We start from the raw sequence: 144,179 nt of genomic DNA on the forward strand, positions 1-144,179 counted from the left end.
GGGAGGCAACATAATGACAGATGATGTGGAAAAAGCTGAAGTACTCAAAGCTTTTTTTGCCTCGGTCTTCACAGACAAGGTCAGCTCCCAGACTGCTGCACTGGGCAACACAGTATGGAGAGGAGGTAAGCAGCCCTCAGTGGTGAAAGAACAGGTTAAGGACTATCTAGAAAAGCTGGACATGCAGAAGTCCATGGGTCCAGATCTAATGCATCCAAGGGTGCTGAGGGAGTTGGCTGCTGTGATTGCAGCGCCACTAGCCATTATTCTTGAAAATTCGTGGCGATCGGGGGAGGTCCCAGACTATTGGAAAAAGGCAAATATAGTGCCCATATTTAAAAAACGGAAGAAAGAGAACGTGAGGAACTACAGATGGGTCAGCCTCACTTCAGCCCCTGGCAAAATCATGGAGCAGGTCCTGAAGGAATCCATTTTGAAACACTTGGAGGCGAGGAAGGTGATCAGGCACAGTCAACATGGATTCACCAAGGGCAAGTCATGCCTGATCAACCCGATTGCCCTCTATGATGAGATAACTGGCTCTGTGGATATGGGGAAAGCGGTGGACGTGATATATCTTGACTTTAGCAAAGCTTTTGGTACCATCTCCCACAGTATTCTTGCCAGCAAATTAAAAAAAGTATGGATTGGATGAATGGACTATAAGGTGGACAGAAAGCTGGCTAGATTGTTGGGCTCAACGGGTAGAGATCAATGGCTCGATGTCTAGTTGGCAGCTGATATCAAGCAGAGTGCCCCAGGGGTCGGTCCTGGGGCTGATTTTGTTCAACATCTTTATCAATGATCTGGATGATGGGATTAATTGCGCCCTCAGCAAGTCTGCAGATGACACTAAGCTGTGGGGTGAGGTAGATACGCTGGAGGGCAAGGATAGAGTCCAGGGTGACCTAGACAAATTGGAGGATTGGGCCAAAAGAAATCTGATGAGGTTCAACAAGGACAAGTGCAGAGTCCTGCACTTAGGAAGGAAGAATCCCATGCACTGCTACAGGCTGGGGATCAACTGGCTAAGCAGCAGTTCTGCAGAAAAGGACTTGGGGATTACAGTGGATGAGAAGCTGGATATGAGTCAGCAGTGTGCCCTCGTTGCCAAGCAGGCCAACAGCATATTGGGCTGTATTAGTAGGAGCATTGCCAGCAGATCGAGGGAAGTAATTATTCCCCTCTATTTGGCACTGGCGAGGCCACATCTGGAGTATTGCATCCAGTTTTGGTCCCCCCACTTCAGAAGGGATGTGGACAAATTGGAGTGAGTCCAGTGGAGAGCAACAAAAATGATTAGGGGGCTGGGGCATGACTTATGAGGAGAGGCTGAGGGAACTGGGCTTATTTAGTCTGCAGAAGAGAAGAGTGAGGGGGGGATTTGATAGCAGCCTTCAACTACCTGAAGGGGGGTTTCAAAGAGGATGGAGCTTGGCTGTTCTCAGTGGTGGCAGATGACAGAACAAGAAGCAATGGTCTCAAGTGCAGTGGGGGAGGTTTAGGTTGTATATTAGGAAACTCTATTTCACTAGGAGGGTGGTGAAGCACTAGAATGGCTTACCTAGGGAGGTGGTAGAATCTCCTTCCTTAGAGGTTTTTAAGGCCCAACTTGACAAAGCCCTGGCTGGGATGATTTAGTTGGTGTTGGTCCTGCTTTGACCAGGGGATTGGACTAGATGACCTCCTGAGGTCTCTTCCAACCCTACTTTCCTATGATTCTATGATTCATGCACTAAAAATCAAGAAATAGAATTCTGCCCACAGATTTAAGTTTGCTGCGAAACCCATGATCCTATTTCCCACGGTCATGGGAACAGTTTAGATGTCACTCCGTTAGCTAAAGATACTACATAAAATTAGGAGTGAAACAGTTATCTTCACTTTAAAAATTTCTCTTTGATAAGACATGAATCTCTATTTAAAAAAAAAAAAAAGTAGAAAAAGACTTCTTGATCCTAAGGTTAATGTTTAAAGCAGGAAAATGAACTTAGGTACATTTTACACAATGTGAAATAGAGGTTTAGTTGCCTTTACTTACGCTTCTACATATCATAGAGGTCTCAAAGTGTTTGGCACATAATCTGTAGTGCTTGTTCAGCTGATCTGGAGTTTTATCTTCTAAATCTGCCCTTCGACAGTTCTCCACCCACCTCTGACATCTGCATGTGAAACACCAAACTTGAGTTACTTTAATAGTTTAAGTTTAAACAAAAAAGCCCCCTATAATTTCTAAGACAATCACCATAAACAACATTTTTTTACATTAATGTTTGAAATTAGCCTTTTTATTCATTTTCAGGTGGGGTTTTGGGATTATAGTCAAATTACAAGGAAGGGGGGGGAACCCCAAACATGTTCCTGTTTGAACCATTGTAAAAATTTGCTTTTCTTTTTTTACTCACTTTTAACGCCCCCTCAGATGCTTAAATATTTCAATCTTTTCCTCTAAGCAATATTTTTCTAACTACACCTCAGAAGCACAATGGTTTGTTGTGCAGTTGTTCATGAGTGAAGACATGCAAAAATTTTATTCCTGAAGAAAAACCATTTCCCTCCTCTCTTAATAAATCTGACAAGTTTTTAAAAAGTAGATTTTTTGACACAAAATACAATTGAGAGTATTTTTCTTGTTGGTGATCTCCAAGGGCAAAGCTATACATTTACAATGGATCTTTGAACACTAAAGTAGAAGACAGGCAATCCAGAGAATCATCTCAGTTTGAAATAAATATTCAATAGATAGATTCAATAGATAGATATTTATATTTATATTATTTTTATATTTATATTTATATTTTTATTTATTTATTTATTATAAAATGTTTGGTTTTGTGCCATCTCAAGAACCTTGCTTACTTTTGTGCCACATATGATAGGGCTTGGAAGAAGTCTTGCTCTTAATAAGACCCCTTTTAAATCTGGAAGACAGTATTTTCTCTTGTGCATAAGACGTGTCAAGGAGCAAATGATATAAACGTATTAGTTGGCTTTCCATTTATCCCAACGGATATATTTAATCAAGTCTTTGCCAAGGACTTTTTGAACCAGCACATGCACAAGACTGAGTGCAAAATTACTACCAGCAGGAGAGTGAGTTTCTGTGTGTATGGGGGTGGGGGGGATGTGAGAACCTGGATTTATGCAGGAAATAGCCCAGCTTGATTGTCATGCACATTGTGTAAAGAGTTGTCACTTTGGATGGGCTATCACCAGCAGGAGAGTGAATTTGTGTGGGGGGGTGGAGGGTGAGAAAACCTGGATTTGTGCTGGAAATCACTTTAGATAAGCTATTACCAGCAGGACAGTGGGGTGGGAATAGGTATTGTTTCATATTCTCTGTGTATATATAAAGCCTGCTGCAGTTTCCACGATATGCATCTGAGGAAGTGAGCTGTAGCTCACGAAAGCTTATGCGCTAATAAATTGGTTAGTCTCTAAGGTGCCACAAGTCCTCCTTTTCTTTTTGCGAATACAGACTAACACGGCTGCTACTCTGAAACCTGTTATAATGAAGCTCATCTGCTATTTCATTTGTGCATGTGCCTCAGAAAAATGTCATTAAATCAACAATTTCTGGCAGCTATTATATCTTATTATTTTCTAAAAAATTGACTACCAACAAATAGAATTCTATGGAAGGAGTATAATCTATAGATATATGCTTATTGGTATTATGAAGTCTTCACTGCATGACACCACAGAAGCCAATTATCAGTATCAGGCAAATTGGTTGAAACTATAGTAAAGAACAGAATTGTCAGGCACATAAATGAACATAATTTGTTGGGGAAGAGTCAACATGCTTTTTGTAAAGGGAAATCATGCCTTGCCGATCTACTAGAATTCTTTGAGGGGGTCAACAAGCATATGGACAAGGGTGATCCAGTGGGTATAGTGTACTTAGATTTTCAGAAGGCCTTTGACAAGGTGCCTCACCAAAGGCTCTTCAGCAAGATAAGCTGTCATGGGATAAGCGGGAAGGTCTGCTCATGGATCAGTAACTGCTTAAAAGATAGGAAACAAAGGGTAGGAATAAATGGTCAGTTTTCAGAATGGAGAGAGGTAAATAGTGGTATCCCCCAGGGGTCTGTACTGGGATCAGTGCTGTTCAACATACTCATAAGTGATCTGGAAAAAGGGATAAACAGTGAGGTGGCAAAATTTGCAAATGATACAAAACTACTCTAGATAGTTAAGTCCAAAGCAGATGGCGAAGATACAAAGGGATCTCACAAAACTGGGTGAGCGGGCAACAAAATGGCAGACGGAATTCAATGTTGATAAATGCAAAGTAATGCACATTTGAAAACATAATCCCAACTAAACATATAAAATAATGGGGATCTAATTAGCTGTTACCACTCAAGAAAGAGCTTGGAGTCACTGTGGATAGTCCTCTGAAAACATTCACTCAACGTGCAGCAGCCGTCAAAAATCTAACAGAACGTTGGGAATCATGAGGAAAGGGACGGATAAGACGACAGCAACTATCATATTGCCTCGATATCAGGGGTTCTCAACCTTTTTCTTTCTGAGGCTACCCCAACATGCCATAAAAACTCCACAGCCCACCTGTGCCGCAATACGTGGTTTTCTGCATATAAAAGCCAGGGTGGCATTACGGGATAGCAAGCCAGGCAATTGCCTGGGGCCCCATGCCACAGGGGCCCCCATGAAGCTACATTATTCAGGCTTCATCTTCAACGCGAAGTGGCGGGGCTCCGGGACCTGGGCTTCAGCCCCATGCAGTGGGACTTCAGCTTTCTGCCCTGGGCCCCAGCAAGTCTAATGCTGGCCCTGCTTGGAGGCCCCCTTGAAATCTGCTTGAGGCCCCCTAGTGGGCTCCAGACCCCTGGTTGAGAACTACTGCTCTATATAAATCCATGGTACGCCCACATTTTGAATACTGTGTGCAGATTTGGTCGCTCCATCTCAAAAAAGATGTACTGGAAAAAGTACAGAGAAGGGCAACAAAAATTAGGGCTATGGAACAGTTTCCATATCAGAAGACTGGAACTTTTCAGCTTGGAAAAGAGATGACTAAGGGGGGGATATGATAGAGGTCTATAAAATCATGATTGGTGTGGAGAAAGTAAATAAGGAAGTGTTATTTACTCCTTCTCCTAACACAAGAACTAGGGGTCACCAAATAAAATTAATAGGCAGCAGGTTTAAAACAAACAAAAAGGAAGTATTTTTTCATCCAACACACAGTCAACTTGTGGAACTCTTTGCCAGGGGATGCTGTGAAGGTTAAGACTATAATAGGATTCAAAATAGAACTAAGTAAGTTCCTGGAGGATAGGTCCACCAATGGCTATTAGCCAGTTTAGTCAGGCATGCAAACCATGCTTTTCTGAAGCAGGGGTGGCCCACATGCGGCTCTTCAGAAGTTAATATGCGGCTCCTTGCATAGGTGCCAACTCTGGGGCTGGAGCTACAGGCGCCAACTTTCCAGTGTGCTGGGAAGTACTCACTGCTCAACCCCCGGCTCTGCCCCCGTTCCACCCCTTCCCCAAAGGCTCCTGCCACCTCCCGCAAGCCTGACAGGTCCTTGTCCCCTCCCCCCTCTCCTCTCGCCACCCCCAGCCTCCTGGATGCCATGAAACAGTTGATCACAGTGGGCAGGAGGTGCAGGGAGGTGCTGATCAGCAGGGCTGCTGGCGGGTGGGAGAGGTGATGGCAGGCTGCTGATGTATTACTGTGGCTCTCTGGCCATGTACACTGGTAAATTCTGGCTCCTTCTCAGGCTCAGGTTGGCCACCCCTGCTCTGAAGTGTCCCTGGCCTCTGTTTGCCAGAACCTGGGAATGGATCACTTGATTATTACCTGTTCTGTTCATTCCCTCTGAAGCACCTGGCATTGGCCACTATCGGAAGACAGGATACTGGGCTAAATGGACCACCGGTCTGACCCAGTATGGCCATTCTTATGTTCAGCCTTTGAGATACAATATGATGCCTGAAAACCTACACAACTCCCATACAAGAGTAATGACTGGGTCACTATCATAATCCTATAATTAGCTGTTCTATATCCACCAGCTCCTCCCTGATGTATGCTCCAACCTAAACAAAATCAAAGAGGACCACAGATGACTATATAGAATTACAGCATTATGGCTGACACTACAGCAGTAACTCAGAAGGAATTTTCATTACAACTCTCATTTTCAGTGACAATTTTACTTCAACTGATCCAACTTCTAGCCACTCCCCACAAGTTTTAAGCGGAGCTCAAATTTCACACTTAGTCTAGAGCTCTTTTTAAAAGTTATTGCTTGTATTCTGGTCCCCAGTGGTCATGGGACTGTCCTTCCCACAAACACAGAAGACACATTCCCTTCTCCAAAAAGTTATAGGAAGAGTGTGTAGAGATTTACAAACAAAATATATACAATTTTACTAAAATTCACTGCATCCTACCTCAGTCTATTCACTACTGAAATCCATTCAGCTATTAAAAATAAAATCTTCAGTCCACTGTAAAAAAAAAAACAAAACAAAAACCCCTCAGATCCCCGCTTTGCACTTACAATTGACAATTTCAAAAAGTAAATACAGAGTCCTTGTTAAGAAAAGTGTACTTTTTGCAAAACTGGGGGAAAGGAGGGGAAAATATTAACAAACATGTTGCAAGATAACTAATAAAAAAATGACATACAAGCTAAGGATCTTTAGTTCAAAGTGTAATGAGAAATATCCTTATCTCTGCTGACTTTTCTTATCCTCAGGACCCTCCCAGATTCAATTAATTCATCCTTCCACCCTCACCCTACTTTATAAACTACAGAATGAGAGGTCCAAAAGTTTGGCTGTTTGGTGCATGTGAAATTTGAAGTTTCTGTCACGGAGCCCAAGAGACTTAGATTTATTAGGCTGAATGAGAAAGACAATTAGGCTTGCACTCTTTTTGGACCACAATGTCTGTAGCAGTTTCAAGTTTCATACATGCTGTAGGTGCAACAGATCGGTGACATACCAGTGGAAGGTGTAAAGAATGTGAAAGGAATGTTATGTGCAATCTGTGGTGTTATACACAGACTACTTTTAATAAACTGACTTGCAGGAGGTATGGGGGTGAAGAGAAGCAGAAGTGGCAGATCCTACAGTCACTGCCTACTTCCACTTCAGCACTAATGTATCCTGTTCCCATCCTGTATTCAGTCAGAAGAATGATGTCAGTCTTCTGCAGTAACTTTTGGTTCAGATATAAGAGGTTTAAAGGATGCATTCTCTATTCCGTGGAGAGAAAACCTTAGTCTCAAATAGAACAGGCTAACTCTGAGGAACCAAAACAGGAAAAATACACAGCAGAAGCCTAGAACTCAAACACCCAGTAACTACACAGCATACCTGTGACAGTGTATCTCCCAAACAGCAATTAATTTTAAAAAGTGCTTATTTTAACAGAATGGAGAAATTTCGTACTGATACTTTCAGTAAGTAGCTCATTTATATACCACTGTGGAAACATGGCAAAACCCACACATTTTAGGTGACGCCAGAAAATGCAAATCTTTCTTTCAAGTTCAAAAGAACGCAATCAGTAACTTAGTACAGAAATCTGTTAAACCAAGTGGTACTAGACAATTCATGTAGCAAATAAACGTAGATGGTCACTGGTACACCTGTAATCATGCAGCATTTGTTTTGTAAGTGCTTCATTGGCACAGAACAAGACCAGTCCTACCACAAGAGTTTGCACTGCTGTTTTGATTACCAGTCTTTTTAGCTCTAAGATTTGAGAACCTTTTCTTCAGTCATGGATCTTTAAAAGGATTGTTTTTAAGTATCTGATGACATCTCATAAGAGTGAAAGACCATTTTATTTAGGAAACGTTCTATTGACGGATGAAGTATAAATTATTTCTCTACAGGGTGGATAAAAATCAATGATAAAAAAATCAGATTAAAACAATTTTCTTTTTAAAATGATTTAAAATTAAATTTTAATAACCTGTTTATGTCTTAATTTACCATAATCCATTAAAATCATTTAAATTAAATAAAAATGGTGTTAAGTTATACATATTTGCCTAAAGCACTTGGTATCAAAATTTTGTGGAAGCGCTCAATCAGGTTTTGACAGCAGCCTCTTCTGCGGGTGCAGAGAGAATATTTTCTTCATTTCAGTTTACACAACTAATTCAATTCAATGACCAAGTAATTGAAAGTTAAGAAGCTGATTGGAAGTTGAAAGATCAGGAAAGCTTGGTTTTCCCCAATTCCAATCTTCAAATAAGAACTAGTTGTGAGAGGATACAAGCTAAGAACAAGCGGTAAGAGGATACGATCAGTTAAAGTCACTGCCTACTTTCTTTGTTTAATAAACAGATACATTTTAAATGTAAAACATGTTTTGATCAATAAGAAAAAAGTATCCAGCACATCCCAGGTAGTTTTAATTTAAACAAAAACAATTTTCAAATTTTTGTTGTGTGCGTTTGCAACCGAATTCCAAATTTCCATCCAAATAGAGCTTGACACAAATTATAAGAATAATTATCTAGTAAATAAGTGTATTATTCGCCATTTTCAGAGGAATTAATTTGACTAAATTTATGTGAAGATATACAATTGCTTAAATGTACAGCTATAGTTTATTCTCCTGGTTAACTGGTGGTAGTACCAAATTTAGTATAAAGGCTATGTTTAGAAGCAAGACAATGTGTTTTAACAGTTACCAACCACCGAGAATCAACCTTGCTTTAGAAAAATAACTAAAAAGAATACAAAATTCAAAAACAAGATTAAAGCCAATTATTCAAATAACTGATTTACTTACATCAATCCGTTCTGCTTCTCTTGCCTTATTAGCATGAAAACAGGATCCTTTATTTAGGAGTTCTTCTTTTCCTATTGCTTACACCTCATCTAAAGCCATAGCGTGTCTGCTATGAAGAACAGTAAGGAGTCACAATCAGAAAGATTGTCCCCATGGATCATCTACCATCTCATTTGGAATCACATAAATATCCTTACTGAAGCAACTACAGCCATTGCTTACATATATGTTAAGCAAGTACATATGTATTTTAAATGTCTTAAAGTAGCAAGTGTCTTAGGTTTTTAAATTAAGGACGCTGTCCACTTTCACTTTTCATTCCTTCTCCCTTTTCCACCTGTTCTGTTTCTCGCAGGTGGAAAGATGGAGTAGAGCTAGTCGTAACTGCCAAGTCAGCTCTCCACAGACAAGGTGCATCATTGATTGAAATCACCAAGTGGAAGCCTCAATTTAAATCATCTTTTCCATTTGTACTTCAGTTATTTTCTAAAAAAAGTTGCATTCGCACTGGTTGATATAACCATTAATACAAGTTCATTTACAACCTTTACATTAGATTTAGTACATCTTTTTGCAACATAAGAGGATACACTATAACTATATACACATTTAAAAAATGATATCACTTAATATTTTCAGATTCTTATTAACTGTAGATTTTTAGTACCTTAGAAAATGGTGAATAATAAATTGCTTACTTATACTTTTACTCATAATTAAGGCTACGTTTTAGTCATGGGTATTTTTAGTAAAAGTCATGGACAGGTCACGGGCAGTAAACAAATTCACGGCCTGTTACTGTGACCTGACCATGACTTGTACCATACCCCTGACTAAATCTTGGGAGTGCCATGGGTGCTGGGGTGGCCCAAGGGGAAGCACAGGTGCTGGGAGGGGGCAGTCTCGGGGGTGGGGGTTGGCAGGCTCACTATCCAGCTTCTCGGAAGCGGCAACATGTCCCTCCCTAAGCTCCTAGCTCTGCCAGCTCCCATTGGCCGGGAACAACAGCCAACAGGAGCTGGGCCTGCAGGTGGAGGCAGCACACAGAGCTAGGAGCTGAAGGAGGGACACATTGCTGCTTCAGGGGAGCCCCCCCAGAGGTAAGCACCACCCAGAGCCTTTACCCCTGCCCACACCTCAACCCCCACACCCAAATTCAACCTCCTCCCACACCCAAACTCATCCTGCTGCTGTTGGGGTGGGGTAGGCAGTGGCCAGTGCGACTGGCCCAGGGGCTGTCTGAGCTGCTTGGGCAGCCCCGAAGCCAATCACAGTGGCCACTGCAGAAGTCACAGAGTCCGTGACAAACTTGCAGCATTACTCACAATTTGCATCAAACTGCTTTAGGATGGTAACTGAAATTTAAATAATCTGATATGCTATTTTGTGTTTTTTATTAAAACAAAACAAGCCCTTAATAGAATGCATGACCTACTGTTAAATGTTTTTCCCCAATTCTTTCTTTATATAGAAAAGCACCTGTTAACTCAAAGTTTTTGATAGAGGTTCATGGATTCAGCCTATTTATTTTTTATTTAAATGTTTTGAGAGAATACAAGTCTAGGCCTTAACCTATTTTGTATTAAATTCAGATTTCATTTTGAACAGTTTTAAAGGAATAAATTATAAATTTAAACTAAAAAAAAATTTTTGTATTTTAAAGAAAAATCATTGATTTTTAACCATCCTGGCAGAGGCCAACAAGTGCTCTAAAGCACTGTTTTTCAAAGTTCGGGTGGCGATTCAGTACTGGGTCGTTGCATGTAAGGCACTGGGTCGCCTTGCTCAGCACCCAGGGACCCTAGCAGCTCTGGTCAGCAGCGCCAACTGGGACGTTAAAAGTCCCATCAGTGGTGCTGCTCAGCTAAGGCAGGCTAGTGCCTACCTGTTCCGACACCGCGCTGAGCCCCGGAAGCAGCCAGCAGCGGGTCTGGCTTCTAGGCAGGGGGGCCACAGGGTTCCATGTGCTGCCCCCGCTCTGAGCACCAGATCCGCACTCCCACTGGCCGGGAATCGGCCAATGGGAGCTGGGGGTGGTGGTGCCTGCAGGCGAGAGCCGCACGGAGCCGCTCGTGAGCCTCTGCCTAGGAGTAGGACCTGTTGCTGGCTGCTTCTGGGGTGCAGTGCGGTTTGCGGTGCCAAGACAGACGGGAAGCCTGCTTCTGCACCTCAGCTGCACCACTGACTGGAAGCCACCAGAGGTAAGTCTGTGCCCCAATCCTCTGTCCCAGCCCTGAGCTCCCCCCAAACCCAGAACCCCTTCCTGCATCCTAAACCCCTCATCCCCAGCCTCCCCCCAGAGCCTGTACCCCAAGCCCAGACCCCCTACCCCAGCCCAAAGCTCCCTCCCACACCCCGAACCCCTCATTCCCAGCTCCACCCCGCAGCCCTCATCCCCACACCCCAACCCTCTGCTCCAGCCCTGAGCCCCTCCCACACTCCAAACCTCTCATCCCCAGCTCAGTTGGGTCACGGGCATCAACAATTTTCTTCAACTGGGTCCCCCCTAAAAAAGTTTTAAAACCACTACTCTAAAGACCAATCTGGGAACCTCTGAACAAAGTTGCTTTAGCAATAAAAAGAGAGAGTGATAAAACAAAATGAATTTATTCTAATTACTTGATAATTATAAAAAGGACTTCCAAGGGAGGAATGGTCTGGATATACCTAGTCCTGCCTCAGGAAGAGGGCTATAGATGACCTCTTAAGGTCCCTTCCAGCCCTACATTTCTATGATTCTATGACTTGGAAGCACTATATAAATATTAAATATAATTAAAATGAAAAATGTGACCAAAGCAGAACTGCATAGGTTTCAGAAAAAACAGAAACTGTTGAGAGCTACCTCTATGTAATACTTGCATGACACACTACCTACCTCCCAGTTTTCTGAGTGGGTCACGTAATTGTTGTAAGCCTTTCTTAAGTGCTAAAGTATTGAGTGGAAGATAAGAGGAAAATGTGAAGCACGAAACAAATATTCTTATGAAGGGGATAATTATAGACACTCCACTAAAAATATGGTAAAACTCAGTGTCATTTTAACGTATTAGACTAAAATCTTTTTCCAGACTCTTCCTATCACTTTTCAATTAGACTATCAAGACTCAGCTCAAATACTTATTATCCTGATGATGCAAAAAACTTATATATTTGCTTAATTTTACAAGAAGACGACTTGCTTTGTGACCTCAGTGGGATTACACACAGTATGTCAAGTTAAGCACATGCCTGAGTTTTTGCATATTTGGGGCCTATAATACTACATGTTTCCAAAGAGCACAGTTCTCAAAGGAAATCCCCCCCATCACGATAATATTTAGCCCCTTTTCTTATAATTGTGCATAATGGGAGGACAGCTGTCCTCATTATTCTTTCTTCTAGGCACAGTACAACAACCCAAGATGAACAGGCACAAATCATGAAGATCAGCTATTTTAGAACAAACAGATTTGCAATAAAATGTAGTTAGTACTGAGTTTATGGCACTGAAGACAGAATGTGCCAAAACACCTACAGCTACGTTCATATCTATAATGACTACACTACACCTGAGTACAAAAAGGATGTAAGTGCAGCAACCAAGATACACATAACGCTTTCAACTTAAAAGCGAACTAATGCATTTATATACATGTGTCTGCTTTAAACAGGAACAGATATGTGACACATTACAGTTGAGATACAATATAGTTTATTTTTCTAAGGGACTTCAAACAACTGATAACTTTCACGTGAAAAAAAAACTGCAAAGGGTAGTGTTGTTAATTTGAAATATATTCAAACACATTAACATATACTACTTTCTAACAGGCATACTATCCAGGGTAAACTGTATGTTTTTCAAAAACGTCTATACTGCCACACAGAGCGTATCCATATCGAACTGCCACTCAATAGCCAGCAATCAAAAAATGTGTAAGATATACACACACACACTATATATGTATGTATATATAAAAACTTTTTCACTAAGAGGGTGGTGAAACACTGGAATACGTTACCTAGGGAGGTGGTAGAATCTCCTTTCTTAGAGGTTTTTAAGGTCAGGCTTGACAAAGCCCTGGCTGGGATGATTTAACTGGGAATTGGTCCTGCTTCGAGCAGGGGGTTGGACTAGATGACCTTCAGGGGTCCCTTCCAACCCTGATATTCTATGATTCTATGAAAAGCTGTATGGCACATGTGCTTTTTCAACCTGTCATCATCCAGACCTTGCAACAATGGCTCCTGGCAAATTAACAGTGCAACTCAACAGACAGCACCAAATCTCCTCCATTTTGCAGAAATTGCAGCCAGCTTTGTAATTTAGTAGGAAAGTGTAGTCCGCAGAGATGATGGGTCTCAGCAAGCACTATTCCATCTTGAGTCAAGGGGCAGACTGTAGAGATGATGCACGCTCAGCAGGCAGAGGACTGTTGATTCAAGGAGACAACTCTTCCAGTATATTAAAGGGTAGATTTGCCAAATTGCATTACAGAATTCTGCAGTCTGTATATGACAAGTGGAATGCACTTTGACCACCCTAGTTTAAATAGACAGCATCATATTCAACTGGGCAAGTTTGACAACTTCCCTTAGAACCACATTTTCAAAAGTGACCATTGCCTTCGAGTGCTTGAGTTATGGAGTGCGCAACTTGGGACAGTCTGGGACCGATTTTCAGAAGTGCTGAGCATCCATAATTCCCACTGAAATCATCTAGAATTGCAACTCCTCTGAAAATGAGGCTCAAGCAAGCAACCAAGAAGAGAGAGAGAACCCCAATCAGTGAAAATTTAGACTAGAGAAAACAGAACATCGGCCTTTGACACGCACAGCCCACGGGTACCAAGATCCACGACTATGGAGTTAAATGAAGTTAAATGCTTCCGGGGAGCCTGTATCTGTGTTTCACAAAGGAGCCTGTGTCTACCTCTGTCACACGGGAGCTCTTGCGTGGGAGCTCATGACTATCACCTTCCCCCTCCGATCTGACGCCAAGCAGCTAAAGAAGTGGGGTTTTCACCCACGAAAGCTTGTGCCCAAGTAAGTCTGTTAGTCTTTAAGGCGTCCCCGGACTCCTCCTTGTTTTTATCTCACTTCTCGTGCCCCCGCCTCACACTCCCACGCCGGGCCTCTGCCCGCCTCACCCCTCCATCCACCCCCAGCGCTCGCCGGCTCTGCCCCCCCCCCCCCCGCCGCCCAGGCTCCTTCAGACACGCGCTCTCCCCGAGACACCCCCCCCTCCGCCCCCAGGACGGGTCTGCGCAGCAGCCCGTCCGCCTCCCAGCCGCGGGCCGGCGGAGGGTGGCCTGGGGCCCCGCCCCCCGGGAGCAGTGCGCGAGGCCTCCCGAGTCCTCAGGCGAGCGGGGCAGGCGCCAGCCCGTCCCTGCCCACACGGCGGCCTGGCGGGGAGGGCCCGGCCCGGCGCCCAGGTGAGGAGCGGCCCCAGAACGGGAGGGCGGCAGCCCCGGCTGGGCGCTCCCGGGGTCTCCTCCCGGCCGGGCCGGGCCGGGCCGGGCCCGCACGCGGGGGCCGCGGCCTGGCCGGAGCGGGGCCGCCCGTGGGTCTCACCTGACCGGGTCCCGGGGGAAGCGGAAGAAGGCCAGGTCGGACTGGGTGCTCTTGCGGGTGCAGTTGGGAGCCGCGCAGAAGTTCGGCATGGTCCCCGTGCCGGGGTCTCTGCCCCTTTAAATCCGCGCTCCCTCCGGCCGCGGGGGTGGGTGGGGGAAGCGGCTCTACACTGCTGTGAGCGGCCGGGAGGATTCACCGCCACCCTCCGCCGGGACAGAGCCGCCTCCTTCCCACAGTGCCCCGCGCCAGACAGCGCGGTAGCGCGCATGCGCCGCAAGCCGCACGGGCCACCCCGGAGGAGATGCGGGGTGCGCATGCGTTTTCTCACAGAGCCGGTGTTGGAAAAGCGCTCCTGTGTTCCCGCCACCCGGCTGGCGGTGCGCATGCGCCTGGTGCAGCGAGCAGAAAGGGGAGCGCATGCGCAGAATAGGGTCGGGGAAGGTGGTAAGGTAGTAGTAGCCCCTGGCTGGGGTAGGAGGGAGGCCGCTAGAGTAGCGCAGCCTCTCAGCAGCTGCCTGGCCCAGAGGTCCAGGTTCATATGGGCAGGAGATGGGCTGAGCTTGGAGAATGCAGCTAGCCCTGTAGAAGGGCTGAGGCCCATGCTGGAGGCAGAGAAGCTATAATTACTGTATCGTCTGCCGCAGCTGACGCCCTCGCTGTCACTGGGGGGGGGGGGTCTAAGCTCAGCTCTCCCTTGGCCCTACCACCCACTGTTACAAGCACCACCTGTGTGTTTTAGGAACTTGATTGGGACCAGTAACCTGCCCAGTTTAAATGTGGAGTACTCCCTTGAAAGTAACTCCTGCTGTTATGAATTTGGCACCATAAAATGTAAAGGTCTTTGCCTTTTTTTCCTATTAAAGTTTAAAAAAAAAAAGCCAAAACAAAAAGTATTGCTATGCCATGCCTTAAGTTTCATGTCTCATTTTGTTGGCCCATTAAAGGTAGTGAATTCCAAAGTAGTGAAAAAAACTGCTATTCCTGGAGACTTCTACTGTACGGCCATTTGCAAGAGTGACCAAGGTGATGAACTGAGAGGGACAGTCCTCGGCTAATAGGATTCCAGACTGTTCAGGCTATTAAAGATCATTACTGTCCCCTTGAACTGCAAAATACTGAGAGTTGAACCTTGGTGGGTAGTTGCATGTACCTACTGACTTCTCCCAAGAGATCAAGTAGCCTTAACAGTGCTTTATGTCTGAGTAGGCAATGCAATAGAGTGTGCAAAAACAGCTTTGTAATTTTGGACTTCATAAATAGAGGCATCACATCACACAGCAAAGAGGTAAATCCTCCTATGCTATTCTTGAGACTTCATGTGTAATACAGATTTCAGATCTGGGCTTCTTGTCAGAAACAAAATGGAGAGAGTTTAGAGAAAGGTAACCAAAAAGACAAAGGGGAAAATTTGATTATGGGGAAGGATGAGATGATATGTATAGCTCAGCTAAATAATGATCTGAAGTTGATAGACGTGGTAACAGGTGGCTTTAGCTCTATTAGGGTGCAAACAGATGCAATGGTGCCCACAGAAATCCTGCAGTAGCGACTCCTGCCCCATGAGTCTGGGCCCAGCTCTGCGGGCACCGATCACCCACAGCAGTACCAACTACACCACAACCCTAAATCCAGTGTGGAGGGGAGCCCTGGGCCGAAGGGGATGCTGGAGAGCAAACCCTGCAGCAGTGGCTCTTGTCCAGTCGGGCTGGGCCTGGCTCCCTGCTCTGGGCATTGCAGCCTGGTTCCTGAAGTTGCAGCACCACTCAGGTTGGCCCAACCAATCCTCCATCAGAGTCCCCATGCCTCGAGTGGGGAGCCAGGCCCAGCCCAGCAGCACAGGTGCCAACGCTGTGGGGTGAGCGCAGGGAGGGCTCACTCTGCAGCCCATCCTCCCCCAGGCCTCCTTTCAGCACGGTGCTGGATCAGGGTTGCAGTGCCAAGAGGGAACGTGCTGCTGCAGGTGGTTGGTGCCCCATTGCTGGGGCAAGGAGGGGGCAGTGCCATGCACCCATTGAACTGGGAGCTTACATCCACCTCTGTATAGTGACCATAGCATTTGAAAGGTGTAAATTCCAATGAAGGACATGGATTGTTCAGGGTGCTGTAGGTGTAATGACCTGAAGTTAAGAAGAGATATTTAGACTGAACATCAGACAAATGTCCTGACTTGGAAATTGGTTAGTCTATGGAAGAGTCTTCCAAGAAGTATGAAAAAAGCTTAATTGTTTGAGACATTTTAAAATATGTTTTTTCTCTAAAAATAAAGAATTAATTAAGCTTCCTTTAGACTGGTTTCTAATAAACAACCAAAAAGCCAAAGTGTGAGTGGGTCAAAAAGTTGTTTCTTCATAGTAATATTCCTTACGAAGAAGCTTTGACTTCTAGGCCCAGATCCTTAAAGATATTTAGGAGCCTAAGGGATCTGATGGAAGTTAAGAGCCTAAATACCTTTGAGGATCTGTGCCTACAGCCCTCTAAACCATATGCCTTAGAGTGGTGGTGCTCAACCAGGGACTGCAAGCAGGTTTCAGGACCAATGTTAGACTTGCTTGGGCCCAGGGCAGAAAGCAGAAGCCCACCACATGAGTTTATGCTCAAATAAATTTGTTAATCTCTAAGGTGGCACAAGTCCTCCTTTTCTTTTTGCAAATACAGACTAACACGGCTGCTACTCTGAAACCTGTCACATGGGAGTGAAGTCCAGGGCCCTGAGCCCCACTACCCGGGGCTGAAGCAGAAGCCTGAGCAACTTAGCTTCACAGGGGCCCTTGCGGCATTTGCCCTGCTTGCTACTCCCTAACACTGGCTCTAGCTTTTATATGGAGAAAACATGGGGCTCTGAGATAAGGTTCAGTGTAGCCACCGAACAGACAGACAGACATCTTAGAGCTCAGTTTTGTTTCCGTAGTTGTCGTGGCACAGATGGGCCCTGGAGTTTTTACAGCATGTTCTCAACGTTTTCAGAAAGAAAAAGGTTGAGAACCCCTGCCTTAGAGCACGTGCCTCTTACAGTGTGCTGCCCATGGAAATTATTGAGTTTGTCACCATTGTTTCAGCCTTGCTTTCCTGCCAATCCCTTCACTCGGGGTATGCAGCTGTGTTCTTTCCTATACTGAGGGAAATTGCTATCTGAAGGATTTATATTATTTTGTTGTTACTGGTGCCTAAGAATTTGATCTGAGCCTCAGAGACAAAGGGTCATGCATTGCCATGTACCTTGCAAAATTAACTACTGTGTTCATGTAACAGACACTTTTACAAGATGCTGTTATGGATAGCTGAGATCAGGGCCAAAACTTAACTGTATTACCTCCTCCAGCTGTTTCCCTTGTGGATTTTGTAGAGTGATATGTGTTTAGTTTCGATAGCAAGGGTAAGTCAATGAAATAACAAAGACAGGAAAAAAGGGATTTGGGACACTCTCCTGAATATTTATTTATTTTGTGAAGCGGGGAAAGTTAGGGAGCTAAATTAGGAAAATGGAAGTAAATTTTGGCTTTAAGAGGTACAGTTTGCAGATAGCATAAGATGCTTAATTACATATGATCTGATCTTGCAGGCATTGACTGCAGTAGGAGTTGAGCTCACAGAGACAGGCTCATAATAAAAATCCCCACAAAACTAGTTTTCTGGTATTTTGGAAAGGTAAAAACTGTATTATGTAAAATCTAGCCTTGCTTGTCTATACTGTTGTAGGATAGGTATAAGAATGAGCTTCAGTTATAAACTATATTTTTTTACACTAAAAATGTGTAATATAGTGTTGCCCTTTGGCCCAAGCAGCTAATACTTGGGGTGTTGCAGAGCTGTTTCTGTTAGGAGGGGGGGGAAATCAACAATATGAGCCAGGTTATTGTCTTTGTGTTCATTTTTGTAAATAAGATTACATCAAAGTCCCATTTCCATGAACATGGCAGACATAAATAATAATAGGCAGTTTCCTTGCTCAGAAATCTTCAGTTCTGCCACACCAGCAAGCTAAATGTCCAAGAAGCTATCTCTCTGCTTCCTTTGAGGATCCTGCTCAGAACTGCTTCTCCAGGCTTTTTGCCTGTAAGCGCGCACACAGGCTGCAAAACCAATATCCCAGCCCCTCTGTTTGCAATCAGGGAATGCCCTCAGCCCATACAGCTCCACTCTGACTTGCCCTGTGTTTTGGTAGTCCTCCATTCTTTGTAACTGTCTCTAGTGGAGTTGCTCCTTCCATTGAGTCTGGAGCTATGTCTTCACAGCCAAAAAATGTAGGGTTTTATAGAGATCACTGACACCTGCTAGCTATTTTGCTATAAAATCCCAATGGAGCCAAGGCACGGGCAGCTTTTACTGCAGTGTAGCTAGCAGAGGTCAACACTAGACCCCACATTTCGGTTTGACCTTGCCTAGTTACATTATGTTAAAAACTATAGAGCTGTGTCTCCACTAGAATTTCACTATGAGAATAGTTAACAAATTGTCTCACTGTAAAAACACACCCTTCGAGAGGCCTTGGCACACACATTGATTTTTAACAACTCTTTGATAGTCTTTGGTTCAGGCTGTGTCTACACTACGGCCACGACAGCAACATAGCCATGGTGCTGCAGCTAATGCTTCCTACATCCATGGAAGAGGTTTTTCTATCAATGTAGTTCATCCATCTCTCTGAGAGGTGGTAGCTAGGTCAACAGAATAATTCTTCCTTCAATCTACCATCTACAGTGTGGGTTAGATCAACCTAACTACCGCACTCGGTGCAAAATTTTTCATAGCCTGAGCAACACAACTAGGTTAATCTAATGTTTAAGCGTAGACCACACCTCAAACCCATTTGATGGCATCCAATAGCACCTTTCAGCATAAAGATGGTATATGTTGCTAGAGCCTATCCAGAAGACTTTCAGTCATAATAAATCTTAATATAACGAATGCAAAGAAATTCCGTTTTAATAGGCTAGAGCCTACAAGTGAATTAATGGGGTGCTGAAGAGTTGTAGTTTATGCACAAAACTGTACTCACTCTTAAAATTGCTGCAGTTTGATGGGGAATGTCCTCTGGATCAGCTAGCTAGCTATCACCTATTATAAATCAACCATCATGTTGCCAAGAAATTAAGGGGGAAAAAACAGCAGTCATGTTTTATACATGACCAAGCAACCACTAGATTTGATTCTCCACTGCCTTGCAACTGGTGCATTTATTTACACTTGCACAGAGTGAATGCATATTGGGTGTAAAATGATACCTATACAAAATGATAGCATTTTACATCCAGTTTGCATTCACATTGCCCAGGTATAAATGACTACATAAAGTCCAGGACGGTGGAGAATCAAGGCTGGTCTTCACTATGGGGAGATAGTCGCTGCTACACTCGATGCAGCAGGGGTCGATTTAGTGGGGCAACTGAAGACCCGCTAAATCAATGGCAGAGTCCTCTCCGTCGACCCTGGTATGCGAAGAGTAAGGCAAATCGACCGGAGAGCATCTCCCGTCGACGTGGCGCCGTGATGACACCGGGGTAAGTCAACCTAAGCTATGTTGACTCCAGCTACATCAGTGGTTCTCAACTGTGGTACACTGCTTGTTCAGGGAAAGCCCCTGGCGCGCCGGGCCAGTTTGTTTACCTGTTGCGTCCACAGGTTCGGCCAATTGCAGCTCCCACTGGCCGCTGTTCGCCGCTCCAGGCCAATGGGGGCTGCAGGAAGGGCAACCAGCACATCCCTCGGCCCGCGCCGGTTTCTGCAGCCCCCATTGGCCTGGAGTGGCGAACCACAGCCAGTGGGAGCGGCGATCGGCCGAACCTGCAGACGTGGCAGGTAAACAAACCGGCCCGGCCTGCCAGGGGCTTTCCCTGAACAAGCGGTGGACCAGAGTTGAGAACCACTGCGCTACGTTATTCATGTAGCAGTATAATTTAGGTCGACTTACCCCAATAGTGAAGGCAAGCCCTCAGACCCAGTATGTAGTGTAGACAATGAAAGTTTTGACCAACTAGCATCTGTAGGATTTTTCCCCATACGTGCAATGTGGATTAAGGTTACTATGAAAATCATAACTTGTGGATATCTAAATGTTTGTATTTAAAATTCTAACAAATGTCATTAATGTCATATTAATGTAAGTTGTATTTAATTATACTGTTTTAAGTGAAAATATTATTTAAATCTTTTAATCTCTCTACCTAGCTCATTATGTATTTCCACCCTTGTACAATCATAAAAAGAAGCCTTATGCATCGATGGAACTCAAACTTGCACCTATGTCATAACATTGATATGCATTTATTTTATTTCATAGTCCCAAAGCTGTATTATAAATCCACCTTTTATTGAAAATCTTTAGTGGGTATATGCAACACTTTTTGTCAGTAATGATTTATTTATAATTTTTAATATTAGTTTTACAAATTGGCTCAAATGCTAGAGGCCATAACCAGTACCAGGTGGTGCCATGGCACCGGGCCTAGGCTCCAAAGGGGCCCCGGACCGGCCTGCTCTGCTTGGGCTGCAATAAGGCCCCGCCAGCTCTTCTCCGCCCCCGCCCACCGCTCTCTCCTGCAGGGGCAGAAGCTTGGTCCTGCCTGCTCCTGGGGCTCCTGCTGCAGGGCAGGCTCTGCCCACACCCACCGGCAGCCAAGCTCCCCTTTTCCCCGTCTCTTACCCCGAGTACGCCACATTCCCACCCCTCCCAGTGCTTCCCCTGCTGCCGAACAGCTGTTTGCCGGCGCGAGGGAGGGGGAGGCGGAGAAGAGGTGGGGGTGGGGCCTTGGGGAAGGGTGTGGAATCGGGGCAGGGCAGAGCAAAGATGGGGCCCCTGCACTCCCCTACACATACCCCCTCCAGCCCCCTGCCGTGAGCTGCTCAGGGCAGGGGGCTGGGGTCGTGAGGGTGCTCCCAGCCCCCTGCCCTGACTCCTGCATCCACCTCACACACCCTGATGACCCCATGCTCTGACTCCTTCTCCACCTCCACATACCCAGCCCCCCCACACCCCATGCCCTGACTCCTGCACCCCCCACATCCCCACCCCTCGCACCAAACGGGAGTTCCGGCAACCCCCCCCCACATTCCCACCTGCACCCCTCGAACCAAACAGGAGCTGCCCCAGGTAAGCGCTCCACACCCCAACCTCAAGCCTGAGCCCCCTTCTACATCCTAACTCCTAGCCAGACCCTGCACCCCAACCCCCCAGCCCACTCCTGCACGCTAACTCTCTCCCAGACCCTGCACCCCTAGCCCTGACTCCTGCACCCCCTCACACACACCCCAGTCCCCTGCCCTCCCCGACTCCTGCACCCTTCTCACACACACACACAGCCCTGACTCCTGCACCCCTGTCACACACTCCCAGCTACCTGACCTCCCTGATTCCTGCACCCCCCTCACACACTCCCAGCCCTGACTCCTGCACCCCTCTCACACACATGCAGTCCCCTGCCCTCCCTGACTCCTGCAAACCCTGGCCCCCCCACACTCCCCAGCCCCCTGCCCTCCTGACTCCTCCAACCCCTGGCCCCCCCACACGCCCCAGCCCCCTGCCCTCCATGACTCCTCCACCCTCCCACATCCCCACCTGCACCCCTCGCACCAAAGGGGAGCACCAGGTAAGCGCTCCACACCCCAACCTCCTGCACCAACCCTGAGCCCCCTCCCTCACCCTAACTCCTGGCCAGACCCTGCACCCCAACCCCCAGCCTGCTCCTGCACCCTAACTCCCTCCCAGACCCTGCACTCCCAGCCCCTTCCCACACCCTAACTCCTGGCCAGACTCTGCACCCCAATCCCCAGCCTGCTCCTGAATCCTAACTCTCTCCTAGACTCTGCACCCCCAGCCCTGAGCGCCCTCCTGCACCCTAACTCCTGGCCAGACCTGGCACCCCAACCCCCAGCCTGCTCCTGCACCCTAACTCCCTCCCAGACCCTGCACCCCCAGCCCTGAGCACCCTCCCGCACCCTAATTCCTGGCCAGACTCTGCACCCCAACCCTCAGCTTGCTCCTGAATCCTAACTCTCTCCCAGACTCTGCACCCCCAGCCCTGAGCGCCCTCCTGCACTCTAACTCCTGGCCAGACCTGGCACCCCAACCTCCAACCTGCTCCTGCACCATAACTCCCTCCCAGACCCTGCACCCCCAGCCCTGAGCCCCTCCCGCACCCTAAGTCCTTGCCAGACCCCACACCCCAACCCGCAGCCTGCTCCTGCACCCTAACTCCCTCCCAGACCCTGCACCCCCAGCCCTGAGCCCCCTCCCACACCCTAACTCCTGGCCAGACCCTGCACCCCAACCCCCAGCCTGCTCCTGCACCCTAACTCCCTCCCAGACCCTGCACCCCCAGCCCCCTCCCACACCCTAACTCCTGGCCAGACCCTGCACCCCAACCCCCAGCCTGCTCCTGCACCCTAACTCCCTCCCAGACCCTGCACCCCCAGCCCTGAGCACCCTCCCGCACCCTAAGTCCTGGCCATACCCCACACCCCAACATTTTTTACACTTTTTTTATAAAGCGCTGTTATCCCAAGCGCTTTACGATCATTAGCTAACGGTACAAACAATATTTGCAAAGATTATTAAGTGGTCTGCCGAGACCCCCAGCGATTTTCAAGTGGTCTGTGGAAAAATAAGCTGGACTAGAAGAACAATCAAGGTACCTCACTTTATTTTCATTTACTTGCTATTACTTATAGGAGGAGGATGAAGGTAAAAAGAATGAAAAACGGTGGGTGGGGGGAAGATCAGAGAATGTTCTTTTTCTTGGCTGGGTCCCAAGGAGGGGACCCAAAAATGAAACTGAGCACAGGGCCCCACTAACTCTAAATCCGCCACTGGGGCTGACCCCTCCCCCACAGCTCCTCACGCCGCAGCCAGAGGCTGACCCCCCACTCCCCAAGTTCTGTATGCCACTACCAGGACAGGGGCTGACCCCTCCCTCACCCCAGCTCCCCGCACCACTGCCAGGAGCTGGGGCTGACACCCTCCCCACACTGCTGCCAGGGGCTGGTGCTGGCCCCTAAATCCCCCAAGCTCCATTCTACTTGGGGTTGGGACTGACCCCCCCCCCAGCCCTGCTGCCTGACACCTCACGTCACCACCCCGAGGGGGTCTGTCAAGGTTCCTTCCCCACGCTGAACTCTAGGGTACAGATGTGGGGACCTGCATGAAAACCTCCTAAGCTTACTTTTACCAGCTTAGGTTAAAACTTCCCCAAGGTACAAACTATTTTACCCTTTGCCCTTGGACTTCCACTGCCACCACCAAATGTTGATCTGGGTTTATTTTATTAGGAAAGCGTTGTTTGGAAACATCTTTCCCCAAAAATCCTCCCAACCCTTGCACCCCACTTCCTGGGGAAGGTTTGATAAAAATCCTCACCAATTTGCATAGGTGACCACAGACCCAAACCCTTGGATCTTAGAACAATGAAAAAAAGCATTCAGTTGTTGAAAAGAAGAATTTTAACACAAGTAACAGTAAAAAAAGAAGTAACAATAAAAAAAATCACCTCTGTAAAATCAGGATGGTAAATATCTTACAGGGTAATTAGATTCAAAACATAGAGAATCCCTCTAGGCAAACCTTAAGTTACCAAAAGACACACAGACAGGAATATCTATTCTATTCAGCACAGCTTAATTTCTCAGCCATTTAAAGAAATCATAATCTAACGCATATCTAGCTAGATTACTTGCTAAATTCTAAGACTCCATTCCTGTTCTGTCCCCAGCAAAAGCATCACACAGACAGACCCTTTGGTTTTCCCTCCCCCCAGCTTTTGAAAGTATCTTGTCTCCTCAGTGGTCATTTTGGTCAGGTGCCAGTGAGGTTATCCTAGCTTCTTAATCCTTTACACGTGTGTTAGCCGATGGCCAAGGATGTTTGGTGAGGTGCCAGCTATGCCCGTTTTATACCATCCGTGACTTTAACCGCTAGGACGCACTGTCCCTTCGCGGCGGGCAGCCCGGGCTAGGCTGACGGATGCCCCAAGGTCCTAAACACCCGTGACTTTAACTGCTAGAGCTCAGAGCTCCTTCGCAGTGGGCAGTCAACACTGACTGACAGGTGCCCCAATGGCAGCACTAAGAGCCTCTCCACACCCATGACTTTAACTGCTAGAGCTCAGAGCTCCTTCGCAGTGGGCAGTCAGGATTGACTGCCCGGCGCCCCAAGAGTTTGCCCCATGGAGGCGGCACAACTCAACGCTAGGCTCTTAGTACTCTCACCTAATGGCCAGGCTTTAGAGCCAAAACGTCTGAGGTTCTTTAATTGTGTTGGCTGCTTTACAGTAAACCAGAGAAACAAGTCACATATGGTTACCAAAATTTATTAAAACTATATTCTAATCATGTGGTTACAAAATTGCTAGTGCCTACTTATTTAAATGTAGAGATGTTACACACACAAACAAGTTACAAAACTGAAGCCACAATCCCAAAGAAAGAAAACAAAGTATAGAGCTCTTCAAAATATGTGTACACTAAAGATAGGAGATCAGGTGTGGGTGCTTCTTACCCTCCTTGCATCTCTCGATTCCAGCGGTGCCAAGCCAGGATCAGTCACTCAATTCCGCGGAAAGACGAATAAGGGACAAGGCTTAGGGACCCTCTTAGCTGCAGAAGCCTTGGGAGGCTGTCACTTATCTGACCAGCAGATAGATAGTGAAAAGCACTCAAAAATCATGGTGCTGTAGGTCCCATACTTATACCTCTGTACTCCTTTATTCTCTTTCTCCTTTCTTATGCCAAATTGGGGCTGGTCTGTCTGGGTGACGCCAGCTCTTGCAAGAGTAGTTTACACTTGCAAGGGAGAGAAACAATAAGTTTCGATTACTGGACATTCCTTTTATTAGGGTAAATATTTTCCCACCTAGGATGTTGGGGTGTGTGTATCACGCTATTTAGTAGGGGCTAAGAGCCATGTCTGTCACAGCTTCTCTGTCTGCTGTGAGCCTAATCGTTGTATATATTCCCAGAGGCACATTGTAGCAGCATACCTGTGCTTCTCACAGCTTCAAAGGCTGTGCTGGAATTGATGTTAAGTGCCCTGTTGTTTTGCCTCCCTTGTGTTCCCAGCAATGCTGGTCTGAAAGGGGGGGCTGGCTGGCTGGCTACAAGGTGAGAGGATTTTTCCTCTGGTCAGGCGGCATTTTAAAGGGGTTTACCCTTCCCTTTATATTTATGACAGGGTCACACCGGACTTTTTTGGTAAACTGGGTGTCATGGAGTCCCCAGGCGATTGTCTGGAACTGCTCCCTACGAAGCCAGGCAGGACTCTGGGGAAGTCTCCTTTCTATGAGCAGACTGTCTGCAGGACACACAGCTCACACAACTTCCACCTTCCTGGGTCTGACCTCAGAGCATTCAGCATCCTCTGCCCCTCCGTGCGCTTCCCACAGCGAGTCCACCCAGGCGGGGTCCTGGGGAAACCAGGGGGCCCTGCACCCCAACTTCACAGTCAGATGTGACTCTCAGCCAGCCAGTAAAACAGAAGGTTTATTAGATGACAGGAACATGGTCTAAAACAGAGCTTGTAGGTGCAGAGAACAGGACCCCTCAGCCAGGTCCATTTTGGTGGACAGTGAGCCAGACAACCACATCTGCACTTCACTCCATGTCCCCAGCCAGCCCCCAACTGACTCCCCCTCCAGCCCCTCCTCCTCTGGGCTTTTTCCCTTTCCCGGGCCAGGAGGTCACCTGATTCCTTTGTTCTCCAACTCGTTAGCTCTCACCTTGCAGGGGGGAAGGGCCCAGGCCATCAGTTGCCAGCAAACAGGGTGTTAGCCATTCTCTGTGTCCAGACCCCGGCACACACCTGCCCTCTAGGGCTCTGCAACGATCACACACCCTTATCCCACCACCTAGATACTTAAGAACTGCATGGGGAAACTGAGGCACCCTCACAATATTCAGAGGAAACATTAAGAACAGTCCCGCTTCGTCACACTGGGCATTTGTTCATTTGCTCTTGCCAGCAGATGAGTTGGCAAGAGCAAACGGGATAAATGCCTGTTTTTGTCAAAAAAGGATGGCTGGGACAGAGCTTAAAAAGGGAACTGTCCCGGCCAGACGGGGACGTATGGTCACCCTATCTCCAGGCAAATGGGTCCTGAGGGAGTCTGGCCAGGGCGGGGGCAGACCCTGCCCTGGCTAATAGCGCCACTCCCAAGAGGCCAGAGTGATTCCCCACCCTGGCACTGGACCGGCCCTGGCCGCACTGCCAGCTCAGCCTGGCAGATGCCGTCACCTTCTAGCAGGGCTGGTGAGTGTGGCCAGGGGGCAGGGTGTGAGGGAGTGGGTCTCTAGAGGTGTGTGAGGGGCTGCTGGCTAGTGGGGAGTCTGTTGGGGGGGCAGTGGGGGAGGTCTATGTGTTGGGATGCTGAGCAGTGGGGGGTCTGAGTGTGGTGCTGTGTAGTTGTGGTGGTGGGCTGTGGGGAAGTGCATTGGGCAGTAGTGGTGTGGCTGTGTGTGAGGGGGTGCTGGGCAGGAGTGGTGGTGTGCAGGCTGCTGTGCATTTGCGGTAGAGGGTCTGTGTGGGGGGCTGCTGGGCATAGCAGTTCCAGAGGACGCTGGGCATAGGGAATCAGGGGCTGTGTGGCACGGCCTGGCCCCATCCCTGAGGGGAAGGGGCACGCTGGCAGCACAGAGCTGGGCGGGCCAGTGTACGTCTGGCAACTGCCAGTTTGTATACAGTGCCCTTGTACTGGGCTGGCTGGAGCGGGGCCAGCCCCACCATGCTATGCCCCATTGCCCCTGGCTCGCTCCTTGCTTTGGGGACTGACCTCTGCACACCATGCTGCTTTGCCCCCATGGGGGCCCACAAATATGTTTGGCGCCGGGCCCACAAAAGGTTAATTTGGCCCTGACCATAACTTCATAGCCTTGGCTTTGCTCCAGCTAGTTTGCACTGCACTGATGGCACAAAGTAGCCAGAAAATTCGTGAATCAGGCAGTTCCTTATTCCCCACCCATGAGACAATTTACAGGTGATGCAAAGCTGCTATAATGCTTCTTGTGCCAGTCCTCCTCGCCAGTGCATGACTAGCATTCTTACAGTCAAGTGATCACTGGCACACAGAAGCCCAGACTTGTGGGGCAAAAGCCACCTTTTGCTTCCTACTGCACATTCTGAGCTACAAAGCTCAGCTCAAACACAGCCCAGGAGCTGAGTTTAGGTTTCAGTGAGAAGTAACCATCCCAGAGCTTTAATCTTGTGCAGTTATATCACTTTTAACTACTAGATAGAGATTCAAACAAAGCCTTTAAAACTTTTTTCTCCCCATCTTCAAATAACTCAAACTGGGTAGATATATTTTTGCTGAAAATTAAGAATCTGTATTTCCCTATAGGAAGATTCTGAATGACATTGTCCTTGCTTGATGTAAGTACTTTTCAGTAGGTATGGACATGTGAAAACAGAGGTTTACTTGGAACTTTCAAAGGCCTATCTCCAAAGGGATGTAAGCGTTGCAATGCTCAGTGTCACTGAACCTAACTTTTAGGCACGTAGAAAGGAACAAAACTGTAACCCACAAAGCCTGAGTTAAGTGCCTAGGTTCTTTGTACAGTGAAGGGGGAAAGACAGGCATGCTACAATGCAACAAAAGCCAGCATGGTTAGGTGGGGAGCTGCCTAAGCTAACCACTGGGACTGCCAATGAGAGGACAGTGTGCTGAGCCCTACCCCTCTCCTGAAGCAGGGCACCTAATTCAGGGATGTAGGGAAGTGCCTATCTCTGCTAAAAGAAAAGGAGTACTTGTGGCACCTTAGAGACTAACCAATTTATTTGAGCATAAGCTTTCGTGAGCTACAGCTCACATCATCGGATATATACTGTGGAAAATACAGAAGATGTTTTTATACACACAGACCATGAAAAAATGGGTGTTTATCACTACAAAAGGTTTTCTCTCCCCCACCCCACTCTTCTGCTGGTAATAGCTTATCTAAAGTGATCACTCTCCTTACAATGTGTATGATAATCAAGGTGGGCCATTTCCAGCACAAATCCAGGTTTTCTTCCCCCCCCCCACCCCACTCTCCTGTTGGTAATAGCTTATCTAAAGCTATTGATAACACCATCCTGGCCACTATGGATGTAGAAGCCCTCTACACCAACATTCCACACAAAGATGGACTACAAGCCGTCAAGAACACTATCCCCGATAATGTCACGGCTAACCTGGTGGCTGAACTTTGTGACTTTGTCCTTACCCATAACTATTTTACATTTGGGGACAATGTATACCTTCAAATCAGCGGCACTGCTATGGGTACCCGCATAGCCCCACAGTATGCCAACATTTTTATGGCTGACTTAGAACAACGCTTCCTCAGCTCTCGTCCCCTAACGCCCCTACTCTACTTGCGCTATATTGATGCCATCTTCATCATCTGGACCCATGGAAAAGAAGCCCTTGAGGAATTCCACCATGATTTCAACAATTTCCATCCCACTATCAACCTCAGCCTGGTCCAGTCCACACAAGAGATCCACTTCCTGGACACTACAGTGCTAATAAATGATGGTCACATAAACACCACCCTATACCGGAAACCTACTGACCGCTATTCCTACTTACATGCCTCCAGCTTTCATCCAGGACACACCACACGATCCATCGTCTACAGCCAAGCTCTGCGATACAACCGCATTTGCTCCAACCCCTCAGACAGAGACAAACACCTACAAGATCTCTATCAAGCATTCTTACAACTACAATACCCACCTGCGGAAGTGAAGAAACAGATTGATAGAGCCAGAAGAGTTCCCAGAAGTCACCTACTACACGACAGGCCTAACAAAGAAAATAACAGAACGCCACTAGCCGTCACCTTCAGCCCCCAACTAAAACCCCTCCAACGCATTATCAAGGATCTACAACCTATCCTGAAGGATGACCCAACACTCTCACAAATCTTGGGAGACAGGCCAGTCCTTGCCTACAGACAGCCCCCCAACCTGAAGCAAATACTCACCAGCAACCACATACCACACAACAAAACCACTAACCCAGGAACCTATCCTTGCAACAAAGCCCGTTGCCAACTGTGCCCACATATCTATTCAGGGGACACCATCACAGGGCCTAATCACATCAGCCACACTATCAGAGGCTCGTTCACCTGCACATCCACCAATGTGATATATGCCATCATGTGCCAGCAGTGCCCCTCTGCCATGTACATTGGTCAAACTGGACAGTCTCTACGTAAAAGAATAAATGGACAAAAATCAGATGTCAAGAATTATAACATTCATACACCAGTCGGAGAACACTTCAATCTCTCTGGTCACTCGATTTCTGATCTCAAAGTGACTATCCTTCAACAAAAAAACTTCGAAAACAGACTCCAATGAGAGACTGCTGAATTGGAATTCATTTGCAAATTGGATAGAATTAACTTAGGCTTGAATAGAGACTGGGAATGGTTGATTCATTATAAAAAGTAACCTATTTCCCCTTGTTTATTCCTTCCCCTCCCCCCCACCCCCCACTGTTCCTCAGACGTTCTTGTTAAACCTTGGATTTGTGCTGGAAATGGCCCACCTTTATTATCATACACATTGTAAGGAGAGCGATCACTTTAGATAAGCTATTACCAACAGGAGGAGGTGGGGGGAGAAAACCTAGATTTGTGCTGGAAATGGCCCACCTTGATTATCATACTCATTGTAAGGAGAGTGATCACTTTAGATAAGCTATTACCAGCAGAAGAGTGGGGTGGGGGAGAGAAAACCTTTTGTAGTGATAAACACCCATTTTTTCATGGTCTGGGTGTATAAAAACATCTTCTGTATTTTCCACAGTATGCATCCAATGAAGTGAGCTGTAGCTCACGAAAGCTTATGCCCCAAAAAATTGGTTAGTCTCTAAGGTGCCACAAGTACTCCTTTTCTTTTTGCGAATACAGACTAACACGGCTGTTGCTCTGAAACCTATCTCCGCTAAGTGATCCATGAATGGGAGCCTATCTCCTGAGTCAGCAGCTTATGCATCTAAACTCCTTTTTGCAGGAATTAGGCAACTGCCTTGCTCCATAAAAAATTGTCTGAAACACACCAAAAAAAAAAAAATCTACACAAAGTGGAAACTAGGTCGAATTACAAACGATGAACAATCAACAAGCATGTAGGAAAAAAATTAGGAAGGTCAAGGCACAAAACGAGATTATTCTAGAAATACGTTAGAAGCAAGAGGAAGACCACGGGCAGGATAGGCCCATTACTCAATGAGAGGAGGAAAGCAACAGAAAATGTGGAAATGGCAAAAGTGCTAGATGACTTTTTTGTTTCAGTTTTTACCAAAAGGGTTCATAGCAATTGGACATCTAACGTAGTGAATGCCAGTGAAAATGAGGTACGATCAGAGGCTAAAATAGGGAAAGAACAAGTTAAAAATTACTCAGACAAGTTAGATGTCTTCAAGTTACCAGGGCCTGATGAAATACATCCTAGAATACTCAAGGAGCTGACTGAGGAGGTATCTGAGCCATTATCAATTATCTTCAAAGAGTCACGGAAAATGGGAGAGATTCCAGAGGACTGGTACTATATTTGCCCTTTTCCAATCAATGAAAAGGGGAATAAGGACAACCTGGAGAATTATAGACCAATCATCTTAACTTCAGTAGCTGGAAAGATAGTGGAACAAATAATTAAGCAATCAATTTGCAAACACAAGATAATAAGGTGATAAATAACAGTCAGCATGGATATGTCAAGAACAAGTTGTGTCAAACCAACCTAATAGCTTTATTTGACAGGGCAACAAGCCTTGAGCATGGGGGTGGTGGTGATGGGTCCCACTGGGGTGCCACCAGGAACTGAGGTACAACTGAGCGCTTTTTCACCAGTCTGGGTTCCCTCTTGCACTGTGACAAGCTGCAGAGGCCTCCAAGCTTCCACTCATACCAACATCCACAGGCAGGAATCATACCCAGCTGTGTTTATGAATGCTCTAGTCAGCCACTCATGAGCCCACAATAGAGAGGCTACAGTCAAAATACCCCCAGCTCAGGACCCCAGAGCTGGGAATCAGAGGTATCTCTTGAGCTGGGTTCAATAAGCAAGAGTCAGAGTCAGGGATAGTATCAGCCTGGATTTAGGAGGCAAAAGTCAGGTTGGGATCAGAGATGGCGAGGTGCTACCACAGGCCTGAAATCTGTGTGGTTGTCCAAACGAGTTCCTGGGGCAACTCTCCAAGATTAACTAGGGTGCTTGGCCAATCAGAGGGCTGCAAGGCACTGTCACTCTGGTTTTCTTGGGTGATACTTCCTGTGCTGCCTACTCTCCACAGAGCTTCCTGGGGGGAGCTCTGTATTGTCTTCTGGTGGCACTATGGGACCATTAGCTGTCCCAGGCTCTACAGACCTGGGTTCTAGTCCCTGGATCTTTACAGTATGCAGTTTTGGTTGCCCCATTTTAAAAAAAGGTAGATTAAAATCAGCAAAGGTACAGAGAAAGGCAACAAAAATGACTGGGAGGATGGAATAGCTTCCATATGAGGCGAGATTAAAAAAATGGACTGTGCCGCTTAGAAAGGTGACAATTTATGGGGGACATAATAGAGATTTATAAAATCATGAATGATATAGAAAAAATGAATAGGGATGTGTTATTTACCCTTTCACAAAACACAAGGGTCACCTGATGAAATGAATAGGCAGCAGGTTTAAAACAATCATAAGGAAGTGCTTCTTCAAACAACGCAGTCAACCTGTGGAACTTGTTGCTTGGGGACACTGTGAAGGCCTAAAGTATAGATAAAAGATTGAGATAAATTCATGGAGGATAGGTCCATCAATGGCTATAAGTCAAGGTGGTCAGGGTCACAACCTATGCTCTTGGTGTTCCGAAACCTTCAACTGCCAGAAACTGGGACTGGATTACAGGATTGATCAGTCAAAATTTCCCTCTTCTGTTTGTTCCTCTGAAGCATCTAGCACTAGCTTGTTGGAAGACAGGCTACTGGGTTAGATGGACGATTGGTCTGATCCAGTATGGTCATTTTTATCCCAGGTGAATGCGCTAATCTCTGGTCTCACCGTTATAAGGTGGGCACTAACATCTTCCTCCTCCTCCTCCAGCTGGATTTTGAATGGAACCTGATCCAGTAGTGGGCTCTGAGCTTGCCTACCTGATTGAGCACTGCACATGAGATAGGTATTCACTGCCTATCTTCCCTTGGTTCATGGATCTTTCTGGGCTCAGGTGGGAGACTGGCATCCTGTCACCTAGAGTGACACTGCAGAGCAAATGCCCAGAGGCAGAAACTCTTACCCTGAAAACTTAGGCTCTGAGTGAGTTTTGGCACCTACAGCGTTCAGCAGGAGTTGTGGAGATCGCAGTGGAGGCTAAAACTAGGATCTTAGACATCTAAACCCAAGACCTAGCACCTAAGTCTGGGCTTTAGGCATCAAATACCTTTGTGGATAAGAACTAAAGTAACTAACTATAGCATTTACTTTTAAGGCTACCTCTACGCTACATGCCACTTTTGGCAGCTCAGAGGGTATGTCACAGTGAAAAAAGCAAGCTGTGTCCACAGTGCATGGACTGTTACTGTGTGTAGCTGCAGGTGTCAGTGAAAGGCTCTGGGAGGGGGAAACTCTGAGCCTTTCCCCATTGCCTCAGTCCTTATCTGTGGCAGGGAGGACTGCAGCGGAGCCTTTCCCAGCTGCCAGAGAGCTGGAGCATCCTGCTGTCTCCCAGCTGATGGAACCTTTTGCTGCAGCAGGGAAAGGCTCCATCAGCTGGGAGACACCAGGACACTCCACAGTTAATAGCACGCTAGACAGGAAGGCATGTCTTGGGTGAGTAGAAAGCTGAGTAGGGTATATGCTTGCGTACATACCCACACCCATCAGGCATGTCTGTAGTAAGCCATGCCTCACTATGTAGACTGCTACTTAAACCCGTGCCGGGGTGCTACCCAAGTACATACCCCACCGAAAGACGTGCAGTGTAGACGTAGGCTGAGGCTCTGGTCCTGCAATTATTCAAGTCAAGGCAAAGCTCCCACTGATTTTAGTGGTGCAGGAACAGACCTTAAGTGAAAACGAAGGTTCTGATTATGCCAATGCTTTTTTGCACAAGCTTAACTTTAGGTAGGTATGAGGAGTCCCATTGAAATCAAACAAACTATTCATGTGCATAAAGTTAAACATATGCATATTTTCAGGATTGGGATGCTCATCAAGATGTAGTTATTTTTAATGCATCTATTTCTATTCAATGGAAAGGTAGATCAATTTTTAAAGTCCTGCTTGTTTTCGAAACCTGTCAAGATGATCAGAAACATTTCTTTTCACCACAACTTGAAAAAAATATGAAAATATCTTTTGTAACAGGCTTGGGCCAAATTCTACTCCTATTTATTAGTATGATGGCTTTCAGATGTGAATTTCTTGAAAAGAGGGAGAGTGCAGAATGTACATAGCCCATTAAAGATATTTGTTTCTAGTAATGAGGCTTTTATAGAGTATGTATGCTGTATAAAAAATGAGGAAAAAAACTTTATAAACCCTCTAAGTACCTTTAGTATGATTGTTCTTCTATTTTAACAATTAACAGTATAAGACTTACTCAAAATATAATGTTGTTCAAAAAGGCTTTTACAGATGTGTCCACATTCCATTTATGTTTAGTAGGGACTGTTTCGGTCTTGTCACTGTACATATGACACTCTCTCTTTATCCTTTTAAAAAACCTTTTATTAATGAAATTGTGTGTGCTTTGTTCTTAATTATGTTATCATTCTTGAGTTTTCTAACATGTCTAAGGTCAGCATTATTTCACTTTCAGGATCTCTCTACGACTTACTAATGGTTGCAAGATAATACTTTAAATGCACTTTATGGGAAATGATCTGGCTGTCCTTCATATCTTTGAATGAAATCTAGCCTGGTTGTTGTTTTTTAAATTATACTGTTTAAGTACAATAAATTATGCAGGTTTCCTGCTATTAAAATGCAAAGCGTATTTGCAAGAGGAAATCGGAAATCATAAGAAAGCTTTTAGTAGCTTTATTGCTAATCATTATTTATCTCCCGACACAAAAAAGGGAGAAATTCTCTTCAGTGTGCAAGGAAAAAAAGGAGAGCAAGTTAAACTGCAAAGGAGTGCACCTCCAGAATTGTATCCCTTTTAAGATGTGCTCAAATGTGTGGTGGCAGACAAAAATCAACCCTGACATCTGTTGGTTGACCATGATTCTGGTGACACCGTGAAAGCAAAAGGATATGGCATATATAAATATGGGAGAGGAGAGTTAAACTTCCAGACTAGTTGCATAGATAGAATCATAGAAATGTAGAGCTGGAAGGGACCTCAAGAAGTCATCAAGTCTTGCCCTCTGCGCTGAGGTAGGACCAAGTAAACCTAGAGCATCCCTGACAGGTGTTTATCCAACCTGTTCTTAAAAACCTGCAGTGATGGGGATTCTCCAATCTCCCTTGGAAGACTATTCCGGAGTTAACTACCTTTATAGTTGGAAAGTTTTTCCTAATATCTAATCTAGTTCTTCCATGCTGCAGATTAAACCCATTACTTCTTGTTTTACCTTCCATGGACTTAGAGAACAATTGATCACCATCCTCTTTATACCGGCGTTTAACATATTTGAAGACTTAACAGGTCCTCCCTTCAGTCTCCTTTTCTTGGGATTAAACAGTCCCAGTTTTTTATAGTCTTTCCTCATAGGTCAGTTTTTCTAAATGCTTTGTCATTTTTTGTTGCTGACATCTGGACTCTCTTCAGTTTGTCCACACCTTTCCTAAAGTATGGTGGCCAGAATTGGACACTGCACCAGTGGAGGCCTCACTAGTCCTGAGTAGAGCGGGAGAATTTCTTCCTGTGTCTTACATACAACACTCCTATTAACATACCCCATGACTTTATCCCTTTTTGCCGCTGCATTACATTCTTGGACATCATCTTACAACATCAGCAGGAAGACAGCAGCTGCAGCTTCAGACAGAACATATTTAAGTATCTTTTCTTTTTTATAAAACAATTTTTGGGCAGAAAGTGCCAAATACATTTTTTTAACACAAATGCATTACGGAAAATCCTTGCTGTCACTGAATGAACCACAAAAGGTTGTCTTCCACCATATCCATAGGACGTTTTGGGCCTGATCTTGCCAAATTGTCTCACTGACATCACAAATGAGGATTGGCAGCATCTGGCCCAAAGTTTGCCAGGGCAGGGTAGTGTTGGCAAAGGGAAGTGCAATTTATACCCCCCTGCACTAACTTTGCTGAATCTAACTGAATTTGTGCAACGTTTAAAGCCAAATTCTTCTTTCAGATAAATGTGTACAGGTGGCTCTACTTGCGTGCACTTTGGCTCTTTTCTAATACAATTTTTATTTTTAAAATAAGTGTAGTAACTCTGACCTTGGCATTTGCACCTGCTGCAGCTATGGTAAAGCAGCCTCGAATGCTGTTTTGGGGAAAGAAATAGCCCATGAGAGGAGCTCAGAATCTGCACCAAGGGGGTAGTTGGAAGCTGGTTAGAGAAGAAGGTGAAAAGAGACTCTGCTGGGGTGAAAAGGAGCTTGACCAGAGGAAGTTGCATTAATAGAAGCTGGACCATGAAGGACCATGTGTAAGGAGTCTGGTTGCAAGGGGCACAGAGCCTATGACCAGTGAGGTTAACCATTGGGATGCTGACAGAGGGAAATACAATGGGTGTGGCTCTCCAGGTGAGGGGCTGTAGTTCACAGGTGGACCTGTTTGATAAACATGTGGTCATCGCAGGGTAAAAGCAAAGGAGCATCACAAACCAGATAAAAGTGGAAGCAGGACAGCAGGGGTGAAGCTGGACTTTGTAGCCAGGGAGAGAAGGAGTTGATTCCCCTATGGTGACACAATGTTTTAGAAAAAACTTTTTATAATGCTGGTAATTTATAGTTTATTTTCCTAAGCAAGAACATTATATTATTCTATTATGTATATATTATTGTTCCTGCCTAAATTCTGGGTTTTTCCTTTATAAAGTTTAAAATTATCTCCATTGTATTGGTTTGCCTCTGCCTCCCCCCACAGTAGGCATAGCCCCTAGCTGAGGCCTGGGTCACTCCATATCCAGGATGAGGGTCTGAAAACAACATTCCTGGCTTTTGGGACCACATGGTCACTGTACTCACAGTTGATAGGCACAGGGAGCCCATAGAATGGAGCACAACTGGATCTGTTTTTTTTTTTTTTGGGGGGGGGGGAGGGAAGGAAATTGTTTTATCTTATTTTTTTCATAGGAGAGAGGTATGTGGAGACTTTTTGCCCATAACACTTACACGACTGAAGGTGATTCAACATTCACAGCACCCACATTCTATTATAAATAATGTAAATTTGTGAGACCTACCCAGAATTTCCCATGAACCTAAAACCTATTACCATGAAGATAAAGGAAAAACCATATGACCAAAGCAGTATGGCGAGCCCCAAATGTTCAGAAACCACACATCAGGCCCACCCAAAATCATGAGATTGACTTAAAAAACCTTCGCACAAAGAAAAGGAGTACTTGTGGCACTTTAGAGACGAACCATTTTATTTGAGCATAAGCTTTCGTGAGCTACAGCTCACTTCATCGGATGCATACTGTGGAAAGTTTAGAAGATCTTATTATATACACACTAAGCATGAAAAAATACCTCCTCCCACCCCACTCTCCTGCTGGTAATAGCTTATCTAAAGCGATCACTCTCCTTACAATGTGTATGATAATCAAGGTGGGCCATTTCCAGCACAAATCCAGGGTTTAACAAGAACGTCGGGGGGGAGGGGGGTTAGGAAAAAACAAGGGGAAATAGGCTACCTTGCATAATGACTAAGCCACTCCCAGTCTCTATTCAAGCCTAAGTTAATTGTATTCGAATTTGCAAATGAATTCCAATTCAGCAGTTTCTCGCTGGAGTCTGGATTTGAAGTTTTTTTGTTGTAAAATAGCGACTTTCATGTCTGTAATCGCGTGACCAGAGAGATTGAAGTGTTCTCCGACTGGTTTATGAATGTTATAATTCTTGACATCTGATTTTTGTCCATTTATTCTTTTACGTAGAGACTGTCCAGTTTGACCAATGTACATGGCAGAGGGGCATTGCTGGCACATGATGGCATATATCACATTGGTGGATATGCAGGTGAACGAGCCTCTGATAGTGTGGCTGATGTGATTAGGCCCTGTGATGGTGTCCCCTGAATAGATATGTGGACACAGTTGGCAATGGGCTTTGTTGCAAGGATAGGTTCCTGGGTTAGTGGTTTTGTTGTGTGGTATGTGGTTGCTGGTGAGTATTTGCTTCAGGTTGGGGGGCTGTCTGTAGGCAAGGACTGGCCTGTCTCCCAAGATTTGTGAGAGTGTTGGGTCATCCTTCAGGATAGGTTGTAGATCCTTGATAATGCGTTGGAGGGGTTTTAGTTGGGGGCTGAAGGTGACGGCTAGTGGCGTTCTGTTATTTTCTTTGTTAGGCCTGTCCTGTAGTAGGTGACTTCTGGGAACTCTTCTGGCTTTATCAATCTGTTTCTTCACTTCCGCAGGTGGGTATTGTAGTTGTAAGAATGCTTGATAGAGATCTTGTAGGTGTTATCTCTGTCTGAGGGGTTGGAGCAAATGCGGTTGTATCGCAGAGCTTGGCAGTAGACGATGGATCGTGTGGTGTGTCCTGGATGAAAGCTGGAGGCATGTAAGTAGGAATAGCGGTCAGTAGGTTTCCGGTATAGGGTGGTGTTTATGTGACCATTGTTTATTAGATCAGTAGTGTCCAGGAAGTGGATCTCTTGTGTGGACTGGACCAGGTTGAGGTTGATGGTGGGATGGAAATTGTTGAAATCATGGTGGAATTCCTCAAGGGCTTCTTTTCCATGGGTCCAGATGATGAAAATGTCATCAATATAGCGCAAGTAGAGTAGGGGCGTTAGGGGACGAGAGCTGAGGAAGCGTTGTTCTAAATCAGCCATAAAAATGTTGGCATACTGTGGGGCCATGCGGGTACCCATAGCAGTGCCGCTGATCTGAAGGTATACATTGTCCCCAAATGTAAAATAGTTATGGGTAAGGACAAAGTCACAAAGTTCAGCCATCAGGTTAGCCGTGACATTATCGGGGATAGTGTTCTTGATGGCTTGTAGTCCATCTTTGTGTGGAATGTTGGTGTAGAGGGCTTCTACATCCATAGTGGCCAGGATGGTGTTACCAGGAAGATCACCGATGGATTGTAGTTTCCTCAGGAAGACAGTGGTGTCTCAAAGGTAGCTGGGAGTGCTGGTAGCGTAGGGCCTGAGGAGGGAGTCTACATAGCCAGACAATCCTGCTGTCAGGGTGCCAATGCCTGAGATGATGGGGCGCCCAGGATTTCCAGTGATTTGCCAACCCAGCCTGGCCGGTTTTCCTCTAAGAAGGGGAGGAATGATGATCTTCCCTTGGAGAGACAGGCTGCATGGTCAGAGGCAGGGCTCTGCTCCCCCGCCTCTGAAATGCAGCCAGGTCTGGGGAGGAGCATTGCCGCTTCCCAACGGGAAGTGGAGAGGACTCTCCGGAGGGCAGAATCTTGGGTAGTAGATAGAATATCCCAGGTCGGGGTTCCAGGGGTGTGTCTGTGCGGATTTAATCTTGTGCTTTTTCAGGGAGTTTCTTGAGCAAATGCTGTAGTTGCTTTTGGTTACTCTCAGTGGGATCAGAGGGTAATGGCTTGTAGAAAGTGGTGTTGGAGAGCTGCCGAGCAGCCTCTTGTTCATATTCCGACCTATTCATGATGACAGCAGCACCTCCTTTGTCAGCCTTTTTGATTATGATGTCAGAGTTGTTTCTGAGGCTGTGGATGGCATTGTGTTCCGCACGGCTGAGGTTATGGGGCAAGTGATGCTGCTTTTCCACAATTTCAGCTCGTGCACGTCGGCGGAAGCACTCTATGTAGAAGTCCAGTCTGCTGTCTCAACCTTCAGGAGGAGTCCACCCAGAATCCTTCTTTTTGCAGTGTTGGTAGGGAGGGCTCTGTGGATTAGTATGAGATTTAAAAAAAATAAATTCAGAGTTCTTTTTATTGGCCTCCCGTTGTGGAGTTTTCGTCTTTAGCCATGAGGACTTTTTGTTTTTAAAAAATGAAAGTGGAGGCTCATACTGACTCCAGGAGCTGAGGGTTTAAGGCAAACAAATATCACAAGACTTGTGAGAGAAGGAAGACTTGTGGCAAGGCTGCAGGGCCTTTACTCCCTGACAGCCTCTCAGCCCGGGTACTAGGAACGCAGCCCCCCCTCTCTCGGCTATGCAGAGGGCTCTGGCTAGCGCCTGGGTGCGCTTCGCCCCTGGGTGCCAAGTGGAGCCCCAGGACAATGGCGCTGGGTGCAGGGCAAACACGTTGCAACTTGCTTTGCACCTCCCCTCCCTTCTGAGCCGAGCCGCGCAACGCGAGCAGGAAGTTTGCCCCCTCTCGCGCTCCGTCGTGCGTTCCAAGCCGCTGGGCGTGGCGGAAGACTCCCGCCGGCGCTCCGTTGTCATACACAAAGGGACTACACCTCCCAGGTAGGCGCCGCGCGGCGGCCTCAAGCCACCATCTTGGAAGCTGACCCGCCCCTTGTCTCGCGCAACGGCGGCGAGTACGTCGTGACGTCTGAAGCGGGCCGTGGGCAGGGCGTCGCTGAGGGGCAACTACAATTCCCACACGGCCCCGCGCGGCCGCGCATGCGAGCTGCTGTTTTGCCGCCATCTTGGCTGGACGGAGCTGCCTGCCGCCGCCACTAAACAAACCTGAAGCCACCCGGGCTCTGCCGCTGAGGAGCCTTTAGATGTTCCCGGAACGGCCGGGCAGGTGGGTCCCCTCCCCGCGGGAGCTGGGGCGGGGGCGGGAGGGCGACTGGCCCCTCCGTGGGCTGGTTGGGTGCTGTGTCCACGTCAGTGAAAGGCGCAGGAGTGGGCAGCTCCCGCTTCCCCCCGCCCGGCTGGCGGAGGGCGACGCGTCCGCCCACCGGGGTGAGCGGGAGGCTTCCGTCCGGCCCCCTGGCTGTGGCTGAGGGAGCTGCGGGGACCCCCCCACACACACACAACACCCCCTGGCTGTGGCTGAGGGAGCCGAGCACGCCCCCCCCCCCCACACACACACAACACCCCCTGGCTGTGGCTGAGGGAGCTGCGGGGACCCCCCCCACACACACACAACACCCCCTGGCTGTGGCTGAGGGAGCTGTGGGGACCCCCCCCCACACACACACACACAACACTCTGTGGCTGAGGGAGCTGTGGGGACCCCCCACACACACAACACCCCCTGGCTGTGGCTGAGGGAGCTGTGGGGACCCCCCCCCACACACACACACAACACCCCCTGGCTGTGGCTGAGGGAGCTGTGGGGACCCCCCCCACACACACACACAACACCCCCTGGCTCTGGCTGAGGGAGCCGAGCACGCCCCACACACACACACACACAACACCCCCTGGCTGTGGCTGAGGGAGCTGCGGGGACCCCCCCCCCCCACACACACACACACAACACCCCCTGGCTGTGGCTGAGGGAGCTGCGGGGACCCCCCCCCCCACACACACACAAAAACACCCCCTGGCTGTGGCTGAGGGAGCTGTGGGGACCCCCCCCACACACACACACACAACACCCCCTGGCTGTGGCTGAGGGAGCTGCGGGGACCCCCCCCACCCCACACACACACAACACCCCCTGGCTGTGGCTGAGGGAGCCGAGCACGCCCCACACACACACACACACAACACCCCCTGGCTGTGGCTGAGGGAGCTGCGGGGACCCCCCCCCCCACACACACACACGCACACAACACCCCCTGGCTGTGGCTGAGGGAGCTGTGGGGACCCCCACACACACACACAACACCCCCTGGCTGTGGCTGAGGGAGCTGTGGGGACCCCCCCCACACACACACACAACACCCCCTGGCTGTGGCTGAGGGAGCTGCGGGGACCCCCCCCACCCCACACACACACAACACCCCCTGGCTGTGGCTGAGGGAGCTGCGGGGACCCCCCCCACCCCACACACACACAACACCCCCTGGCTGTGGCTGAGGGAGCTGCGGGGACCCCCCCACACACACACAACATCTCCTGGCTGTGGCTTAGGGAGCTGTGGGGACCCCCCCCCCCCACACACAACACCTCCTGGCTGTGGCTGAGGGAGCCGAGCACGCCCTACACACACGCAACACCCCCTGGCTGTGGCTGAGAGAGCCGAGCACGCCCCACACACACACACACACAACACCCTCTGGCTGTGGCTGAGGGAGCTGTGGGGACCCCCCCACACAAACACACACAACACCTCCTGGCTGTGGCTGAGGGAGCTGTGGGGACCCCCCACACACACACACACAACACCTCCTGGTTGTGGCTGAGGGAACTGTGGGGACACCCCCCCCCCCCCCACACACACACAACACCCCCTGGCTGTGGCTGAGGGAGCTGTGGGGACCCACACACACACAACACCCCCTGGCTGTGGCTGAGGGAGCTGTGGGGACCCACACACACAACACCCCCTGGCTGTGGCTGAGGGAGCTGTGGGGACCCCCCACACACACACACATACAACAACCCCTGGCTGTGGCTGAGGGAGCTGTGGGGACCCACACACACAACACCCCCTGGCTGTGGCTGAGGGAGCCGTGCACGCCCCACACACACACACAACACCCCCTGGCTGTGGCTGAGGGAGCTGCGGGGACCCCCCCCACACACACACACACACAACACCCCCTGGCTGTGGCTGAGGGAGCTGTGGGGACCCCCCCCACACACACACACAACACCCCCTGGCTGTGGCTGAGGGAGCTGTGGGGACCCCCCCCCCACACACACACAACACCCCCTGGCTGTGGCTGAGGGAGCTGCGGGGACCCCCCCACACACACACACACAACACCCCCTGGCTGTGGCTGAGGGAGCTGTGGGGACCCCCCCCACACACACACCCACACACAACACCCCCTGGCTGTGGCTGAGGGAGCCAAGCACGCCCCACACACACACACACACAACACCCCCTGGCTGTGGCTGAGGGAGCTGCGGGGACCCCCCCCCCCACACACACACAACACCCCCTGGCTGTGGCTGAGGGAGCTGTGGGGACCCCCCACACACACACACCCACACACAACACCCCCTGGCTGTGGCTGAGGGAGCCAAGCACGCCCCACACACACACACAACACCCCCTGGCTGTGGCTGAGGGAGCCAAGCACGCCCCACACACACACACACACAACACCCCCTGGCTGTGGCTGAGGGAGCTGTGGGGACCCCCCCACACACACACACAACACCTCCTGGCTGTGGCTGAGGGAGCTGTGGGGACCCCCCACACACACACACACAATACCTCCTGGCTGTGGCTGAGAGAGCCGAGCACGCCCCCCACACACACACAACACCCCCTGGCTGTGGCTGAGGGAGCTGTGGGGACCCCCCCACACAAACACACACAACACCTCCTGGCTGTGGCTGAGGGAGCTGTGGGGACCCCACACACACACACACACAACACCTCCTGGTTGTGGCTGAGGGAGCTGTGGGGACCCCCCCACACACACACACAACACCTCCTGGTTGTGGCTGAGGGAACTGTGGGGACACCCCCCCCCACACACACACACACAACACCCCCTGGCTGTGGCTGAGGGAGCTGTGGGGACCCACACACACACAACACCCCCTGGCTGTGGCTGAGGGAGCTGTGGGGACCCACACACACACAACACCCCCTGGCTGTGGCTGAGGGAGCTGTGGGGACCCACACACACAACACCCCCTGGCTGTGGCTGAGGGAGCTGTGGGGACCCCCCACACACACACACATACAACAACCCCTGGCTGTGGCTGAGGGAGCTGTGGGGACCCACACACACAACACCCCCTGGCTGTGGCTGAGGGAGCCGTGCACGCCCCACACACACACACAACACCCCCTGGCTGTGGCTGAGGGAGCTGTGGGGACCCCCCCACACACACACAACACCCCCTGGCTGTGGCTGAGGGAGCTGTGGGGACCCCCCCACACACACACAACACTCCCTGGCTGTGGCTGAGGGAGCTGTGCACGCCCCATACACACACACACAACACTCCCTGGCTGTGGCTGAGGGAGCTGGGCATCCCTCTCCCCTCCACGTGTGCACACACACAACACCCCCTGGCTGTGGCTGAGGGAGGAGGGAGCTGTGCCCCCCTCCCACACACAGCACCCCCCCCAGCCAGCTGAGAGAAGAGGGGGCGATAGTGTATATCTCCCCCCACGCTGTGGGAGCTGTGTGCTCCACCCCTCCCCCACAAAGCCTGCCCCCCTTGGGCTGAGGAAAGCGGGGGCAGCTCTGTCAGCTGGGGGTTGAAGGAGCTGTTCCTGTCCCTTTCCCCCAGTTTATGGAGGCTAGAGGAAGCATTTCACTTCCTCCATCTTGGGGGGTTGTATTGGGGGTCACTAAGCTTCTGCCCACCCATTGACCATCACCTCTTGTTGTTTGTGTATGGGATCATTTGTTTTCACTGAGACCAGGACAATTACAGGGTAGTGATAATGGGTACAATGAATTTGGGAGTAGGGGTAGGTGCATCCTGGGTCTGCTGTCACAGTTTCCTGTGCGTGCTCTGCCAGATCATCTCGTGCAAAGTGTATGATGCGATTGATGCTTTGTTTTTGTTCACGTTGCTAAACACAGAACCGTAATCACTGCTCTGTGGCGCTTCAGTCTAACGGCCCAAGTGCAGTACAAGTATTGGCATGGTCTTGCACAAGTCTATTAACCTGTCTGCCTCTGGCGAGTAATTTTTTTTAGTGGGTGGATAAAATCATTTTAATGAGTGGTTTTCATCGTTGTCAGGATGTGGTTGGACAAGTTAGATACTGTGCCTGAACAAGTACATTTTCATGATGTTTTTGCCAGTGTGCAACATAACAGACAAATGCCAAATATATTCCCATGGATGGTAGAGTCACTGTAGCTGGAAGACTTCCTATAATAGATGCTCTGTGCGTAAGGAGAGGGAGGGGACTTTTACATCAATTCAGAGATAGTTCCAGATATAAGAGAGAGCATGGCATGAAAGAAGGTCTGAGAAAGATATAGGCATCTGTCGGGAGAGAGGCTAGGATGACCCTCAGGTGTATCTACACTAAAGAGACTATACTAACATAGTTACTCTGGTAGAGCCATACTGGCATAGCCCCACAATGTAGATGCAACCTACACTGACAGAAGAGGTTTTTCTGTCAGTATAAGAACATCACTTCTCTGAACATTAGCTCTCTCCGTGGAAGCACTCTTCCATCGATATAGCTTTGTCTGCCTGGGGGTTATGTTGGCATAGCTACAGTGCTCAGTGGTGTGGTTTATTCACACCTCTGACTGATATAGCTATCCAGTATAATTTTCAAGTGTAGACCTAGCCTGAGGAAATGGCTATAGGAAGTCAATGTCTGGAGTGAAGTTGCAGAATTTTTATAGTGAAATGGCAAGCCTTTTGCAGGGGTTCAGGCAGGGGAATACGTGGATGGAAAGGAAGATGACCTTGGCGAAGTTCTGAGCAGGCTGGAGGAGGGGAGAGATTGCACTAATCAAATTCTAAGATGTAGAGCATGGACTTTTACTTACAGTATTTGTATTCTTTTTCAGGGAGGTTGAGCTCTGTGGGAGCACAAACACAGGGAAAGAATGCCTGTTGTGTGGCCAACCCTTCTGGATCTCAGCAGGGATGAATGCAAGAGGATTCTTCGCAAACTGGGTACAATTTGTGGCTCTCTGCTTCCTCCATCCGCCTGGCTGCTGGGACTTTGTGTATCTATCTCTGTTTAAAGAATTGCCAGCCCACTGTCTTCATTAAACACTTTCATATGTTTGCAATCAACATATAAGATACAGAAAGTGATCAGTAGGTGTCAGTGTTTGTTTTCACAGCTCTTGCTTTGATAGTAGTTGGTAGGGGTGGATGCTCTTTATGGATTCAATGAATAGAGCTGGTTTTAAACCTAATTTCATAGAATCATTTTGGTTGGATGGTACCTGCACTGCAAATTATGATGTTTTCATGCACATTAATGTGTAATAGGAGACATTTCTGTCAAAAGTGAGTAACTCCTCAGTTTGCTATGTCTGATTAATTTCCTACCTCCTTTTTTGGTTTTATATAGAGAAAACATATGAAGGTCAAAATGAATCTTGCAATGCTACCCATGTTTAGTTGTCACAGTGGTTAGAGTTACATCAGTAAAACTACTGTAATGCAGATTCTTAATGAAAGAAAATGTCCCGCAATACAATATTTCCAGTCTTCAATTACAGAAGGACAGGAACTGGCTGGGAGAGGTGAAAACAATCTCAATTAGTTTAATGGTCATAACAATAGGAGCCTCTTGAATTGCTGTAGCCATGCGTTGAATTCTGGATGCTTTGCCCAAATGAAAAGGGCTATCTGTAAGAAAGTTTCTGGGTATTATATCCGTAATAACATGCATATGTAGTAAGGCAATTATACTTAATAGTTTTTAATAGCATTTTAATATTGGAAGAAGAAAAATCTTAGTTTTCTTTTTAGACTTTCATTTAGGCAACATAGTCTAGTGGTTGAACACAGTAGAGGGAGTTGAGATTTGATATTTGAGACTTTTCTTCTGACTTCCTACGTAACCTTGGGCAAATCACTTAACCTCTCTGGGCTTTATTTTATCTATCTATAAAAAAAGTACTGTACTACGTATCTTGCATCAGAGGCATGAAGTTTAATGTAAAGTTCTTTGAGGTCTTCAGATTATGCTATAAAACTATTATTATTAGAGAGAGAAAAGGGTGAAACTTTCTCTCATCTTGCTTGGTTATCGTGGGGAGGGGGTTTTGTTTTTAAGAGACAGCACATTGAGTATAGAATCTGAATCATTATTTTTATTATTTAAAAATGTATTACTTGTATTGTGGTAGCACCTAGAGGCCCTAAATGAGATTGCAGGTGTACAAACAGAGACAGAGGCTTATGCTATCTGAAAGAACTTTGTCTAAATAGACAAGATAGACAAGGGAGAGGAAATGGAAGCACAGAGAGGTGAAGAGACTTGCCCTGTCTCAAGGTCACAAAGCAGGTCAGTGGTAGAGCAATGCATATATCCCATGTTTCCTAACTTCCAGTCCAGTGCTGTATCCATTAGACCACTCTCCAAGGCTCAGATACTCCATAGTAAATTAAACGCCATAGCAGATTTTAGAAAAATGTGTCAATACTTAAATCATATCTTAGTGTGATATCTAGCACTGCCCTGGGACCTTTGCAGTACATAGCTGAGGAAGCATGAAATATGGGATGATGTGGCAGCCTTAAATTTGAATTTGCTTGTTTTCATTTGTTAAACCTAATTTTATACCTTATTTCGGCCATTTAACTGGATTTCCCTTGACTGAACAGAGACTGCACCAGTTACAATTTGTCTGTACTACTTAGGGATAGGAGTGAGGAAGGTGGTGCCATAAGAATGGCCATACTGGGTCAGACCAAAGGTCCATCCATCCCAGTATCTTGTCTTCCAACAGTGGCCATGATATTTTCTGTCTTATTATCTATCCCTTTCTTAATGATTCCCAACATTCTGTTCGCTTTTTTGACAGCCGCTGCACATTGAGTGGATGTTTTCAGAGAACTATCCACAATGACTCCAAAATCTCTTTCTTGCGTGGTAACAGCTAATTTGGACCCCATCATTTTATATGTATAGTTGGGATTATGTTTTCGAGTGTGCATTACTTTACGTCTGTCCTGTGATCTTCACTGTCTGCTATAATGCTAAAACATACAGTTCAAGGTCTTAATATACTGGCTCTCCATAAAAATACAACAACCTTAACTCAGACATCGAGTGATTACTGAGTAAAGTAACTTCATAGTCTAAGCACAGAAAAATACTGTAGTATCTCTCGTATTACTGTGTGGTACCTTAGCAAATGTTGACTTTAAAGACAGCAATTGGGTTTGTATATAAAATGCTTTATTACCTAAGCCTTAAATACTTAAGCAGTTATTGTCTGCCCAATGTCCTGGTTTGGGGGTTATGGCTGACCAGTGTGTCTTCTCTGTTTTCCCCTAGGTTTCGTCAGAACTGGGCTGGGTGTAGGAATTGTTTTGGGCATGGTTCTCTGGTTTTGTAATTTGGGTCCACTGGACTCACTTGCTGACAGCTTTTGAAAACAATGCAAGTCTTGCTTATTTTGGAAGCTATTATCTGACTGCTATCTGTGCACTAGTCGGTCTTTTTTGTTACTCTTTCTGTCCCTATTAATACTTATTTTTATGTTAACTGGGATTTGATTTTGTTGGTTTGTATAGCTATGTTTAGTGTGGAAAGGGTTTAGATTGCTAATTTAAAACAAGGTTTTCAGTCACACATTTTTTGTGAAATGTTCAATAACTAGAACAATAAGTCATTCACTCGATGTCTGAGTTAAGGTTGTTGAATTTTTATGCAGAGCCAGTATATTAAGACCTTGAAATTTATGTTTTAGCATCTTAGCAGACAGTGAAGATCATAGGACAGATGTATATCTACTGAATTTAAACCCATGATTTTATTTTTCCCTTTTTGATGTTAATGGTTAAGAGCTAATCATATTTCTATATTTCCTTAGAACTGGAGGCATATGCTGGAGTTATCAGCGCCTTGCGTGCACAGGGGGACCTTACCAAGGAAAAGAAAGACCTTCTTGGAGACCTCTCCAAAGTGCTTAGGTAAACCTCACACTACTTATGGTAAATGTGGTGAGTGTATAATTGGTTTATGGCCTGTTTTCTTTTAAAAGCATTGCACATACTTCCTACCAGAGGCATCTTCAGCTCTTAAAATGAATTCATAATCAGAAAAGAGACACAACAAACAATATAGCGGTGATTCCATATTTATTTTGAACCCATATTTATTTTCCTTTCAATGATTCCTGGTCGCATTTGCTTAACTTGCAAATGAAATTATTTTCCTCACTTCCATCCTTGTAAGATTGGAACCCAGAATTGGAAATCCAGCCATGTAGCCACTAATGTAATCTCTAGTAACTATGGTGAAATCCTTTCTATTCTCTAGGCCAGAGAATTATCTTTTACCTTCTGAATAATAAAACACTTCATTTTCACTGTCACAGGGAAGAGAAGCAAGTGGCAATCTCTAAAATGTAAATGCTGACCCCTCCATCCACCAGAGTGGTGCTGTTTCTAACATTTTCATTTTTGCTAACAGGATCAGATAAATATATTTGTCTTTCCATATCTAAAATATATTGGCTGCTTTCTTTTTTGACAGCATTTCCACTGAGCGCCATCGTGCTGAAGTTCGGAGAGCCGTAAATGATGAACGGCTAACAACTATTGCGCATAAGTAAGCTATTACTCATACTGAACGTGACTTCCATAAGTTAGCAAATAGTCTTTGCATTGGGCAGTCCTTTATCTTTTAAACCAAATACTAGAGATTTTAAACCACTAGCAACCTTGAAGGAATAACACAGCTGACAATTGTAGTAGTACATGTAACTATACCCTCAGCTATTGCAGATCTGTAGTATGTACTACAGGAAAATGTGTGGAAGTTGTTGAAATCTGCGGTTAATGAGTCACTGTTTTGTTCATTAAGGTAGTGCTTAGGAGTCAGCTGAAAATGCGGCCCTATTGTGTCGTATATAAACATAGCATAAGAGAGAGTTCCTGTCTTGAAGAGCTTACAGTCTAAATAGATAAGACAAACAGAAAGTAGGGAAACTGATAAAATGTATATGGAGAGTGAACAATGTGATGGCTGCAAGCTTCATGTTTTGCCATGATTTTAGTTTTGTTTAAATCTTTTTGATTGGGTTACATTAGGAGAGGATTAGCTAAATGGAAGGATAAAGGATCTTTGGTGACCTTGAGGGAGGGGGTCAGAGAGGGTGGAGCAAACAGCCAGTCAACACTGGGGAAAATGTTTAGAGTGAAAATTTCAGAAAGCAGTGTGACATCATCACTGTCCATTACTCCCTGCTTGAACTGCCCTATGCAGCTGCTGTGGCAGTGTTGGTTTTGGCTGGCTCCTCCCTGTGTTTTCTTTCCCAAAGCTCACAGTTGCTGTGGAGAAGGGGATGCCCCCTGGGTCCTAGTTCCCTAAGGAGTGGGGAGTGGTATCAGTTCTGGGTTCTGGAGGGAAGGGTGGCCTGGCTGGGCCATATTTATCCCCCAGTTCAGCAGGACATGGTTGAACTGCTTTCTGCAACTGTTGTGCCAGTTTCAGTCTCTAGCTAGCTCCCTACGGTTTTTTCCCCAAAGACCACATGACTGGGGGAGAGAAACTGGTGCTCACTTATCTTTAAGTGAGATGCTTAGTACTCTAATTATCTAAAAGTAGTTTTCAGAATTAAATAAATGGCTTGAGAGATTTTATTTTAAGGGGGAAAGAAATGCCTTAAATTATTTAATGTTCAGCTAGAGAATAAGAATTTCTCTTTATTTTCATAAATTAATATAAAACAGCTATAGATTTTAAGTGTGAATCTTACAATTCTGAAATTATAGGGGAAAAAGCAATAAAACAATCATGTATAAGGAGCCTATCGTATCAGTTAGCAATATTTTGAACTGAGACTTACCAAAAGGCATATTCTTTTGTAAACTGTCAGACTCATAGATATTAAGGTCAGAAGGGACCATTATGATCATCTAGTCCAACCTCCTGCACAACGCAGGCCACAGAATCTCACCCACCCACTGCTACGAAAAACCTCTCATTCAAATGTTTCAGGTTTAAAGGCTTGGAAATAGTCTGGCCTATTAAACAACTACATAGCACAACAGTTCAGATTTTTTTCTTTAAAAAAAGTGAATAAAGAATAGCTTATAATAAAACAATCAGGATTGATTTCTTAAATTGAATTTCCTGTTAAATGCTGATGACGATGTCAGCAGTTTGCAAAACTCATGCAGTTTCTACCTCAAGGGGATTAAAATCTAGAACACACAGTAGGAAACCCAAAGGGGGTGCTAGTTTATGGAATGCCATATCTTTTTGTAAATCTCTTTTCTGTCTTTCACATTAAGAAATAATATAGCAGAGAGCTCATTTGACTGATGTGGATTAATTCTTAGTGATGCTAGGAAAGTGCAGTATTGCCATTAGATATACTGGAGTTAGCACTCTTAATATAAACTCATGTTTGCAGTTATTGTCAACAAAAATTCTAAATTTTACCTCAACTGATGCTAATCAGTAAGTACTGTAAGAAAATTTGTGGAAGATGCTGAAACAAATCTGGGTTTAACTGAGAAATAGACTAATTAGCGCTAATTTTTTTACTAGTTACTTAGTACTGTTAGCCAGAGTTAAAAGTAGTTCTTCAGTATGTGGTAATAAGTTAAATGAAACTCTCATTGAAAATTATAGTCTACAATTCTGGCTTCATTGATTCAGTGAAATGGTCATACAAAACAGAAGCATTTCTGCCTAGCTGAAAAAGGAGACAACATGATTGTTAAGTATTCTATTTTGTCTTCAAACTTTGAGGCCAATTAGAAGTTAAGACCAGGTGGTTGGCCTCTGTTAAGGGAAATGCATGGGCTGAGCCATTTGACATGTTGCAATCTTGTTTGGGCTATTGTGATGGGGCTTAGAATATTTTTAATTAAGTAGAACGAGATCTGCCTTAGAAACGATTATTTCTATAGCACACTTAGTTTGATGGCTGTTTCATGAACATTGTGCTTCTGATATTTTTAGCTAGTTAGAGGAGTATAATATACACTAATTTGCAAGTCTGCTTTTTTAGTTATGTTTTACTGTGCATATTCTAGGCTGTCACTAGAAGAGAAATCCTGTTATCCAGTAGCTTTTTTCTGTTGGAAAAGTATATTTAGTTAGTAAATGTGCTGGATAAGAGAACACTTTCACATAATATGCATTTCTGTTTAGTATGTCTGGACCGAACAGCTCTTCAGAATGGTCTATAGAAGGTCGTCGACTGGTGCCGCTGATGCCACGGCTGGTTCCACAAACAGCCTTTACTGTAACAGCTAATGCTGTTGCCAATGCAGCTATTCAGCACAATGCATCTCTTCCAGTTCCTGCAGAAACTGGGAACAAAGAAGGTGAGGGAATCCCAATATTTTACTGCAAGTAGTGAGGATGTGAGAAGAACAATTTCACATTTTAAAGGGATACCATAAGCTAGCTTAGATCCAAAGTGTGTAGGTTATATTTAAAATAAAAAACAAAAATCCACCTTCATTTTCATACAATATTAATAGAAATGTTTTCATGAAATCTGATTGGATTTGAAGTCCCTTTCGGAGTTTTTGCAACCTAAATGTAGTATTGTGCTAGTGCAGCGGTTCTCAAACTGGGTCGGAACCCCAAAGTGGGTCGCGACCCTGTTTTAATGGGGTCACCAGCGCTAGCTTAGACTTGCTGGGACCTGGATCCGAAGCCTGAGCCCCACCACCCAAGGGCTTCAGCCCCAGGTGTCACAGCTCAGGTTACAGGCCCCCTGCCTGGGGCTGAAGCCCTTGAGCTTCGGCTTTGGGCCCCCCGCCCAGGGCAGCGGGGCTCAGGCAGGCTCAGACTTCAGTCCCCCCTCCTGGAGTCATATAGTAATTTTTATTGTCAGAAGGGGGTTGCGGTGCAATGAAGTTTGAGAACCCCTGTGCTAGTGCATTAGGAACCAGAATATGAAATTGACCAAAAGCACAAAGGAACTTGACTGGTTCACTATCTATGCGAAGGAAAAAGCAAAAATGTAAACCACATATGTTTTAAATGTTCGGAAGATGTAAAGTGTGGCAGTTGCTATAAATGGTGCAAAGGTAAATTCCTAAAAATGAAAGAAATTAAAAAAGTTGTTGTTACAGGCCCCATTAAGGTACAGTGATACTCAGAAAGCTGACTTTGCAAAATGACGTGGATCTCCATTCTTATTTTGTCACTCCAGATCAAATGTTCTAAATTAACAAGTCAAAAGATGCCACCCCCATCCTGCCCGTACCCCCTACAAACTCCATCTAAGCTGGAAAGTTTTATTTTACTTTGTTTTATGGGTTTAATTACAGTATATTTACACAGTTACAGAAAACCTAACACTTCCTGAATTAGTTTTTTTCTGACAGATTTGGGAAACGTTATACCACCTGCTTTGTCTTACTAATGCTTGTAAACATCAATGTTACAGCAATTAAACAAGGAAAACCATTTTAAAATACATTAATCTGTCTTAATTTAAAGAGGGTTTTCAGATTGATTCTAGGACTGACATGCCACTGAACACAATGCAATAACAATTTTATATTTATATCACTGATCTACGCTAGAGTCCTAAGCACATTAAAACAAAGTTAATTTAAATACTAAACATGTATAAGATAAACTATAATATAAAACACACAGTCAGTAGAGAAGAAAATAATATCAATGGTGTCTCTAAGGTCTTCTCAAATAAAAACGTTTTAAAATCTGCTTTGAAAGCAACTAATTCTATGGTCATTCTTGGGTCAGAGAGGACACCACTCCACAGTAGCAGGACCGCAGAGGCAAAAATGTGGATAGTGACCCAATAAGCCTTAGGCTTTAATTTATCTTCAAAGCTGTCAAAATAGTGCTAGGATAATGGAATTATTTACTGTAGTTATGTGGAAGGTGTCTTCTCTCCTCTTCAGTGGTGGTTTGCTATTCCTACACAAGTACCACTTCAACCCCAACATCTACCCCTGTTCCAAGTGGCAGTGTAGCAACAGTGAAGTCCCCCAGACCTGCCAGTCCAGCCTCCAATGTAGTCGTCTTGCCAAGTGGAAGTACTGTTTACGTCAAAAGTAAGTGATACCAGTAACTTTGATTAACAAAACAGAAAGGGGATGGTCTTGTGGTTAAAGCACAGGACTCTGACTCAGGTAATCTGGGTTCTAGACCCAGCTCTGCCTCAAATTTACTATGTGACTTTGGGCAAGTCACTTTACTGATAAATACACTAAGGCACAAAGATGTTAAAGTGGGATTAATACTTCCCTTCCTCAGGGTATGTTGAGGCTCAATTCATTGATGGAGATATTTTGATGTATGGGATAACAGAAGTGCAAAGTATGAAAAATAAAACCTAGGAATTGCCATGCAATAATGGATCATTTGTCCATCTAGTTTGGAATTTTGCCTCTGATGTGGTCATGGCTAATGCTTCAGAGGAAGGTTTCCCTTTCACCTCTTCCCCAAAGTATGCACCTGGCTGACTGCTGTCATTTGAGGGAGTGGGAAGGAGGAGAAAACCTTTTTCCCTTCTCAGATGAGCAGGAGAATTTCTAGGAATATCATTTTCCTACAAGCAGTCATGTGCCCTAAAGCAGCAAGTGATATGGCATGTCAAGGTAAAGTGCCAAATCCTTACCTGATGTGAATCAGGTAAGGATTTGGCCCTTTATGGATATTACCAAAAGAATATAAACTTAAAATAATATTGTTTTCCTGCTGTTTTTTTTCTGAGAAGTAGCTGAACTTTTAAACAAACTACACAACTAACCTCACGCAGGGATTCTATTACAATTTACTTGCACAGTGCTGTGGCTTGCATACTCCTATAGTTTTGCACTGTGTTGGGAAGTACAGGCTTAGAAACCAACTACATCATTTTACTATTCCTACTATCACGGCGGATAAAAATTGATGACTTTAAAATAATCAGAAATCAGATTTTTTTATTTAAATGTATATACATTTTTGTTGAAAAAATAACCCTATCTAAAATTAAATTTGAAGTTGATAACCTGTGTTAGTGTCAATGTGCTATAATCTACTGAAATAATTTAAATAGAAAATATGCTGCATCAATGAGCCCTCCTCAGATTTTTATTCTGTTTTTAATTACATACAGAATCAGAGAGAAAACAGCTTTTGAGGTCAACTCAAGCTTTATAAATGTCACAATGTAATGTAATTAAGTAATTATCTGTTGTTGTTTTCAGTCTTTATAAAGGAGTGAATGCAATTTACATTTTCCAGAAAACCTTTAGCTGTAACTAAACTGAAACCAAAGGTAATTAGCAAGTGCAGAGAGAATATTTTCTTCATTTTGACTAGTTCAGTCAAAATTTAGAAACTGATTGGGAGTTGAAAAAGGAGGAAAGTTTGTCTAAAAATAAAAGCCGGGTGGGAGATGATGAGATTAATTCTAAATACTTGAAGGATATGAGGTCAGATTTTCAAAAGTATTTAGGTACCTGAAGATGCAGGTAAGTGTCTGCTGGGATATTCAAAAATGCCCAAGCAGGTTAGGCAGCTAACTCATACTGAAATCACCTTAGAAAGGCATCTACACATCTTTGCAATATTTGGCCCCTGGTGACCAGAAACAATCCGTCAATTCACTAACAGTTAATACTTCCTTTGCTTAATAAATCATTTCAAAATGCAAACATGTTTTGGTAAACTTGTTTTCTTATGTATCCAGCACATTTAAGGTAATTTTACTTAACGAAGTAACAATTTAAAAATGCTGCTTGTGTACAGTTTTAATTTAATTCCAAATTCCATTCAAGTGTAGCTTGACACAAATGCCCAGTAAAAATTTCCGCCTAATACATAAGAATTGCATCAATTCACCATTTTCTAACATTAAAAAAAAAAATTAAAATTAAGAATTTGAATAAATGTATGTTAAGCCATATGAATACTAAAATAAATGTACAGATATAGTATATCCTCCTGGTTAGCAAAAAAAAATACCAAATTTAGTCTAAAGGTTTTATTTGGTGGGAAATCAACGTGTTTTAATGCTTATATCAACCAATGAGAATAAACCTTTCTTTAGGAAAATAATTGAAAAGTACAAATGCAAATGGAGATTAAAACTGATTATTTAAATCAAGGTTTCCTACTTGCAGTTGTAAATTACTTGGATTTAAATCAATCTGCCCTACCTACTATAGAAAGGTACATTATTTCAGATGTAAGATCTAGAAAAATTGATGTTCTCTTAGCTCAAACAACTGAAATCTAAACCTTAAAAAAATGCTATCACATAGTAATGACTCAGCCTATGATTTGGTCATGAAGGTCACGGAAGTCATGGAATCTGTGAATTCCGCAGACCTCCATGACTTCAGCCTGCAGTGGCTGGGAGCTGCAGCGCACCCCAACTGCCTTTGGTGGCCGGGAGCTGCAGGGTACCCCTGCCGCTGAGAGTGGCGGGGGCCCCGCAGCTTCCCAGCCCCCACAGGTGCAGGGGGGAATATCCCAGAGGTCCCCAGTCCCCGCAGGCTGGGGTGGGAGGAATCCCTGGCAGTTCCTCAGCTGCAGCTGCTGGCAGGGGAATCCCCCGCAGCTCCCCAGCCTACACATAGGCGGCAGGGGATCCCCGGCAGCTCCGCAGCTGCGGGTGAGGGTCCCTCCTAGCCACTGGGCAGGGGCCGCAGTTCCAGCCACAGCAGGGTAGGGTGCTGGACCCTCCTCCCTCCCCATTTTGTCATGGACATTTTTAGTAAAAGTCAGGGACAGGTCACGGCTTATGTGAATTTTTGTTTATTGCCCATGACCTCTCCCTGACTTTTACTAAAAATGTCCATGACAAAATCATAGCCTTAGTAATAACTATAAGACTGGTCTGGATTCAAACAAATGATACAGGGATGAAAAAATCTCATCAATTCCCTAAATCATCCAATCCCTCAATTTTTTGCATTTGAATTTTTGCTGAGAGCAGATTTAATTCTTCTTTTGCAAGATGAGGGTCTGACCATGAGCATCTCCAGTCATCTTGTACAAAGGTGAACTGCAGGCATTTAGCATGTTTTTCAACTCATCGCCTTTGACTTATGTTGTTGCCCATAAGCGGCATCATGGCTGTATGCGATATTGTCAAAGAGGGTTACAATACACCTCCATGCATATAATGTCTGACATTCTGTGACCCTTTTGGCCAGCTGAAGTAAGACAGTCTTGGACAAGGTCTAGTATTTTATGAAAGTAGCGCCATACTGCTTATCAAGATCAACAGAGCATGTTCTAGAAAGCTATTGTCAGTGGTTCAGCGGAGTGTTACAGCAGATATATTTTCTGCACCTGAGATAGGTGATTGTGGGGGTGAAGAAACTTTTTTGAGGCAAAAAGTTTCTTTTGCAGGATTGCATATTGGTAGAAGTTTCAATATGTGAGTAAATGTGTCAAAATAGTCACTGCTTCAAACTGCTAAAGGCACAAGTTGACAAAGTGGAATGTGGTCTTGGCATCAGGAATGCATCATATGATAAATAGATCTTCAGAAGCTATTTGAAGGAGAAAGGGATGCTGCTGAAAATGTACTGGGTTGCAATAAAGAAGGCACAAGGGGTAAGGGGGCATGGTGTGATGAAGCAAAGGGGGGAATTTTAGTTACATGTGGAAAATTGCCATAGATGAAAACTGCTAGAAAAGCTGAATGTGGAGTTCTGAACAGGAACGCACTTGAAAAATGTCTTCCCATCCCCCTCACACATGTGCAGTCTCATTAGCGTAACTTCTGCCATTTTTACACAGAATAGCAAAAGCCCCACACAGGTTATTACATTCTTTTAATTTCTTAACCAGAATTAAACTGCAAAATTACTCAATACCCTTGGTGTTCTGTTTTTTTTTTTAAGAGAAATTCAGTATTATGAAAACAAGTGTGATCTGTGGGAGGGAATTGGAACACCTGATTCTGTTCTCAGGTCTGTCATGGACTTGCTGTGACCTTTGGAAAGTTTTATCTTCTCTCTGCCTTGTGTTTTCCCATTTGAAAATAAATGTACGACTTAACAAGCTTAATGTTATTAGAAAGCACTTAATGTTATTCGAAAGCAGGGAGAGATGGTCAGATGAAAAGTGCTATATAATTGAAAAGTCCTGTTCTTCCAGGTGTCAGCTGCTCAGATGATGATGAAAAGCCCCGTAAAAGACGACGAACTAACTCTTCTAGTTCCTCTCCTGTTCTTCTGAAAGAAGTCCCGAAAGCAGTCACTCCTGTCACTAAAACTATCACGGTGCCTGTAAGCGGCAGCCCCAAGATGAGTAATATCATGCAGAGCATTGCCAACTCCTTACCGCCACACATGTCTCCTGTGAAAATAACATTCACTAAACCCTCAACACAGACGACAAACACAACAACACAGAAGGTACGTGGGGGAATCCGCCAAGCATTACGTAATTGTATTTCTGTCAATGAATAAGACATGATATTTAGCTTTTTCCTTTCTACAAAGTGTCAAGCTATATTTTAAGGATTGTTCTTTGGGTAAGATAATCCCTCTTTTTAAAACAAAAATCTGGTGTGACTGTAGTGCACCTTCGCGTGAAGGGACCTGGATTGACAGCCCTGGAGACTGAAGCCCTTTTTTTATTCACAGAACAGGCACAGCACAGACAGTGGGAGTGCAAGCTTCCCCCACTCTGCCCCACCAATGTGCATCAACCCTGACCTGAAGGGATCACTTCTAGGGATGAGAGGGAATTTAGTCTCCATGCTCACTCAGTTATTGGCCTCTCTGGTGAGACTGCCAACAAGTTGCCAGTTAGTACCTTTTGTGGTGTTGGGTTTTGTGATATGGGCACTAGTCCACTGAGAACTGGATCACATAGGCCAATGAACAGCCATCAGATGGTAACAACTTTTGGTCAAAGGTAATCTTTCTTATTTCTCTTTTCCTTAATTTAAAATTATTCTACTTTTGCAGTAGTAAGACCCAGGAAACTGGGTTTGGTCTTTCCATGGCCCACTCTACTTCATGTAGGAGATCATGCCTCCAAGGAGGCATGAGATTTCTCTTTGGGCCCAGCAGGACTTGTTGCTAGATCTGAACAGAGATTGTGGGGACGTTATTTTCGTCTTCATTCTACTCCCTTTACATAGTATTGTGGCAGTTGAGATCAACTGAGGTACTCAAACTAACAGTGCCCAAGTTTGACCATAATGGGGCTGGAGGCAAGCAGTCCTCAGCTCTAGAATATTTTTTAAATGGACCCTGCATTTGTTGATTTCCAGATCATGCTGCAAGACCTACTTGTTCTCTCAGGCTTTGGGGGAGGGTTTTAAATGTTGGACTGGTCCTCCGTGACATTTTGTTTTTGATTTTGTGGGTCCAGAATATTGGCTGGATGTATTTTAATTAACTAAAATAAATCATCTTTAAATTTAAACACAATAGTGACAGTGAAAATACTGCAAACCAAATTCATCTTTGGCGTATCTATTGATTTCAATAGATTTATATGAGAGGTTAATTTGACCTTGACACAGAGAGCATTGATTTAGATTGGCCTCTAGAAAGCATTTCTCAAATAATGAGAGATTCTTGACTTTTGAGCCCAACCTTCCCACCATAATCTTTATGTCAGACTCATAGATTTACTTTCTAACTTTATGTGGATTAGCACACTTCCCATGTCCTGATTTTGGACGCTTAGTTCAGTGGGGTAACTTCCTACATTTTAGTGTGAAGATAGTGTGTGTTCCTGGCCTTTCATAATGTCTGTTCAGTTGTGTAAAATAGGGGATGCTTTCATTTAGTTCCCTGAAGTCCAGCAGTATCACTGCTCAAACAAACGTCTGCTGGAAAAGCATTCTGGTTAATGGCATGCAAATGAGCATGAGCACATCAAATATAAGGTCTTGCTTTCTATGCAGCAAATATTATTTGGATTAAAGTCTGATTTAACCGGTGACAGAACACTTGTCTGGATGAACACAAGTAATTTATTGTTTGTACTAAATATAACTAGCTTGAAGAAAAGTGGGGGGCTTAGTGTATTCATCTACATATCATTATCGAGACTTTATTCATTTTCCATACTACTTATACAGCTTATTCCTTTTTCAGAGCAGGTCCTTTGAACTCTGTAAATAAACAAAGTTTTAGCCTGTGCTTTAGTATCCTTTATATTCAAAATGAAATTGAAAAGCATAGATTATAAAGGAGGATGTAGTAGTTCAGGATGAAATAGACCTGCAAAGGCAAGGTACAGGCACAAGATAGGACATTAACCTATTACAATCTGATGATTCACTGTCCTTTCTGAATGGAACAATAGGTGCCATCTTTTTGAAAATGGAAATACTGTTAATTTTATCTTCTTTCACTCAGGCCTTTACAGAAGAGTATTTGTCATTTGTTCTCAAAAAACCTTCAAACAGATAATATTTCTCATTTTGCTTTATATGCATGCTTCAGTTTATAAGTGAAATCTCACTCAGGTCCCATGCTAATTCACAATGACAAGATCTAAACTTGTTCTAATAGGAAGTGTAGTAGTTTTTGTATATTGCATAATTTGTTACCGTGATACTCTTTTAAATTGAGTTTGTATATCATATTTTCCAACCAAAGTGATAATGCTGCTTTAGTAATTTTAAAGGATTATTGAGGTTTGGGATTAGGCTTGAATTTGATATGCAGTTCCTTAAACAATAAGTGATGTTGAATGTGGTTCTTGAATTCTTTTTTACCAGTTTTCAGGATTGTGGTGATATTTCAGTAGGTTGGAGGAAAATTCGTAGATCCCACTGAAAGATATCAATGCTCTTCCATTTTTCTATTGCATAAAGCTTTATACAAAGGAGGACAATCTAGTAACTACTCTTACTAGTCAAGTCCAGTGGCAACTGTTACCCTCACATCTTTTTTCAATACCTCTTGACAAAGTGATTAGAGGACCAAATTTTTGGCATTTCTCAAAACTGCCAGGATTAGCTTCAGTATATATTCAATAAATGTCTTTAACAAAATAAACAGATGTTCCTCTTAAAAATCTGAATAACTTATAGTTGGTCAGCTAATCAAATAACCTTTTACCAGTGGAAGGATGCTATGCAATTTCAGTATTCCTCCCTAGATTCATTTTATCATCTTTACATATTAGAGAAAATAGTATAAAAAAATATAATCGTTTGGACCCTCACTCCTTAATAATTGTACTTTAGAGAAATATTCTCCTTTCTAGTGTCCCACTATATAGGACAGATGAGTATTCCTTAGGTTTTATGTGGGTTATACAATATATGTTTCTATTTTAACTTGTGTGTACATATGTAATGTATAGCATGTAGTATATTGTGTATGCACATACACAGTAAGATCAAAACAAAATGTTATGTGTATGTTTATGTTATATATCTGTATCCAGATCATAAAACAATCAGTTTCTCAAACCAGACAGTTGCATAAGAGTAAAATCTCTCTCTTGAAAGTTAAAAATGAATTCTAGGTATTTCAGTGATCAGTCAGTCAGGTGCAATTGTAATTCACTAGGTATAGCTTTTTTTTATCTGCAGACAACTGTTGCCCCGAGAGGAAGGAATTTCCTATCTATTTAAAACATCCATAGATAATCAGATAAATTGCTTCTGATCCCTAAAATGGGTTGTTCACTGATAAACATTAGGGAGGGGCAAACTTATTGCACTGATGGGAAATGTAATAATCATTTGAAAAATAGTTTTTGATCCATATAGCTAAATGATCAATTGTTGGCAAATAGGTTATTAAAGAATTTATGCTTCTTGTGCTCGTTGCCAGATCTTGGGATACGTACAGGTTTGGGAGAATGAAGGTTAAAACCCTCCTGAAATTCCAGACATGGAGCAGTTTTGAGTGATGGTGACAGTCAGGCTTCAGACTTTGTGCCCCAGTGAGATGAACTGGGTCAATTCATACCTGTCTTGTTTCAATTTGTCGGCAACATCAGATAACACTACTTTAGCCACATACGTGCTGTTTTCTTCTTAACCAAAAAGCAAAAACATATCCATTTTAATCGAAAATATAGTCCCTTCAGAAACTGATAGATTAGCTGCCCGGCCCCCAACCAAGATAAACTTTTTATTTGTTGCTGGCAAGTATATTCAGATTTGGAAAAGGAACTCTAAACTAAGATCACTAAAACTAAATACCAGTGTGTGTGTGTAGTGTATTACAAAGTTGCTATAAAACTTCTAAATACATGTGAGTGATGAATTAATTTTTTGTTGTTTCAGGTGATCATAGTAACCACCTCTCCAAGTTCAACGTTTGTACCCAACATTCTCTCCAAGTCTCACAACTACGCAGCAGTCACTAAACTTGTTCCAACGTCTGTCATTGCCTCAACTACTCAGAAGCAGCCAGTGGTTATAACAGCGTCTCAATCCTCTTTGGTCAGTAGCAGCGGAAATGGCAGCACCTGTTCCACTCCCTCTTCCACTCCAAATACCATTGCTGTGACTGCTGTGGTGTCATCGACGCCGTCAGTGGTGATGTCAACGGTAGCACAAGGTATGAGCGTTGTTATGTTTATCAAAACTTTTACTGGTACAGTAGTCCTTGTTTGAGCTTCCTTTATTTCCCTGTCAGCTTGATGATTTTGTTTATTGCCTAAATGTTAATTGAGCAGAGCACACATTCCCTTTGTTTGAGACAGACTTGTTTGCCGCCAGTCTTGGTACATATACTTTGTAAAGTGCATGGAACGTGGAAAACAGTATGTATACCTCTAATTCTCAATGCAGCCAATACGCTGTATTCTGTAACCGAATCCTTAATCCAGATTTCTTCTCTTCCCCCTCAACAATTAATATATGCAAATTGTATAGTTCCAAAGAGAATCTTGTCGGAAAATATTGTATAGCTTTCCACTGTGAATGTGACTTAACTGCAGTATTAAAAACTTGTAACTGCAAGCTGAGTTGTATTAACCTTTAATACACTCTCTGTGATAAATGAAGTGGGGGGATAGCTTCTTTTTATGGACACCCAGCCAGCCAGTTAGCTATAAAATCCCTGTTAGTAGCTGTTCTCTACTTGCTTTACCTGTAAAGGGTTAAAAAAGTCCACAGGTAGAGGAAGGGAGTGGGCACCTGACCAAAAGAGCCAATGTGAAGGCTAGAACTTTTTAAAATTGGGAAAAAAACTTTCTCTTTGTGTCTGTTGTTGCCCTCTGGGGAAAAGGGGAACAGGGCAGCAGTTATGCTGTGAGAAGCTGACGGCCAGGTATGAAAATCATCAGAATCATACCTAGAATTGCTTATTTGGAACCCAGATATGTAAGTAGATCAGAAAATGTGTAGAAAGGTGCGATTAGGTTTATTTTGTTTGTTTCTTATGGCTTGTGGATTCTTCTGTGCTAACCCCAAATGCTTTTGTTGCTTGTAACCTTTAAGCTGAACCCCCAAAAAACTATTTTGGATGCTTAATTTTTGGAATTACTCTTTTAAAAATCTAGCAATAGCCTGAGTTTTCAGATGTATTTTCTTTTTGTTTTTAATAGAATTTACCCTTTTTAAGAACAGGATTTGGATTTTTGTATCTTAAGTGGTTTGTGCACATGTTTTTTAGTTAGCTGGTGGCAACAGCTGATATTTTTTGTTTTTCTTTCTCGGCTCTTCCCTGGAGGTGGCGGGGGGGTGGCACTTGAGGGTACCCCACAGGAAGGAATTCCCAGGTGCGCCTTCCTGGGTTCCAAGGAGTTTTGCATTTGGGTGGTGGCAGCATCTGCCCATTCAAGGTCAGAGAGAAGCTGTAACCTTGGAAATTTAATACAAGCCTGGAGTGGCCAGTATTAATTTTTAGAATTCTTGCAGGCCCCCACCTTCTGCACTCAAAGTACCAGAGTGGGGAATCAGCCTTGACACTCCCCCTACCCATCCCAGATATGAAAAATAACTAAGTTTTCTGGGGGTAATTTTTTGGGGAAAATTCTTTTTGTTTAGGCAGGCTCACAAAATGAAACCCAAAAATAGATGTATCATAATACTTGGCATATCTAGTCTTCAGATTGCTTCTTGAGTTTTTACCAATTAATCCTCAATGTTTCTGTGAGGTGGAGAAGTATTTATAAAATTTATCCCCATTTTAGAGGTAGGTAAACTGAGTAGAGAATGGGTTACCTAAGGTCAGAGGAAATCTGTTGGAGCTGGGATTGGAAATCAGGAGTTGCTGGCTTCTAGTCCAAACTAAATATGCTAGATCACACTGGCTGTCATAAAGTACTTCTTCAAGGCCCATATTCTTCATTTTCTTCCCCTTCCCCATTCTCTCCTAAGAGTGTTCACAGCCTCTTTTGGAACCCAAAGATTCCCCTGTTGTTTCCCTGCATTTCCTACCCTGTCTTTTCCTGTATTGCCATGAACTTTCCTTTTGGTGTAGGATGATTTGATATAGGTTCTTCTATAGTTCGTCTGCATTCTTAATTTTGGTCAGAGGGGTTCAGAAGATAGCGATACAAGGCATTTTTTTCCCTTTCAATATTTCTGAGGAAACCTTTCTGTTTATTATTTTAACTACTTGAAGCAGGAAGATAATTTTCACACTCCACTTCTTGCATGGCACAGTAAAAAATGTCTGATGACCTCCCAAAGGTCTGGCAAAAATGTGTTGCCTAGTGGAGGTGGTCTTTAGAATTATAGATTGAGCCAGATTCTACTGGAAACCTGGTGGGAGGGAGGAATGGAAATTCTTTAAAGTGATTGCTTAAAATTGGAAGGTGGGATTCTTATTGCAGGCTTTGTTTTAATCACTATTAAGGCTGCGAATCTGTCACAGAAGTCACGGATTCCATGACTTTCTGGAACCCTCTGTGACTTCTGCAGCAGCCAGTTCAGCTGACCTAGAGGCGACCTGAGCAGCTCAGGCAGCCCCTAGGCCAGTTGCACTGGCCATTGCTGGAGAAGTCTTGGGCCACCACGCCCCGCCCCCAGCAGTAGCAGGAGTTTGGGTGTGGGAGAGGGTTCAGGGAAGGGGGTTGGGACGCAGAAGGGGGTGAGGGATCTGGGCAGTGCTTACATGAGGGGCTTCCCAGGAAGCAGTGACATGCCCCTTGGCTCCCAGGCAGAGGCGTGGCCAGGCAGGTCCCATTGGCCCCCTGGCTGTGCCTCTGCCTAGGAGCTGAGGGACATGTCGCTGCTTCCGGGGAGCCACATGAAGCCAGGAAGGGAGCCTGCCAACCCCCTTGCCTCCCCAGCTGCGGGGGTCCTGGGTGTCCCCCCACCCCAAGAGCACCCGCGGTGCCCTTGACACCCCCTCCCTCCCCCCCGGGACGGGTCACGGGCTGTGAATTTTTGTTTATTGCCCATGACCTGCCCATGACTTCTACTAAAAATACCCATGCCTAAAATGTAGCCTTAATCACTATTACTGTACAGGATTGTTATACCTTGATAAGTAGACTTGGATTTGCTTACCTTGTTCAAGACTGCTCCTGATTTCCAAGTTATGTATTGTACGCATACTGTGAAATAGAGGGCGTTAGCTGGTTAGCCTTCCTAGGACTACCACACACATTGTCAAACATTCTCTGTTAGTGTTAATGCTCTTGATGTCCCCATATTTTCTTTCAATCTCTAACAGTTTTTATTGCACTATAAATTTTTTATTGTCTTGCAGTTTAAAAAGGGTCAGCCTTGAAAGGAGGTTATGTTAATTATACTACAAAAAGCACACAGTAGACTGCAATATTCTCTGCATTAACTATCTCAGTGGTTCTCAATCTTTGCAGACTACTGCACCTCTTTCAGGAGTCTGAGTTGTCTTGCATATCCCAAGTTACACCTCACTTAAAAACTACTTGCTTTTACAAAATCAGACATAAAAATACAAGTGTCACAGCACACTATTACTGAAAAATAGTGTACTTTCTCATTTTTACCATATAATTATAAAATAAATAATATAAATATTGTATTTACATTTCAGTATTTTGAACAGTATAAACATCTGTATGAAATTTTAGTTTGCACTGACTTTACTAGTGCTTTTTATGTAACCTGTTGTAAAACGAGGCAAATATCTAGATGAGTTGCTGTATCCCCTGGAAGATCTCTGCATACCCCTAGGGGTACAAGTACCCCTGGTTGAGAACCACTGAACTATCTTACTCTGTTGTGCTCACACATTGGTAACTTATGTAAGGTTTTCTTTGTCTCTAAATTCGGATACTTTGGAATTGAAAGATGGTATTGCATCTTGTCAGATCCTATGCACGCTTACACGTGCTTTTCACAGTAGTAAAGGCAATGGAAAAGTGGTTGTGTTGCATTTAAAGAACAGAAATTTGTTCACTTGTTTCATTGTTAAATCCACATTTGTTTGTTCTTTCACAGGTGTGTCCACGTCGGCGATTAAAGTTGCATCCACCAGACTACCTTCCCCAAAAAGCTTGGTGGGGACCCCAACCCAGATTCTAACACAGTTTCCCAAACAGCATCAGCAGACCCCAAAACAGCAGCTGCATCAAATACAACAGACCCAGCAGCAGCTGTCACAGTCTTCTCCAGTAGCACATCAGCAGCAATCACAACAGTGTCAGTTGCCACCTGGCATCAAGCCCACCATTCAGATAAAACAAGAATCAGGTAGCTGGAATTAATCTTGGGCAATATTAGTAATGAGTGAAGTCTGACTACCATACAAGAACTAAGGGCTAAATTCTGCCCAAAATGTGCACAGGCAGCTCTCATTGACTTCAATGGGAGGCACTTCAGGGCAGAATTTGGCTCTGAAACTGGAAAAGGTGGTTAACAGGGTATGTGTAGGTAATAATTTTAGTTTACCTTTGTGGAAAAGTGTTTGTGTTGTTCTGTCCTCCCCCCCGTCCCCCTCCAGTAGAAAATAGAATGAACTCCTATTAAATAGGAAGTTTTCTTCCGACCTTTAGAGATTGTAAAAAAAGGTATACACATGCCCTGCTGGCAACCTGGAAGATGGCAGTTTTCTGAAGATTTAAACATTTGAGCAAACAAACAGCTTTTCAGCTGTATCACTTAAGCTTAAAGGTAATCCATCCACCCATCTCTTACTGCTACTATTGGTTCAAAAACCAAAAAGTTACACTGACTTTTGTCGTAGCAAATGCAGTACTTAGAATCCAGTCCAACTTTCAGTTCTGTTTCCAACACTGATTCCTTTGATATTTCCAGTTCTGTTTCTAGCTCTAGTTAATACAGTTGACTTTGGGCAAGTCAGTCTCTCTGCATCAGTTTGATCTGTTTGTAAAATGGTTTACTAATACCTACCTCATGGGGAGTTGAGAAGTAATGTTTGTAAAGCTCTTAGAAAATTTTAAGGAAAAGTGCTATAAAAGTGCAGCGTATTATTCTGTCCTTGTTTATTGCACGTGAAATCAGCACTGTAGTAAGGGAACATGTATTTTTTTCAGTTCTAGACCTTTTAGGTCAGAGTACCTAAAAGGATAGGACCGCAGGGTGGTGCTGGGAATCTGTGATAAAATGTCTTGTGGATTATGAGACCATTGCTTTAGATAAAAGTTCATTAATGAACACTATAAAATGCCTCCACCCTACAGTCATTGCTCACCACTTAATCAGTAACTATCATTTTTGTGTCTGCTTGGTACAAAGAACTAGTACAGAAGGAGTAGCAATTACAAAAGTTCAAATTAGATGTTTTAACTGAGATTTTGCTTTTTATCTAGTTTTCCCTCTGTATTGACTCAATGAGGGTCAAATAACTCAGCCAACAACACAGTGCATCTACTTAGCACAGAGTAGAACTCAGGACTCACTTGGCTCGGATAAACTCTTGCTCTGACTTCTAGATCATGACTACTTGAAACCTTTGGTTGCAACCCAAAAGTGTATCCCAAAGAGGTATTTGCTGGGTCGTGCCCCACAGGTTAGGAGTGGGGAAGAGAAGACAAATCCTCCTAGACAGTAGGGACCATTAGAAGCGGAGAGGAGTGACTTGCTCACTCCCTCACTCTTTGTCTCTGGTCAGCCCCTGTCCCATCCCAATTCCACAGCAGCTCCAAGGCAGCACCAGCTCAAGAGATGAGTTCAGAATGGGAGGGAGAAGCATCCTCACCCCTAGCTCCTGAATCCAGTGTCACCATCACTCCCTTGCTCCAAACGGCACTCTCATTTTTACATATTTTTGATTACTATCAAAATGAAATTTAACAATTCTTAATAAAGTATATGATAATGAAGAGACTTAACTGACAAATGTATGGATGCATTTTTTAGATATTTCATTGGTTTTGGACCAACTTGATATTGATTAACATAGTGGGTCCTGGGGAGATATATTTGGTCACGGACCAAAGAAGGTTAAAAACGTCTGCACTAGATCACATGACTTAATGGTGCTACAAGCACCTGTGGTGATCGGAGTAGTTTGGAAGTGCTAGCAAGCACATGAAAGGTGAAGGTGGTGGTTGTCTTGGTACTAGCAAAAAATCTAAATATTTTCAGGCTTAGGAATATATTGGGTCAAAAATAAAAGCCTTGTGCAGCTACTTGCCCATTAGGGTTTGGTCTGGGGAAACATTTCAGCAAGTAACTTTTTGTGCCTGTATGTTAACAGTGACCTTTCTCCTTTTCTAGGTGTTAAAATAATCACTCAACAGGTGCAGCCCAGTAAAATCCTACCCAAACCAGTTACAGCAACTTTGCCCAGCAGTAGCAATTCACCTATTATGGTGGTTAGCAGTAATGGGACTATCATGACAACTAAACTGGTCACTACTCCCACTGGTAAGTTACTGTTCTTAGAAGGGAAGGGAGGGTAAACCCAGCAATACTGTTAATAAATCCTGTTTAGCAGGGTTAAATAGCATTTTGTTCATTGTTTATTTAAAAAAAAAAAAAGGGTATAACAGCAAATTTGTAAATCTTTTGATAGTCACATACTAGGTTAGGACATTTATCCTTGTCATACACTAAAATGCTGTATTGTCAAGTTTACCATTGGGTGGTCTTTTATTTCTCTTGTACTCTCTTTGGCTTGACACACATAAGTCTAATCATTCCTTTCCCACTGGTTGAGAGAGAAATGTCACTGAAACCGATGATGATGATACTTTGCACTTCTGTAGCACCTTGTATTAGAGGATGTTAAACAAATGAATTAAGCCTCTCAACATCCCTTGAAGGTAGGTAAATATCATTATTCCTGTCTTATGGATGGGGGATTTGAGAGACAGCTGAGTTTCTCAGGGTCTCACAGTAAGTGCATAGAGGAGCCAGGAATAGAACCCAGATCCCTCAACTCTGTTCTGTGTATTCTCCAGTAGATACACTTCCTTTCTATATCAGTAATGTTACAGACTGATGTATTAGGGTAGTGTTGAATGTATGAAGAAGATTTAGAGGCAAGGCTGAATTTCTTTAAAGTTTGGTCAAAATTCATTTCTTTCCTAAGTACGCCACACATGTTGGGGTAGGTGGTATAAATCTGTGCTTAACTCAATTTTTAGTCCAACTTTTCAGTTCACCTTTAAATTCTTTACCCAGATAAAACATTATCCTGATATATTTTAAACAAGTGAATATAACTTTTTGGAAGGTTTTTTTCATGTTTAATTGGTAAATCTTGACTAGGCCATTTGCTTTCTCTCTTCAGACCAGTTTTGAATATTAGGTTTCCCAATTAAATCTAGCTGTTTTGTATAATAATTTTTAGCAACAAAGCTCTGCAATGCTTAGTCTACAGTATGTGTAGAAGTACAACTGGAGTAGAAAGTTACCCTTCCTTAACTAATACCTGTTAAACGTAGTGGTTGAGAGGACTGAGCATGGGACTGGTAGTCAGGAATTGAGTTCATATTCTACCTCTCCCAGTGACTCACTCTGTGACTTTGGGCAAGTTCCTTAACCTCTGTGGGCCCTGTATTGCTCCCATTGAAGTTAATAGGAGAAAGAAAACAAACACCAGGTTTATGTATCTTTTGGGTATTGAGAAGATTAGCTTGAATTCATAAATACTTCTAAAATGTATAGTTGTATTTATTATTGTAGCTATTGTATTCTAAAGAGTGATGGTTTAACTTTCGCAAACCGAAATTTAGGCTGGATGTCGATTCTGTTAAGCCATTTCTATTGGTTTATGTGCTCTCTCCCCACTCTTCTGAAAGAGGAAGAGATCGCTTCTAGCAAATTCCATCCAGTAAATCACACTTTGGCAGGTAATAAAATAAAGGACAAATATTGAGGGAGAATCTAAACACCTTGTGAACAACAGAGCCATGAACATAAAGGACATCAGTTTATGAAGAACAAATCCATTACAAACTAGAATAGTTTTAACTTGAAACATGATAGACAAAACATTTGACAGAGCTTTATGAAATCTTTAATTTAATTTAAATTGGCATATATCTGCACGTGATGCAGACTGAAAACTAGCTGGAGGATCTTAAAGGGTAATGATAAATAGTATCCAGTCAAAGGCTGTATGGGGATATGGTTGCTCTCTATGAATACATCAGAGGGGTAATGGCAGGGAGGGAGAAGAGTTGTTGAATCTAAAGGACAACGCTGGCCCAAGAAAAATGGGTATAAACTGGCCATGAATAAATTTAGACTGGAAATTAGAAGATGATTTCTGATCATCAGAAGAGTGAGGTTCTGGAACAGTCTCCCAATAGGAGTAGTGGGGGCAAACCACCTAACTGGTTTTAAAATGGAGCATGATAAATTTATGAATAGGATTGTATGATGAGTGTGCCTGTGATAGCAATGGACTGGACTTGACCCAGGTGATGTCCTTTCTTCTCCTCTGTTCCTATGTTCAATTTCTTATAGTGGAACTAAATACTTCTCTTTGATCTAAACCTTCTTTCACAATTTGCAATACTCATGGTGTTTCATATTTTAATTGCAAGCCTGTTTTTATTGTTTTACTTTGAAATAGGGACACAAGCAACATATACTCGTCCAACGGTAAGCCCCTCTATTGGGGCTCGGATGGCTGGAACTCCAGGCGCTGCCACTTATGTGAAAACCACCAGTGGCAGCATCATTACGGTAGTGCCGAAATCGCTGGCTACACTGGGAGGCAAGATTATAAGCAGTAATATTGTTTCTGGTAGGTGTATTGATATAAAGTCTTATCTGAGATACAAAACTTCTAGAGACATGCAAATACTTTAGGCCTCACGTTTGATTTATCTCTGTGGGTACAAAGACAAATCATTTTGTTGCATGTTTGAAAAATATTTTTTGCATTTAGGACCAATTATTGGAAAAGGGTTATTCTCCTTTATACATATCAGAAATGGCTGATTGATGAGAGGAACAGTTAGAACAGGTTAGAATTGAGAGAAACGCTACTTTCACCATCTTAGAATTATTTCCCTTTCTCAAAATTGGTACAAATTAAATGAATTTTTAAATCTGGAATGTGTTATGAGGTAGTTGCCAGGCATCAATGATGGGTTGAAGTTGATGACCAGGATTCTTTGTTGGCATGCATGTCAGCAGCTAGGTATGATGTCTTTACAGATAGTTGGAACTATTTTTAGGGAAAAACAGAAGTGGTAGTTATCTGAGCAGAAAAGTAATTATTGAAATGGGCAGATTGATACCACTGGTGACTTGTATGTTCTGTTAGCCATTGTGAGGAGCTGTTCAGAAAGGGTCATTGTAAATAAACAAGAAGCCACTAAAGGCAAGTTATTATACAGTAGGAGGGAAGAACAACAAAAAGTTCATCAGTAGAAAAATGTCTTCTGAACTCTGGGCTTCAAAAGGAAAGAGGTTTGTTGTTGTTTTTTAAATAATGCTGTGAAAGAAACCACAAGTTTGTCTTATAATTCCAGTAACAGAATTCTGTATTCCCATACATTAGCCATAGTAAAAACCTGGCCTCCCTTTGTGGAAAAGAGAGATAATAGTGTTAATGTGTTCTCAGCATATGAACAGCTTTCTACTGAACGGGAAACCTCCCTTTTATAAGATGTAAAATCTAAGATTTTTCTCTTGCAAAATCTGCCACAGATAGAATTGCTTGATCTAGCATTTTCAATCTTTATTTCTATTTGAAGTAATTTATTTGGTAGACAACTTTCTTTTAGCACAGGGATGCCCAAAATTTGCAACACTCAGAGCCAGAGCTAATGCGCATATTTACAGAATATGTCAAAGATAAATGCACACAACCATAATATCTGTGCCTGTACCTTTCGTGATAGCTGTTCAGAAATTGTCCTTTGGTTTGTATCAACCATGAAAACTGTTCAGCTCTGTGCTCCCCACACAAGATCTACAGTTGTTGTGCACCCTACGGGCCACACGTTAAATGTCATCTCTTTAGCAGTTTAACTTTTTTCAGTTGCATTTAAACTTGCCGTGATGGTAGGATTATCTTTAGGGCTTCTGTTTTTCAGAGTTTATCCATTTCATTTTTCAGGGTTTATGTTTAGCAATTTTCAAGTTTTATGTAGCTTTCCAAAAATCAGAGGGGTTTCAGGACTCTCTTTGTACACATTGTAATGAATCTCTTTATAATGTCCCTTAGTGTTCTTTAACATAGTAGCACTATATTAAAGCACATTAAGGAACCTTTAGTGCACACCAGCAGGGCCTACCTGGACCACATAATGTGCAACATATTAGCATGTTTTAGAAGTCACATCCCTTGTCCTATTACTGCTCTGTACAAACAAGCCCTTATATACAAGTAACCATTTCTGGTGTTTTTCCAGTGTTTATTGGATAAACACTGTTTTAATTTTTTTTTTGGGGGGTATCTGGGGTGTTTTATTGGTGTTTACTGATTAAAACTGAAAATCAGAAGCCCTAATTATTTTCCTTATGTTGCACCCAAAGCGTGTTTATAAAGATTCTAGAGTTGCATGAAATATATACATAAAAATAACGGAGCATCATCACTTTTAACCCAGGCCTCTCTTCTTCCCACTTGCTTTAAGGAACTACAACCAAAATTACTACAATCCCAATGACTTCCAAGCCCAATGTGATTGTTGTGCAAAAGACTACTGGAAAAGGAACAACTATTCAAGGACTTCCAGGCAAAAATGTTGTTACAACATTGTTAAATGCCGGGGTAAGCAAGAGTTTTAAGTCTAGAATCCATAGACCAAGTAAGAGTGTGTGTTGCCTTCTGCCTTTCTCTGTTTGTTATAAACCTAGTTTCATATAGTGGTCCTGGCTAGCAAAACTCTAATTAGCTGTCTAGCAGATGTAGCTTGGGCCTAGGTCAGGGATGATTGAGGGGCTAGTATGCTCTTTGGGACTAGAGCAATTAACAAAAGCGGGGGTTCAATAGGGACTGTTAAAGTTGGGTTAAAGCCTCATATCTTCTCCTTCTTTGTGTTCTCTGTCCAGCTGTCTCTGGGTTACAGAGGCTGTCCGGTCCAAAAAGGGTGGAGTCATACAAAATGACTGGATTCTTGTACCAGTTCTTTTAATATGAGAATGGGATTGTCTGATCCAATGTGTGAAGGGAGGGTCCTTTTTCAAATATTCTGCACATTTAACATAGTTTGTAAAATTTGATATCCATCTGTATATCTGTTAATTATGTATGCCCTTAACTTCTAAGCTTTTCAGGGCAATTCTGAATTAAGATAAAAAGCTGAACACTCAGATTTTCACTAAACTGAAATCCTACAATATTTTGGAAACACCAGAATGTGATGTTCCAAAACAAAATATGCTCCCCAGCATGGCCTGCAGCAGAGCTAGGGACCCTGGAAGCCCAGGCAGCTGCTGAATGAAATTGACAGGATTCTTGACAGTTTTACTGCTTCCAACCACTAAATGGCAGCAGTGAAACTGAGGAGACTTTTGTTGTCAAGTTAACAAGAGTTTCGTCTGCTTGGGGTCCTTTGGAAGTTCACTCAAATAGAACCATTCCTGTGAAAAGGTTCAATTTTGACAAATCAGCATTTTCTGATTTAAAAAAAAAAACATTTTGTTGGAAAATTCCTGACTAGCTGTACTGGATACCCCAGTGATAGGCATAATAATGTAAGACAGATTAAAGGAACAAACTGTCAAAAAATTGTAAACTCCAGATTTAGGTTTGGTAAAATTCTTTATGAAAAACAATGTTAAAAAAGATTTGGTATTTTTTTAACTTTCTTTTAAAGCATGTTTGCAAATGAGTTGCAAAGGATTCTATTTTCTGTTCTGTGAATTCTTTGAAGCAGAGATTATCTTGATAGCTGTCTTATATAGCATCTGTATGTGCTTAACCAATTAAAAGTGAACATTTGCTTGCACTGCTGAAAGCCACCTTTTCCCTTCACCACACCTGAAAGAAAACCACACGAGAATTAGAAATAAAACTGGCCAAACTAGTTTCATTGTGGAAACCAAAATAAATTCATAACAGCACAAATTGTAAAAGGTAAATGAAATAGTAAAATATTTCCAGTTTTAATAATCTAAGATGTTGCTACTGACAAAGAGCAACTCTTAAAAGTTTTGAGTATACCTTTAAACATCTCATACAATTCTACTTTCCCAGAGAAGAGTTTTTTTTTCTTAACACCACATAAACTCTTACTAGTCTTTATTTTTGTGCTTGGTTTTTGAATTTACTTCCTATTAAATGCACCTACTCCTTGAAACCAACCTGATGATGAAAGAAATTGGTTGGCATGTTACAGAGCAGCCACTGTGCTGCCTCTTATGTGAATTTTACCTATGTTTAGATAGGAGGGTGTTATATATCACTGAAGAAATTGCATTGCAAGTTAACATGTACATTTTGTCTTTACTTCAGGGGGAGAAAACTATTCAAGCAGTGCCAGCAGGAGCAAAACCTGCCATCATCACTGCAACCAGACCCATCACAAAAATGATCGTCACGCAGCCGAAAGGAATAGGATCTACTGTCCAGCCAGCCACCAAAATCATCCCAACCAAAATTGTTTATGGGCAGCAAGGGAAAACACAGGTACAGCAAGGACTCCTTCTGTCTTGTGAAAAATACTTAGATTTCTATAAAAAGAGAAACAAGCCTTCATGGTGTTGGCAGTCCTTTGCACTTCAAAGCCTTTGGTGTGGGGTGAAATTGATCTGGTTATAGTAATGTGTATCTTATGCACTTCATGAAGTAGGTCTCTCCCTGGAGCCTAACATAGATTGGCAGTTTGGTGCTCCATTAGCACACTAGATGGGTATTTAAGCACATTACTTTCCAGGGGAAGAAGCCTAACTCACCTTTGAGGCCAGAGCCTGTATTTGTAAAGCTCAAGCAGAATATTTTAAGATTGAATCATTCCGGAAGATTTATACAGTTGAGCAAACATTCTGTGCAACAAAGGTCCCAAAAATCAGATAAGGCATGAAGCTATAATGAGGAGGAGAGAGGATTACAGGTATGGAAGGGAAGGTTATTCCATATGAGGAGAGATTGAAAGGACTGAGATACAGTTATATGGTAGAAATATATAGAGAAGGCCAGTCAAGCACTATTCAGTCTTCTGTTTTATGATAGAAGACATGCATGATGAAATTAAAAGGCAACACATTTTAAACATTAAAGGAAATACTTGTTAAGCAATGTATGACTAGCTTGTGGAATTCACTGCTTCAGAGTAGTAAGGCAAATCATATATGGCTAAAAATGGCACGTGCAAAAACACATTTTGTGTGGAATAAAAATCACCTCATTCTTCAGGGCTGCTCATATTCCTGAAGGGAATCTACTGCTTTGAACTGTAGCCTAAAGAAAATAGGTAGCCAGGTTTGAGTCCATGAAAGATGGGAGGAATCGCTCCATAATCTGTCAACCTGAGGGACTGGGAAGAAGCAGGGTGAATCCTGCCCTATGGAGTGACTTTGAAACATCTGGCATCAACAGGATATCAGAGTAGTTAAGACTCTGTCTGTTCTGATATGGTGGTAATTATCTTCCTTTTGTCTGCCAGAACCTGTTCAAAATAATCTGATATGATGATTAGATGTAGGAACTTAAGTACTGTGAAGATAGGTGCCATAAAATTGTTTGTTACCTTTTTTATGATGATTATGTCTGAATTTACTGCTCATAAAATTGATGGTTTAATAGCAGTGGCTTGAGCCAAGTACAAAGTAGGCAAGGTCCTTGCAAACGTCAATTCTTCTAATGAACCTTCGTCCTGACTCCTGCTATTCAGGTCCTTATGCCATTGAGTACAGATTGACAACTGTAGTACACAGGCGTGTAATATGGTCACTAGGCTTCTCAACTTGAAGTGTATACTCTAAAGTTTATGCCTAAAATTAGACTGTAGAGTTAAAAGACTAGTATGTTAGCCCTCTGCACCCTGTGTTATTGAATCTATCCTAATTCTGGGCACTCTATACGTCTAAACAGAGTTCAAGTTTAATCTTGTATCAATAAATGAAAGAAAGTTATATTCATATACAGGCTTTCAGAATTTATCTGAATTGGTCAGAACTAGAAAAACCAGTTGTATGTCTAAATAAATTAGTGCCCAATCCCATAAATCACTTGTGTTAAGCACATGCTTAAGTACTTTACTGGATTAGTTCCTTATAGCATAATGATCAGTAGCTTGTGACCTTAATAATAGACCTTAAATTAGATGATCTGTATAGTTCTTAGTATTCACAGATGCTAAGTGGTTGTGTAGGAATTTGCCATGCTCCTGTATGGACAGGAACATACAACCTCTATATAATCCTCTTTTGTATATGCTGTCTTGATTACATATCAGGAGACAGTGCACTCAAGAAACTCTGATAGGTGTTTGGTCCTTTCTTGAGTGCTCTTACTGTAAATAGAGAAATTGTTTTTTCTCTTAGGTTCTCATAAAACCAAAGCCTGTGACATTTCAAGCTACGGTTGTGAGTGAGCAGACAAGGCAGCTGGTAACTGAAACATTGCAGCAGGCATCCAGGGTGGCAGAGGCAGGAAACTCCTCTCTCCCAGAAGTGAAAGAAGAACCACAGAGCTACACTGATAGCAGCTCCTCTTCTACAGAGTCCTCCCAGAGCTCCCAGGGTAAATATAATCACTTTGTTTGCTAAGTAATAAGCTTTGATTCCCTCTCCCAAAGACGTAAGCTAGTTTTTTATAACCTGTTGTATCTCTTTATTATGTTTTAAATGCACGGTCATCTGGTCTGGTTAGGTGACTGGAGATCAGGACTTCTGAAAATTGCTTCCAAATACTGACTTTTTGTGAGTCCTGTAACCCCATGTCTCAGTTCCACATCTGAAAAATGAGGATATTACTACTTGCAGGGGTGATGGGGATTAACTTCTGAAAGCACTTTGAGATTTGAGATTGATGACATATTCTAGAGAAGTATGTAGTATTAATCAGAAATGTTTTACTTTTCACCTCAAAATCATCAGTTCTCTAAATATCAAATTTACTTTTTTTTAAAAAAAATCATATGGTTCAGGTCTTCCTTTGATCCCCAGCTAACCTGGGTAGTGACATCCATTGTAACATTAGGAGATTTGTGAACTCATTAAGAGACTGGATACACAAGTATTTTTAAGCATGTTCTTTAGATAAAAACAGAATGGTCAGTTTATATCTGCAAACACCTTTTATCTTTTTCACATACATAGCCCTCCTCTTCCATTCATCCCTTCAACTTTTTAAAAGTTGTTGTTCTTCGAGTAGTGTCCCTGTGGATGTTCCACTTCAGGTGCGCCTGTGCCTCAGATTGGAGATTTTTGGTGGTAGTTCCCATTGGGCCCGCCCATGCGCCTCACCCGTGTTTGTGCTCCACACCAAGGCTAGAAGAAGCTGCACAGGCAAACTGCCCCTCAGTTCCTTCTCAACCGCAATCAACATGAGATGGCATTTACCTGTGTTTGTTCTCTCTAGTATTCAGCAATTAGCTAGTTAGTTAGCATATAGTCTGTGACCTTTTAGTGTTTTTAGTTGTTGAAACAGGTGTTCCCCTTTTCCTTTCACTGAAAAAAAGAAAAACAACCATCTTTCCCCCCCCAAATTATTCATAGATACAGTTAGATGTTAAGATTTTTCCCCTTTATAGGGGGTCAGGTTTTTTTTGTTTGCTCAGGAATGCTGCGCTCCTAGGAATTCAAAAGGTGCCTATCCTGCCATGAGGCTACTCTAATCAGTGTCTGGCATTCCCAGTGCCTCCACTGTCTGGGTGGTGCTCATGTCCCCAGTAAGTGCAAGATCTGCACTTCCTTCAGGGGTAGAGCCCAAAAAAATTGGGAAATCAACTTTAAACTCCTGATAATGGAACCAGCTTTATGACCAGCTTCGGATCCAGGGGATGGAGGAACCTGTGAACATAGACCTCCTGGTGTACCACTAGTGCAGCATCCACATCAAGATCTTGGTCAGTGGAGATGAGTCTCAATATCTGCCTCTAAGCAGAAGGAGGCAAGGAGTAAATCTCCAAGAAAATCTGTCACCAACACACAAGATGACTACAGAGATCTTAGGTCCCAAGGGGAGTTCCTTGCGGTGATGCCAGTACCACAAAGGTGAAGAGGAGTCAATCATCTAAGCCAAAGTCGGTACTGAGTTCCTAGAGTGGCAGAGATGCAGTTGAAAAAATGCTAAGCACATCCCCGAATAACATTAGAAAGTAAGTGGTACCAAAGACTGCTCATATACCTTCTTTTTACAGATTGAGCCTATTCAATCCCATGCCAAGCACTTGGTACCAACTGCATCAGTACTGAAGCCATCCTCCACAGGTTCTCACTCGACCCAGTCTATGATGCCTGCAAAAATTTAGGTAACCTGAAGACCTGTTAACATCTTTGGAGCCAGAGTCTCCTCTGTTTATCAGCCTCAAGACTCTCTCGGTCACAGACCCCTCTATCTCCTAGAGTGCCATATGCACCCTTGCCTAATTCGCAGGCAGAACAACTATTCCCCTCCCACCCTTTTCCCTTGGAGCATGTGGAAGAGCACTCCTCAGACTTTCAAATATTGATCCAGGGTTCCCCTGGGATTCTAGGTCACATCACTCTCCCTCCTACACTGACATATTTCAGGAGGATAGATCTCAAATGATAAACCCATGGCGGGAACACAGATGAATGCCTCTACCTATGCCATTGGCCCCTCTCAGTGGCCTTGCTGGGGCATGTAGGCATTCTGTTGTCAACAGTTTTCAATTAAGTCTCCATACTGCTGGAGGGAGCAGAGAAGGGCCCACTCGTCCTCTATCACCACCTATGCCAAAGGAGGAGACCTTTGAGGAGCAAGAAACAAGGGTGGATAAAGAGGTGACACCTCTTACTAATATTGCCTCCTCATCACCTAATGAAACTGTGATGCCTCCGCCACCTTCTATGGCCAATGACTTCAAGCAGTTTCAAGAACTGATGAACCAAATTACTGACCTGTTACACACTCCCTCAGAGGAGGTTCAGGAGTCCCACTATAAACTCCTAGATATTTTACACAACTCCACATCTATGAAGATTGGAAGCTCTTCTGGAGCCTGCTAAGACTGTTTGGCAAACCCCAGCTACTGCACCACCTACCTGCAGAAGGATGGATAATAAGTATTCTGTCCCTGCCAGAGAGTCAGAGCTTCTATTTTCTCACTCATCTAAAAATTCCCTGGTAGTGAAGGCCATTAATGAGTGTGGCAGACAGCATAGCTCAAAGTCCACCCCATACAGTAAGGACCACAAGAGGCTCAGTCTTTTTAGTCGCAAATCTCACTCTTCAGCTACACTTCAGTTCAGAATAGCGAACCATCAGGCACTCATGGCCAAATACGACTGTTTGAATTGCAACAGATCCAATTCCTTTATTGAACACCTGTCAAAGGAACTGACCAATTTAATGCGATTATACAAAGACATTGCTCCAGGCCTCCTTGGATGCTGCAGATACAGCAGCACAATCTGTATCCACTGCAGTGGTCATGAGAAGAAAGTCTTGGCTGCAGCTGTCAGGCTTTCCAAGAGAAGTTCAGAGCACTGTCAGAGGCCTCCCTTTTGTTAGTCGCAAGCTCTTTGCAGACTCGATGGATACATCTCTTTGAACTTTAAAGGACATGAGAGCCACACTGCAATCTGTAAGGCTTTATACTCCTGTAAATAGGAGATCATTAGGTTTCAGATGGTACAGAGAGCACTCCTAGCCTTATATTCAGCTTACCATAGACCATCCTGCCATAGCCTCTATCAGAGCCACTATCCAAGAGGCCAAGATACTTTAAAAAGAAACCTCCTTCAGCTACATCTGCATCTTCTCAGCCATCTGCGCCCTCCAAGCAACAGTTTTGATGGATCTACTGAGAGTCTCAACCATCCAATCAACAAGGTTTTACAGCTGCAACATTCTCCCTCCTTTTAGATGCCACCTCTCCCATTTTCAAGCTGCATGGGAGAATACAACATTGGACAAACGCGTTTTGGAAGGCATAACATCTGGTTACACTATCCATTTCAAATCTATCATTCCTACCCATTCCTCCTCCCAGTCTCTTTTCAGGGACATTTCTCATGATCAATTACTGGTGCAAGAGGTTGCCTCACTTCTGTGTTTAGGAGCACTAGAACCAGTTCCTGTACAGCATGGGGGAGGGAGATTCTATTCAAAGTACTTCCTGATCCCCAAAAAGAATGGAGAGTGGAGACCAGTTTTAGATTTCAAGTTTATAAACAGATATGTAAAACAGTAGGGATTTAGGATGGTGACTCTTCCAGCAATAATTGGCTTGTTAGAATTAGAAGATTGGTTCATGACAATCAGCCTGCAAGACTCATATTTTCATGTTGCTATTTACCCTGAACAAAAAAAAGTTTTTGTTTTCTATTCAACAGTGAGCAGTGCAAATACAGGGTGCTCCCTTTCAGCCTATCTTCTGCCCCAAGAGTATTATCAAAGATTCTGAAATTAGTTGCCGCCCACCTATGTCATTTGGGTGTAATAGTTTTCCAGTGTCTGGATGATTGGTTGATCGGGGCAGATTATACCATGAAGTGTTAATGGCAGTGAAGATGATGTGTTCTCTGTTTCACATCCTGGGCCTTCAAATCAATCTCGAAATCCATTTTGACTCTATCTAGACATCATAGGGGCTTCGCTGGATGCACTGACAGGCAGAGCATACCTTCTCAGAAGATTTCTAACATTAATGAATCTCAAGGATTTGGTGCAGTTCTCAAGTAACAATAGGAGATTGTCTTCAACTACTGGGACACATGTCAGCTTGCGTCTTTGTAGAGCAACATGCCAGGTTACATCTCGGAGGCCTATAGGGATGGCTTTGAATGGTTTACAAATCAAGAAAGCACAGCCTAGGGAGATTACAGTCTGTTTCCCAATGGGTTCTACAGTCTCGCAACTGGTGGAAGGACTGACCAAAATCTGTGTAGGTGTGACATTCTTTCAGAATCGCCCTCCTGTAGGGATAACATAAGACACTTCAGTTTTGGGTTGGGGGCACATCTGAAACCTTACAAGGTTCAGGGCAAATGGTTACTACCAGAGTAGCTCCTTTATATCAATGGTTTGGAATTGGGACCAGTCAAAAATGTTTGCCTACACTATTTTACCTCTAAACAGATAAAAGTCAGTAAAGATAATGACAGACAACATGGCATGAATTTATTATTTCAATCCCCAGGGAGGAGCAGAGCACCTTCACCATCTCTCTGTGCTCTCAGAGCAATAAAACTCTGAAATTGGTGCACAGCCAAACCGATTGTCATCTCAGCTTCATACCTGCCAGGTATTAGAACACCAGATGACCTCAGCAGCAATTTTTCTAAATTATGAGTGGGAATGTAACTCTTGAGTCCTCCTCAAGGTGGTATTAACTTGACAGTTCCTGGAGGTCAATCTGTTTGCCACGGCAGCCAATGCAAAATCCATCAAGTATTGGTTCAGAGGTGGTCTTGATCCCCAATCCCTGGAAGATGCTTTTCTCATCTCATATGCATATCCACCAACACCATTACTATTGAAAGTTCTCAACAACATCAGGCCAAAGTCATATTCACTGCACCAACGTGGTCAAGACAAGTTTGGTATCCTTATCTAATCACTCATCTCTTGCCCTCCGGGGCATCTACGGATCACTCCTCACCTACTGACTCAGGATGCTGGTCTGGCACTCCCTCCCCAACATGCAGATTCTGGGTCTCCAAGCGTGCTTCCTCAATGGCTCTCAGGAATAGAGGGATCCTGGTCATCAAAGGTACACCTTTTTAGAAAAGAACCTGCAGGAATACTTACCTCCAGAAATGGATGAGATATTGTTTTTGGTGTAACAGTTATCAGATTTCACTCTTTTCCCAGGGGTACTGGATTACCTGTTGGAATTGAAAATGTTGGGTCTTTCTCTGAACTCCATTAGGATACCCTTAATGGCAATAACAGCTTTTCACACACCCATAAAGGGATTTTTGCTCTTTGCTCACCCAGCCAGAGGTTTGTCGAATCTCTCCCCACAAATAAGAGATCCTGTGTCTAGCTGGGACCTAAGCCTAGTCCTTAATTGCTTTTTAAAAGCATCCTTTTGAGCCACTGGCTATGTGTTCTTTGTTAAACTTATCAGTGAAGACAGCCTTTCTGGTAGCTATCACTTCTGCCTGAAGGGTTGGAGAATTGGGAGTTTTAATGGCAGATCCTTTCTATTTATGGTATTCACCAGAGAGAGATTCTCACTATGGGCCTATCGAAGATTCTTAACTAAGGTCATGTTTTTGTCCCAAAGCCACATTGGACTAATGAAGAAGCCGTATTCCATACCCTAGATGAGAGGAGGACATTAGCTTTTTACCTAGATAGGATCAAACCTTCTAGAAGATTTCCTAGACTATTTGTATCCATCGCAGACAGAAACAAGGGTTTGGTAATTTCAAAACAGGATAGATATCAAAGTGGATCTCTGAATGTATTAAGATCAGTTATGACCCAACTCATGTTCAGCCCCTTGTGAGACTGATAGTGCTCCTGTGAAATATACTATCTGCATCTATAGCCTAATTTAAGGATGTACCAACTGTATACATCTGTAGAGCGGCAACTTAGTCCTCTGTTCATACTTCTGATCACTATGCCTTGGTGCCTGCTGCAAGATCAGATGCTATAGGCAATGAAGTTCTCTCTCCTGTATTGGACTCTACTCTGAACCTCTTGCCTCCTTAGCGGATGCTCCCCAGGAGTCACCTGAGGTCAGGAATCCACAGGGACACTACTCGAAAAAGGAGAGGTTACTCACATTTTTGCAGTAACTGGAGCTCTTTGAGATGTGTCCCCCTGTGGGTGCTCCACTATCTGCCCTCCTCCACCTCTGCTTCAGAATCTCCTTTGGGGGACTTTGGTGGAAAAGGAATTGAGAGTGATTCGCCATATGGCCTCAGCACAGGGCACTAGGATGTGTGGGGCACACACACAGGCCAAACAGGCACTGCTCCAAAAATCTCCAATCAAAGGCGCAGGACGCATTGGCACCCGAAGTGAAGCACCCACAGGGGGACACATCTCCAAGAACTCCAGTTACTGCACAAGGTGAGTAACTTCTGCTTGCACATTGATAGTGTTTTTTGGGAACTCCTGGTTTTCAAGGAACTTAATGTGATCAAATTTAAAGAAATTAAGGCTTTTTTGTTCAATATTTGAATATTGACTAACTTGAATATCTGAACAGCTGAAATTTTCCAAAAAAAGTCAGCTTGAGGCAGACACTAAGAAAAACTTCAGTTTGAATAGTTAAAGTTTGGCAAGGTTTTATAAGCAACTGAAAATAATATTTTATAATGGAAAGTATTAGGCAACCTTAACAATAGGTGTTGCTACCAGCACCGCCTGTAATGAACACTGAATAAAAATGTTGTAGTTGGTTGATTCGATTTGTCCTCATTTTTCTGGGTAACAGATTCCCAGCCTGTCGTTCATGTGATTGCATCTAGAAGTCAGGATTGGTCAGAACATGAAATTGCTGTGGACACCAGCCCCACAATAATTTATCAAGATGTATCCAATGAATCGCAATCAGCTACTTCTACAATAAAAGCACTGCTGGAACTTCAGCAGACAACAGGTATGTGGGTGTTTGGGATCACTTTGAATCATGTTAATCAATTGCATTGTTAAAATAACTATATTTTACATTTTTGTAGATGAAAATTCTGTATTTTTGCTCCTGCAAGTGTTCAGCTTGGAAGTACGGTATATCTTGATTATGTCCCACTTCCTTGGGACGGTTTGATCCTCTTATCTATCTGTATTTAACTTTAGTTGGAATCTATTTTACTAAAAGGTGCATTTCCTCTTCTCTTCTTCTCCCCCCCCCCATCTTTAAACAGTGAAGGAGAAGTTAGAATCAAAACCAAGACAACCTACCATTGACCTGAGCCAAATGGCAGTTCCTATTCAGATGACTCAGGAGAAGAGGCATTCTCCAGAAAGCCCTTCCATTGCTGTGGTAGAATCAGAATTAGTAGCTGAATATATCACAACTGGTAAGTGGCTACAAAACATACTATGAATGCTAGAATTAGGATGGCTGGTTTTCAGTGGAAAGCCTTTTTGTTGTTTTTATTGTTGCTTGTGGGGCAGGGGATCAGTATTTTCTGTCTTCCTTTCATTATAGTATTTCTGTAGAGGAAATTCATGCTAGTCTTCTTCCACTACTTTGAGGATACATCAAGGGGCATGGGATGCTTCTGCTCTTCCCTGGTAGATCAGAGAATGTGCATCTATCTATTTCTGGTGTAAAATGAAACAAAAGATCATTGTTTCAAGGCATATCATTTAAACATACTCTGATCTGGTGGTGAAAGGGCAAAGTGCCCTTGTTGATGTCTTTGGGGAAAACTCTTGGGAAGGAAAAGTAGAAAATGAAGCTCAGGATTCATTATATGGCATATCTGTTGTGAAAGGGTAAAAGACTTCTTGCAGAATTAGTTCACCCAACTTTGTGGAATTCAACTCACTTAATGATACTGAGCAGGTAGCCTTTTTTTGGCCAGGTGGGCATCTTCCATTATAATTGCCATCCTCATGATATAGTGGGTAAGTACATTTTGTGTTTGGGCTGGTAAAGTTTTCTGTATCCATTTTGCAGTGCCAAATTGGAAGTTTTAGGCATAGAGTAGGTCAGTTAAGGTTAGTGAAAGCTGAATCCCAATAATAAGTGTGATGTGCCAGTTTGAAGCATCTTTCTAGTCCTCATGTTGCATCAGTCCTTCAGTGTTTTTCTCTGGACATGTGTCTAATTTAAACTATATCTCCCATAAACTGGAACAGTCTCGTCTGCCCCTAGACATTTGCACCATTTAATAAATTCAGTGTGAAAGGGTTAGCATGTTTAGCTTCTTAAATTCAGCACTTGAATGAATACTCTACATGCTTGCATTTTGCATTTCCCAATTAAGTTTTAACTGCGGTGAAAATGTCTGTTTAAAAACAGGATAAAGCTTGTTTATATTCAAATATATTTAAAATATGATTTCAGTGTTTTTAGTATTAAAGTCTAATCTGGTATTTCCATTTTTCATTTTCCCTTCCCTCCTTCCCCCTCCACTTTTGCCCCCTGGTATCCAGATTTAAGTTGGATGGGACTTTTTTTTATACTGCTTACTGTATCTGGCTTCAATTGTGAGTGAGAGAGTCATAACTCCAATGGATCCCTGGTGGGAAAGCATTGACTTAATATTAAAATGTTGTTTGAATAACAAGAAGTATAAGAAGTATTTAATAACAAGTAAGCGTACATTATAACATTATTAAACTGATCACCAGTTGTTTGAAGGTCAGTCATATTCCCTGACATCACCATACACTGTGTGTTGTATGTTGTATTCGAGTGTTCAGTTTCCTCCAAGATCTACGGGAAAAGTCAAGTTGAACTATGTATATATTTTAAGTCAGTGCTTATAAAAGATCCCCATTCAATATTCGTGTAGTCTGAAGTCCTCTTTATCCACAGATCCAGGACAACAGATGACAGCAATTAACGCTTTCCTGAACTTAAAATAATCAGTAACTTAAAACTGGGGGTTTTTTTACAGAGCTCAAAGTGATTTACAGAATTACAGGGAATGTGCATGGTAGGGGTCATTTGCTTTTCCCACCAATTAAATGCAACCAACCATGGGTTGGACAGCAGCAGCCTTCGTAACAGCATACAACTACAGTTACTTCACCAGTTCCTTCCCATTTGAATTTAAGGAACGGGGGTCATTGAATGTGTATATGAAACAAATAAGTATGCCACTAATCCCACAATAGGTAGATTTTCTGCTAAAATGATAAGCAGTGAAATAATGTACTATACTGACATTTATATGTTGTGAATTTTTATACATGCACCTAGAGCAAAGGTTTTAGGTACATTTTAAATAAATCTAAATAGCTGTTGGGCTTCAGTATTAACACCCATTGAATTGAATGGGGCAGTTCACACCTCTTAGTATTATCATTTTTTGTCTGTCTGCAGACTCAGGAAGACAACTCTGTATTGGTTCACATTCGGAAGAATTTCTACACAACCATATAGGTTAGAAACTTTATTTTTAAATGAAGTTTTAAATTCTGTAGAAACTGTTGGGGATATCCAGTAATAGCTAGTACAGCATGAAAGGCAATGCTGAGTTTATCCAACCCCATCTCGGAGTGGCAAGTTAACTTTCCATATTCATCCAAACTTTGGCCTCCCTTCTAACTACCAGAAAATATTGACTTCTAGTCACTGTCAGTTAATCTGGATATAATCATATTCCTCTGAGCCATCCAGTACCATACCATATTTTCTAGTACCTGATGCATTTAGGAATAAGTTAATTAAAGCAGGTTTCAGAGTGACAGCCGTGTTAGTCTGTATTCGCAAAAAGAAAAGGAGTACTTGTGGCACCTTAGAGACTAACCAATTTATTTGAGTATGAAGTGAGCTGTAGCTCACGAAAGCTTATACTCAAATAAATTGGTTAGTCTCTAAGGTGCCACAAGTACTCCTTTTCTTTTTAATTAAAGCAAATATCTACATAATGGTATGAGTAGGTATAAGCTAATTTGGGTTCTCCATTGATGCTGTTGTCTTATGCTGTTGACTGCTTTGTTAGATAATAGAATAAATCATTATCTGACTTTAGGACTATTTCACTTTGACCACCCATCTGGTTAATTATGGAGCCAAAACTGTAGCCCCAAAGTTGATGTGGTTCTAGTCTGATAAGTGACTCTAAAAACAGGTATGATGGGTCTATGTTGTCTCACTGACTTCTGAGAAAATTTGCTCAAATTCTTTACAAGTAAACACTTTCTAATTGCCAGCCCTGTACATTTAACGTAAGGTTTGAGAGTCCTAAAGTGTTCTCATTCTCACATGTGATCAGTAATTTTCTGTAATCACATTTTGGCATTTTTAGTTATGTCTGTGCAACTGCATTGCCTTCAGTGGAGTTACAAACATGTAACAGCATAATTTGGACTCCAGAATGGTCCGTATTGATGATGTATGAAAGAACCCGGAGCACAAATTCAGTTTGCAGGACTAGCATTTGGGAGGTGGAGGACATTTTAAAACTGAGCTCACACTTGCTCAGAAATCACTGAAACAAACACCGGACCCCATGATGCTATTTTTAAGATCCTTCTCAGAATAGATCTACACTTTAAGATTGAAGCTAGCATACAGTAAAGGACTTATTTCATACTCAGATTTTTATTTCATCCGTATTTGCTTTCACTTGAAGGTAAAAGAACAAAGCAAGTAGCTTTAGCTACTACAGTTAGTTCTGGGGAAGTGCCATTGACCTCTTTACTTTCAGTCAGTCATCGGTCTCAGCCCCACCAGCAGTCATCCCAGCCCCAGAGGACTCTGCTGCAGCATGTGGCTCAGTCGCAGACAGCAACACAGACTTCTGTTGTGGTGAAATCTATCCCTGCATCTTCCACAGGCGCAATTACCCATATCATGCAGCAGGTTGTACCTTTTCTTTTCCAAACAGTCTGTGAACATAAGTAGGCTATGTGAATTATCTAGGGCCAGGTTTTGATTTGAATGCGCATGTCATGTTGGTTTGTCAGTGGAAACCCAAGCATAAGGACAGAATTTGGCCCATTGTGAGTTGCTGTTCCTTGAGTGTGGGACTAAAAAAAAGACTATCTAAGAATATCTTCCATGGTTGATTGCAATGCTGATGTAGCCATGTTGGTCCCAGGATCTGGGACAAGGTAGGTGGGCTAATGTCTTTTATCTTGAAAACTTGTACCTTTAACCAACAGAAGTTGGTCCAGTAAGGTATTACCTCTTGTATAGTAAACGGAGGAGTTGTTTTGTATATGCTACATGTTTGCTGTTGGCCATTTTGAAAGGAAGTTGCTGCCTACATGAGCCCTCTCTGTTTGTGTGGAGTCCACTTGACAGCAGTATAGGACTTGCCTGTCTCTGTACACAGTAATGAAAGGGGGAAGGGCCCTAAAGGTTCAGTGTTAGGCCTTGTCTACAGTACAGAGTTTTGTCGGCAAAACGCAGCGTTTGCCGACAAAACAGTGGAGGTGCACATGCTACAACCCTACTTTTGTTGGCAAAATAAAACCACCTTGACAAGAGGCATAGAGCTTTTTGCGATGAAGTTAAAGCGACAAAGCGTCATTGTAGACGCTGCCATTCGTTGTCACCATAACTGACCTCTCCCAGTATCCTGAGCATGCTGGCAGCAAAGAGCAAATCATTAAGTGGAATTCTGCTCTTCCCCAGCACTAGGAACACAGCAGCAGACAGGGGAGGTGGTGTGTGTGTGTGTGTGTGACTACAGTGCTGTGCAGAGCCAGGAAGGGGGGCAGGGGCTGATGGGGGCGTCCCCCTCCCCGTGTCTCAGGACTGAATGTTTCCGGCCACTGTCTGAACTTCGAGACAGCATGCTGACACACTCACTCTCCCACAACCCACTCTGTCTCTCTCCCACACCACACAAACCCTGTCACACAGTCACTCCTCCCACACACACTTCAGTTGAAAAGCTGCTGGCAATCTAGTAGGATTCCCATGGAATGATGGGATTGAGAAACCTGCATCATGTGGTGCTGTACCTGTCCCACGAGGCATTGCAAAGCCTTCCCAAAGCATTCTGCAGCCAGCTGCAAAGTGGGGTAGCTACCCACAGTGCTCTTCTCTCTGTTTCAATGTGAGAGCTGCTAGTGTGGATGCACTCTGTGAACACAAGGAGCACAGTGTGGACATGCAACAGTGGTTTAATTAAAGTGGCATAACTTTTGTTGACAAAACTCTGTAGCTTAGACAAGACCTTAATCTTGAAGCAGGGGAAGGAAAAGGAGCAGAATTGAGACCATAAAGAAGCAGGATGCCTTTGATTTGGAGCTTGGCTTTGTAAGGTGCCAAACTGCAGAGGCCTCTGGCAAATTCTCAACTTGCGAAGTCACAACTGTGAGACTGCTTTAAAAAGGGGGGATGAACAGCCCAAGTGAAAGGGACAACCCAGTAAAAAGCAGAGGAAGAAGCCTGTGGTGTGTTCTTGTTTAAATAGTTTAATTTTTTTTATCTAATTCAAGAATTAGCACTTCTGTTATCTGTCAGCAGTAACAAAAATAAAGCTACTCTAGTTTTTTGAGATCCCCTGGGTAAATGTACACCACTCACTTTTTATATAGTTCATATTTAGATAAGGTCTGTCGTAAAGCCTCTGCAGAGAGCATCTGTAGAGGTAGAATTTTGCTGAATGAGGCTACTTAGTTATTATGTAGGATTGTGTACACAACATGTAATAAGACAGTGTTTGTGTCCTCCCCCCCCCAAGGAACTTAGTCCAACTCTAATGTGATATACGGGACTGTAGTTTTGGTGTGTGTGAAGGTACAGACATGGCAGTGGTGAGGAAATCAACGCAGGAAGAACTGGATCTGAAAAGGAGAGAGATTATGCTTTGGTGCATGGGAAATGGGGCAGGCTCCATGTGTAAAAAGTAGTGTAGAAGAAGTCACCAAGAAGCATGAGAGGAGACAGTGTTAGGAAACAGAATCAAAATCTCTTAAGATAATAGGTTCTTGTTAAAGCTAGGAACCATCTATTCACCAACCTAAGATCTCTGTTGAATCAGCCAATCCCTTCCATTTCCCATTCAGACATCATGGAGTTTGAGGTGATCTGAATCTTAATCTTTCAAATGTAAGAACAACCTAAGCTTCACTGAGGGCAAGACATCTACAGTTAAAAGGCAGGCAGTGGGTGGAACACCAGGGCTTAGCTTGTTATGGTATGGAAATAGCCATTGAAGTGCTATGGCTTTGGGAACTCAGCATCTTAGGGTATTTCTGCTTTTATACATGAGTTGGATGCCTGAAGTCCTGTGACCTATTCTGCTTTTAAAACAGTCCAGTTTAAATATTCTGTAATGTCACTAGATTTGTGTATTCTGCAGTAAATTAGATGATGTCTCATAACTTTTTCATTTGTAACTTTTTTTATTAAGGCTTTAAGCAGCCACACTGCATTTACCAAACACAGTGAACAACTTGGAACTGAGGAAGGAGAAGTGGAAGAGATGGATACCCTAGATCCTCAGACTGGTCTGTTTTACAGATCTGCCCTGACGCAGTCACAGGCACAAAAACAGCAGAAACTGAGTCAACCACAGCTGGAACAGACTCAACTGCAAGTGAAAACTCTGCAGTGCTTCCAGACTAAACAAAAGCAGACCATCCACCTGCAGGCTGATCAGATCCAGCACAAACTCCCACAAATGCCCCAGCTTTCTATCCGGCATCAAAAGCTAACCCCACTTCAGCAAGAGCAAGCACAGACCAAACCAGATGCACAGCACACCCCACACCACATGATGGCCAAAGAAAGGCAACTCCCTACCTTAGTGGCCCAGCCACAGCAAACTGTAGTACAGGTGCTTGCAGTAAAAACCACGCAGCAGCTGCCCAAACTGCAACAGGCACCAACGGCACAAAAAATCTACGTGCAACCCCAACCCCCCCAGAGTCAATTGCAGCTACCTGCCTCTTCAGAGAAACAGCCCGCCAGCCAGGTAACAGAATATTGATAGCATGCAAAATAAAACGTCGCTGTTCAAGGAAAAATCCAAACACCAACCCAGTTGCTGTAGCCGTGTTTTCTCCTGGCAAGAGAGAACTCCTCATTACGCTGGTATTAATTTCCCCATCAGAAGGTTGACACTAGGAAAGAGAAGCACATGTTGTTATATAGGGAAAAAAAATCCATAGAGCTCACAAGTCAATTTTGTTGGACAGTTTTTTGTGAATTTCTGCAACCAACAGTGCATGGAATTTGCCCCTAATTTCTTTTATTTTTTTGGGTATAACATATTGATTTCCGTTCCCGTAACATTTAAAAAAAATGCGGTGGAAATAAAGACGAATACAGTGCAGTCTCCCAAGGATCTCCATTGTACGTCTTCCTTGGTAGTTTACATCACCATCACCCTTCAGTTAAATAATTTTACCTAGAGGAGCAATTTTACTTTCCTTGGGAGGGGAAGATGTAAAGACTGAGGAAAATGAAATACTGTATATGTATTTTAATTAACTCCAAAAACCTACTACTCCCCAGCCCCTTGAAGCATATATAAAATAATAAGGGATTAATATACATCACATGGGGATATAAATCCCAAAAGAAAATGAGGCTGCTGTGATATTCTGCTAGAAACTTTGTCTAGCAGTCCAAACACTACCTTCCCCAGGCTTCAATTAAATGTTATCGTATCACTGCTGATTCCTTTCTTAAAACACTGAGCTTCAACTGTCTTCCTAATAGCAAGTATGTTGTTTGTGCCGTATTGTCCAGATAAATATTGATTAGGTTTAAATAAAAAAATAGCTGTAACATGCACAACAAAAATTTGATTTTCAGGTGCAGCAGCCAATTATAACTCAAGGATCCACTGTTACAAAGATAACTTTTGAGGGGCGACAGCCTCCTACTGTTTCAAAGGTAGCAGGCGGCAATTCTGTGCCCAAACTGGCATCGCCAGTTACAAGCCTATTTCCCATGCAGGCATCTGTGAAGACAGCAGTAGCAGACATTTTGAAAATGTCTATGATGGAAGCTCAGATTGACACAAACATAGAACATATGGTAGTGGATCCCCCAAACAAGGCCATGTCCACTAGTAAACTCGCTAGTGAAGCAGAATCATCACCTTGTATCCAAGTGCCAAGGGTGACTGCAGTAGGCATGACGGCAACTTCCATCTCTCAGCAACTGAAATGTAAAGAGTCCTGTTCAAGTCCTCCTGCTGCTGATCCTGCTTTAACAGAGAAGAAAATGGACGCACAAGAAGTGCCTTCAACAAACCAGTTTATACACATTCAGAATATATCCCAAAAGAAAGCTGAAGAGATTTCATCTGAAATTATTATCCAGGTAAGAGAAGAGCAGAGCAAATAAAGGTAAAAAAAAAAAAAAGCAGCTGTTTCTAGGTTTATGTCTCTAAAGCCTAAATAGCATCTGAATAATGTTCAAGTATTTTTTTCCTTATTTTGGTTCCACTCCAAAACAGTACGTGATTTAAGAATATAAAAATGTTTGGCACTTGTTTATTAAATTGGCAATGAGTTGTTAAATACAATTTCTCAAACATGCTGGTCACTGCATTCCTATTGTCTGTCTCCTGAGCATTGTAAGTGTTCTGCTTTGCTTTCCCATTAAGGAAACAAAACAAACTTGCTAGATATTCCAAATCACCTTCTAACTGAAATGCTTGAACATGCAACTTTTGCTGTTACCATGGAGATATGATTTGTGCCCTGTTTTTTTTACAGCGTCTAACAGTCTTACCTGTTTTTTAGTGTAAAACTTTCTTCAGCATAAAGGCGATATAGTAGAATCTCATTAATTCAAACTGACTGGGAGACCTTTTGCAAATTAGTAAATAAGGGCCAGATTCATCAAAGCACTTAAGTACATTATTAACTTTATGCATATGAGTAAGTCTCATTGATATGAAGTCAACAGGACTGCGTACATTCTTAAATTAAGCAGATGCTTATGTGCTTTGATGAATCAGGACCTAAGTGAACAAATGTGAAAATGTTCATTTATTCAAATTTAGTTTTATTTTAATACTTTTTAACGTACTATTGTATTCCATAGTCTAGATTGTCAAAGTATTGAAATTTTAAAAATCTGAAATCTCACTTACAGTACCCTAATTATACATAAGTATAAGTACATAAAAGGTTGTTATAAGGAGAGGGAGAAAATTTGTTCTCCTTAACATCTGAGGGTAGGACAAGAAGCAATCTACTTAGTGGCAAAGGTAATTTAGGTTTGACATTAGGAAAAAATTCCTAACTGTCAAGGTAGTTAAGCACTGGAATAAATTGCCTAGGGAGGTTGTGGAATCTCCATCACTGGAGATTTTTAAGGGCAGGTTAGAAACACACATGTCAGAGATGGTCTAGATAATACTTAGTCCTGCCTTGAGTGCAGGGGACTGGACTAGACTAGATGACCTCTCGAGGTCTCTTCCAGTCCTACACTTCTATGATGCTATGATACTGACTCATTGCAGAGAAGTGGACAGAATGCCATTGTGTTTTTATGCAGTGTTTGAATTAGAGATTTTATTGTATATTATATACACTTGTTATGGTGAAAAATTGTAATGAAAACAAATACGCCAACTTTGATTTATTTATAAAGTTTACAAATGTTTTGAATTATTTTGTAATATTTTCCTTGAAACTAAGTAGTTTTTCTAGGAAATACTCAGGTTTTTGTATCTCTTGAGGAGTGAGGGCTAAGAGATTGATTATTTTACTCTACTACATCTGAATATCATAGATATTTATATGATGCTAATCACCATAGTATTTAGGTGTGGTTGTGATGTCTGGGTAATTTCAAAATCAAAATACCTATCTGATGATCAATTTAATAATTAAAATGTAGATATATTTTCCATATGATCTAGAAATTAAAAACAAAAAACAATTTAGTCATTTATTGTATTCGTTTGTTACCATAGTACTTTTATCAGTCTAAATCTATTATTCTTTCTTTGTATTAATCCAACCAGTTTCAGGAACCAATTGTGCAATATGTTGTACATACTACAGTCAGAGAAGTCTCGACCCCAAAATACTTAATCTAAATAGACCGAACATACAGAGAGTGAGTGTGTGTTGCCCCTATTTTACAGATGGCCCCGATAGCAAAGGGATTAAGTAACTTGTCAAAGGTTACACAGGAAATCTGGCGGAGCTGGCAACTGATCCCAGATCTTTTGAATCCCAGCCAACTGCCTTAACCACATGACTATCCTTTCTTTAACTGTAATAATTTCAACTTATCCTTCAGTGAAAAAATCCTGCAAAATGCTTTAATGCTACATTTAATTTAGCAATATTGTAACAATAGGGTGAAAACAAACTTATTGACTTTGGGAAAGTGTTTCTGGGATTCTTACAACTGTTTAATAGGCATGAGTATCTTTTTTTATTTAAACATACAAATCCTTAACTCACTTAATCCAAAACTGCATATTAAAACTTCATTTTTTCTTTCCTTTAGACTATCCCTCAATACTCCATCCCTTGTCACTCCAGCTCCAATGTGGTAGTGGAACCCAGTGGGCTCCTGGAGCTCAATAACTTTACTAGTCAACGTCTTGATGATGAGGAGACAGCAATGGAACAAGATGTGGACAGCAGTACTGAGGAAGGCACTGAGCCCAGCCCTTCTCAAAGTTCTGCTGAACAATCCTAATGAATTGGGACACTGGAGTGCACTTTAAATTCATCTTGGCAGTTGAGTGTCCAAGATGTCCTTGTATTGTGATGTATTAGAGCACTTTGCCTATTAGAGTTGTTCTTTGGACCCTTGAAGCATCAGTGTGTTTTAACAAGACAGTATTGCAGAAACCACATCTTAAAATTGTTTCCAAAAAGATGTAGTTACCAAGATATGGTAAACCAGTGACAGTGGAATGTATGTCTTTAAAAAAAAAGAAAAAAAAAAAAGGCAAATCTACAGTGAATTGAAAAGATTGAGTAGAAGTTCTTGCTATGAAGCTCTTGACCAGATACTGAAACTTTTCAGTAAAAAGGGACCTTTTACTTTGCCGTGTCTTTCTTTTTGTAGCTATTGAGCGAAACACCATCACAAAGAATGTTTAGTGGATATTTGTATTTTTAAATAGCGTGTGAGATAAAAGGTATCTCTGACCCGTACTGGAAAAGCCCCAAGAATTTCTGAATTGGTTAGTGTTCTTGCACTTGAGCTCAATTAATGTTCATATTTTTAATAAGCATAAAATATAGTTTATTTTTTTAATTACTTGTTGGTGACTGTTTGGACATAAGCAAAATCACTAACAGGTAACATGGTTTGGTGGATTTTGTTTTCATATATTGCAAGAAATATGCTAGTTTAATGTACAAAACATTTCTTTTTGTGTCACAAGCACATGAAATGCCCATTTAGTCTAATTAATTAACCTCTGATAATTTATTTAAATGCAATGATTTAAAACCAGGCCAAGTTGCTTAACTAGTTCCTGTTAAACAGGCAGATGTTTTCATTCTAATGCTGTGGGGTAGCAGAAATGTATTATGGTTTAAAACAAATGTTTAGAGTTTGGGAATATTTGGTTCATTATCTCATAACTTCAGCCTGTTGTATTCAGATGCAAGCTGAGGCTTTTAAAGATCTATATTTTACTCTTACATGCTGTTTTTTAAATGACCATTTTGGAGGTTTAAAAGCTTAAATTGATTAGTTGTATGTTTCAGAGGTAATCCTCAGCCTTATGACTTGACTTGTTCAAGCAATATGTTGGGTTTTTATGATAGTTAAAAGCCACGGAGAGAGATTTGGGTGCAGGTGGAATGACAGCAGAGGCTGTTTTAATACATTCTGGTAATGAAGACAATACTTTTCTTTTTTTAAAAAAATGTATATAGAAAAGTTTTTTTAACCATTTTGTATAGATTTCATTATAAATAAGCATTTTAAGACTTTGACATCTCATTCAATTGTACATACATCTATCAGCGTAACTGCCCATTTTTGGTGCTGAAGTACTACTGTAAGTATAATTCATCCAAAGTATAATACAGGTTTTGCGTCAGTCTTTTTTAAGATGTGATTTTACTGTTGATATTGTAGTTTTTTAAATTCCAATAGAAGAAATGCTCATCAGACTAAAATACAAAGCCTAAAAAGATTAACATATTTGTCCTGAACATCTATGTACATAACACTGTAGTCTCCTGTAGATGGTGCTGTTGGTTCTCCTTTTAGCCGCTCTTAGCAGTTGCTTCAGTTATAAAGTCCTTGTGACTTTCATTTTTGTTCTGTTTTGTCTGTTAATTATAAGCCTAAATGGCAAATTTTTATCTTTTATGATGGCAAAGAGAAATGTTCAGTCTGAATATTATGGAAAAGCTGAACATAGTTGGGTAAGAATTGGATTGTCTTCTCTGCATCACCTACATGTTACAACATTGAATACTGTGACAAGCACTTGTTCCTCCACTTTATTTTACATAACATTAGAAGCACTCAGGTTGGAGAGAAGAGAGAATATATGAAATGGAAAATACCTTACGCCTTTTTTTCTAGTTAAAAATTAATACAGAAATATTGTCATTCTAGATGGTATTTCGGTTTTAATAGCTGTGTGTGTTTCTAGAACAGAGGTACTTAAAGTATGGCCACAGCCACCAAATGCTGTGACAACAGAGCTTGACAAGAAAGATGACAACAAAGCTTATCAACTGCAGATTTTATTGCTAGTATATTCAAGCAAGCTGTCTTTTCTAGTCATCTGGCATTGAAGGGGTTAGTATGAGCCTGTTCTGTATATTTACTGTTCATAAAATGGATGTAAAATTCTGTGCAGATGAGATGAATCGCTGTGGCTTGTGCCAAGCTGTTGTCACTCGTGGTCTTACAGTATATTGGATGTCCGTGTTATAGGCTGAGCTAAAGGGAGGAGAGAAGAAAGCCCCTGTCAGTATTTCTGTTGCCTCACTATAAAAAGTTTACAACTTTGCCATAAAGTATGGCTCCACGCTTAAATTCATTGTCTCTATGTAACTTTAGATGGCTGCTCTCCTTTCTACAAACAGATTTTAAAAAATCAAATGAAGTGTTAAATTTATCAACACTCATAGCATATTACACAATTGAAGTTCTGGCCCAATTGTGGTTTCTTGACAGAAAAGTTTATATTGTGGTGGTCTTGTTTTAAGATAGCTGCAAAGAAGTTTTTAGAGAAGCCCATGAAACAGGGTTATATCTATAGTGAAATTATATTTTGCACTTACAGTGTCATTTCCTTTCACTGAACCTTTATAAACATGAAGACTCTCAACACCTCTGTTATGAGAGGTAGATACTTTACAGATTGGTAAACTGAGACGCGTGTTAACTGTCTTGCCCACAGATATACACAACGTCTGTTGGGTAGACAGGAAAAGAATGCTGATATCCTAACTCCCACCTTTATGCATTAACCTTCAATTCAGATTGCCTTCTTTCCTAATCCTTTCCCAAACCAGTTGTGAATTGAGGCCCAAAATTGTTTGGTTTATGATCTTTGGTGAATATGCTGGAATTAGTAATAGTTTCATTACAAAGAAATTTACAAGTTAACAGGCTTTGATTCAGCACCTAAAGTCCAGACTATGTTTTGTGTTTCAGTTACAGTAGCTGAAAGTAGAGTATGTCATCCATTAAATTTCCTTTGCTTTCGTGGTTACTCTTCACATCCTTATCATAGCTATACTGAAATAAAACATGTACTCTTTAAGTTGCCACGTCCAACAAACAATCGCTGTCGCTATCTGCCAAAGGTATATGCTTGAAATTATTTTCAGTTCACTCTTGCCAGATAAGTTGCATCTTCCTTAAATGGAAGAGATTTGATTTCCTGCCTGTCTTTTGCAATGGAATAGCTCAAAAATGAGCTGTGTAGAATTGCTTATTTTTGTTTATATTAATAATTGGTGTGTTGTAATCAAAGGAATGGAAAATTCCTTACCAAATTTCCTTTCTGCTAGGAGTATCTCCCACAATTCTGCTACACATGGGCTGTTTCCCTCCTCTCTGGAGTTCGCAGAGGTGGTTCAAAGCTGCAGCACAGTGTGTGCTGGCCATCCCCACTTCTGCTTGCTGCCTAATTAGTCATTCCAAAACTGTAAAATTCATGAAAGAATATTAATAACAATAACATCATGCTAATTCATTAATTATGTACAGTAGATGACTGCGTACATAGTAATAATCCATATAAAATGCTGACCCTTGGCTGTAAAGCTATCCACGATGGGTAGAATTGTGGGAGATGCTGCTAATAGAAAGGAAATTATCAGGCAAGACATTTTCCATTGTGCAGCACAGTGTCTCCCACAATTCTGTCTCAAGTGTGCCACAGCTTCTTGGTCAGCTGCTGTGGTTTTTGAGCAGAATGAAGGATAACCTCCTGTCAGGCATGAAAAGGAGATTTCATTTTGGGGAGAAAAGATCCTGGAGTTCTCAGCACCACTTTGTCATTGTGGAATATACAGTAATGTCCCTGCACAGGTAAGTCTGCCAGCTCAGAAACTTGCCTAGCAGATGCAATGGCAACCAGAAAACTGGTTTTGATAGAGAGAAGAATGCTGATATTGAAGCCAGAGGCTCAAAAGGGTTGAGTGGTCAGGGTGTTCTGTGCTAATGGTAGATCCCAATTAAGAAAGATTGGTCTGATGGCTGGTCTAGCCAGTCTGACTGCTGAGAAATCTAGAAACCCGGGGGTTCGCTATCGGGGATCCTGAGGATCCTGTGAATAGAATGCTAGTAACCACTGATACCTGGAGTGATATGGTGTTGGGTTAAAGACATTAATACACACCTTGAAAAAAGCCCCGGATAGCTGGAATCCCTGGGTCTGTGTGCCCCTGGCACCAGATACTGAATTTGGTCCAGATGGAGAAATGGGCATTTAAGGTGGAGATTCCTGGATGAGAGCAAAGCCCCAATCACCCTGGAAGACAGGCCAAGTGCTACTGATGTTTTCCTTTCAAAAGCTAGGCTGTTAGATGAAGATGGTCTGGGTCCAGGTGGGGAAACAGACCTCACAAAAAGAAGTCTGGTATTGCTGGTAGCCATGACAGTGGTTCCAGTTCTAGCAGATCAGCAAACCAGGGTCTCCTTGGCCAGTATAAAGCTAACACTGTCATCTTTGCTTGTTCCCACTTTATGTTTTGGATCATTTGCTCTGTGAATGGGAAAGGGGAATGAATACAGCAAGCATCTGTTCCTAAGAACTTAGGGTATGCTTCCTTGGCAAAGTACTTCAAACATTTTGCATTTGGGTGCTGGAAGACCAAACAACTGCAAGATCAGTTTGAAGACTTTCTGGTTCAAACACCATTCTGAGTTGTTGACTTTGCATTTGCTGAGCCCGTCTGCCTTTTGGTTCAGCTCCACTTTTGTGTGAATCACTTTTAGGGAAGGGACAGACTTTTCTGCCTTATCTCATTATTTCTGCATGTAGTGCTGGGTTCCCTGTTCTTATAACCTACTTATGTATGCAACTGGAATTATTTTGTCTGACTGGACCGGGACATGATTTTCTACTAGATGGTTCTGGCACCTTCATAGGGGCAGTCTGAAGGCACAGAGCTCTAGGAGATTGATCCCATGGTCCCTTTCTCTGGTGGTTCCAGATGTTTTGAGTGGTTCCAGGTCCCAGATGTGCTCCCCAGCTCTACAGGCTGGCATCAGTTGTGTGAACCAGAGAGTCTGGAAGGCATATGGGAATGCGCTTATGAGCATTCCTTTGGACTGCCCATCATTTTAGGGAGTTGAGTACTTGCTTTGGGACCAGCATGTGATCCTTCATGCATTCCAGGGAGTGGTCCCATACTTTCAGTAATATGTCAGACACCTTATGTGCAGTCACACTCTTGGGATGATCCCTATGCATGTTTATGCAACCAGGGGGCCCACTAACTGAAGACAGTTGAGCATTTGTTGGCCTCATGCACTTTTGCAGTATAGATATGAGATACTGGATTTTCTGTAATCTGTCAAATAATGAGTAGACTTTTGCCTTCAAGGTGTCTATGTTCGCTCCCAGGTGAGTTATCCTTGTGGACAGAATCAAGGAATTTTCTTGATGTTTATTATAAAGCCATGCACTTACAGGAGATCCAGAATCCAAATCATAGCATTGTGCTCTCCAGCCTGGGTCGCAGCTCTGATTAGAATGTTGTCCAGAAACGGGTAATGGTGAGTACTCTGCAATCTGAGTCCGGCTATGATCACCACTAGCATCTTTGTGAAGACGCTCAGGGATAATGAGAGACTAAATGGCAGCATTCGGTACTGGTAGTGATCTGTTCCATAAGCAGATCTCAGTAGATTGTGGAGCATTGGCATATGGGAACACTGAGATATGTATCTGCCAGGTCCACTAAGGTTAGGAGGTCCCCTTAAATTTGGGATGAGACTGTGGAATCTAGGGTCTCCTTGCAAAATTTTGTTTTCTTCCACTTGTTGAATCTCTTGAAGCTGATAATGGTCTCTCTACCCCCAGTGCACTTCTGAACAATAAAGAAGATGAGGTAGAAAACCTCAACCTGGAAAACCTTTCTTCTAAGGGAACTCCTTCTAGTGCTGCTATGTCCAGGACATCTCATTCTGGACCAGTTTGTGCTTGGTGGAGTCACTGGAGCTGGGAAACTGGATAAAAAGGGGTGGGACGGAGCCTGTAGTTTATGGAAGTATTCCTGATTCACTCTCCCTCTTATCCATTGGTCTATAGTCAATGCACTCCTGTCCTCTGAAAAGTGGGAAATTCTGCCTCCTAGATTCAAGTTTAGCCAGAGGCACATTTCCTCGTCATGCTGGGCTCTTGGGCATTGTGAGACCAACTGTGGGTTTTCTGCTCAATCCTGGGTTCTGAGACTTGCCCTTGATAAATCTGCCATTCTTCCTCTGGTGGTACTCTGAGGAGAATAGGTGAAAGGAGTGTGTCTGCCTAAAAGCAGGTTTGTACTCTCAGAGCACTCTGCAGAGAGGGGAGGACCTAGCTTAGATTTAGCAGCATTTTCTGCCACTTTGTAATCTAGTTTTTCTCTAAAGAGGAGAGATCCTGTGAAATTAGAGGAATGTAGGACTTATTTGGAGTGAGCATCTACTTTCTAGGGGTGGAGCCATAGGTGTTGCATGGCTGCTGAGCAGGATGCTATAGCCAGGGCTGAAAATTGCATCCACTGAGGCATCAGCAATGAATACTGTTGCCTGGGAAGTTTTCTTAAGAATGGAGCTGATGCCAGGGTGATCTCTGTCCTCCAGGTTCCTAGGGTCCTCCAGCCTAGGAACTGTAGCTCTCACAAAGCATGTGGCTGTGAGAGATGTGCTGATGAAGCTTCGAAGTCCCTTTGTTAGGGTAGCTGCCACCTTCCTGTCTGTTGGGTCCTTAGGAAGAATTCCTCCTTCTGATGGGATAAGCATGCCCTTTAGTAGGGTGCTACTGTGTCATCAACCTACAAGGGCAGCACCTGCATTTTGCCTTCTCTCCAAGGGCTCTGATCAGTGTATTGCCTGTAGTTATAAGTTACCATACAGCTCCTTCTAAGCAGGCATATTTATTCTCAAGTTCAAAGTATTACAGACAAAAACTTTAAAGCAATTTTTAAAAAACTACACACCAACAAAAATGTCTACCAGAGGGTACCCCCGCAATTCTAACCTCGGGCTCTGGTAGGTTTTATTCCTTCAAAACCCACAATTCATTTTTTTCCTCTGGTTACAAGTTCATCCGTCTTAGATCCAGAACACAAAGCTGGCCAGATCTAAGGCCTTTCTGCAGACAATGACCCTTTCCTCACAGCATAGCTTCCAAAGGCAAGGTTTTTGCGTAATTGGAGATAATTTGCATTAACCTCTCCCTAGGGATTTTCCAGGAAATCCACTTAACACCTATTGTCCCAAAAGTTCATATTTGTTTGGAGCATTTTGAATATAGTCTTTTGAATTCCCAGGCTTCACCTCTGTCACATCTCTCCCTGGAGGGATTATATACAATCCCAGCCCACAATAATATGGAAACTTCATACAATAAGGTCTTCTGAGGATATTGCAGGAAATTGCTGTATCTGTCACAGTTCTGACCACTGCATTACTCAAAACCCAGGCAAGGAGGCTTGAATTAAAAATAACACTCACTCCTGGCTGAAAACAGCTAAAAATAACAAATATAAAAGAAAAGGATGGGAGCAAAGTGAGCTGCCACTTTGCTGCTGTGGAGGCAGAAAATCGGGTGGCAAGTGGGAGAGGGGGCATGGCCATTTTTGAACAACCTCCAGGAACTGCAGTGCAGAACGGTCCACGTGTAGCATATTTGTGGGAGATGCTGGGCTGCAGAAACTTGTTCAACAGGAGCTAGTAGTAAGTTGGAATTTTAGTGAAGCTTAGCGTTCGTAATCATGGGCCACTTGGATTCAGCATCTTATGGTTATTGGATCACAGACTGCAATAGTTACTAAGGTATTTAATTTTCAAGAATACAGTTTAGGGAAATCTGGTGGAACATGCAGCGGGCAAAAGTATTAAAATACATAAATGTGGTAGAGATCTGGAGAGTTTTAAGACACCATGTTCAAGCCACAAGAGCCTGCATTTCCTCTGAACTTCAAAAAAAAAAAAAAAAAAAAAAAAAAGCAAACATGGCTGAATCAGGCTCAAAACATTTTTTAATGGATTGCTAAGGGGCGGGGAGGAAGGTGAAAGGAATGAAACAAAGGTTTCTCGGAAAAAGAAAAGGTCTGAAAAAGTTACCTGAAGTGGGGTAAAGACTTCCACAAATCTATTGGGAAAGCAAAAGTTGGCTGATTAGTGAATAAAGGTGGGGAAATAAAAGAAACAATGATTAAATGGGTGGGATACTGAATGTGTGCTTACGACAGTGTGCAGATGAAGTCTTTCTGTTCCGAAGAGCATACATTGAATACCAGCAGTACCAGTTGGGCATGGTGTACTGGATGATGCAGAGTACAGCTAAAGCTGCAGCTAAGCCATGTCTACAATTACTGGTAGATTGGCAGTGCTGTAATCGATGCAGTGAGTGTCGATTAAGTGGGTCTGGTGAAGACACTAAACCGATGGGAGAGCACTCTCCCACCAATTTGTGTACTCCACCTCCCCAAGAAGCGTAAGGGAAGTTGACGGAAGACACTCTCCTGTCGACACAGCACAGTGTAGACACCGCGGTAAGTGGCTCTAACTACGTCTACTTCAGTTACATTCACTGTTCCCTTTAAGCTGTGCGTGTGTACGCGCCCACTGTGAAACACTGCACGCTCAAAAATTTGCACAGAAGCGCAACAATTTGCACAGAAGAAAATTTTGCGCACATGGCCTGTCAAAAATTTGCACAGAAGACATTTTTTGCGCACATGGACTGTCAAAAATTAGAGGGAACATAGATTACGTTGTTCACGTAACTGAAGTTGCGTAACTTAAATCGATTTACCGCAGTAGTGTAGATCAGCCCAACTACCAGAAAAGTCATGTTATTGAATAAGTATTGGTAAAATAACATTCAGTAGTTAGTGCTATTTGGCCACTACAAAATACAAACTTAGTTGGTTGAACAGCGTATTCACTGTATAGTATTCAAACATCTCTAGTTCAATTTTAATTATGTTTTTTAATTAGGTAGGTTACCAATTTTTTTCCTACTGTGCTGACGTGCTTTGAAGAAAGAATTAATGTTCTCAGTGATTTATTTTAAATCAGAGAAAGGAGAAAATACCAAATTCAAAAAAGTCAGTGTGGTACTACTGATCTTACAGCTGATCTGTCAGTTGTTATAGGTAAGTCCAACTTTGTTCCTTAAAATGGAAAATGTGCCTCACAAGAGCTAGATATGTTTAGTGTATGAAAAGAGAATGTTTGGAAAGAGGTGATGGGATATAATGGTCTACAAGGAGAAGATAACTGGTATTCAGGACCCTTTAATCTAGCAGATGGACATAAGATTCAAAGACTGGAAATTGAAATTAGAAAAATTCAAATTGAAAATAAGGTAGAGAGTAACTTTTAGAATAGGTTACCAAGGAAAGTGATAAATTCTCTATTGCTTGGTGTCTTTAAATGAAGATTGGATGTCTTTCTAAAAGCTATGCTGTAGTTCAACCACAAGTATAGGAATTACTGAGTGAAATTCAGTGACTTGTGTCGTACAGAAGGTAAGATAGGTGATCATAATGGCACCTTCTGGCCTTAAATCTATGAAAAAATATTAGAACCAATATAAGGAGAAATTTATAAACAGCTAGAGGTGACATAGTGAGCAGCAGATATAAGGAAACAGCAGATGTAATATCTTAGTAAAAACATTCAGCAGTCTCATAATTTTACTTGTAGAATTCAAATGGGGCTCAGAAGTTACTGAAAGTCTGTAAATAAGGGGTAATAATTAAATGACACATATATCACATTGAGGTCAGTTTGGATACCCCAAGGATTTGTTGGGTCTTAATTAACAAATGGTTTCTAGAGAAATGAATATCTGGGCATCATTGGATGGGATTGGGGGATTAGGTGATAGCTGAGAGTTTTTGAAAGTGTTATTGGAAACGGTGTCAGCTTGGCTCTAAATCATTGATAGAGCTTATAAGGCTGGTCTAGATAATACTTAGTCCTGCCATGACTGTAGGGGACTGGACTAGATGACCTCTCGAGGTCCCTTCCAGTCCTATGATTCTAAGGCATTATAACCTATGGTCTAGCAGTGTCCTCATTTCTCAGTGGGAGGCTAACTGCTTCAGGTAGGGTTTGTTTTCTGTTTGTTCAAAATCATTTGAAATTTTTTTTGGATAAAACTTGGCCATTTTTTGGAAAATGGAAAGTTTTATGAAAACCGCTTGATTTTCTCAATTTTCCATTTTTGTCAATACAATCTTTTTTTGTTTTGTTTTTGTTCACTTTAAGTCCCTTTTCCATGGCAAGTTTTGACTGGTTTTACTAAGTCACATGGTGTGATATTTTTCTAAAATATATTTTAAAATCCTGGTAATGTAAGAACACGTCTCTGATCTTTGGCTCATTACAGCAAAAAATGTCTGAGTAATGATAAAAGATAAACACAGCCATTCTTATCTTGGCACCTCGTGGCAGTCCACCAGAGAGGTGCCTTGGGCCTAATATTTGGGGTGCCTGTTCTCATCAATCGCTCTATCAGAGAGCAGTTAGGTATTGGCCTTGAAGTCTTCCTGCCCAGGATTCAATCTTGTAATGAGTGATCTTGTTGGGGACTTCTCTGCTGCTGCATTTTCATCCGCTTATCCATATGTAGCCAGCTACCTTATACCTGCTTGCAGGCTGCTTTCCCTGGAGGTACAGTCCACACACCCCACAATCTTCATTGTGTGATCTACCTCTGTTTTTGGTGAATATAGCTGCTGCTTTGCTTTGTGCCAAACACCTGCTCAGATCAGACTCCTACCCCAGCCTAATCCATTGTTTCTGAACATCTTGGCTGCACAAGCTTTATTAGATGTTACAGCCCCTCTAGGAGAAGCGGCTGCTGTGTGTGTGTTTCAGGCCCCTTTCTAGTTTGCTCTGGCTTTAGTGTCCTTTGTCCCCAGTCAGCTACTTCTCCACAGGTTCAGTGCAGACCTGTAATGAACTGCATCAGCTTCTGCTATTAATGGCGCACTCCCCTTCTGGGTTTTCCTGGCCATGCCTCTCACCGCTCAGGCTGCCTCCAACTGTTGCAGAATTCCCAGGGAATAGCTACTGCTATAATAGATACAACTGCTGTACAGGCAGCTACAGCAATGTTAATCTCAGAGCCTGGAAATCATCTAAAGAAACAGGTAAGAACAGCAGAAGTGCTGATAGAAGCGGCCGTTAGATTTTCCTGTTCTGGCACCAGTGGACAAAACCAACCATCTCCTGGTTTTTACAATGTTGTTGCCATAATAGAAAGGACGGAGAAGGAAACCTTGCTCTAGCCTGCAAGCTTGTTATAGTCCAGAAGTGATGCTATTTTCTCAGGAATGCTGTAGCTCATCTATTCCTTTGTTCTAGTTAAAGGGGTAGAGGAACAAGTCCAAGTCCACTTCTTCATATCAGAATGTTTTATTTGTTTGAATCAAATTAGTCACTGGTAAATCTCTGCTGACTTTAGTAAAGGCTGGTAATGTCCATACATGTGTACCTGGGATCTCCAGAATGGATAGCAAGGGGTTAAAGAGCAGAGAGCTCCTGTTTAATCAGGAATTATGAAAAGTTGTTTTTAAATTAGAAGTTTTTTTTAATAAGCAAGGCGAAACCTGAAATACAAACAACATTGTGGGGACCCTGCAATAGAAAGGTGCGAATGAGAGTGCCTCCAGGGCTCAGGCTCTAGCTCTGTTCTGGGGCCCCCTCATATGGATAAGGCCAGGCAATGTGTGCTCAGCCCAGTATAGGAGGTGCTCTTAGTCCTGAGCTGAAACTGGGATTTCTAAACACCTTCCACCTCTCCATCTACCAGTGGCCCCTGACTAATCCCTCCTTTCCTCCTCACTCCACTCCCCCCCCACCCCGACCAAAGCTGTGCAAGCACCCTCACCATGTGTGAGCATCCTACACTTCCCTTATGTGTTTGCAACCCTCTTTCAGCACCCATACCTTTCCCAGTAGTGGTGGGAAATTGAGAGCAAGTGTTTTGTGTGCCTTTCCCAAGGGAAGGCTGGAGGAGGTTCACTGTGGAAAGAAGTCATACAAGGTCACTTCTGGCACTGCCTGGAATAGAGATCAAGTCCGCAAAATGGCAAACTGTAGCTCTCATTTACTCAGTCACACTGTCTTTTTACATTGAATGTATCAAAGGTATGTGCTTGGCTACCCTCTCTGTAACAATGTCAGTAACTCCTGCTGTAGGCGACATTCCCCTCCCAATGCTAGGAACCGAACCCAGGAATCCTGATTCCCATTATTCTGTTTCTAGCAAATATTTGTGTAACCCACAGGCAATGTATGTCAGGTCCCTTTTAGTGACCATGGGCCATATAGGGTCAGATACTCCTTTTGCTTAGTGATAGAGGCCTCTCGTAGGTCTAATTTGCAAGTCCAATATGTAAATCTTGATGATGACTCATAGAGATTCTTCTGTTTGCAAGAGATGGAACTTCTGTTATTTCCCCCCTCCCCAGTTTCTTTTGTAATAATATTTGTGGAGTTGGTGTTCCACCATAAGAGAAGATACATGAAAAAGGAAGTAGACTTGTTTCAGCAGGGTAAGTAATGATGTTAGCAAGGAAGATTTGGGTTCAATTCCAAGCTCTATCACAGACTTCCTGTGTGACCTTGGACAAGTGACTGAGCCTCTGTTCCCTATCTGTAAATGGGGATAATCTTTTTATACAAAGGTGAGGTGAGAATACGTACATTGAACATTGTGAGGTGCTCAGATACTGCTAAGATAGGTAGGTGTAAATCTAGGTGTGTTTCCAGATTTGTGTCTTTCTTCAAGTGCACTTCTTTGAGGGAGTCTGCAGAAGTGCCCCTGAGTGAGAAGTACATTGAGATTGTAAGATCTTTGGTGCAGAATTAGATGTTTGCTGTTTTATCTTTCAAAAGGATCTCTCAAAACTGGGTGACTGGGCAACAAAATGGCAGATGAAATTCAATGTTGATAAATGCAAAGTAATGCACATTGGAAAACATAACCCCAACTATATATATATAGAATGATGGGGTCTAAAGTAGCTGTTACCACTCAAGAAAGAGATCTTGGAGTCATTGTGGACAGTTCTCTGAAAACACCCACTCGATTTGCAGCAGCAGTCAAAAAAGCGAACAATATTGGGAATCATTAAGGGATAGATAATAAGACAGCAATTATCATATTGCCTTGATATAAATCCATGGTATGCCCACATCTTGAATACTGAGTGCCTGTTGCATTGTCCCATCTCAAAAAAATATATTGGAATTGGAAAAGGTTCAGAAAAGAACAACAGAAATGATCAGGGGCATGGAACAGTTTCCGTATGAGGAGAGATTAATAAGACTGGGACTTTCCAGCTTGGAAAAGAGACGACTAAGGGAGGATATGATAGAAGTCTATAAAATCATGACTGGTGTGGAGAAAGAAAATAAGGAAGTGTTATTTATTGGCCACTGTCAAAGACAGGATATTGGGCTACATAGACCTTTGATCTGACTCAGTATGGCCGTTCTTATGTTTATACAGCACTCTAATAATTAATTAATGATGATAATACTGTGTGAACTTCTTTGAGTGTTGGTGTTTACATGAGTGGAGGCATGTCTGTGTGCCCATCTGCATATGCTTTTTATTGTTGCATACCTGGGGGTCTGCAATGAGGGGCAGGGAGTGGAAATATTTCAGATCAATCCACCCCAGACAAATATTCATTCCCTTTCACTGTCCCCTGTGCAGTAATAACAATGTGACTTTTAGAAAGAGCATAAAGCCAGGGCAGGGCAAGATGAGAAGACACCCCTCTGCGTAAATCCCTTACGGGATCCCTCTAGGTTGTAGTATTGATCATGGGGATGTATGGAGGCTTCTGGATGGCCCAAGATATTTGATGGTGAAGATGCATGATCCCCTAGAACAGTGGTTCTCAAACTTTTGTACAGGTGACCCCTTTCACATAGCAAGCATCTGAGTGTGACCCCCCCCTTATAAATTAAAAAACCCTTTGTTGTATATTTAACACCATTATAAATGCTGGAGGCAAAGCGGGGTTTGGGGTGGAGGCTGGCAGCTCACTACCCCCCATGTAATAACCTCGCAACTCCCTGAGGGGTCCCGACCCCCCAGTTTGAGAACTCCTGCCCTAGAATATCTGGGGACAATGACCCATTTCTTTGAGTCTCCTGACCTCCATTTTGTGCTCTTCGTTTCAGCTCTTGCCTATTTGCTATTTGATGAAGAACCCTCAATTGGTAGAGATATCTTTGCCATCTTTGAGCAGATGAACTGGTCTGCACCACACAGACAGTCCTCCACACTGAGAAGCCACTTCTACTACTGCTTCTCATGGTAACTCTAAAAGAATGGCAGCTGTTTAATCAGCCTGAGGGGAATCACTGTTGAGCCCCTCCAAGATATTGGAGTAGCTGACAGTGAGGATACAGGGGGGCACTTGGGATATGTTGTGTTTAGATCACTGTGAAAAGGTAGAGGGTATTTCTCCTAGAGATTTTGGGGGTCTTTTTGCTTTAGTTCTGACCTATATTTCCTCTTTGTTACCTACCACTCAAGGGTTTGTAATTTATCCTGAAACTCTGTCCATCACACCTGTACTGCTACACATTTATACTACACTCATTATTGTAGTATCTGAACATGCCCTTTGTTTCCATCAGATTGGCACAGGAAGCCAGAAGGAATTGGACAGTCTGTCTCCTGAAAAGGCTCTCCTCCTGCTTCTGTTGGTAAACTTTATTTCATGCATTGTAAATGAGTAACATGCATTAACAACAGCACCAATTATTGCCAGCATTGCCAGAACTTGTCTAGTTTATTTGTCAGGAAGTTTTTGCTGTAGTAATCTAAAGTCGAACCATTTACCATAGACATATTTACCATAGACATTTCTAGGATTTACCATAGACATATTCTATTTGAATTGCTGTAGAATCAGGCCTAGAAGTGTTTTGACAAATGGCTGCGTGCTCCCCAAAGCATTCTAATGCATTCTACTTGAGCTCAGTTCCCAGACCACTGCCTCATTCCTTCAGTGCAGCTGCAGGGTGAGCCCTGAGGGGCTCTCACTTCTGGCTCCAAGTGCCTGGCACATGCCGGGCATGACACACTCCAGTGTCAGGTGGGGAGTTTGACTGGGGTGGTAAAACTGCCAAAAGCTAGTGAAGGTGTCCGAAGGCAAGCTCAGGGAGGACAGAAACCTTCCATGGAGCAGAAGGGCAAAAAGCTCAGTGTAGCTGCAGACACACCAATCCTGGTGCTCAGCATGTGTGTTTAGATTAACATTGTTCATTTGTTCTCCTATAAACCCTCATTCATAAGAGGATTCTTTCACCTAACAGTGTCTCTTGTATTAAATCTTCTCCAGACCAGGGAACAACCACCATGGAATACCCGCACATGGGGGAGTCAGCCCTGCCCCCTATTATAATGCTGCCTCATCACAGAATGTAAAGCAAGAACATCAGTGTACAACAGAAGGGGATGGACTGTCAACTTGCCAGAAGGCTGGTGGCTGAAATTTAATTTGTAGATAGGTTTGTATAAACTTTTGCACCTTTCTGATTTTTAATAAAACGTGCCCTATTTATTTCCTTAATCTTGCTAGTTGTGGTGTTGATGTTTGTGATCTGGACACCCGTCTTTATTTAGAACTAGACTAAGATCACCAACTCAAACCATGAGTTGCTACTGTAATAAAAATGATAAATAATTTCCCTTAGGCCACCAGTTTTCAGAGGCAAAGACTTCTTGCTGACCTGGGGCAATCTCCCAGATACTGCAGGGTCTGAAATTCTCTCTATCCTGTTGCCAGTTCCCTTCCTACCAGAACCCTGGCTTAACCCTCTGAGTTGGGAGTTAAAATCCTTCTAATAATTTCATTGTTATGGAAGACACAACTCAGTGGCATTCTCTGCATATGAAGTAAGTAGGTGGTTTCAGTCTGGTTCCCACTGGACAGGTAGGTGAACACAAGAACAGCGATACTGGGTCAGACCAAAGGTCCATCTAGCCCAGTATACTATCTTCCAACAGTGGCCAATGCCAGGTGCCCCCAAGGGAATGAACAGAACAGGTAATCATCAAGTGATCCATCCCCTGTCGCCCATTCCCAGCTTCTGGCAAAAAGAGGCTAGGGACACCATTCCTGCCCATCCTGGCTAATAGCCATTGATGGACCTATCCTCCATGAACTTATCTAGTTCTTTTTTGAACCCTGTTACAGTCTTGGCCTTCACAACATCCTCTGGCAAGGAGTTCGACAGGTTGACTGTGTGTTGTGTGGCAAGGAGTTCGACAGGTTGACTGTGTGTTGTGTGAAAAAATACTTCCTCTTCTTTGTTTTATTATTTAATTTATTAATTTAATTAATTTATTAATTTCATTTGGTGACCCCTAGTCCTTGTGTTATGAGAAGGAGTAAATAACACTTCCTTATTTATTTTCTCCACACTGGTCATGATTTTATAGACCTCTATAATATCCTTCCTTAGTCGTCTCTTTTCCAAGATGAAAAGTCCCAGTCTTATTAATCGCTCTTCATATGGAAGCCGTTCCATACCCCTTATCATTTTTGTTGCCCTTTTCTGTACCTTTTCCAAGTGCAATATATCTTTTTTGAGATGAGGTGACCACAACTGCATGCAGTATTCAAGATGTGGGCATACCATGGATTTATATCGAGGCAATATGATAGTTGCTGTCTTATTATCTGTCCCTTTCTTAATGATTCCCAACGTTCTGTTAGCTTTTTTTGACAGCTGCTGCACATTGAGTGGATGTTTTCAGAGAACTATTCACAATACTCCACTTTCTTGAGTGGTAACTGCTGCTTTAGACCCCATCATTCTGTATGTATAATTGGGATTATGTTTTCCAGTATGCATTGCTTTGCATTTATCAACATTGAATTTCATCTGCCATTTTGTTGCCCAGTCACCCAGTTTTGTGAGATCCTTTTGTAGCTCTTCACAGTCTGCTTGAGACTTAACTATATTGAGTAGTTTTGTATCATCTGCAAATTTTGCCACCTCACTGTTTACCCCTTTTCCCAGATCATTTATGAATATGTTGAATAGGACCAATCCCAGTACCTCTCTCCATTCTGAAAACTCATCATTTATTCCTACCCTTTGTTACCTATCTTTTAACCAGTTACCAATCCATGAGAGGACTTTCCCTCTTATCCCATGACAGCCTACTTTGCTTAAGAGCCTTTGGTGGGGGGCCTTGTCAAAAGCTTTCTGAAAATTCAAGTACACTATAGCCACTGGATCTCCCTTGTCCACATGCTTGTTGACCCCCTCAAAGAATTCTAGTGGTTTGGTGAGGCATGATTTCCCTTTACAAAAAAAAAAACAAACATGTTGACTCTTCACCAACAAATTATGTTCATCTATGTGTCTGACAATTTTATTCTTTACTATAGTTTCAACCAGTTTACACAGTACTGAAGTCAAACTTACTGGCCTGTAATTGCCGGGATCACCTCTAGAGCCCTTTTTAAAAATTGGCATCACATTAGCTATCCTCCAGTCATTTGGTACAGAAGCTGATTTAAATGATACGTTACAGACTACAGTTAGTAGTTCTGCAATTTCACATTTGAGTTCCTTCAGAACTCTTGGGTGAATGCCACCTGGTCCTGGGGACTTGTTACTGTTTAGTTTATCAATTTGTTCCAAAACCTCCTCTAATGACACCTCAATCTGGGACAGTTCCTTAGATTTTTCACCCAAAAAGAATGACTCAGGTTTGGGAATCTCCCTCACATCCTCAGCCATGAAGACGGATGCAAAGAATTGTTTTAGTTTCTCCGCAATGACATTATCGTCCTTGAGTGCTCCTTTAGCATCTTGATCATCCAGTGACCTCACTGATTGTTTAGCAGGCTTCTGGCTTCTGATGTACTTAAAAAATTTGCTATTACTTTTTGAGTCTTTGGCTAGCTATTCTTCAAATTATTTTTTGGCCTTCCTAATTATATCTTTACACTTCACTTGCCAGTGTGTATGCTCCTTTCTATTTTCCTCACTAGGATTTAACTTCCACTTTTTAAAGGATGCCTTTTTGTGTCTCTCTGCTTCTTTTACTTTGTTGTTTAGCCACGGTGGCACTTTTTTGCTTCTCTTACTATGTTTTTTAATTTGGGATGTCCAAACAACTGAATAGGCCATGGACGCTAAACCCCCATCTAACATCTAGAGATGGCCCCTTCTTCTCTAGATAGATGTACGTTGGTGGGGGAAGCTTGCGTTCGTGCTGCCTGTACTGTCAGCATGTTACCACAAGATTTCATTTTCTGGTACTATTCGTCTGGCACTGCACTAAAATTCACTTTTGAAAAACATTGTTTCTCCATTCAGCTGGTCTCTTGTCTGACTTCCATTTATGAGCCTGGTCCCCTGTAGGTCTCACTAGAGCTATTGGGCTATTGGAGACGAGCAGTGTTAAGGTCTGATCCACATTATGGTGCTTTGGAGTTTGCAGCCACGCCATTCAGCAGCAGCCTGACCAGAACAAAAAGAAGGATCGATCTCACAGTTTTCTTGCTGCTATCTTTGGACCTGAAAAGTTATCTTGTAGGAGCAGCCACAGCAGTAACTCTGGGAATGGAGGCTCCCTCTTGCCTATGGCAGTAAGTGAATAAAAATGTTATCACCTTATCCCCATGACAAATGTTCTGTATTAAGCAGTGTCCTACATCTGGGCTGAGTGGGATCTTCTCCCCATATTTTTGCCTCCCCTTCTGCTCCTGCTACATTTCAACCCTCCTCAACCACGCTCATCACAGCAGAGCCGGGTTGTGGAGAGGGACTTAGAAATGTGGCTAAGCAGAAGTTTCCCCCTGTATCCCCTGTTGGAAACTGGGATGAGTCATACTTAACAGACTGTGACTTTACTCCCTTCTGTGAAAGGGTCATAGGTTTTCTCTCCTCACCATAAGCCAGAGTCTTCACTCCCCATCTCCAAAAGAGGGGCAGGAGAGGTTCATCCTGGTGACTTACAGGCCAGTGGGTCTTAGAGTAAGTGAACTCATCATACAGCCTCTGCTGCCTGTTCTTGCTCTGCAGAACTGGTCGAAGTGGACCAAGCTGAACATGAAGAGTTTGGTTATCACTGAGCCCAGGCCAACCCTATGACCAGTGCTAGATGCCAGCTCACCGAACAAAATACCCATCTGCCTCATCTGAACCCAACTCTGTCAAACAGAAATAAATGCACTTGACTGAATTGCTCAGTGAGCAACTCTAGGGAAGTACCCCAGCAGCTTCTGTTTGTTAAACCCTCTGCTCTAGCCAAGGGCAGATGAATCTCCATGCTGAACAAAAGGGCTACACTCTGGGCTGTTCTCAAAGATGGTTGAATGATACGGAGGACAGGGTAGCTGTGGCTCCAGATAGCCAAAAATGTCCGGGGGAGAATACCTTGAGGATGCGGGGGTATTTGGGATATTGCGGGTAGGTGGAAATAAGGAAACATGTGTAAGCAAAGTCAGGATGAGCTCCACCCTGACATCTGGTGGTGAGATGTGGCAAGTTGTGGAATAGAACTTCAGGGGCTGATCTCATTTGCATGGGCACACCCACCCCGCCTAGAATGAGGCCATAGCTGCTCAAATGGTCACTTTGGCTGCTGTGGGATCCCCAGTGTCTCTGTTATTGGGGCAGGAAGAATAAATTGTTATTACCCTGATTATGGGAATCAAGGACAGTGGAACTGTACTTGGCCTTTTGTTATTATGGAGGGACTCACCATCAACTAAGTAGCACTCGCTAGGCAAGGGTCATGGGTTCCAAAACTCTGTGAATTGAGAGAGGCTGGGAACAGGTATTAATACCTGGTGGCATGGGCCCCCTGGTGAGGGCCTTACATGCTAATTGCACTTCCTCCTCTCTCCACTGTGGAATATCAGAGCTAATTTTGATTCCATTAGGAGTCTAGTTACAGGCTGCTGAGCTGAATTCACTTTGGGCTAATGGTGCACCAGCACTGTGGCTCCCCTACTACAAGCTGAACTCACAAAAGAGCTGAAATCACTGAGTGTTGTGTTAAGTAGTGGGGGAGCCTGAAGCTATATGGTAGAGCCGTTTGCAGCATGGTGAGCGGAGCGGCTGGCAGAGCAGAGCAGTTTGCGGGACAGTGAGCGGAGCGGCTGGCAGAGCAGAGCAGTTTGCGGGACAGTGAGCGGAGCGGCTGGCAGAGCAGAGCAGTTTGCGGGACAGTGAGCGGAGCGGCTGGCAGAGCAGAGCAGTTTGCGGGACAGTGAGCGGAGCGGCTGGCAGAGCAGAGCAGTTTGCGGGACAGTGAGCGGAGCGGCTGGCAGAGCAGAGCAGTTTGCGGGACAGTGAGCGGAGCGGCTGGCAGAGCAGAGCAGTTTGCGGGACAGTGAGCGGAGCGGCTGGCAGAGCAGAGCAGTTTGCGGGACAGTGAGCGGAGCGGCTGGCAGAGCAGAGCAGTTTGCGGGACAGTGAGCGGAGCGGCTGGCAGAGCAGAGCAGTTTGCGGGACAGCGAGCGGAGCGGCTGGCAGAGCAGAGCAGTTTGCGGGACAGCGAGCGGAGCGGCTGGCAGAGCAGAGCAGTTTGCGGGACAGCGAGCGGAGCGGCTGGCAGAGCAGAGCAGTTTGCGGGACAGCGAGCGGAGCGGCTGGCAGAGCAGAGCAGTTTGCGGGACAGCGAGCGGAGCGGCTGGCAGAGCAGAGCAGTTTGCGGGACAGCGAGCGGAGCGGCTGGCAGAGCAGAGCAGTTTGCGGGACAGCGAGCGGAGCGGCTGGCAGAGCAGAGCAGTTTGCGGGACAGCGAGCGGAGCGGCTGGCAGAGCAGAGCAGTTTGCGGGACAGCGAGCGGAGCGGCTGGCAGAGCAGAGCAGTTTGCGGGACAGCGAGCGGAGCGGCTGGCAGAGCAGAGCAGTTTGCGGGACAGCGAGCGGAGCGGCTGGCAGAGCAGAGCAGTTTGCGGGACAGCGAGCGGAGCGGCTGGCGGAGCAGTTCAGTTTGCGGGACGGCGAGCGGAGCAGAGCGGCTGGCGGAGCGGAGCCCCATGGAGAGGTGGAGCCATCAGTGGTGGACCACGTAAGGTGCCCCTTAACACCCCCCCCCAATCTCCACCCAGGTTGGGAAGTAAAAACTCTGCAGATAAACTTTTGAACTCTGGGGCTGCCAAGGACAGAGACTTTTGGGTCGTTGGACTTTTGGGACTTTGGGTGATTTTGGGTTGCTGGACTCAAGAACCAAAGGGAAAGGACATGCCCCAATTTGCTTGGAGTGGGTTTTGCTCGTGGGTTGTGTTATGAATCCTGTTGGTGGTGTTTCCCCAACATAATGCCACATTGTTTCTTTCTATTATTAAAAGGCTTTTTGCTACACTCAGACTATGTGCTTGCGAGAGGGGAAGTATTGCCTCTTGGAGGTGCCCAGCGGGGGTGGTGTATATATTTGTCCCAGGTCACTGGGTGGGGGCTCGAGCAGGTTTTGCATTGTGTTATTGGAATGGAACCCCTACATACTGAACCTGGCCCTTGTTGCTGCCAACTCTGACAGGCAGAAGGGTTACACATGGATATCAAGAGTAAAAGCAAGTGGACATTAGAAACTTGCAGTGGTGCAGCTATGCCGCTGTAGCGCTTCTGGTGAAGATGCTCTAAGCCAACCAGAGAGAGAGCTCTCCCATCGGCTTAACTCCATTTCCCCAAGATTTTTCACACCCCTGAGCAACATAATTAGACTGTGATAAGTATGTAGTGTAGACCTGGCCTTAATGACAGTAAGTAATGCAGGGGCATAACATCAATAGGTTGCATTGAGCAGGTGAAGGCCATTTCTGCATTGGACTTATCTTGTTCTTTGTGCAGTGGTTTTGACCTGTGTTGTGTTTTGTTTCAGCTATTGTATAACCTGTTTACCACATAATAAAAATAATCACAACAGAACATGAATATAATAGAAGAGAGACAGCAGACGTGGGTATTCAAGAAAGACAGAGACACATTGACTGGATGCTTCAAATTCTAAAACCAAGATACGTGACTTTCAAGGGAAATGTGGAAATGAGGAAAAAATGGCTTAGGTCTGGAAATTTAAATTAAATGTATGGAAATACTATATTTCCAAGATCATTTATACAAATATTTAATTGGTATTGCAGAAAAATGGAGTGAAATAACTGTCATAGGTTTCAGAGTAGCAGCCGTGTTAGTCTGTATTTGCAAAAAGAAAAGGAGTACTTGTGGCATTTTAGAGAATAACAAATTTATTTTAGTAACCTATATGAAGTCAAATAGAAATCAGTTGAAGTCCTTTCAGCAAGTTTTGAAGCCCGTTCTTGTTACACAGAAATTAAAAGCCATCTACACAGATGTTACTCATGAACTGTAACTGGTAAACCATTAAATACCAAGCCAGAACAGAACATATTACATCCTCTCATAAACAAATTTCCATGTGAAGAGCAATAAAATTTAACTATCACTCTGTTTTGTTACTGCTTGGGCCAAAAGTGGCCTGTGACCATTTTCAATATTTCTTGCAAAAGAAAATGTCACAGCTTCATCAAGTAATTACAAAAATATTCCTAAATTTATTTACATTTATTTACATTATTTACATTGTTTGCTAAACTAAACTCACATAGACTCTTCATTTTTTCTCTGACTAGCAAAAATGGAGAGAAAGGAACACCTCTTTAAAGCTGAATTTGTAGGTAAATTATGTAAATAATCATTTTATATAGTTCCTAGTACACCTTGCAAACTGTACAGAGGAACGATGCCACCGTCACATTCTACCCCTAGTTTCTTGTTCTGGTTCCCATTACAAAAGCGTCTCAGTGCCTTCCAGGAGTAAACAAACAACAATGATCCCCCACCCCCTTCCTTGCTTGTGAGAGGTAGGCTTAGTTTTTATACAAAATCTGTAACTGTTTAATGGTACAGAGCAAAATTTTGCAACTGTTTAATAAGAGTCTTGAAGAATTATTATTATTATTTCAAAACAGGCATGTAGAAAACAGAATGCACTGAGAAATCCACAGCTGAAGATTCATTGGTGGTTCCCCCCCCCCCCCATAATTATTGTAATCTGACTTCTTGTGCAAATGATTTGAATGAGGAGATGATGGCAGCTTGGTGTAGTGGAATAGGGCTCCCATTCTAAGCACTCGGGGCAGTGTGGAAAAATGTATAGACATGTGAGACAGGAACAAATGGGACATCAAGATTGGCTGAGCAAAGAGCTCTTTGAATCCCCTGAATTTACCATGAATTTATATAGGCAGAATTTAATTGCTCAAGCTGAATTTGGTTAGGACACCACTTCTCTCATGAAGAATGTAATGGGATCTTTGAGGAATGAAACTAAGCAAGGGAAAATTTATTAGGCTGAATATCTGGAAGTATTTTCAAAGTGTGAGAGCTATTACAGTGGTTCTCAACCAGGGGTCTGGGACTCCCTGGGTGAATGCGAGCAGGTTTTGGGGGCCCGCCAAGCAGGGCCAGCTTTTGACTTTCTGGGTCCCAGAGCAGAAAGCTGAAGCCTCACCACATGGGGCTGAAGCCTGGGGTCCTGAATCCAGCCGCCCGGGGCTAAAGCTGAAGCCTGAGCAACTTATCTTCACATGGCCCCCTGTGGCATAGGGTCCTGGGCAGTTGCCTTGCTTGCATTCTGTAGAGAACAATCTACAATCTTGCTGTGGGCCTCAGAGATGGGCTTAGTGCCCTTATAGGTCATTTCCATATTTAATTACTAGGATTATGGATATACAATTCTACTAGAGGAGAAAGCAATCGAGAAGACTCTTCTGGAGAGTCAAACATCTGCTGGGAGCAAGGAAGAGTGGGGAGGAAGGGAAATTTCAGACTCATATGGAGGTTAAGTGTAACCCATGCTTTTTCCTCCTCTAGTCACTAGACTCTATAGGGAAATTTATGAGTAGCTACTGTCTTTTGTCCTTTTGTCTGAGCACCAAGAGATCTGTGATTTTTAGAACCAGAGGTCCTGGGTTCAATTTCAGCACAAGTATTGAACCTGCCCATTTCTAAACCTGCAGAGAGACCCTGCTGAGTTTGGGGATGTTTGCTGAGAATACCTTGCAAGAATGGAACTGTTCTTGTGGTGTAGCACAGCGGTTCCCAAACTTGTTCTGCTGCTTGTGCAGGGAAAGCCCCTGGCGGACCAAGCTGGTTTGTTTATCTGCCGCATCCGCAGGTTCGGCTGATTGCGGCTTCCAGTGGCCGCGGTTCGCTGCTCCAGGCCAGTGGGGGCCACGGGAAGCGGCAGCCAGCATGTCCCTCAGCCCGCGCCGCTTCTAGCAGCTCCCATTGGCCTGGAGCAGCGAACCGTGGCCACTGGGAGCCACGATCGGCCGAGCCTGCGGACGCGGCAGGTAAACAAACTGGCCCGGCCCGCCAGGGGCTTTCCCTGCACAAGGGGCAGAACAAGTTTGGGAACCACTGGTGTAATGTATAGGAATTGGGTAGTATTTCTTTAGTTTGATAGCCCTTTAGTGGGCCTCCCCTTATCTTTGATTGCAGAAGCCACTGTATATACACACACACACAAATTAGCAGGGTAAATACCAGGCAGGGTGAAGAGCTATTTAAGCTAAATGGCAATGTTGGCACAAGAACAAATGGATATAAACTGGCTATGAACAAATTCAGATGGGAAATCAGAACAAGGTTTCTCGCCATCAAAGGGCTGAGTTTTGGAAGAGTCTCCCATCAGGAGTTTCATGGGCAAACAGTTAAATTTTAGAGAGAGGTGGACATGTCTGAGTGTGATTGTATTACACAGTTGCTCATGATGGTAGGGGGAGACCTCAGCAGTCTTGGGGATCACTTCCAGTTTGTCTTATATTCCTAAAAGCTCATGCTTCAAGGTTTCAGCTGGCCACCTGCAGGGGTCAGGAAGGTACGTTTCCCCTTAAATGTGTTCTGTTTTTAATCTCCTTCTTCTGAAACATCAGGGATGGCCACATCTGGAGATGGGACATTGGATGGGGAGGACCTGGGCTCTGAGGTGGCACCAAGCATTCTCTCTCTGATGCTTGGCTAGCTAATTCTTGTTTGCATGCTCAGGGTACAACTGATCACCATATGTGGGATCAGGAAGGAATTTCCCCTCCGGTCAGAATGGCAGTTACCTTTGGGGTTTCTCACCATCCTCTGCAAGGTGAGGATGCTGGTTATTTGCCAGGATTATCTGGGTATATCTCACATACTTATTTCCCTGCCATTGTAGGGGGCCTTGGATACTGGTGCACATGGGTCCCTCTTATTCTCTTCCTGTGGCACATATTAGTCTAGTTTCTTGTACACTGTAATACTTTGATTTAATTTCAGTTGGTTTAGTGTGCAGGTGTGGGGTGGTGATGGTGGCCTGTGATATGCAGGAGGTCAGACGAAATGATCTGGTGGTCCCTTCTGGCTTAAAGTGTATTTCTCTATATAGTTAGTAAACACAGTTATTTGGAACCCAGCTCTGTCTGTGTGGTTTCCTCATATTCTTAATTTTTACTCTGAGAGCAAAAATACAAGATATATGGGATCAAGGGAAATATGCATGTGTTAACATGGATAAACAAATATAATCTACTTCCTACTAGTGCCTGGATGCCAGGAATTCCCATCCCTCCTACACTTCTTTCCCTCCCCAACAGAAATGGCACCCTGAAATGTCAAGATTGGCAACTATTTCACTGCTGATCAGTCTAGCCAAAACATCCCCCAAACCACCCCCTCACCTTTCCTGATGCCAAAAGCCCCAGCTGTCCCAGCTTCCAAAATATAAGCTTTCCTCTCTCATTTGCCATATAAAATTCTGCAGCACACTGGAAATTAATGATTTAGGTGCCAAGTAAAGTTATGTGACCACTTTTTGAGAAGAGTGGCTAGTCAAAGTTTGGGGCCCAGTTAGTATCGGAAATTGTTGATGGAGTCTGGTATTTTCTTTGATGCAATCTTGTTTATTTACAAGGAATGTACAAAGTCTTGCTTCTCCAAAAACAGCAAGAATCACAAACAAAATCAGTAATTTCTTAGTTTACGCCCCCGCCCCCCTCGAACCTCTCTCTTGACTTCTCCCAAGCCTGCACTGTGCTTTCAGGTTGCTGTTTGGCTTTCTTTCTCTGCCTCTGAGTGTAACGATGCTGCCTCTGGCGGAACACAACTGAGAGCATCAATTCAGGATAAATTGCTTAGAGCAGGGCAGTTACAGCCCAAAGCTGGAGTTCCTTTAGGCAAACCAAACCAGCCAAACAGAGAAGACTTCAGTCTCACCCCACTGGCTAACTATAAGTCATACAAGGAATTCCCTTAGACACTCCAGTTTCCACCACCAGTGCCACTCATTATGGGGACAACTGGTTATGAAAACCAATAAAAGACCCAGTAAAAGAAAAAAGGTTTTCCCGATCCCAAAGGACCAAGCCCCTGACCCATGTCAATATACAAGTCAGATCTTACCCACAACTCATGCTGTTACCAATCCTTTTGCATCTAAAGGTTTATTCATAAAAGGGAAAAAAAATGAGAGCTAAAATTGGTTAAATGGAATCAATTACATACAGTAATGGCAAAGTTCTTGTAGCAGTGATGGAATAAACTGCAGGCTCAAATCAAGTCTCTGGAGTACATTCACAGCTGGAATGGGTCATTCAGTCCTTTGTTCAGAGCTCCAGTCAGGCAAAGTTCCTCCAGAGGTTAGAAGCAGGATTGAAGACCAAATGGAGACGATCCAGCTGCCTTTTATAGTCCTTTTACCATGTGGCTTGTGCTTCCTTTGTTCCAAACACAAGCTACCCAGCACATGGCATGGAAAAACCTTAGAGTTCTGGCCAAAGGAATGTCCCTGCATGCCTTGCTGAGTCACAAGGTGTATCTGCCTGCTCTCAGCGGGTCAGTTGTATAGTTGATTTCTTGTATAGTTGATTGTCTTTAATGGGCCATCAAGCAGACTAGGCAGTGTTGATGCCAAATTGTCTGGGGTGTCACCCAGAAGCATAGCACAAGTTTGAAATACAGACAGTGTAGAGCCAATACTTATAACTTTAAATACAAAAATTATACATGCATAAAGATAGCATAATCATAACCAGCAAATCATAACCTTTTCATGGACACCTTATGTGACCACCTTTGTACAAGATTTGGTGCCATTATAGGACCTTGGTTGCAACAATGATCTATATGATCACAGTTTGTGTCAATAACATCACACCCCCAATGCAAAACTGATGCAGGAAGGGATGACACAAACATTGCTGACTGCATCCCAAGTGCTCCCCATTCTTGGTTCTCTCTTATTACAGCTAGTATTGGGTTAGAAGCCGTATCAGTGTATAATAGAAATGGTTTATCAAAGTCATGTTCAATAACATGATTGAATCTCTTTACAAACTCAAGGTGGTTAGAACAATAGTGGATTGGACCTGCTTTTGCAGCATGGTTCCTGTATGTCTCGTGATCCTGCCAAGAGCTAAAGAACATAGCTACTTTATCCATACAAGCTCTGGCAAATGTTTGGAACCCAATTAATAGAAAGACAATGTAGATATTAATGTTGTCGATAGTATAGGAATATTGGTATTTAGCCATGAAAGCAATATGGTAGTGTGCCTCAGTTTCCCTTTGCATACAACACCTAGCTCCTGCGCAGCTGCGCCTCTGCTGGCAGTGTGGGGATCCACAGATCCCCATTTTGTCATGAATAATTTTAGTAAAAGTCACGGACAGGTCACGGTTTCTGCAAATTTTTCTTTTTTGCCCATGACCTGTCTGTGACTTTTACTAAAATTATCCGACAGGTCACGGTTTCTGCAAATTTTTCTTTTTTGCCCATGACCTGTCTGTGACTTTTACTAAAAATATCTGTGACAAAATCTTAGCCTTACTTATAAGTTCACTGTCCAGTACATGAACTTGGCAAAGTTGTTGCTAGTGTACTAGGCACTAGATATTTATGTAAATATATTCCAGCTAGTACAGAGTAGCACAAGGTAAGATGGTTTGACAGAATAATGAATAGGGATATTTTGTTTAAGATATCAGGAACAAAGGGAGGTAACAAACATACGTCATGAAATACGTAAGGTGGTGTGTAAGTTGTGTATTTTAATTGTTTGTTTTACCCTATAAATGTCAGGGTACTTCACCATAATCCTTTGTGTGGCCTAGGGACAGCAGAGACTTCCACTGCTGATTGAGCCATGCCTTGCCAGGGTGCTAGGCCTGTGCCTCGAGGGCAATAAACCTTGCCATGCGTACCAGGGTGCTAGGCCTGTGCCTCGAGGGCAATAAACCTGGCTGAGTGCGTTTGTCACCGAACCATGCCTGTGGTGGTTGTGAGTAATGTGGAGGTTTGCTGAATGAGTGGCTGCCTCATCTGCTGTTGATGATAATAATAATAATAATTAATATTGGGGCTCCAAGGACAGCCTGAAGAGCGTTACTAAGGCATCAACATTCCAGCCTTCAGCACTTAACAACACTGGGTAGTACTGTCGAGTTCTGCTAAACCAGCTATCTGCATGGCGCTGGACAGCACGCTGACAGAACACACGAGAGCCAGCTGACAAGCGGGACTTCCATGTCAATTCACTTCGTCAGGAAACTAGATTAACTTCTTCCCAAACTGGCTGCTTGATAAAGAAAGTCATGGTCGCTTTGCCAGTGTGTAACTGAGCAATCCCACCATCCTTCCAGAGCCTTCTTTCTGGTCTCTAGAACATCTCAGATTAACTGCCAGTATATAATAGATTGACTGCCACTTCCTTCCAGAGCCACCTTCCCAGTCCTCTGCAACATCCCTGACCAACTGCCATCACCTTCCTAACCCTTCCCGCTAGCTTCTGTGACACAGCTGACTAAGTTTCAATATGTAACTGACTGACTTCCAGGATCTTCCCCCCAACTTCTCTCTATCATCTCTGAATAGCTGTCAGTCTGTCACTGAGCATCTGCCACTCTTTTCTAGAATTTCCTCTCGCTGCTAGTTTGTCGATTAGGAATGCTTGAAAATTTTCTGTCAAAACTGTTTTTGTCAGAAAATTGGGGTTTTGACTAAAATTTCAGTTTTTTGTTGACATATTTTGAGAGAAAACTGAAATATTTTGGCTGAAAATTGGAGTTGTAGTGCCTTATGGTAATTGTAGTTTGTCCTTTGGGTCCCCATTCTTCTCTATGGGCTGGGATCCACAGCTGGACTACATCTCCCATAATGCACCGTGGCCAGGGACTCCAGGAGTCACAGATTCTTCCAAGAGGGGAGACTGTGATGCATTATGGGCAATAAGAAAAGGAGTACTTGTGGCACCTTAGAGGCTAACCGATTTATTTGAGCATAAGCTTTTGTGAGCTACAGCTCACTTCATCGGATGCATACTGTGGAAAGTGTAGAAGATCTTTTATACACACAAAGCATGAAACAATACCTCCCCCCACCCCACTCTCCTGCTGGCAATAGCTTATCTAAAGTGACCACTCTCCTTACAATGTGTATGATAATCAAGTTGGGCCATTTCCAGCACAAATCCAGGTTATCATACACATTGTAAGGAGAGTGATCACTTTAGATAAGCTATTGCCAGCAGGAGAGTGGGGTGGGGGGAGGTATTTTTTTTCATGCTTTGTGTGTATAAAAGATCTTCTACACTTTCCACAGTATGCATCACATGAAGTGAGCTGTAGCTCACGAAAGCTTATGCTCAAATAAATTGGTTAGTCTCTAAGGTGCCACAAGTCCTCCTTTTCTTTTTGCAAATACAGACTAACACGGCTGTTACTCTGAAACCTGTCATTATGGGCAATGTAGTCTAGCCCTACAAGAGCCTGGGGACACAAGGAGCAAATAGCAACTTTCATTTTGGATCAAAGTCCTTTGTTCAGGTTTTAGACCAAAAAAAATTGAAATTTTCCACAGAAAACTTGGGGGAAAAAGTATATTTTTCATTTTTGTTGAAAATTTTGATGGAATTTCTTTTGGATGAGCTTTGGTCTTAGTGGCTAACTGTCTTCATCTTCCAAAGCCTTCCCACCAAGTCCCTGGATCATTCCTGAATAATTACTAGTCTGTCACTGACTAAGTGCTGTCCTTGAGAGGCGGAATGCCCTTGTGGTTAAGCCACTGGACTGGATCGGACCTTAGAAGTCTGGGTTCAGTTCCTCGCTCTATAACAGGTTATGTGACTTTGGGCAGGCTACTTAATCTACATTGTGCCTCAGTTCTTCATCTGTGAAATGGGGATAATACTTTCCTACCTCACAGGGGTCTTACGAGGATAAAATCTATTAATGGGTGTGAGAAGCTTGCATACTATGGTGATTAAGGCCATACAGGAACCTAGATATGCAAATCCTCTCCTAGAATCTTCCCTCAGATCCCTGTAATATTCCTGATGTAACTGACCAACAGCCACCCTCCTGTAGGGCCTTTCCTCAGGCCTGACTTACACCCCTAAGTGCCAGTCTGTCACTGAACATTTGGCATCCTCTTTCAGAATCTTCCCCTACTGCCCTGTAACTTCCCTGACTAATTAGCTGCTTTTAGTCAAAGAATGGCCACCCTCAGGTCCTTGCACATCCCTGGCTGACTGCCCAGCTGTACCATACTGACTGACACCTTCATCCAGGGCATTCCCCCAAGGTCTCATAATATCCCTGACTAACTGTCCTTCTCACTGACCAACTGCCACCCTCTTCTAGAATCTTCCCTCAGGTCCCTGTAATGTTCCTGATGTAACTTCCCATCAGTCAGTGGCCACCTCCCCAGTGTCACTACCACCTCCAGAGCCCTGACTAACTGTTGGTCTGTCACTGACCATCTGACATCCTCTTCTCGAAACTTTTCTCCACCTCACTGTAACTTCCCTGGCTAAATGGCAGCTTTTAATTGACCACCTACTAGCCTCTTCCAGAACATTCCCTCATGTCCCTATAATTGCTCTGACTTCCAGTCTGTTGTTGACTGACACCCTCTTCCAGAACATTCCCTTTAGTTCCAGTAACATCTCAGACTAACTGGCAGTCTGTCAATGACCATGTGCCATCCCCTTCCAGATCCTTCCCCCCAGGGCCTGTAGTCCCCATGACTGACAGTCCATCTGTCACCAACCGTCACTTGTCTTCCAGTGACTTTAGGTTGGTGGAATGTACTTGCCCAATTAAAATTTGTCACTATTCTTATAAACGATGCCATGTAATCAATGACCACCTATGTTCAGGATCTTGGTTTTAAGTCTTATTAAAAAACAATCATCCCTAATATTCCTGCTTTTGCCTGGTACCGTTATGTACCAGCTCCTGCTACTGAGCAAGCTATTCCCAGTTTTCCATAATTTAGGGTAAGTGACGGGCCATTTTATCTATGCTAAAGGTCATAGGCCTACTATACCTATGCTAACTTGCTTAAGCCAATGTCTAACAGGCTACAGGCCTGTAGGTTCTTGCATTACTGCTGAGAAAAATAAAAGGCGAAGCTAGCTCTCTGGGCTACAGTTCCTGTCCCCTCACACCTTTTGTAAAAGTAAACACTAGTTTCCTTTGCTAGATTTTCCTTCTCCTTCTCATTGTCATACTATACTCTGGCTGGGCTGCCACCTCCTACCCCAGAGAGTCTTCATTTCAGTGGTGCTTTCTGTATCCATTCAGATCACATATTAACTGTTAAGGGGCTTATTCCTTCACCCGCTTACTTCCCTGGTCCTTCTCGCATGAACAGAGAGCAACAATACCCAAAGTTCAAAGGTGCAAACAATTCAACGTTTATTGGGGAGAACTTCCAGCAAACATGATTCCAGTTTCCTTCCTTAGTGTCCTCCTTCCCAGCTCTGACACCACAGAGCCTTACACTTGTGTCCCTGTTCCCATTCCTGCCCTTAGCTAAACATGATTCCAATTTCCCCACCCCCATTCCCTGTTCCCATTCTCCCCCCCCACACACCCACACACACTTCCTGATTGACTGCAGACTATATAGTAAAACTTGAATTCTGCTTAGCTATACCTTAACCAATCATTTTACTGAAATTTAACTAACCAATCCTAACATATTGTAACATGATTATTTAACCAATTATATCCTACCACCTTAATTAGTTTACACCCAGCAAAATTAATTATTACAGCAGACAGAAACAATCACAGAACCAGACAGAGATTATACGGACAAACAATAGGGAAATGGGGACTACAGTGATAGAACAATAAAGAAGTGAGGATTTCACATCCCAGCTATTGATAAGTGAGTTCTTGCCAGACAGGATGCTATCAAACTAAGTTTCCTTTTACATTTTCTAGGCACTTCCCTTTCTCTGGAGGTGATAGGAATACAATCCTGTCCTGATAGTGCCTAACAGCCCAATAGCACCTTATTTCAATGTGACTAGTTTGGAATGTGAGGATCTGACCATTCGCTTCCCAGCTTATGGCTGCCTCTGCTGCTTAGCCAAAGATCTTAGCCTAAGCACAGGGCCTCAGACTGTCACAGTAAGAGAAGGACTTTACACCAGCAGACAGTGATTTTGATTCTTTCTTTTATACCTCTATAACTAAACTAGCTAAGTGATAAGAATACACCTAAATTCGTAGAGTATAGGCCTTTACAGACAGGCCTGAATATCTATATCCTAACATTAACCTACTCACGTTTCCCACTAAAAGTAAATAGATTAAGGTCCCAGACCAACTGTGGAGCATAGTTAGGGTGTCTTCCCACTTTATCTTCCTTCCAACAATCTGGCTCAGCCTTTCTTGATCTGTTATAGACACAGCTTGCAGACATGGTGTCCCAGTAGATGTTGGTTATATGTGTAACCCTTCTGCCCGTCAGAGTTGGCAGCAACAAGGGCCGGGTTCAATATCTAGGGGTTCCATTCCAATAACACAATGCAAACCGGCTCGAGCCCCCACCCAGTGACCTGGGAAAAATATATACCACCCCCGCTGGGCGCCTCCAAGAGGCAATACTTCCCCTCTCGCAAGCACATAGTCTGAGTGTAGCAAAAGTCTTTTAATAACAGAGAGAAACAATGTGGCATTATGTTGGGGAAACACCACCAACAGGATTCATAACACAACCCATGAGCAAAAACAACCCCACCCCAGGCAAATTGGGGCATGCCCTTTTCCCTTTGGTTCTTGAGTCCAGCAACCCCAAATCACCCAAAGTCCAATGCCCCAAAAGTCTCTGTCCCTGGTCAGGGCAGCCCCAGAGTTCGAAAGTTTATCGGCGGAGCTTTACCTCCCAACCTGGGTGGAAATGGGACGGGGGTAAGAGGCACCTTACGTGATCTGAAGCTGACCGCCCCATAGCTCCATAGCGGCGCTCCGCCAGCCGCCCCACGAACTTCTTCGCTCAGCTGCGCTCCGCTCCGCCAGCCGCCCCACGAACTCCTTCGCTCAGCTGCGCTCCGCTCCGCCAGCCGCCCCACAAACTCCTTCGCTCAGCTGCGCTCCGCTCCGCCAGCCGCCCCACAAACTCCTTCGCTCAGCTGCGCTCCGCTCCGCCAGCTGCCCCACAAACTCCTTCGCTCAGCTGCCCCACGAACTCAGCTCCACGGCCCACAAGCAGCTCCTGCCATCCACACACTGCTCCGCGTCAAACTGCTTCACCAGCCGTCCCGCAAACTGCTCCACAATATATCTTCAGGCTCCCCCACTACTTAACACAACACTCAGTGATTTCAGCTCTTAGGTGAATTCAGCTTATAGTAGGGGAGCCCCAGTGCTGGTGCACTGTCAGCCCAAAGTGAGCTCAGCAGCCTATAACTAGACTTCTAATGAAATCAAAATTAGCTCTGATATTCCACAGTGGAGAGAGGAGGAAGTGCAATCAGCATGTAAGGCCCTCACCAAGGGGCCCATGCCACCAAGTACTACTACTTGTCCCCAGCCTCTCTCCATTGACACAGTTTTGGAACCCATGACCCTTGCCTAGCGAGTGCTACTTAGTTGATGGTGAATCCCTCCATCATAACAAAAGGCCACGTACAGTTCCAAGCACAGTTCCCATAATCAGGGTAATAACAATTTATTCTTCCTGCCCCAATAACAGAGACACTGGGGATCCCACAGCAGCCAAAGTGACCATTTGGGCAGCTATGGTCTCATTCTAGGCGTGGTGGATGTGCCTATGCAAATGAGATCGGCCCCTGAAGTTCTTTTCCACAACTTGCCACACCTCACCACCAGATGTCAGGGTGGAGCTCATCCTGACACTGCTTACATCCTCCCCCCAGCTGAGACTTTGTCGTCCCGACAAATCACACTCCCTTTATACCAACTCATTGGTTTCCTCCAAAGGGCCTCAGGAAGCCCACTTTAGCTTCCACAAGCCTGTGTGCTAAATGTATTGGCTCCTCACTAGTCACCCCAGGTGCATCATAAGTTAACCGTTTCACTGGTCTTATCACCCTGTCTCGTCTATTGAGAATCTCTGTTGCCGAGGTAGGGGGAACATCCTCTTGAGTGACGGATGGAGAGGCTTCCCTGGAGGGTCCCTCGGCTACTGGCGTAGGCCCCTGCACTCCTAGTTCTAACGCTGGAGGGTCCAAGGTGCCCAGGACATCCTCTACCTGTCTGTCCCCATTGTCCAATAACCTGTGTGTGTCATCACAGGGGGGTCTCATCAGCAGCACCGGGGTATCAGAAATGGGCCTAAATAGTTCCGCCATTGGGTTTAGGGCGGAAGAGGGAAAACTCTCGTTTGGTTCAGCTGATCGAGACTGAAATCTTGTCTCCATCCCAGGATACACCAGGGTTGTGTCTTCCTCCTCAGACTCACTCTCAGATGTGCAGAATAGGGGTAAGTTAGCTGCAGGGGGCCCACTGTCTGTGTTGGATGGCGGCTTTGGTCTAGCACCTCTGTTCTGCCCGGCGGCCCTGCCGTGGCCCATCTCACAAGGGGTGCTTACCAATTCCCCCACAGGGAGCAAAAGGTTTCTATGCACCGTCTTTATTTGCCCTGGACCGTCTTCAGGTTTGATCTTGTAGACTGGCAGATCTCCCAGCTTTTCCATCACCAGGTAAGGTATTGCCTTCCATCTGTCAGCTATCTTGTGTTTGCCAGCAATACCCAAATTTCGCAGCAGGACTCTGTCCCCCGGCTGGAGCTCCTGCGAACGCACTCTAGCATCATATCGATGTTTGTTGCGGTCTGCGTTCTTCCGAGCCGCAGCGGTAGCTAAGCGATAAGCATCCCGCAGCTTTTCTCTTAGTCGGGATACATACTGCTGATGAGTTTCATAGCTATCTCCATCCTCTGATACACCAAAGCACAAGTCTATGGGTAATCTTGGTTCTCGCCCAAACATCAAGAGATATGGGGTGACTCCCGTAGCATCGTTCTTTGTGGCATTGTAGGCATGCACCAGAAATGCGACATGCTGGCTCCAGGTTGCCTTCTGCTCTGGTCGCAAAGTTCCCAACATATCTAATAGGGTTCGATTGAACCTCTCGGGCTGAGGATCACCTTGGGGGTGATAAGGCGTTGTCCTAGACTTTTTAATTCCTGCTATCTTCAGCACCTCCTTCAGAAGGTGACTCTCAAAATCCCGCCCCTGATCAGAGTGTATCCGAGCCGGGAATCCATAGACTGAGAAATATTTGTCCCACAATACTCGAGCAATGGTGGTGGCCCTCTGATCACGTGTGGGATATGCTTGTGCATACCGTGTAAAATGGTCAGTCACTACTAGAATGTTTCCAACATTCCTCTTGTCTACCTCCACAGACAAGAAATCAATGCATACCAACTCCAAAGGTTTGTTGCTGGTGATGTTCTTGAGATATGCAGCCCTCGTGGGCAGAGTTTTCCTTTGAACACATCGAGCGCAAGTCTCACATTTCCTGCGAACATCTTCAGCCATTCGGGGCCAATAGAACCTACTACGAATAAGTTCCAGGGTCCTCTCCATCCCTAAATGCCCAAAGTCATCATGCAGGGCCCTCATGGCCAGGGCTCTGTACTTTTTTGGCAGTACTAGTTGTGCTCGTTGTTTTTGTAAAGGGTCAGTGGTCATTCGGTGTAGCACTCCCTGAATCAGTTTTAGTTTGGTCCATTCTCTCAATAGTAGTTTACCCTCCGGGTTAGGTGGGACAACCGCAGCTGGGCTTCGCCCCTCCCTTTTGGCAAGTAGTGTATCACGAATGTCAATATCTTGCCGCTGGGCTTCTTGCCAGTCAGCCGCATTGAGCATGGGCAAAGGAGATTGGTCTAATGCAATATAGTTCACCGAAGCAGAAGGCATGCATTCAGGGGGCAGGCCCAAAGCTTCTGCAACACATCCCTGAAAGTCTTCACGGGCCTCTGGCTCTCGGCGACTCACACTGCAAATAGCTCTCACTCCATCTGTGGGTATCACAGCAACTTCTGGAGCCTGCGGACGCCTGGACAATGCATCTGCATCTACATTGCTTCTCCCTGATCGGTACTGAATGCTGAACTCATAGCTAGCCAAGGCGGCCACCCATCTCTGCCCTGTAGCATCCAGCTTAGCACTTGTTAACACATAAGTCAGTGGATTGTTGTCTGTCCACACCTGGAACTGAGCACCATACAAGTAGTCTCGAAATTTCTCAGTGATGGCCCATTTCAAGGCCAAAAACTCCAGCTTGTGGGTGGGATAGCGAGTTTCACTATCAGACAATCCTCGGCTGGCAAAGGCTACCGGTTTACATTTGCCTTCCACTTCCTGGTACAGGACTGCTCCCAGACCCTCCAAACTGGCATCAGTATGCAGGATAAATGGTTTGCTTGGGTCAGCAAAAACTAGGACTGGAGCATGAGTTAGGCAAGTAATGATTTCTCGAAAAGCCCTTTCACATCTCTCATCCCACCGTGGCCCAAATGGTGCAAAGGGGCCATTGTGTCTCTGCACAGGAGGCTTTGGGGACCTCCCCTTATTCTTGGACTTAGATTTGTTCTTGCTGGACTGATGTCCCCTGGTAAGATCATTCAGAGGCTTTACAATCGTAGCATAGTTTTTCACAAATCTGCGGTAGTAGCCACTAAATCCAAGGAAGGTCTTGAGTTCTCTGTAGTTACTTGGACGTGGCCATGTAGTGAGTGCTTCTATTTTATCAGGATCGGTACTCACACCTTCTTGGGACACAATGTGACCCACATACTTCACTGAGGTTCTGCAGAACTGGCATTTGTCAATTGAAAGCTTCAGACCATAATCCTCCAACCTATCAAGCACTTTAAGAAGTCTTTCTTCATGCTCCTCTAAGGTTCTTCCAAACACAATCAGGTCATCCAAATAAACTAACACTTGCAGTAAATTCATGTCTCCCACAACTTTCTCCATGAGACGTTGAAAGGTGGCAGGTGCTCCAGAAATCCCTTGGGGCATGCGTTCGAACTGATAAAACCCTAATGGGCAGATGAAGGCTGTCTTCTCCTTATCTTCTTCTCCCAGAGGGATCTGGTAGTATCCACTTCGAAGATCCAACACAGAGAACCACTGGCTTCCCAGCAAACAGTCTAAGGCGTCTTGCACTCGAGGCATAGTGTACTGGTCGACCACAGTACGGCTGTTTAGGGTGCGGTAGTCAATACACATCCGGATTTTCCCATTCTTTTTGCGGACTACCACAATGGGTGAGGCGTATGGGCTGCGGGACTCTGTAATGATGCCATTCGCAGCCAGCTCCTGAAGATGATGTCGCACATCTTCCATCTCAGAGAGAGCAATCTTCCTAGATCTCTCCCTGAAAGGGCGAGAGTCATGTAGTCTGATATTGTGCTCTACTCCTTTTGCACATCCCACATCCCACTCATGCAGTGAGAACACCTTGGATCTTTCACAAAGTTTCTTCCTCAGGCGATCTTTCCAGTCCTCGGACACTGGTGAATCTCCAAAGTCAAACTTTGCTGGGTCTATTGCCGAAACTGGAGTTTCATACTGGGGTTTTACAATCGACTCAGGCTCAAAGAGGTCTGCTATCTTTTGTCCTTGCTTCACAAAAATATCACGACTCGTTTCATTAGCAATCAGTATAGTCACCCTTTCCTGGGCTTCAGCAGGTAGGGTTATGACTCCACTGGGGACCAGCACTCCTTCAGGGAGCTCTCCTCCCATCGGCTGCTCTATCATTGCTAACGTCCCTTTACTGCCTTTCAGACAGGTACTCATGACAAGCACTTCTTGCTCCGTCCTTGCAGGCACTACTAAGGGGGTTGTGCCCGCGTACTTCAGTGCCCCAAGCGGTAGCTCAGATGTGTCCCTTTTAGCGCTCTCAATTTTCCTATAGGCTTCAGCACAAAGCGTATGGATCATCAGGGTATTCAGGTACTGGTCCCCAGCCCGCCTTCTGCAGTAATCCGCGAGTACCTTGAAGAGACTGGAGTTGGTCCCTATCAGCACAGACACATCGGAAGTCCCTTTAGGGTCAGGGCATATTAAGGCAGCTGTGTCTACCTCTTCTCTTACCCCAGCAACCTCCTCTGGGAATTCCAGGTGCACTATGACATACCCTTGATAGGGGTATTCATCCATGCTGAGGCCACATAGGCCAAGGCCAGTCAGTGACTGTATAGGCAGGTGCCTAAGCATCTGTTGGTAGAATGACTGAAATATAATAGTCACTTGAGATCCAGTGTCAAGCACTGCTTTACACTCCACCCCTTCGATCCTCACCATGACCTCTGCTCGAGGCCCTATCAGTCCTGCAGGGATCCCAGCTGGACAGTCTTTTCTGGGGGAATCTTCAAATCCTGCAGACCTGGGGGGTCCCCGTCCCCAGACCCTCTGGCAGCTACCGGATCTCTCCCAACTGATCCTCAGCTTTCCATACACTAAGGAGGGGTTTTCTTCATTACGGCACTTGGCAGCACTGTGTCCATCCTGACCACATCGGTAGCAGAAGAATTGACCTTTCCCCCTTCGTCTGGGGGGGATGGTGGCTCTAAGTGCGGGCTTCTCAATCGCCACAGTTTGAGGCTTCTTATTCCTAGAAGTCTTAACTCGGTCAACGGTACTTTGCAGCTCAGCTATCCGTTCCGTCAGGACCTGCATTTGTTGGGCAAGTTCCTCTCTGGTGCTCACCATCAGTACACTGGCCATTTGCAGTGGTGTTGTGCTGGCTGGCTCCGATGTTTGGGCTTCCCAAAACTCACTGGCAGCCTGCCTTTCTTCCTCCTCTCGGACCTCTTTTATCAGCTGGGAGTAACTTGGGGGATGTTCCCGTCGTTCTCTTAGCCGGAGATGAAGTAGAATCGGGTTCTGATACTGAGTTCCTCTTACAATTTGAGCCAGTCTGGTCTGATCCATCTGCTCAGCAGTCACTGCTCCCCTCATGACAGCTCTCTGAAGCAGTCTCTCCAGTCTCTGTATGTAGGCTGAAGCCTTCTCGCCCTTTTGTTGTCGGGAATTAAGGAACTTACAGTAGCTGTCTTCAGGGCCCTCTACGCTCCCAAAGTTGTGTTCAAGGGCCTCTAGGCAGTCCTTCACACTGACCCCAGGGTCAATGAGCTTCAGGGTGCGAATCACATCTAATGCTGGGCCGCCAAGGCTCTCTATAAGGCATCTTCGCTTTTCTGCATCTGGTACGGCCCACTCTTGCAGCATTTCAGTGGTATGCTCTAACCAGGGTTCAAACTCCTCCTCCCCAGCAAATAATCTTAACTTACGACAAGAGTCTGACTCAGCATGGGGCAGCACAACCTTTTCCAATATTTGCCCCAGAGCTTTTGTCCAATCATCAGCCGAGGCTGCAGCCTCCGAGCTAGAAGCTGCTGAGCCAGGGCCCAACAAACCTGACATATTAGCCATTATACAAACAGTAATTTCCTCAAAATATAAGCACAAACAAAAAAATATAAATTGTTTCCCAATGTAGTGGATCACTCAACAGGTGCTTGCGAGGGGTACTGACCCAGGCGATCCCGGACGAGCCCCCAAAAATGTAACCCTTCTGCCCGTCAGAGTTGGCAGCAACAAGGGCCGGGTTCAATATCTAGGGGTTCCATTCCAATAACACAATGCAAACCGGCTCGAGCCCCCACCCAGTGACCTGGGAAAAATATATACCACCCCCGCTGGGCGCCTCCAAGAGGCAATACTTCCCCTCTCGCAAGCACATAGTCTGAGTGTAGCAAAAGTCTTTTAATAACAGAGAGAAACAATGTGGCATTATGTTGGGGAAACACCACCAACAGGATTCATAACACAACCCATGAGCAAAAACAACCCCACCCCAGGCAAATTGGGGCATGCCCTTTTCCCTTTGGTTCTTGAGTCCAGCAACCCCAAATCACCCAAAGTCCAATGCCCCAAAAGTCTCTGTCCCTGGTCAGGGCAGCCCCAGAGTTCGAAAGTTTATCGGCGGAGCTTTACCTCCCAACCTGGGTGGAAATGGGACGGGGGTAAGAGGCACCTTACGTGATCTGAAGCTGACCGCCCCATAGCTCCATAGCGGCGCTCCGCCAGCCGCCCCACGAACTTCTTCGCTCAGCTGCGCTCCGCTCCGCCAGCCGCCCCACGAACTCCTTCGCTCAGCTGCGCTCCGCTCCGCCAGCCGCCCCACAAACTCCTTCGCTCAGCTGCGCTCCGCTCCGCCAGCCGCCCCACAAACTCCTTCGCTCAGCTGCGCTCCGCTCCGCCAGCTGCCCCACGAACTCCTTCGCTCAGCTGCCCCACGAACTCAGCTCCACGGCCCACAAGCAGCTCCTGCCATCCACACACTGCTCCGCGTCAAACTGCTTCACCAGCCGTCCCGCAAACTGCTCCACAATATATCTTCAGGCTCCCCCACTACTTAACACAACACTCAGTGATTTCAGCTCTTAGGTGAATTCAGCTTATAGTAGGGGAGCCCCAGTGCTGGTGCACTGTCAGCCCAAAGTGAGCTCAGCAGCCTATAACTAGACTTCTAATGAAATCAAAATTAGCTCTGATATTCCACAGTGGAGAGAGGAGGAAGTGCAATCAGCATGTAAGGCCCTCACCAAGGGGCCCATGCCACCAAGTACTACTACTTGTCCCCAGCCTCTCTCCATTGACACAGTTTTGGAACCCATGACCCTTGCCTAGCGAGTGCTACTTAGTTGATGGTGAATCCCTCCATCATAACAAAAGGCCACGTACAGTTCCAAGCACAGTTCCCATAATCAGGGTAATAACAATTTATTCTTCCTGCCCCAATAACAGAGACACTGGGGATCCCACAGCAGCCAAAGTGACCATTTGGGCAGCTATGGTCTCATTCTAGGCGTGGTGGATGTGCCTATGCAAATGAGATCGGCCCCTGAAGTTCTTTTCCACAACTTGCCACACCTCACCACCAGATGTCAGGGTGGAGCTCATCCTGACACTGCTTACATCTGTTTATATCATTATCAATTGGCTGGAGCCACATTTCTGTTCATAAGTTATTCATATTTTTTCCACTCATTCCGTTCTTTTACTCTTCATAAAAGGAAACTGCACTGGATTAGAACTCAGGAAACTTGGGTTCAGTTCCTGGCTTAACCACTGAGCCAGTCACTTAATCTCTCTCTGCCTGTGTTTCCCCTCCTACTCTTTATCTATTTAGAGGGTAAACTCTGGGACAAGGAATTATCTTGTGTGTGCGTGTAGTGCCTAACATAATAGGGTCTTAATCTCAGATGGAGTGCTGAGGCGCTACTGTAAAGAAGAGCTTTGTGTGGCTCGAAAGCTTCTCTCTCACCAGCAGAAGTTGGTCCAATAAAATAAATTATTGTGACAGAATATACCTGTGTCCATACCCTACACACTATTGTAATAATATTTGTATAAGGTATGCCTTGTGAGGTATCCTTTAATAACTCTTAATGTTCTGATCAATAATATCATGGCAAAATGCATGTAGCAGCGTTATATGTGAAGTTATAAACATAAGATGAGATCGTGACTAAAAGTGTGTTTTCCAGATAAGTCTGGGGAGTGGCCAAACCAGTTCCTCAGATACAGGGGCCAAGCTGATGCCTCAGCCAGGTGTAAACAAGAACCTGCTAAGTGGAAAGGGGGCAGGGGCAAAATTCTACATTTTAGTAAAGAAACAGCATGGAGTTTCCTTCCACATAGACTGCTTGTTGCCTTGCTCCTCGCTGGAAACATTTTTCAAGCGGGGGACTGGAACTATAAAAAGAAGGGGCAGACATTCCTCTCTCTTTCCCTGCCTATCACATTCTCTGCACCTGAAAAGACAAAGCTGCCATTGGACTCTGGGGGAGGGGTCATGACCTAAAAAGTTTGGTCTGTAACACTGTTGAAAGCACATGGTGAGAAAATTTTGCTTTGAATCTAATATAGTTTGTTAGGCACCAGTAAGTGTTTTCTTTATTTTTTTCTTGTAACCATTTCTGACTTCTATGCCTCGTTACTTGTCCTCGCTAAAATCTCTCTTTGTAGTTGATAAACTTGTTTTATTGTTTTATATAATCCAGTATATTCAAGTGGAAGTGTCTGGATAACTCCATTTGGGGTAACAAGTTGTGTGCATATTATTCCCTTAAAGGAATAATGAACTTAATATATTTGTACTGTCCAGGAGAAGGCAGTACAGGACATACATTTCAGGGGGCAGGGGGAAACCTGGCTTGGGAGTGTATGGGCATCATCCTGTGGTAATCTTTAAAGCTGGTAAAAGCCAAGGTATGGATGGCTGGCTGACTGCAGCACACATACAGACATCACTGGGAGTAATTTACATGCTGGAGGGTGTTTGTGAGCAGTCCAGGTTGGAGGCTACAGCAGCAAGCAGGGCCGGATTTACACTTTACACACCCCTAGGCACAGCATCTTCAGTGCCCCCCCGCCAACAACGGACCTTCATGTTTTCTGTAAAAAGTGAAACTTTTAACCCATTTTTAACCTTTAGGTGCTCCCAGGCAAGTGCCTACTGTGCCTAATTGGAAATCTGGCCCTGGCAGCAAGGCATTGTAAAAGGCACCCGAGGTTACAGGGCAGGGGTAACACAGCTACTCATTGGTATGGATTGTACTCTGGTATGTCACAATTACTTCACCCAACTTGTCTCTCTACTTGAAGTGAGGAATATGATGATATACCTCTCAGTAAAATATTTTTTCCAATACTTATTTTGTGAAGAAGCAAGGTCCTCAAGTCGGAATCTAAGCCTGGGAGTGATAAATTAAAAATTCTAGCATTTATTTTATGAGGCAAACCGCTTCCTCTACAGTTTGCACTCCAAGTCTTTGTTTGAGCAGTTAAGGGTCTTCGCATGGGACAAAAATGCAGGTGACAAAGATGGTACATAAGACAAAGGATGTGAAAGGAGTTAGTACTAATTACGCAACATGCATTTCCTTCACTGTTGTTGTCATACTGTCTGGAGTGACTCATGACTGAATGCCAACCTCAGGGCAAAAAGAAAAGGAGTACTTGTGGCACCTTAGAGACTAGCCAATTTATTTGAGCATGAGCTTTCGTGAGCTACAGTAGGGGTGCGTAAAGTGTAAATCCACAAGTCCTCCTTTTCTTTTTGCGAATACAGACTAACACGGCTGTTACTCTGAAACCTCAGGGCAGACTGTGAAAAGCAGGGCAGACACCCCAAACTGGTTATGTTCTATAATTAGATTTTACCAACCCAGTCACAAATGTGAATGGATCACTGTAACCATCTTATCATGGAATCACAGACCGTCCCCTTGAGCACTCCTGTCTATCTTGCCACCAGGCAAGCTGGATAAATAGTGATAAATGGTCACTAACACTAAAAATCACAAAATATTCAGGTTGCTCCCAGTACTAAAAGTCCAGCCACTTACCTGACTTCAGTTTGTACCTTAGCTCTCACACCAAAGACAACACTGGCAGTTGGGGGTGGGAGGTTCCTTGTCCTCCTCCCTCCCCCAGCATAGCTCCTGCGGTGGGGGAGGGGATGTTCCTCTCCCCTCCCAGCGTGGTTCCTGCTGGGATTGGGGGGCTCCTTTCCCCTCCCCCAGCGAGGGCTTCTCTTCCCCCTAATCCACCACTGCACGCACTAGTCCTAGCCTAGCTGGGTTCCCTTGGGTCACCTGACACCTGCTGTGGCTGGAGTGGAGCCTGGCTGGGAGGGAGAAACCATACAGATGGATGCCATGGCCACCAGCCCAAGAGGTGCGGGGGCAGCCCCAGGTGAACAAGGGCTCGCTACACAGCTGCTGATAGCCCTGCACTCCCACCCACCCCGAACCCTAAGGCATGTGTTGAGACTCACTCAGTCCTTGCTGGAGCAGGGAGATGGGAAACAGCTGATCTGAGCCTGCCCACCAAACAGCTGTTTGCAGCTGCTGCGCACAGGCTGCCCATTCCAAACAGCTCATCTGCCAAGGCACTTCTGTGCAACAGCTGATCCCTGGCTGCCAACAACTGGTCATCCCTGTGGGTGCTGAGCATCCCCTTTTTTCCCTATGGGTGCTTCAGCCCTGGAACACCCACAGAGTCGGCGCCTATGCCTTGTAGTGTGGGATACAGACATTACAAGTAAGATTAATGCATGCAGCAACATACCAGCATTTCATAGAATCTAAACACATTTTTACAAGTTCAACACCTCTCTTGAACAATAGTAACACATAGGTGAGCTGGCCTGGTTTCCAACTATGAATTTATCAGTGCTCAGCTGACAGCTACAGACTTGATGAGAGCTGGAACCTGGCTTTACCAGCCTCACAGTTATATCCTACCATTAGATGTAACAATAACATTCTAGGGAAAATGGGAAAATGTTTTATATTTCAGTCATGTAAATATACTTTTGTGTGCATGCGTTTGGACGTGTGTACATGTGCACACCCAAACAAATGTTTTGGATCCATTAGATTATCATCTGATTCTCCTTTCTAATTTCCTTTCTTTCAAAATGTCTAGCACCTTCTCTGTTCTTTCACACAGGGACTTGAATTTTGGCGGTGGGGGTCACTCTAGTGTCAGAGTTGTGTTTTTGTTGTTCCAGGGAAACCTTGTCTCTCCTTTTAAAATGTATCTTTTCTGCAATTGGTGGAAAATCTCAATTTTTTTCAGAAACACTCTGGAGAAAAGCCACCTTTAATAATATGAATTGAGTTTCAACAAGAACTAACATCTCTCACTGTGAAAAGCTTTCCTTTAAAGTTAATATATTTTAAATTTCAGAAAGGGTCTAAGTTTTTAGTAACAAGGAGTCCAGTGGCAACATAAAGACTAACAGATTTATTTGGGCATAAGCTTTTACACCGCACTCCTTGTTTTTGTGGATACAGACTAATATGGCTACCCCCTGATACTTAAGCTTTTAGTGCAGCTTTTCTTCACTTGAGATACTCAGCCCATATGTAGGAATTCCAGACTAAGCTGTAGCAGCTCATATCATTGGGATTTTCTACCCCAGGAGTTGCTTAGGACCCCACTCGTACCCTGTTCAATCACCGTCTACTGCCTTAAAAGGAGCTGTTGTGGACATGAGCTGAACTCCATGCAGGGAGCGCATCCCCTTGCACAGCCTGTCCCCTGCTCACACCCATGTGCAGCAGAACTGCACTAATTCCTCTACCAGAGGGGACGAGAGATGGAAATCAGTTGTCACAATCTGAACTGCTGGTGTTGTGAGAACTTATTGCTTTTAAGGCTACTGAAGACTTAATTCACTGAGAGCCTGTACCGTGTGCTGTCATTTACATCAGTGCAAAGTAGGGTCAAACCCTATGAGATCAGAGCGGTAGCCCTTTATACCTACTTTGCATTAGCGTAAATGGTTAAATAAAGTGCAGAAAATTGATGAATGGGGTCCCAAGTTGCTCAGATTGGGGAACTGAACCCTAATGAATTCAACAGGGGACCCCAGCACTTGACTTGGCACTGAAGTGACACTCAGGTATGGAACATATCAGGAGAGAAGGGAAAGGAGGTGATGTTGGCTGCAAGATGCTCAGATACTTCTAGACCCACCTTCTACCAGCAATCTACACAGTGACATTTCTGTAAACCTTGGAGGAAGAATACGTGAAGTCTGCGTCCCACCTGGTTGGATGTGTGTGTCTTTGTAACAGAATTTTTCACCACTGATGGTTTCTGAGCAAATTTATAAAAAAGGCTCTTCTGTTGAACCAGGACTCTTATCGGGAACAAGGATAAGCACTGCATGTGCTAATACTCAAGTCTCCAGGAACATCTGTTACCGTCATCTCCAAGGGTTTGTCTACACTGCCAAATTGTTGACAAAGTGCTCTCCTGCCGACAAAGCTAACGCTGCTCGCGGGGCTGGAAGTATTTTGTCTGCAAAAGTGCTGACAAAGTACCGACAAAGAGCGTTTACGCACGCTGACTTTTAGCAACAAGGCTGTGTTGACACAGCCTTGTCGCTAAAAGCTGTGTGGTGTAGATAAGCCCCAAGTGTCTTTGGCCCCCTGTCAGTTCTGCCTCCTGACACCAAGGAGGTGGCACTTCAGCCTCTCTGGTCACGCAATTTCAGGCCTAAAAGTTGCAATTCTCCAACAAAAAAACTTCAAAACCAGACTCCAACGAGAAACTGCAGAACTGGAATTAATTTGCAAACTGGACACCATCAAATTAGGCTTGAATAAAGACTGGGAGTGGATGGGTCATTACACAAAGTAAAAACTATTTCCCCATGCTAATTTTTTCCCCCTACTGTTACTCACACCTTCTTGTCAACTGTTTGAAATGGACCGTCCTGATTATCACTACAAAAGGTGTTTTTCTCCTGCTAATAGCCCACCTTAATCGATTGGTCTCGTTACAGTTGGTATGGCAACACCCATTTTTTCATGTTCTCTGTGTGTATATATATATCTGTATCTTCCTACTGTATTTTCCACTGCATGCACCCGATGAAGTGAGTTTTAGCCCACGAAAGCTTATGCCCAAATAAATTTGCTGGTCTCTAAGGTGCCACAAGTCCTCCTCATTTTTTTTTTTTTTGCTGATACAGACTAACACAGCTACCACTCTGAAACCTGTCTTATTATAGTGAGTTAAGCTATGAATAGAAAAATTCCTCTAACCTTAGCTTGAGTTGCATTTGCTGCATCTGAGCCAACAGGCCAGTCAGTTGAACAGGCAAACATCTGTGAGAGTAACAGAAAATAGACTTCAGGGGAAGTTTCTGTCTTGGGGCTTGTCTACACGTGGAAACTAACCAGAATTGTTATTCTGCAGTACTTACAATAACTCCTTGTGTGAACATACTTATTATTCCAGAATAAGAGTGATTTTTTTTCCAGTTTAGTTTAATCTTCTTTGGAAGTGGATTAAAATAAACCACAAATAAGCACTTTATTCTGGAATAAGAGTGTCCACTTAGGAAGCTATTGCGGAATCACTGCCACACTTTAAATGCACACCATATCTTACTCCAGCAAAACTTCCCAGTGTTGATATCTTCTCTCTCTAATATCCTGGGACCAACACGGCTACAACAATACCGCACACAATGATATAATGCCCTAACACTCTGTTACGATAGCCCACATGTCACTCTCAGGTTTAGAAATAGGCCATTATCTAGAAGTGAACCTTTCACTGGGTATTTTTAAATGTGTCTCTTGTGTCATGCATTTTAGTGGCTAAAACACCGTTTTTTAGAAACAGCTCTGCAGAAAATCCAACTTTATTAAACATGAGTGTAAAGAAAATGTTGCTGAAATTTAAAAGGGAATTACATTTCTCATTGTAAAACATTTTTCCTAACCTTCAAAAATATTTTAAACTTTAGAAAAGACTTTTAAACAGTTTAAGCTAATTTTTTCATGTTGCTTTTCACTTAAAATACTCAGTCCTTATGTAGGACCTGAAAGTGGAGCAGCATCAGCTAGTATCACTGAATCTAGTTTGTGTACATTGGATTGTTTAGGCCTCCCATCATGTCTGTACCTACCTTCTATACATTGGCATCTAGGGACCTGCTGCGGAAATCAGTTGTGCTCCATGCAAGTGCACAGTCCAAGGTGGCATGGCATATATGTACCCAGACTTGAACCATTTCTCTTCATTTGTAGGAGTGTTTTATTGTAATGTCAAGGTTTGGTTGCAGAACCTTCATTCTATTTTAGTGTTGAGAGGCCTATGCTAATTACACAGACTAGGTTTCAGTCAGTTCCTGCTTTCAGATTTCTAGGGGAAATTTGAGGTTCTTTTTCATTCTAGCTTTCAACAATGTAGAGCTAATTTGAGATGAATGTTAGTAGTGTATATGTGGCTAAGTATAGAGCCAGAGTGGTATGGTTTAATCTAATATGAAGGTTTCAGAGTAACAGCCGTGTTAGTCTGTATTCGCAAAAAGAAAAGGAGTACTTGTGGCACCTTAGAGACTAACCAATTTATTTGAGCATAAGCTTTCGTGAGCTACAGGTCACTTCATCGGTGATCACTTCACATCCGATGAAGTGAGCTGTAGCTCACGAAAGCTTATGCTCAAATAAATTGGTTAGTCTCTAAGGTGCCACAAGTCCTCCTTTTCAAATATGAAGGTATCACACATTTTAAATGACCCATCTTGATTTGCTGTGTAGGCTAATACCATCTGTTCATCTCCTTTTCTCTAATTTGAAAACATTTCCAGGTGACTCACCTAGCGAGCTTAAGTTTCTTAGTGCAACTTTCATTTTATCTGCCTTTGTCACAAACTGATTTGAAAGGTTTCAAGACATTCCTTGAAGTCATGCCATGGGCAGGTGACATCTCATATTCATAGAGGGGAATTGAAAAAAAGCCTATTTTTAACATAACATCCTGCCCATCTCCTTTGACAATCACAGAAGTATGGGCTCGGGGGGATGGCAATGAACATCAAAACTTTTTGCTTCTCTGGCCTCTTAAGTACATGTATAGCTTAAGCAGATGATGAATCCCACTTAAATCTTTGCTAGATTAGGGCCCAAGTCGCTGGTTCAAATTCTGCCCAAGTAGGTAATAAGCAAATGTGGCTGTTGTTCTGATGGTTGTTTGGCGGCCCGTGTGAAATAAGTTGGATAGGTGTCTATATAACATACAAAACAAACAAGTGACCCCTAACATAGGGTGGCCCCTTGTCCAGTTTTATATTGGACAGTCCTCTTTTTGGCTGATTTGTCCCCCATCCGGGACTGAGGCAAAACCAGATGTGGTTTTGTTTAGTATTAGACTGGAGACGCCATTTTGAACAGTGTGCAGTTCCACCCCCACCAGCATGGCCTTGTACACACACTGAATGCAAGGTCAGTCTGTTGGGGGCAGGGTGGGATGCTCTTGAAAATGGCGTCCCCGGCATGACGTGACCACACATGCACTGTGTGTAGGTCGTCACGCGGAAGGGAGAGGGGTGGCACGCTCATAAAAATGGTGTCCCTCATGCAGCATGATCTTGTATTCATGGTGTGTCCAAGGTCTCACTGGCAGGTCTGGGGTGTCACAGGCAGGGGAAGGCCCACTCTATTCCTGGAAGTGCCGGAATATCCAGTACTGAGGGAACATGTTAGTGGCCACCCCACTGTAGTGGGTCAGTCTGATAGCCATTTGGCCTACTGGTTAGGCAGTGGCTTCACAGTTCTCTTCAGACTGCCCATCTTGGAGGGGGCCCTGCAGAGTTATATATGTCAAACCTCACTCTCTTCTGTATGTCCCTGTTTCTGGCCTTCAGAGGCGGAACAGAAGGGATGGGTACAGGGAAGAGGGACCCGGTCCCTCCCACTCCACCAGGTTCAACCTAGGGCCCTAAAGGGAGGTTGCAGTGTCTGAATCACTCATTAGCCTACCCTAAATTACTGGGCTCCGTTTGGGGCGGGGTCACAGGCTTAGGACATGTCTACACTTAAAATGCTGCATTGGTACAGCCGCACCAATGCAGCTGTGCTGCTGTAGCACTTTAATGAAGATGCTATAACTCAACAGGAGAGAGCTCTCCCATCGGCTCTGGGGTAATAACTTCTGCATTTGTTGATCTGAGGGGTATTGTCTCGGGGTAGCATGTGGAATGGTACATAGTCCCCAAAATATATTGGTGTCCTGCTGAGCTCTTTTCCAGGGGGCCTATTAACTCCATTCCAACCATTACTAATGGCATCCTGGAACTAGGAGGGCCTTAGGGACCTTTCTTGGGCTTGTCCACTGACATTCAGGGCATAAAGTGCAAAAATCCCACATTTCTTGTGGATGTTGGGTCAATAAAACCTCACAGTCACTCTTTCAGGCACTTTTTCCCATGTGAGGTGTCTTCCACAATGTATTGTATGGACCAGCTTCAACACCTCCCTTTGGAACTGCTTGGGGCTGAGGAATTGCAACCTGACCTCCCTGAAGTGTTTCACCACTGGGTATATTTTTTCCCCTTGCAATTCAAAATGTGGCCATTAAGAACATAAGAGAGGCCATACTGGGTCAGACTAAAGGTCCATCTAGCCCAGTATCCTGTTTTCTGACAGTGGCCAATGCCAAGTGCCCCAGAGGGAATGAACAGAATAGGCACTTATCAAGTGATCCATCCCTTGTCACCCATTCCCAGTTTCTGGCATACAGAGACTAGGGACACCATTCCCGCCCATCCTGGCTAATAGCCATTGATGGACCTATCCTCCATGAATTTATCTAGTTCTTTTTTGAACCCT

At 43.9% G+C, this 144,179-nt stretch overlaps 2 protein-coding genes and 2 long non-coding RNA genes across 6 annotated transcripts in view; 2 read left to right on the forward strand and 2 right to left on the reverse strand.

The window, feature by feature from the left end:
• The window catches only part of THAP12 (THAP domain containing 12), a 20,047-nt gene extending 5,238 nt beyond the window's left edge, over positions 1-14,809 (reverse strand). The window contains exons 1-2 of the mRNA XM_084616864.1: positions 14,347-14,809; positions 2,042-2,162 (exon numbers count right to left, since the gene is read on the reverse strand). Coding sequence (XP_084472990.1) covers positions 2,042-2,162; positions 14,347-14,435 — 210 coding nt within the window. The 5' untranslated portion in view covers positions 14,436-14,809. The remainder of the gene's footprint in view (positions 1-2,041; positions 2,163-14,346) is intronic.
• A 22,050-nt stretch (positions 14,810-36,859) lies between these two features.
• LOC311522340 lies at positions 36,860-40,275 on the reverse strand. The gene is made up of 2 exons (XR_014712104.1): positions 40,073-40,275; positions 36,860-39,458 (listed from the first exon to the last, which is right to left on the reverse strand). It is a non-coding gene; the product is annotated as an uncharacterized lncRNA (long non-coding RNA).
• On the forward strand, positions 39,449-96,650 carry EMSY (EMSY transcriptional repressor, BRCA2 interacting). Of its 3 annotated transcripts, XM_084631539.1 has the most exons (21): positions 39,449-40,133; positions 44,956-45,064; positions 47,947-48,046; positions 48,612-48,686; positions 51,243-51,418; positions 52,979-53,131; positions 57,180-57,439; positions 61,294-61,570; positions 65,392-65,643; positions 67,633-67,782; positions 69,941-70,114; positions 71,958-72,094; positions 73,781-73,954; positions 75,811-76,009; positions 82,854-83,018; positions 83,284-83,439; positions 85,419-85,478; positions 86,749-86,903; positions 89,410-89,973; positions 90,819-91,331; positions 93,483-96,649. In XM_084631539.1, the coding sequence occupies exons 2-21, from the start codon at positions 44,995-44,997 to the stop codon at positions 93,675-93,677; spliced, it is 4,005 nt and encodes a 1,334-aa protein (XP_084487665.1). In that variant the 5' UTR covers positions 39,449-40,133; positions 44,956-44,994; the 3' UTR covers positions 93,678-96,649. The 3 variants fall into 3 exon arrangements, with proteins under 3 accessions (XP_084487665.1, XP_084487667.1, XP_084487666.1); XM_084631541.1 differs by lacking the exon at positions 52,979-53,131 and having other exon boundaries at positions 93,483-96,650; XM_084631540.1 differs by lacking the exon at positions 85,419-85,478.
• Positions 96,651-107,840: 11,190 nt separating this feature from the next.
• Positions 107,841-109,139, forward strand: LOC311514852. The gene is made up of 3 exons (XR_014709954.1): positions 107,841-107,973; positions 108,300-108,368; positions 109,007-109,139. It is a non-coding gene; the product is annotated as an uncharacterized lncRNA (long non-coding RNA).
• The last annotated feature ends 35,040 nt before the right edge of the window (positions 109,140-144,179 follow it).

This window comes from Lepidochelys olivacea (assembly GCF_965140295.1).
Source record: "Lepidochelys olivacea isolate rLepOli2 genome assembly, chromosome: 1".
NCBI classification, from domain to species: Eukaryota; Metazoa; Chordata; order Testudines; family Cheloniidae; genus Lepidochelys; species Lepidochelys olivacea.

Excerpts from the sequence above, each read along its gene's own strand:
- EMSY (XM_084631539.1), top strand. The coding sequence starts at position 44,995 with ATGCCTGTTGTGTGGCCAACCCTTCTGGATCTCAGCAGGGATGAATGC. Across the intron at positions 61,571-65,391 it reads GATGTCAACGGTAGCACAAG|GTGTGTCCACGTCGGCGATT; the intron begins GTATGAGCGTTG and ends GTTCTTTCACAG. Across the intron at positions 70,115-71,957 it reads AAGCAGTAATATTGTTTCTG|GAACTACAACCAAAATTACT; the intron begins GTAGGTGTATTG and ends ACTTGCTTTAAG.